Below are 123411 nucleotides of genomic sequence, written 5' to 3' on the forward strand. Positions count from 1 at the left end.
CAGTCGTAGCACTTAACCACTATGCCCCAGGGTTTCCTTGTCCCACAGATACCACCAAATGAACATATCCCAAACCAAACCTGTCTGCCTTCCCAATCTGCCCTTGTTCTTGGTTCCTTATCTCTTAAATAGTCCCATCATTCATCCACCAGTTCTGCCAGATCAAAATCTGAGAACAGTCTTCTTCATCCCTCTTTCTCTTCCCCTGCTTTTTGTCATCAAGTCCCATTGGTGTACCTTAAAAACTACTTTGCAAGCTGTCTGTCTTCTCTACCCACACCCCACTACCCTTGCTCAGGCTACCATGTTTTCTCACCTGGATTATTGCTAACTTGTCTTCTTTATACTATTGCTGCCCCTTTATTATATCCTTCCACTGCCTCCAGACTGATCTTTCTGGGGGAAAATCCACTTATCATTCTCTTAATTAAAATCTCTCACTGACTCTCTGATGCCTTCGAGGTACCCAACCCCATGAGCTATCCTAGTCTGCTTGCTTGATCTCATTTCTCTACTCATACCTCTAGAACCCCAAGTCACTGCTGTACTGGGCTACTTGCCCCTCCGAATGCCCTACCTCCACTCGTGCTTCCTTGACTTGTTCATGTTGTTCCTGCTACCCTTCACCCCTTTTTTGCCTAACTTACTCCTGCCATTTTGGACTCAGCTCAGGTGCCACGTTCTCCAAGGAGATTTCTCTCACTTTCCCAGTCCAGGTTAAGTGTTCTTCATAGAACACTAATCAACTGTACCTGTAGGCTCTTCTAGACCAGAAAGAAGAAAGGCCTGGCACTCTACTTCCACATATCAGCCAGTGAAAACCCTATGGATCATAAAGGTCTGATCTACAACTGATAATGCAAGCCTGGGCAGTGTTCCGTTCCCTTGGGCATGGGGTTAACATGAGTTGGGGACCAACTCAAGGGCATCTAACAACTAGAACTGGGGTCAGCAAACTTTTCCTGCAAAGGACCAGAAAGTATATATTTTAGGTTTTGTGTGCCTTATGGCTTCTGTCACAACTACTACACTCTGCTGTTATAGTCCAAAAGGAACCACCATAGAGACTATATACATGGATGAGCATGGCTGTCTTCATCCTGTGCTCCAATAAAATTGTATTTATAGACACTGAAATTTGAATTTCATGTGTCAAAAAATATTATTCTTTTAATTTTTTTCAACCACTTAAAAATGTAAATATCATTCTTAGGTCAAAGATTATTCAAAACCAGGCTGGTGGGCCAGAATTCATCTGTGGGCTGCAGTTTGTCAATCTTTGTACTATTCAATGATGTCTTAACAGCCAGGACAATGTCTTATCTTATCTGACTTTGTATCCACAGTACCTAGCACAGTATCAGCTTATGCTGTTGTCATTGTTAGTTGCCCTCAAATCCATTCAAACTCACAGCAACCCAATATGTGCAGAGTAGAACTGTGCCCCACAGAAGGAGATCGCCAGGCCTGTCTTCTGAGGTGTCTCTCTGTGGGTTTGAATCAGCAACCTTTTGGCTTAGTAGTTGAGTGCTTAATGGTTTGTACCACCAGAGACTCAGTTTATATTATTAACAGTGCTTAATAAATATTTGTTAAATAAATAAAATGTGCACAGCTAGTAGCCAGCAATAGTGTCAGGATTCAAACCCGAATCAACTTCACTTGGCAGTGTGATGTCACACTCCCCACATATAAGTGCTATGGTAGAGTCAGAGCAAGATATTTCAGGTATTTAAGAAGTAATTCTAGAAACATCTTGGTGTTGGGCCTTGATGAAGACTTGAACTCTACCTTTAGTGTTATTATTTGCTACCCATTTTAGCCTACCATGTAGCAGCCCTTTTCTTTTCCCCATTTAACTTTGCTTTATTTAGTGTTCTTCCAGGTATTTAAAATAGCCCAGGTTTTGGTCATTTTTATTATTTTTTTTTTTTAATAGAGCTTCAAGCTATTTGCAGCTTTGGAGTCAGAAACAGCCGTACTTCTTATGTTACTTAAATACTTAGAGCATCACAGCTTTGACCTTCCAAAGGCTCCCTCATCAGAAGGAACTCTGAGTGTTGTTAGGGAATTCCTTCTCTATCTGTATAGTCTCTTACAGAGCAATTTGAGTCTCTGTTTCCTTTTCCTTCTGCAATTAGAACAGAAAGACCACAAAGAACACAGAATCCTCCCATGTGGGCATTCCCTGTGATGTCACCTTTTAAATTAGAGTATGGTTACCTGGGTGACCACGGGGGATATCAGAGAACAAGCTCAGGGGCAAGAGGCCAGGTCAGGTCAAGGAAGACTGGGAATTCAGGCTGACTCTAGGACCTGATGAAGGCCAATGACTCACCACAGGAATAAGGTCAGGGGTTAGTCACTGAAGGGGTGGGTACTCGGGGACATGAGATGGGAGCAGGACTAAAACCGTTTTATAAGAAAAAGGACTTTGTGATCAGTAACTCCAATCACTGGTAGAACTGTGTGTATCAGCTAATATTTGTGTTGGAGAACTTAGATATAATGCAGTCAGAGGAGAAAAAGGCAGAACCACTGAATAAGAGAATTGCAAAACCAGAATAGTACCCAAAAGAAAAAATAGTGAAGTGAAAGTGTTTTGAATTTAGAATCAGAAGGCATCCAACTAGCTAGGCGACTTTGATTAAGTCACTTTTATTTTTTGAACTTCAGTTTAATAATCTATAAAATAATCAGATTGAATTCAGTCCTCAGTGAATATTGGTTAGGATATCCATATCTCTAAAGTCCCTTCCAACTTTCACGTTTAGCAATTCAAAACTATCTTAGAACTGAAACCATATAAGTGGTCTGCCTTGGTCTCAGACAAGTTTGGTCCCTGAGCTAGGGGTGATGGTTGGGTTTATAAATTCAAATGTTTTTTAGGGGTAAAAACCCAACCACGCCATCACATGGTGTTCCTATTTCTAACTGACTTACTCACTCCTACACTGTGACAGAGCTGTGATATAAGGTCTCTTTTAACTGCTCCTACAAGCTATACTGCTTTAAACACAGGCCAAAGCTTTCTAACTACCATCATTTTCATCATACTGAGAACATAAGAAACAATTTTAAAACAACTTCCTCAATGTGAATTCTCAAACCTGACCAGTGTTGAAGCTGGATGTAGGAAGGACATCATACCGCAACTCTTCACCGTTGCTGGGACAATTAAAATGCCTGCAAAAACTCATGTAGCATCTCAGCAAGATCGTCATCCTCACCAAAGATTTTACCAAGGCATTTCCTCACTAAAGGGATTTTGCGAAGTAGCTTTTATTTTCTTGTAGTTCGGGGAGGGGGCGTGCGGAGATAGAGAGAGATTGTATTTTGAAAACAAAAACACCGTCCTGGCTTTACTTTCCTGTGTGAGCAAAAGCGTAGCTATGCCACCACAACTAGGGTTGGCTGAAGGCCTTCCTACTTAGCAGTAGAGGATGGTGGGAAACCAGCTTAGATGGCCCTGATTTTAGAGCAGGATAGAAAGATCAATTACAGGTTCCACATAGGTTGCCTGTCTTTCTCAGCTGTTTCTCAAGTACAGTGAGCTGAACCTTGAGTACTGACACGAATAGTGAGTACTTATACACATAAAAAAAAATACACATAGAGATCCCTATTTTGGGGCTGGATCAGCCATTCTACTTCATAGACAACGAATATGTGGCCGTAATTCGAAAGACTAAACAGAAACCTAGCAATCCTAGCTTCAATGAAAACACCTCTTCCCATATTTTTCAGTTGGGACATTGCTTCTACCAGCCTCCCCTATTTTACTCGTTGCCAGGCTGCCTCGGGACTTCCTCTGTAGTGCCTTGTACGAGTGTGTCATCCGTCCACGTACACATGTAATCGCCTCAGGTCCGGGACAGTGCATTTTCCTGTCTATATGGGCACTGCAGAAGCCGGAATATCAGAGTTATTCAAGTAATATGCAATGAAGGAATGACCGAACCTACAACCTGTTGAATGAAAGAATGAATGAATCCTCAATACACCCTCCCCTTCTCCTACGGGACTTCACGGTGAAAATGGTGGTCTGACTTAGTGACATCCTTAAAGTCTTTGACTCTTTGGAGGAAAAAAAAAAAAAAGAGAGCGAGAGGAAAGCAGCGAAGGAAAAGGAACGAAGGACGCGTGGCCACGGCGGACGGGCTCGGTGGCCCCGCTCCGCCCCGCCCCGCCCCGCCCTCCGCGGAGGCGGCTGTGCGCGTGCGCCCGCGGGAGCGCGGCCGCCGGTCCAAGCCCGGGCGCCGGGGGCGCGCAGCCGGGAGTGTTTGACGTGGCAGTTCCCAGCCCAGCTGCAACTCGGTGCGTGAAACGGGGCTGTGGGGACACCGGGCAGGGGGAAAGGCGCGGCCGGAGCAGCGGCCTTAGCGGGAGCTGGGTCACCGGGCGCCCCTGGCCCCAGGAGCAGAGCCGCAGGCTCTCGGAAGCCCGGCGGCGCGAGGGAGCGGGTCCAGGTATGTCTCGGCCGGCCGCGCTCAGGCGGGACAGCCCCCTTCCCCGGGACAGTTGGAGTGGGGTGCTCGGCCCGGGGTGGGGGGGTGACGAGAGGCTGGATACTCACCTGTGGCCGGGGCAGGGGGAGGAGGAACTCATGCCTTGCTCCTGAAGCGGGTTTGTGCAGTTTAATAATGGGAGGGGGCAGTGGGCGTGGACTTTTTTTTTTCTGCCTGCCCCCGCCCCCACTTTTGTGTCTCGGGATGCTAGAACTGCTTGGTTAGGTCCTCGGTAGCCACAGCGTCCCACTGTCGCTGACAGCGGTTTTCTCTTCATATCAACTTAATTTCCTCCTTCCTGGAGGGAGGGGATGTTTGAGCGAATCATAAATAAAAATGGCAACTGTGTCTTATAGCTTCGGGACGTCCCGAGAGTGAAATGGATTTGGCCAAATTCGAACTTGGCCCGAGATGAGAAGTGCTCCTTGGCTAGAGTTGCCAAGTGACAGTGGACTGGGGGTCGTTCTGGGGTTGGAGCGCCCCAGATTTCCACCCTAGGCCTGCTCCTGCCAAGTGGCTTTCTGCCATGTCGCCGCTGGAAGCTGAGTCAGGTTTCTGTAACTTGGTGCTTTCTCTGAGGAAGTTTGACGTGGCAAACGGCGTTGAGTGAGGAGGCAGATTCCTCCCAGAGCAGTAAAGAGGTATCCGTCTGCTTCCTGCTCTGAGGAGTGAAAATCCCTGCCTTTCTTTTCTGTCACTCAGCAACAGGCTGCTGCGTAGGTGTGTTCATGCCGACTTCCTAAATGTGCTCGGTAGCGTGAGCTTGACCAAAGCTCCGGCTGCCACGTCTCTCTCTGCTAAGTGGGAGGAGGGAGAAAGTGTTGTCAGTAACAAAGCGCACCAGCAGTTCTTTGCCTACTTCTCTCCTCCTTACAGGTTTCCCCTTCCAAGCAGAAGAAAGTGATCTTACAATCTTTTTTCTTAGTCACTTTAATTTTGGAAACGTGTAGTTTAATTAGAAAAAAAAAATTTAGTCTTTTAATTTTAAATGCCATTTTCTGAATATAAACCTATTCTAAATCTTAGCAGGTATCATCGATCTCTTGCCTTAAAAGGCAGCATCATACAATAACAAAAGGAAGAACATTTCTGTGCTAGGTGAAGAAACTGGAGAGAAATTGTAGAATTGGTATTTTATATCTGGAAAGGCTCTCAGGCTTCATTTTATTAATGAGGCAACTGAGACCCAGAGAGGTTCTTCAGCTTATTCTAAGTCACATAGCTAAGAAATGACAGGTTTGGAAGGAGAACCTACTTCTCTTGCCAGGCAGGATTCAGAGCTTTTTCTGTTTTTTAAATGATCTGTCTTATGAAAAGTCTCTTGTTTTGTGAAAACTTGAGAAAAAAAAATGAGAAATTTAAAGAGATTGAATGTTTTAGGTTCTGAGTAGAATTAAGATGAGTCTGTTGTATTTCCAAGTGTGTGTATGTGTCTGTGCATCTACAAAACTACACTTTTTTTCCTAGTTTCTTAAATACAGGTGCATATGTCCTTAGAGGTGTGATGTCATTTAAGTCAGAAAGGAACTCTGACTTATCTGACTGAGAAACCACTGACAGCTCTCAAATGGTTGTAGCCTGCCACGTGGCTTGATCAAACTATGACTCATAAAATAAGTCAATATCAATTTCTTTATCATCTGTCGTATTTGTTGGACAATTGATTTCTTTTTGTCTTAACTGCCTGATTAAAATGACTAATTAGGAGAGCACTAAAAAGACACAAAACATCTGCTTACAGACTTCTGGTGATTATGCTGGTCAGTCAACTGAATGACATAAGATTATTGTCAGTGGTGTGCACTGTGCTGAAATGGGGCGGTGGGCACCAAAGGCACAAAAGAATAGGAGTACTTATAGGAGACGCTATATCTGTGAGACACTCAACTTCCAATGAAAAAGTGATTTGGAGTTGTTATCCAGATTACGTGCCTGAGAATTTGCCCAGGGCTATTGAAGTTTAGAGCTAGGCTACTAACTGAAGTTCGAATCCACTAGCTGCTCCTTGGGAATCCTGTGGGGCAGTTGTACTCTGTCATGTAGGATCGTTATGAGTCAGAAGCCATTCAATAGTAACAGGTTTTAAAAAAAAATGTTTTTAATTGAAGTGATCAGAGCCCTGGTGGTGCAGTGGTTAAGACCTGGGCTGCTACCCAAAAGGTTGGTAGTTTGAGTTCACCAGCTGCTCCGTGGAAACCCTATGGGGCAGTTCTACTCCATCCTATAGAGTCGCTATGAGTCGGAATTGACTTGATGGCAATTTTATTGAAGTGATTTACTGGGTTCTGTAGAATTATGGTTAGATCCTTTTTAGGGTATAATGATATGATTTATTATATTGTATGATATGAAGATGCCTAATGTACCTGACAGTTGTAAAAAAAAAAAAAAACAAAAAACTTCTTAAACCATCATAAACATTTATTGTTTAGATTTTTTAGTAGCATTGACTTATACATTCTTGTTGACTTTTTTTTCCCCCCTATGTTTCAGGGTTCTTTTGTGGAATTATCCTTTGGAATGATATTTTCATTATGAGTCAACAAGGTTATGTGGCTACACCCCCCTATTCTCAGTCTCAGCCTGGAATAGGACTTTCCCCACCTCATTATGGGCACTATGGTGACCCATCGCATGCAGCTTCTCCGCCAGGTAAAGTGCATTATTTTGACTTGTATGTGATTATTGACTTCTAAGGCTCAGAGACATAAGATGTTCTGAAAAAAGAAATTTGAGAGCTTTGAATGGTCATTATATGATGCAGTATCTTGAGATTACAGGATCATTTGGAAAAGGCTCTTATAAAAGAAGCTTACATCACAACTCAGTTATTACATGGGATACAACATGTTTAGTTTTCAAATATAGATTAAGGCAGAGAAGTTTTCCTGAGTGTTTTGCTTTTACTGTTAAACTTGTGCTTGCCCTTAATTAGCAGTGTGAGGTTATTCTAAACATTCAATGAAAAATGAATTATAATTATTGTATTTATATATTATATATGTGGTAATTATGTATATAAAAGGTAAGGGTTTTTTTTTTTTTCTTTTTTGCTGTTGAGAATATACACAGCGAAAACATACACCAGTCCAGCAGTTTGTACATGTACAATTCAGTGACATTGAGTACATTCTAAGAGTTGTGCAACCATTCTCACCCTCCTTTTATGAGTCGTTCCTCTCCCATTAGCAGAAACTCACTGTACCCTAAGTTTCCGATCTAATCTCTCTGATTGTTGCTGTCAGTTTGATCCCATGTGTAGATAGTTCTTAAAAGAGCGTAATGCTACAGGTGGTTGTTGTTTCCTAGTCAAGCTAAACTATTGTTTGGTTTTAAGAAGACTTCAGGGGACATTTTTGGTTTAAGGTTTAAAGGTTATCTCAGGGCAACAGTTTCAGGAGTTCATCTAGCGTCCATGGCTCCGGGAAGTCTGGGATCCATGAGAATTTGAATTTCCATTCTGCATTTTCTTCCTTTTGATCAGGATTCTTCTATAGAATCTTTGATCAAAATGTTCAGTAAAGGCAGCAGAGCACCATCCAGTTCTTCTGGTCTCCTGGCAAAGGAGGCAGGTATTCATGGAAGTGGTTAGCCACGTATTCCATATCTTCATCCTGTTCCTGACTCTCCTGCTTCCTTTGTTGCTCCAGATGAATAGAGACCAATTATTGTGCCTTGGATGGCTGCTTGCAAGCTTTTAAACCCCAGGCACAATGCAGTGAACTAGGAGGTAGAACAGAAGCACTAAACACAGTATTAGGCCAGTTAACTGGAATGTCCCATGAAGTCATGACCCTAAATCTCCAAACCAAGGAACCCAAATCCCATGAGGTGTTTGGTTGTATATAAGCAGTCTCAGCAGGTACATTTTTTTTTTTTTGGTAATGCATTTTTACAGGTGTACAACTTATTGACAGCGCTTACAGTAATCAACTGTGCAACCCTACCCTTAGTCAATGCAATTTTTTCATCATCATAAGCCAAAACTCAGTACTCCATAAATAATAACCTCCCTTACCCAGTCCCTCCTGCACCTGGTAACCACTGATAAACTTTGGTCTCTATACATTTACCTTCTCTTGTCTTTTTTTATAAGTGAGGTCATACAACATTTGTCCTTTTGTGATTGGCTTCTTTCACTCAGTATAATGTCTTCAACCTCCATCCATATTGTAGCACACATCAAGACTTCATTTCTCCCACTAGCTGAGTAGTATTCTATTGTATGTATGCATTACAGAAGCTAAAGTGGTTTGGCAGTAATATTATACAAACAATTTAGAGGCTAGAATAATATTGTTAGGTTTGCATACACTAAGATTACCCAATGATAATAAAGAAAGAAAAACACAGCCTTGCCTTGAAATCATTATTCAGCAACACTGGTTGCTTTAAAATATGCTTTTCTGTGTTGTTGTTTGGGTTGAGGATCTTTTGCCTACAACAGAATCCATTGTAATGAAAAAGGAGAGTCTGTTAAAAGGTATCAGGAAGCTAACAGAGTATTAGGGAGAACCAGAAGACCAAGCTAGGGACTATATGGTCCAGAAAAATGCACAGCCCCACACACAGCTGTTTCATCAGAAGCCACTGCCTCTCTGCCCCAGGAAAACCACCTCTGTCTTCAAGCTGGCCAGGATGGATGGCTTGGCTGAATCTAGAACACATGGCAACCTAAGTTTTAAGAAAGGCTAAGAAATGGAGTTTCCATTTTTCTAGTTCAAAACTGTACAGAAAAGCAAGCCAGAAGGGGGTTGAAATTTGTGTAGTTATGGTGCAACGGTTAAGCGCCTGGCTACTAACAGAAGGTTTGGCAGTTCAGACCCACCCAGCGACTCCACAGGAGAAAGACCTGAGGATCCGCTCCTGTAAAGATTACGGCCTAGAACACCCTATGGGATAGTTCTGCTGTGTCACATGGGAGTCACTATGAGTCAGAATCTATTCGATGGTTCCTAACAAGCTGGCCTAAGGGAAACCCTGGCTGGTGCAAAAGCTACTAACCACAAGGTTTGCAGTTCAAATCCACCCAGAGGAACCTTGGAAGAAAGGCCTGGTGATCTGCTTCCAAAAGGCCACAGCCATGAAAACCCTAGGGAGCACAGTTCTACTCTGAAGCACATGGGGTCACTGTGAGTTGGAATTGACTTGATAGCAACTGGTGGTGATGGTAAAGCTAGTCTGTGTTATCAGCCATTGTATTAAATGCCAGTTTGTTTTGAGGTATTTTTCTTTTGACACAGTATACTTGGTTTTCCTATGATGTGGTGTGCTTTTCCTATTAAAATACTAACAAGCCAACCAAACTCTTGCCATTGAGTCCATTCCAACTATCGCGACCCTAAAGGACAGAGTAGAACTGGCACATAGGGTTCCCAGGGAGTGGCTGGTGGATTCGAACTGCTGACCTTTTGGTTAGCAGCTGAGCTTTTAACCACTGTGCCACCAGGGCTCCAAAATACTCACAGTGCTCCCTAAAGAACTTGCTTGTCTTTCTGTCTGATTGCTTTTCAAAATGTCAGTCATGTGTCCAGGGGAATACTATGGCTTTGCAGATAACAATCATACTGACTCCCTTTTGCCCTGGGAATAGAGTCCAAATGGCATACAGGACTTTGCCAACCTCTCACCTCAGCCAACCTGGGCAACCTCTGCTCTGGCCACTTTCCCTTACAGTCTCTCCACACTGAACCTTTTGCCAGTCCATGATCATGCCATGCTGTCTCAGGTCTTTGTTCAAGCTTTTCCTTCTTACTGGAATCCCTTCCTCCATCTTCTATACTAAAAACACTCCTGCCGGTCCTCAAGATGCAGCTCAAGAAGTTCTTCCTTTCTGAGCTCTTGTTGATTCCCCTGGGAAAAGTTAGGTAGTCCCTGCGCATATTACAGCACTCAAAACACCGCACTGTAATTATTTGTTTACATGGTTGTCTCTTCCCTAAGAGCTGTTAGTGCCTCAAAGACATGTTAAATGTGGGTTGAAAAAATGCGTAAATTTGAATCATTGCTATAGAGTTGATGTCCAAAAATTAAAAAAGTAGAGCACATTTTAGTAAGATTGGTGTATAACAGTTCTGCTTGTGTATATCAGAACTGTTTTGTGATTCTCTAGACACACATGTGAAAGTTGTTGAGGAAAATTACTTTTAAGTTTTTAAGAAATGAGAATATTTTTGATTTCTTATAGTTAAAAATTTTATCAACAGCAGTGGTTCTCCACCAGAGACATTTGGCAATGTTTGGAGACATTTTTGGTTGTCTCTGGCATCTAGTGGGTAGAGGCCAAGAATACTGGTAAACATCTTACAATACACAGAATAGCCGCCCACCTCCTGCCCCCACTATCAACACAGACTTGTCTGGCCCCAAATGTCATAGTGCCAATGTTGTGAAGCCCTGATTAAGAATGATTTTAAATTTAAATTAACAATCTTAATTTAAAATTCATGTTTGGTTTCTGCCTGTCCCAAAAATCAATTTGTATTTTTATTGGAACTTTTATTTATTACACAATAAATAATATATGTCCATGAAAAAAAATATATATATGAGCAGAATTCATCAGCTGTTTTGAACAGTAGTAATTAGCCAAAGTATACAGAGTGCATGTACTTATTTAGGCTGAAAATATGTTAGTTCTAGTGTTGTGGATTTCCTACTTTCATCCAAAATAATGTCTTAAAAAATGAAAATGTGATTGGTACCTATGATTATGGTGTATATGTTTTATTAGAATATAAATCCTTGAATAAAGGAGGGCAGAGGACGTGACCAGAAGAAAGGACATGAAGGTTTGTTGAGTGCTTACCTTCAAGTCTCAGGCCTTGTTCTGAATGCTCTTATACACATTCCCTCATTCAGTTCTCAGAACGGTCCTTGGAGATGGAGGGCATCATTGCCATGACACAGCGTTAAAAATCGAGGTTTTTAACATACAGGTCTCATGTTTTTTAACTTGTCTGAATTTGGGGTTTAGAACTTCATATAAAAATGCAGTGTAACACAAACAGATATATGCACACCCATGTTTATTGCAGCTCTGTTTACAATAGCAAAAAGCTGGAAGCAACCAAGATGTCCATCAACGGATGAATGGGTAAATAAATTGTGGTATATTCACACAATGGAATACTACGCATCGATAAAGAACAGTGACGAATCTGTGAAACATTTCATAACATGGATGAACCTGGAAGGCATTATGCTGAGCGAAATGAGTCAGTTGCAAAAGGACAAATATTGTATAAGACCACTATTATAAGATCTTGAGAAATAGAAAAAACGGAGAAGAACACCCACTTATGTGGTTACAAAGGGGGGAGGGAGGGAGAGGGCTTTTTATTGATCAATCTGTAGATAAGAACTGCTTTGTGTGAAGGGAAAGACAACAGTCAATACAAGGAAGGTCAGCCTAATTGGACTGGATTAGAAGCAAAGAGGTTTCCGGGATAAAATGAAAGCTTCAAAGGTCAGCGGAGCAGGGGCTGGGGTCTGGGGAACTTGGTTTGAGGGGACTTCTAAGTCAATGGGCAAAACAATTCTATTATGAAAACACTCTGCATCCCACTTTGAATTGTGGCGCCTGGGGTCCTAAATGCCAACAAGCGGCCATCTAAGATACATCAATTGGTCTCAACCCACCTGGAGCAAAGGCAGAGGAAGAACACCAAGGTCACACGACAACTAAGAACCCAAGAGACAGAAAGGGCCACATGAACCAGAGACCTACATTATCCTGAGACCAGAAGAACTAGTTGGTGCCCGGCCACAATCGATGTCTGCCCTGCTAGGGAGCACAACAGACAACTCCTGAGGGAGCAGGAGACCAATGGGATACAGACCCCAAATTCTCATGAAAAGACCATACCTAATGGTATGATTGCGACTAGAGGAATCCCAGAGACAATGCTCCCCAGAATTTCTGATGGCACAGGACAGGAACCATCCCCGAAGACAAATCATCAGGCATGAAAAGGACTGGTCAGTAGGGGGGAGAGAGATGCTGATGAAGAGTGAGCTAATTAACTCAGGTGGACACTGGAGAGTGTGTTGGCAACTCTTGACTGGAGGGGGGATGGGAAGATAGAGAGGGAAGATGGCAAAATTGGCACGAAACGAGAGACTGTAAGGGCTGACTCAATAGGGGGAGAGCAAGTGGGAGAAGGGAGTAAGATGTATGTAAACTTACATGTGACAGACTGATTGGAATGGTAAATGTTCACTTGAAGCTTAATAAAAATTAAAAAAAAAAAAAAGGACAAGACAGAAAAAAAAATGCAGTGTAATAAGAATAGTATCTATTACTTTTGTTTTTGGTATCTGAAAAATTACTAAATAAGACTATGATTGTAAAGTCAATGCAAATAATTTCTTAAGTTTAAGGAATCCCATCATAAGGGAAGAAACCTTTGTAAAAGTTTCAATAATATTATCCGTTTCACTAGTTACGGACCATTCTAGATTACCCAAGCATCTGAAAGCATCCTCTCCAAAGTATTATGCTGACAATATAGTAAACTCCTCATGAATGACTGCAAGGTTATCCCATCAAATTTCCTTGCTATTTGGGGGGAATAAAACTTTCTAGAGGAAGATAAATGGAGAAAATATCAAAGTTGTCAAGGATTTCATTTTACTTGGATCCATAATCAACACCCATGGAAACAGCAGTCAACAAATCAAATGATGCATTGAGCAAATCTACTGCAAAAGACCTCTTTAAAGTGATGAAATTGCAAAGATGTCACCTTGAGGACTAAGGTGTGCCTGACCGAAGTCATGGTATTTTCAGTCACCTCATATGCATGTGAACGCTGAACAGTGAATAAGGAAGACTGAAGAAGAATTGATGCATTTGGTTTATGGTGTTGGCAAAGAATATTGAATATACCATGGATGCCACGAACTGCCAGAGGAATGAACAAATCTGTCTTGGAAGAAGTATAGCTAGAATGCTCCCTAGAAGTGAGGATGGCGAGACTTCGTCTCATCTACTTTGGACATGTTATCAGGACATGTCCCTGGAGAAGGACATCATGCCTAGTGAAGTAGAGAGTGAGTGAAAAATAGGAAGATCCTCAAAGAGATGGATTGACATGGTGGCTGCAACAATGGGCTCAAACATAGCAATGATTTAAGACCAGTTAGTGTTTCCTTCTGTTGTACATAGGGTGGCTATGAGTGGGAACCAATTCAGTGGCACCTAACAACAACAGAAGAAGATAAAAGAAGGAGATTTTGAGTGTGAAATGCTATCATGAGGTCAAACAGGGGAGTTTACAGAATGCAATTAGGAGGTCATTGATGTAATGCCAGCAGAGGAGACTAGGGCCAAAAAGTAAATAAATGGGATAGAAGTAGAGATAGCAAATAGAAGAACTATGTTTTTTATTTTTTCTTTTAAAAAGCTAGGAGTGTCACAGGTTATCTAGTTCAAGCCTTTTAATCAGAGGAAACTAATCCTCAAAGATAAACTTCTTGCCCAGGGCCATGCAATTACTAGTAAAAGCAGAATTGGACCTTGAACTACTCTAACACTAACCCAAACCAAACTCACTGCCTAGCTGATTCTGACTCATAGCACCCCTATAGGACAGAGCAGAACTGCCCCATAGGGTTTCCATGGCAGTAAATCCTTACAGAAGCAGGCTGCCACATCTGTCTCCCACAATGCCATTGGTGGGTTTGAACTGCCAACCCTTTGGTTAGCAGCAGCACTTTAACCATGGTGCCACCAGGGCTCATTTACTGTAATCCAAGCCCAAAGATTTTTCTCCTATACCACTGTTTCTGTAGAAGAGAAAAATAGATAATGACTGAAAACAGCCCTGAAGCAAAACTTTGAAAATCTCTGGGAAGAACTGCTTGTAAATGGAAACAGTCACTGCCAGGAACATCTGTTAATGACATGTGATTCTGCATTTCATATGAGCGAGTGTGATGAGGACTTGAGTAGTCCCTCAGCTGCTTATCACTCAAAACTACCTGGGATCCTGAGAAAATTATTATCCTCCAAAGGATAGGCTACTGATTTGTTGGAGAAACGGATGCTGCTGTCTTTTTTCTGGTTCGTGCTATAACTCTAATAAAGGCAGTTTTAGAGGTTTTTTGTTTTGTTTTGTTTTTTATAGTTAGAGTTGGGATACTCTATCCTTTCTGATTCTGTTTTTCCAGGTGTATTTTCTGAAATCCAACTGGCATTTTAATTGGATTCTTTAGTGTTTATCATGGTGCTTCTAGCAAATGCAGAGGATATTTCTTCTGTTTTAATTTCTGTTTAGTGTTAAAATTAGTCCTTTTTTCCTGCTCTTTTATCATTATGGTATTCAAATAAGTATGCCAGAAGCCACTTGTTAATCGGCCTGTGTTGTTAGCTGCTGTCAAGTTGGCCCCAACTCATCGTGACCCTATGCACAATGGAGTGAAACACTTGATCCTGTGTCATCCCCACAATTGATTTCAGATTGGGCCATTGTGATCCCTAAGGTTTGCATTGGCTGGTTTTCAGAAGCAGGTCACCAGGCCTTTCTTCTAGTGTGTCTTATGTAGAAGCTTCAGTGAAACCTGTTCAGCATCACAGCAACACACAGGCCTTTGCTGACAGATGGGCGGTGGCTGCACATGGGGGCGCATTGGCTGACCATGCATTCTGCGTGGAAGGCGAGAATTCTACCCCTGAACCGCCCGTGCCTCAGTGATAGGTCTGCAGCTAATGGTTAAAGCAAGCTTAAGGGGAAAATTTGTCCTAACCCCTTTGTTTCCCTCCTCCCCCACTTAGTTTTCTCTTTTAACCCTATGTTTTATTTTTTTCTTTTCCTAGTTTAATACCGTACTCCTAAATTCATTCACTTTTGTTGTAGGTATGATGAAGCCAACTGGGCCCTTGGGGACTGCTACCCCTGGGGGGATGTTGCCTCCAGGCCCTCCACCTCCGGGAACCCATCAGTTTGGCCAGAATGGTGCTCATGCCTCTGGGCATCCACCCCAAAGGTGAGCTGGGTGAATCCAGACCCACCTTTGTATAGATTATTAAAATTGTCTGAGAAGTACCTTCTAAACTTGCATGTTTACTGGTTGAAAGTTTGACCTCTTGTGGATGTCCACATCATTGAAAAGATCTGCCAGACAATTGCCTTAGGAAACAAAGCATTTAGAAGAATTAGGAAGGAAAAAAAATATTACAAAGTAATAGTATTAGTACATTTAAAAAATATGGAAAAATTACCTGTGTTAGTACCACACATTTTAGTGCTGGGTTATATTCAGTTTATTTTAGAGTTTTGCCTCCCTCTCTAATTACTTCAGATGTCTGTATCCTGTAGTCTTAAGATTTTTAAAGCACCCCCTTCTCTTGAAACCCTGACAGAACTGAGCTCAATGGCAATGGACGCTTAATAAATATTTTTAAAATTAAATCAGATTGAGGCCAATGATTAAGACTATGAATTTGACATGGAAAGGATACAAATGGCCAATGAAGGCCTCCAAAAGGAAGGGCTAGAGTAAAACAACACAAGAAACACATCTTGTGTTTGTTTTTATAATAAACCGAGGAATAGGGAAATTGGAGGCAGGCCTGTAGAAGCCAAGGTGTGGGGTAGGTAGAGCCCTTACCCACTAGGGACTGTGCCCCTGGGAAGGAAGCCAGCATCACACCTTCCCTGCTGGAAATGCATTATTGTTTGCCTTGTTAAGTATTGCTGCTGAGAATCACAGTGCTAAACTCTTAAGCAGTATTTACTTTGGAGTCTTTCCAAGGATTACCCAGAGGCTTCCATTTCCTTGTTCTTTTTGAAGGTTAGTAGGCTGGGGCCTGGGGGAGTGACCCCTAAATGTGACCTGGACCTGGCTAACAGTGAAGCCACTTAGTTACACTTTCAAGGAGCCTGTAATCCCTGCTAGTGGGAAACTCCCTCTGGGATTTTTAAAACCAAGTTGATTCTCTGACAGGACATTTGTGGGTGCTTGGCACTTTGTGGCTCTCATTTGTCGTGGCAACATTTGTAACTGGAATGAGAGCTGTGGGATGCAGAGAAAAGGTTAAGGCTGGAAATATAGAGGACGAGCCTAAATTATTGGGCCAAAGTATAACTGTGGATTGACCAAGGAAGAAAGAGTCAAACAGCCTTAGGGAAGTGCCCCTAGTTTTAGAGGAGGTGGGAAGGAGGAGAGAATAGAACGAGAGAAAACCAAAGGCCTCTTCTGGTTCAACAATTAACTAGCTCTCCGATGCTGGTGAAGTTCCTTGGCCTCCCTGGGTCTCATTTTCCTCATTTGTAAAATGAGGAAGTAGAATTCTCAGTCCAGAAGTAGTGGGGAGGTAGATATTGTGAACTTCCATGCATCTTAGATGTTGTTTTTTAGTAGAAATATAAAGATTGAACAGCTGTTTTGAAGTTGAGAAAAGTTTTTGGTCAGTAGTGTTAGCCTGTACTGGATTGATCTTTTTGATTATTTCTGTTTATTTCATTTGAGTTATATTGCTTAGGAGGAAGTAAATCACGGGCTTTGTCATCAGACAGACCTAGCTGTGTGATTGTGCATTCAATACAGGGTACACTCAAGTAAAAAGGGCATGCTTGCTACTCTTGGCTCAGGTAGTTACTAGCTGGGCAAGGTACTTAACCTCTACATACTTTGGTCTGCTCATCAAAATTGGAAAAATAATAATGTGGTTTTGAGAATTTTGAAGATGTACACAAAGTACCTTGCACAGTGGATAGCGCCCATGAAGGACTCAGTGTGTTACCAATTATCAGTATCATTTCCATTGGATATAGAAAGTCCAGTCTGTAGTTTGCCGTTTCTATTAGTCCAGTAACTCAGGACAGCTCATTTCAGGAATCTGCTTTTTGTGTGATTTCCATGGAAACACTGACAGATTTTACTCCTTCTCCTCCACTGTTTGCTTCCTTCAACATGTACAGTGAGTTGAAGTTTAGAAGTGGAGTTAAGAAATGAAGAAGAAAAGGGAAAGATTTTTTTTTCCAGCTTAGAATAGATTTAACCTTTATTTGTGTATATAGTTTCCAAAATGCCTTTTTTCTCTTGGTTCATAAACACTTAAAGAATGGTTCCTAAAAATAAAAACATAAGATGAAATGCAAAGGTACTTGAGTAGAAAAAGTTTGCTAAAAGATCCTTTTCTTTTTTTTTTTTGGATATATATATATTTTTAATTGTGCTTTAGATGAAGGTTTTACAGAGCAAATTAGGTTCTCATTAAACAATTAATACACTTACTGTTTTGTAACATTGGTTGCCACCCCCGTGACATGTCAACGCTGTCCCCTTCTTGACCTCAGATTCCTCATTTCCATTTGTCCAGCTTTCCTGTCCGCTACTGCCTTCTCATCCTTGTCCCTGGGCAGATGTGCCCATTTAGTCTTATATACATAATTGAGCTACACGTATTATTGTTTGTTTTATGTGCCTGTCAAATCTTTGGCTGAAGGGTGGAAAAGGAAAAGATTTGATATTTCAGTCTACACCTCCATGGCTACATTGCCCTCACAGGATACATTTCTATGTATATGGTGCAAAGCAAGGGTAAGTGGTGTGGTGATTGTGCAGGTGACTCACCCAGGCTGAAATCTGGGGTTGTCAGAGCCCATAGATAGAGCACCACCTTTCTCTGAGGATTGTAACATTGTACCTGTGTCATCCTTACTTAGACGATCCATTGAAGGAATCCCATATTTTTAAGTTATCAAATAAAATAAAAATATAATTCAGAATCACTAAGTTGATTTAAATTTAAAATGTTTTTAAAATATTGACATTTCAAAGATAATGGTTCATTAGATTTAAAAATCATAATTAGCCATCCATACTTTTGATCTTGGCTGAGGCAGAATAAATGCCTTAAACTTGGTGTAAGTGGTACTAAAGTTATCTATGCAGAGTTAGTGATGGACAGGATTCATACACTGAATAAGACCTAGAAATCTTCATTTTTCAGTACAAGAGAAGAAGTGAAGTAGTAACTGGTCTGTTAGTCACAAAATGGTAAATTGGTAGAGGAGACTCGGCTTCTCAAAGTAAAGCTGTTCTGGGCGAGCCTATTGACTAAGAAATTGGTTGCAGTGGAAAAGTAGGGAGCAAGAAAAATAAGAGAAAAAGTTATTTAAGTTGGTCAGAAGGAAATAATGTGTTGATTTCAGAAGCCTAACTCCTAGGACATAGACACAGAACGATGAATAATTGGTAGGCATTTATGGATCAAAAGTTATGCTGATAGTTGTACATTCTATTATTCTATATTTTTAAATTTTTAACTATTTAAGCTAAAAGAGTACCTGATGCTGCTTGTTTCATAACTTATGTTTACCATTTTTTTGTCCTATTTATATTGTCTTTATTACAAATGATTCACAGAAATTTATATTTTAAGCAAGTTAGCATTTGTGAAACATCTATGAAAATGTTTTGGGAATTGTTTTGCCAAATAATTGAATAGCGCTTAAAAAAAAAAAATTAACTGCTACTTCCCAGGTTCTTGCATATCAGACCCCAGCCCTGTAACCATATCTCAAACTGTGTCTGTTGATATACGCGTATAGAGCATGTACGTTCTGCCTGTGTATAATTACTCCATATGTATTTATGGCCCTATGACTGGGTAAAAAAAAAAACAAAAATTATTATTTAAAAAAAAAAGCTTTCTTTATGAAACAATGGATTTTCAAAACAGATCTTTAAGACAATCCTCGAAATCATTCCTAATCACATATTTTAAATGTGTCAAGCATGTCTAGAGTTATTTTGTATGTTTTATTCCCACTATTATTAATAGATTAGAGATATAAAGAAAACTTTTACTGTGAAAAGTTAACTTCGATATTTTCCATCTTTATTTTTTTCCCCAAAATTAATTAAATCAAAGAATGCTTAGTTTAACTGCTGTTGGCATTTTTTTCAGTTTTTGGCAGGAAAGAAAATTGACTCTATGGACTTTAAAGGAAATTTTGATTATCAACATTAAATGTTTGGGTTAAAACTTTAGAGTTGACCTTAATGACGTGGATGGAGTAAAGCTTTCAGGACATTCATTTGCTGATGTGGCATAACTCAAAATGAGAAGAAACAGCTGGAAACATCCATTAATAATCGGAACCTGGAATGTACAAAGTATGAACTTAGGAAAATTGGAAATCGTCAAAAATGAAATGGAACACATAAACATCAATATCCTAGGCATTAGTGAGCTGAAATGGACTGGTATTGGCCATTTTGAATTGGACAATCATATAGTATATTATGCTGGAAATGACGGCTTGAAGAGGAATGGTGTTGCATTAATCGTCAAAAAGAACATTTCAAGATCTATCCTGAAGGACAACGCTGTCAGTGATAGAATAATAGCCATAGGCCTACAAGAAGACCGGTTAACACGACTATTATTCAAATATACGCACCAACCACTAGGGCCAAAGATGAAGAAATAGAAGATTTTTATCAGCTGCTGCAGTCTGAAATTGATGGAACATGCATTCAAGATGCATTGATAATTACTGGTGGTTGGAATGCGAAAGCTGAAAACAAAGAAGGATCAGTAGTTGGAAAATACGGCCTTGGTGATAGCAACAATGCTGGAGATCGAATGATAGAATTTTGTAAGACCAACGACTTCTTCATTGCAGATACCTTCTTTCACCAACATAAACGGCGACTACACATTTTTTTTTTTTTACACATGGACCTTGCTAGATGGAACACACAGAAATCAAATTGACTACATCTATGGAAAGAGACGATGGAAAAGCTCAATATCATCAGTCAGAACAAGGCCAGGGGCCAACTGTGGAACAGACCATCAATTGCTCATATGCAAGTTCAAGCTGAAACTGAAGAATATCAGAGCAAGTCCACGAGAGCCAAAATATGACCTTGAGTATATCCCACCTGAATTTAGAGACCATCTGAAGAATAGATTTGATGCACTGAACACTGGTGACTGAAGACCAGAAAAGTTGTGGAGTGACATCAAGGACATCATACATGAAGAAAGCAAGAGGTCATTGAAAAGACAGGAAAGGAAGAAAAGACCACGATGGATGTCAGAGGAGACTCTGAAACTTGCTTTCGAGCATCAAACATCTAAAGCAAAAGGAAGAATTGATGAAGTAAAAGAACTGAACAGAAGATTTCAAAGGGCGGCTCGAGAAGACAAAGTAAAGTATCATAATGACATGTGCAAAGAGCTAGAGATGGAAAACTAAAGGGGAAGAACACGCTTGGCATTTCTCAAGCTGAAAGACCTGAAGAAAAAATTCAAGTCTCGAGTTGCAATACTGCAGGATTCTATGGGGAAACTATTAAACCATGCAGTAAGCATCAAAAGAAGGTGGAAGGAATACACAGACTCATTATACCAAAAAGAATTAGTTGCTATTCAACCATTTCAAGAGGTGGCATATGATCAGGAACCGATGGTACTGAAGGAAGAAGTCCAACCTGCTCTGAAGGCGTTGGCGAAAAACAAGGCTCCAGGAATTGATGGCGTATCAACTGAGATGTTTCAACAAACAGATGCAGCACTGGAGGTGCTCACTTGTCTATGCCAAGAAATATGGAAGACAGCTTCCTGGCCAACTGACTGAAAGAGATCCATATTTAGGCCTATTCCCAAGAAAGGTGATCCAATCAAATGTGGAAATTATAGAACAGTATCATTAAAAAAAAAAATTTTTTTTAATCATTAATACAAGCAAAATTTTGCTGAAGATCATTCAAAAATGGCTATAGCAGTATATTGACAGGGAACTGCCAGAAATTCAGGGTGTTTTCAGAAGAGGACGTGGAACCAGGGATATCATTGCTGATGTCAGATGGATCCTGGCTGAAAGCAGAGAATACCAGAAGGATGTTTACCTGTGTTTTATTGACTATGCAAAAGCATTCGACTGTGTGGATCATAACACATTATGGATAACATTGCGAAGAATGGGAATTCCAGAACACTTAATTGTGCTCATGAGGAACCGGTACATAGATCAAGAGGCAGTTGTTCAGACAGAACAAGGGGATACTTTGTGGTTTAAAGTCAGGAAAGGTGTGTGTCAGGGTTGTATCCTCTCACGATACCTATTCAATCTGTATGCTGAACAAATAATCGGAGAAGCTGGACTATATGAAGAAGAACGGGGCATCAGGATTGGAGGAAGACTTGTTAACAACCTGTGTTATGCAGATGACACAACCTTGCTTGCTGAAAGTGAAAAGGACTTGAAGCACTTACTAATGAAGATCAGAGACCACAGCCTTCAGTATGGGTTGCACCTCAACATAAAAGAAACAAAAATCCTCACAACTGGACCATTGAGCAATATCGTGATAAACAGAAAAGATTGAAGTTGTGAAGGATTTCATTTTACTTGGATCTACAATCAACAGCCATGGAAGCAGCAGTCAAGAAATCAAAAGACACATTGCATTGGGTAAATCTGCTGCAAGTGTTGAAGAGCAAAGATGTCACCTTGAAGACTAAGGTGCGCCTGACCCAAGCCGTGGTATTTTTAGTCACATCATATGCGTGTGAAAGCTGGACAATGAATAAGGAAGACTGAAGAAGAATTGATGCCTTTGAATTGTGGTGTTGGCAAAGAATATTGAATATACCATGGACTGCCAAAAGAACAAACAAATCTGTCTTAGAAGAAGTACAACCAGAATGCTCCTTAGAAGCAAGGATGGCGAGACTGCGTCTTACATACTTTGGACATGTTGTTGGGAGGGATCAGTCTCTGGAGAAGGACATCACGCTTAGCAAAGTACAGAGTCAGCGGAAAAGAGGAAGACCCTCAACGAGGTGGATTGACACAGTGGCTGCAACAATGGGCTCAGGCATAACAACGATTGTAAGGATGGCTCAGGACTGGGCAGTGTTTCATTCTGTTGTGCATAGGGTCGCTTTGAGTCGGAGTTGACTCGACGGCACCTAACAACAACAAGTCCCTTCATAACTAGTTCTTTGCTATAGTGTAACTTGTACTTCGAAAACCCTGGTGGCGTAGTGGTTAAGACCTACGGCTGCTAAGCAAGAGGTTGGCAGTTTGAATCCTCCAGGCGCTCCTTGGAAGCCCTGTGGGGGCAGTTCTACTCTGTCCTATAGTGTCGCTATGAGTCGGAATCGACTCGACGGCAGTGGGTTTGGTTTGGTTAACTTGTGCGTTGTGTAGAGAAAACATTTTGATCATTCATCCATTTGACTAGAGAATGGGATCTCATCATCCTGGAAATATGCTTAATATTGTAAGTCAGAGTAATGGTATGAAGATGAATTTTAATTTTTGTTAAGTAACAATTCAGTTAAAATATATTGAGAAAAATGACAAGAGATAATTAGCGTGATATTTTGGAAAATGCATGAAGATCTGGGAAAAGGCTGGTTACAGCTTTCTCACAAATAGGTTATGGGACTTTAGGCAAGCCACTGGCCTCTCTGACTCAGCTCCTAACATCTCAGTGACAGTAGTGGTAAAAGGCAAGGGCATGGGGCACTAAGGAAAGAGCTTCCAGTTTACAGACAAAAGAATTGAAATCAGAGTATTCCATCTGGGAAAATTTAATTTTTGTTTAAAATTTAAAACTGATAAGAAAAGAAGTCATAATGGGACCCTGCAGGAAGGCTCAAGCTTCATTTGGCAGAGGAACCGCTAGTGAGAAACTCGTTGATGGCTACTTGTTTCACGCAAAACAAGGAAAGATAAACATCCAGGAAGTTCAAACTAAATCACAGGTGATGAAATGTTTAGATTGGAAAAAAAAGTGAGCAAGTTAAAACTTCTGAGTTGTTTATTTCAAATACTGTTTTATTGGGACTGTCCTGCACACTCAAATTATAGTGCAGGTGACGTTTTGTTTTAAAACCTGGGTAGGATATATGCAGAATGATAGTAGAGCTGCAAGCACAAAGCATTTTAGTTTTTGATTTCTGCTCTGTTGATCATTAACTCTAGTATATGTGAGGCTTTAGTAGGCTCCCTCCCTGAATGGATTTCCAAAGCTGCTTCTGTAGTCACGGAGGATTTTCTTTTGCTCAGTATCTTGATATGGTCAGCATGTGAGCATAGATAGGAGATGACTACATGACTCACTTGGAGCTCACATCAAGGTTAACTAAAGGTCCAGTTTATAATAAGCCGTTTTCCTAGTGCTTACTTAACAGGCTTATTTAATTTTAAAAGTTATTGACATTTGTCATGTGTCATTTGCTTATGAGAGTCTGTGATGTTGTTTAACACCCTTTTTCTTCTCTCAGATTTCCAGGCCCTCCACCAGTCAACAACGCAGCACCCGCCTATGTACCATACTCATCCTCTACACAGTCGGCTTATCCAAGTCCTGTGTCCACTTCATCCGTCACCCACCTGGGCAATCAGCTCAATGCTATGCAAATTAACAACTATGGTACAAGTTTCATTCTTAGTGTTCATTGCCTTATGCCGTGATTATTTTCAGTCAGAAAGATTTCCTTCATCTTTAAAGTAGATATAACTGGCATTCTGTATTGAAGTAGTATTCTAGACACTTTTATATAAACCATCTGTTTTATGTATGACTATAATTAGTTTTTTCCTTTATCATGCTGCCATTTATTTCCAGGTAATTGGAGGACCCTCAGAATACCTTATGTTCAGATAACAAAAAAATGCTGACTTCACAAGTGAACGTGAGCACTTAACTACTACACCACCAGGGTTTCCAGGCATGAGAATAGTGAGATTATTTTCAGAAATATGAGGGTAGTTTTTTTTAATATATAATTTATTTTATTTTTTGTTATTGAGAATATATACAGCAGAATGAACAGCAATTCAGCAGTTTCTACATGTGCAATTCAGTGTATACGAGGGTAGTTTTAACCTTGTGTTATTTATTATGGGGCCCCCAAATTGAAAATATAATAAGCATTGTTTCACAGTGCATTTTAATTCTGCGTTTAGATCATGGGAAGAATGGAAACTCAGATGTTGTATGGCAGAAAAGAGAATAATAGGAGGAAAAACAGTTACAGTACTGAGATTTACATCAATGGAAACGCTATATATTCTAGGAACTGTAGAAATCTCCAGTGCAGTAGCAGCAATGGCCAGCCGTTTGTTTTGATGAAGAATGTTTCCATCTGACTTAAAATTAATTTTTTGAAGTATTGGTAAAAACTCCTCAGAATATTTCCTATCTTTAACTGATTTCAAAATGAATAATGTCTCCAAAGATACATCTCAGTTTCACATAATTAGAGGAAGGAAAAAGTCATCTGGTTTCACAGCTATTTCTGAAATGATTGGAAAGCATGTTCAGCCCATCCCTTCTCTCTGGTTATTTCTGGCTAGCTCTGCAGTCCATCTGATCAAGTCATGCACAAGATGCACGGAATTTATTGAATGTGTGTTACCTAAATAATGCTTCATATGTAATAAAATTGTCTTCTGCATAATTTTCTAGATTTTGTACCAGAAATAATTCCTTAATTAATGGCATGCGTCATGTAAAGTTAATGCAACTTGAGTTAAAATGTATCCCACTAATTTTCTCACTAAAGTTATAAATGTTGCTTTTACCCTTTTTAAATTCTCCAGCTATATAAAATGCCCCAAAGAGCATTCCTATCACTTTCCGAATGAAGATTCCATCTTGGGGCAAAATATGTGACTTAGAAGAGTGGCCTCTTGCTTTACGTCAGAAAAACAACTGTCCCTGTAGTGTGCTTTGTAGAAGTTAAAGATTTGAGAAGCGTGCCGTTTAAGTGGGCTGGTCTTCTTCCTCCTACAGGTTCGGGTATGGGCCCCCCCAGCCAGGGCCCCCCTGGCCCTCCATCAGCAGCACCATTCCAGGGTCCTTCTCAACCTCCACAGCCGTCCATTTTGCAGCCTGGATCTCAGGTTCTTCCACCACCACCCACTGCACTAAATGGCCCTGGTCCCTCACCTTTGTCTCTGCACAGGCCAGATGGGCTTCCTGGGCCCACTCCTCCGAATGCCCAGTACCAGCCCCCACCTCTTCCGGGACAGACCCTGGGCGCTGGATATCCTCCTCAGCAGGGTAAGGTGGGCCGGGCTCGGAGGAAGGCTCTGGGTTACCTAGGAGGACCCTTGATGCAAAATGTTTGTTCCTGTGTTACTAGGCATCTATCACTTACATTTTAGGAATCGTGGTTTTTGAGTAGTGTGGCAACAGCAAGGAAAGGGGAAGCCACAGATATTCACACCTAACTCCCTGTAGAAAACAGAATACATTAAATAATTAATTAGATAAATTAAAAAATGAATTAGAATGTATTTAATAAAATGAAAAATGTAGCATAATATTGTCTCTGAGCCCTATATCTGATGTTTATGGTTACAGTCATTTCTTTTTAAAATTGTCTTCAAGCAGCCAGCTATGGTCCTCAGATGGCAGGTGCCCAGCTCTCCTACCCAGGAGGCTTCCGAGGAGGTCCTGCACAGATGGCTGGTCCGCCCCAGCCCCAGAAGAAGCTAGATCCTGACTCTATTCCCAGTCCAGTAAGTGCTCTTCTCAGCCCCGCAGTCTCCCTGACAAAGTACCATCTGCATTCATTGTTCTCAGAATCTCTTCAGTTGGTTAGCACTTATCCTGTCTTTTATTTTAGAAGTTAGGATATAATACTAGAGAAAGCTTCCTTCCTTGTATATATGTATGCATGTACGTATGCATGTATGTATGTGTGCATGCATGGGGGAGTCACAGGGGTCTCCATGGGAGAAACAGCCTTTGTAGATTTTTTTTGTTGTATCATCTAGACTTCTTAATGGCAATATCTACTGATGTTTTTGAGTAAGTAGCAGTGATAGTATGTTCTATAAAAGTGGTATTTTAAATAACTAAAGGATCCTTTTCAGTAAGGGTGAGGCAAACTTTTAGGATACCAATAGAGAGTGAAAGAACAAAGTATTTTACATATTAAAAATCAAAATAGTTTTATATAAAGTTAAAACTAAAACCTCTCTTCCACTGAAATAATTTGCTTTGGAAGGCTGATCTTCAGTAACTATATTAAGTCGGCTTTCACTAGGTTATTCTGTGTAACAAATAATCCTGGAATTTTAGTGGTCTACAACAAGAAACCCTGGTGGTGTACTGGTTAAGAGCTACAGCTGCTAACCAAAAGAACGGCAGTTCAAATCCACCAGGCGCTCTTTGGAAACCCTATGGGGCAGTTCTACTCTGTCCTGTAGGGCCACTATGAGTCAGAATCGATTCGATGGCAACAGGTTTTACGACAGCAGAAGTCACTTAAGTTACACAGAGGCTGCAGCAGCTACAGACTGGCTTTAGACCTTGATCCACACCCCTTATCACTCTGGCATCCAGGGTGGAGGAATACTTTCTCCTGAGGACATCTGTCGTCACAGCAGAAGTGAAAAAAAGGAAGAGAGCTGGCAGAAATGTGCTCTTAATGCTTTTAATGCTTTCACTCAGATGTGGCACATGTCACAACTGCTCACATGCCCTTGGCCAGAGTAAGTCAGACAGCAAAACTCAGTGTCAATGGGACAGGGGTATATATTCCTCCCCTACATAAAACTGCAAGTCTCATGGTGATGAACGGGAATATGAAATCCTTTTGGATAAAATGAAATTGGGTGCAGTTAACTTTGGTCTTTGTTTTATAAGCATAGGTAGAAAAAGTTAAAAATAAACTTGAGGGGCACAAAGAAATACTGTATCAGTTAAATTTCACTGCCTAACAAACCACCACAAAACTTAGTCACTTATAACTGTCGTTCATTACAGCTCATGAGTCAGTGGGCGAGCTGGGCAGTTCTGCTATTCTGGGCCAGGCTCGGCTGGTTTTGGCTGGGCTTGCTGAGCATCTGGGCCCTGGGTGGTGTAGGATGGCCTCACTCACGTGTATGGTATTTGATACCCAGCTGTTGAATGGGATGATTGGGTCATGTTGTGGAGCAGGCTAGCCTGGTTTGTTCACATGGCAGTAGCAGAGATTTAAGCAGAGATGCAAGTCCTTTTGAGGCCAAGGCTTAGAACTGGCACATCACCACGTCTGCTATATTGTCCTGGCCGAAGCAAGTCACAAGACCACCCCAGATTCAAGTGGGAGAGAAGTAGACTCTGACTTTTGATGAGAGATGCTGCAGTGTCACATTGAAAAGAACACTTTCTCCAAAAGGAGAATTATGTCATTTTTCTGCCACTTATTCTGTCCATCGAATGAACTTAGTACCCTTGTCAAAAATCAAAGTTTATTTGATAGTAAACGTGAAGATTTGTAATAATTTGTAATAAGTATTAATGCTATCATATGTTGGGAATTAAACAAATTCAAATATAAATTCAGTGCCTTTATTGATAATTGTATTGCCAGTCAGTGCTTTTATGGCTTAATATTATTTGATTATTCTAGTTAAAAAAATAACATATATATATGTATAATGAATTCATTTTGACTTCTTATTAAAGTGCTTAAATATAACATCTACAGACTCTCTGGTTCATTCTCCCTCATTCTCTGAGGTTTTAGCTTCTGGATGACAGTTACCCTCTCCAGTGATATTCATGCTACTATTATTGATTGGCAGTTTTAATATTTATGTATATGGGTCTTCCATTTCCTTGGTCTTCCAACTTACTGAATTGCTTTTTCCACATATTTTTTCTTGTACCCTAACCTCAGTTGGAGCCTTGGTAGCACAGTGGTTAAGTGCTAAGGCTGCTAACCAAAAGGTCGATAGTTCGAATCTACTAGCTGCTCCTTGGAAACCCTATGGGGCAGTTCTGCTCTGTCCCATAGGGTCACTATGAGTCAGAATCAACTTGAAGGGAGTGGGTTTGGTTTTTTTGGTTTTGTTTATCCAGCTTAGATTCCATGATCCATCACTATGACGAATCTTTGCATCCTATACCCTCAACTCCTTTGCCCCCTCCCTCCTCTGAATTTGCCTTTAAGAATCCCATTTGTGGTTAAACCATTTCTCTACCTACTCCTGGCCTGTACTTGGGAAGTGGAATGTGACTTGTGAAAAATGCATACCATGCTGTCAGTCTCACTTTCAATTTGTGATTACTAAACTCAGGTGAACCTTAGTGTTGTGGTTCTAAAACCTGGCCATACATCGGAATCACTGGCTGAGCTTTTAACTCCTGTCCTCCTCCAACCCTGCCATTTGTTTTAATTGAACTGGGATATGGACTGGGCATTGGAATTTTGAAAAGCACCCCTGGTGATTCTAATGTGTAGCAGGTGTGAAGACCATTGTCTTAGTTATCCAGTGTTGCTATAACAGAAATACCATAAATGAATGGCTTTAACAAAGAGAAATTAATTTTCTCACAGTCTAGGAGGCTAGAAGTCTGAATTCAGGGTGCCAGCTCCAGGGGAAGGCTTTCTCACTCTGTTGGCTCTGGAGAAAGGTCCTTATCAATCTTCCCTAGTCGAGGAACTTCTCAGCGCAAGGACCCTGGGTCCCAAGGACGTGCTATTCCCCTGGCTTTTGTTTCTTGGTGGTATGAGGTCCCCGTGTCTCTCTGTTCCCTTCACTCTTGTATCTCAAAAGAGACTGGTTGAAGATACAACCAAATCTTGTAGTTTGAGTCCTGCCTCATTAACATAACTGCCGCTAATCCCACCCCATTCGTATCACAGAGGTAGGATTTACAATACATAGGAAAATCACATCAGATGACAAAATGGTGGACTATTTACACAATACTCTGAATCATGGACTAGGCATGTTGACACACATTTCTGGGGGACACAATTCAATCTGTAACAACCATCATCCAAGTCCAGTGGCTCTCTCATTTTCCTAGATGGCTTTCATTTCTTCTCTTCAAACCCCTAACTCACCTTTTGCTTGCTGACTTTTAAATGATAACCTTGCTTCTTATTTGACTGAGAAGATAGAAGCAATCCAAAGAGAACCTCTTTCTGCTCCAATACCACACCCCCTGCATATATGCCTATTTATCCCTCTTCCCCCTGTTACTGTGAATAAGTTGTCCTAACCAAGGCCATCACCTCCACTTGTGCCCTAGATCCTATCCCTTCTTATCTCCTAGGAACAACCCTTCTCTCTCTCCTGGATCTTCTATATTTATTTGAATATATACTTCAACTTTTCTCGGTATAGATCATTCTCAATAGAATATAAATGCCCTATAATACCTCCTATATTTAATTTTAAAAAGCCTCCCTTGACCCCTCCCCAAATCTCTCTTCAGTGTCCTCCCTGTTTCTTGGCTCTCTTTTATAGCAAAAATTCTCTGGAAGAGTCACCTATACTTGTTGTCTCCAGTTCATCTCATCTATCCCTCTTGAACCTACTCCTGTTTAGATTTCGTCACCACATCCCCACCAATGCTGTTTGTCCAGGTCACCAATGACCTTCCATAACCAAGTCTAGTGGTAATTCTCAGATTTCATCTGTCTCTGCCTATCAGCAGCAATTTAACACATCTGTTCATTCTTCTTAAAACACTTTTCATTGGTATTTAGGACACCACCCTATCATTTATGTCTCTGCTTACCCCACTGATGGCTCTTTCTTGTCTGTGTTGCTGTCGCTACCTCATCCTCTGATCGCCTAATATATGAGTACCCCAATGCGTAGTCCTTGGACCTTCTTCTCTATCAACACTTACTCTCTAGGTCAACACTATTCAAAGCACACTCCCAGGATGACACAGTCAGCATCACCTGGGAAGGAGTTTATTAGAAATTCATGTTATCAGACCCCATCCCAACCAAAAACCAAACCAGTTGCCATCAAGTTGATTCCGACTCATGGTGACCCTATATGTTGCAGAGTAGAGCTGTGCTCCATACAGTTTTCAATGGCTGTGCTCTTTCGGAAGTAATCACCAGGCCTTCTGAGGTGCCACTAGGTGGATTCCAACCACATATGTTTCACTTAATAGCTGAGCACTTAACCATTTGCACCACCCAGGGTCTTCCAGGCCCCACCCTAGACCTATTAAATTATAATCTCTGGGAGAGGAGCCTTGGAATCTGTTTTAACACACTTTTGAGGCCAGGGCTTAGAACTGGAGCATCACCACGTCTGCTATATTGTCCTGGCCGAAGCAAGTCACAAGACCACCCCAGATTCAAGCGGGAGAGAAGTAGACTCTGACTTTTGATGAGAGATGCTGCAGTGTCACATTGAAAAGAACACTTTCTCCAAAAGGAGAATTATGTCATTTTTCTGCCACTTATTCTGTCCATCGAATGGACTTAGTACCCTTGTCAAAAATCAAAGTTTATTTGATAGTAAATGTGAAGATTTGTAATAATTTGTAATAAGTATTAATGCTATCATATGTTGGGAATTAAACAAATTTAAATATAAATTCAGTGCCTTTATTGATGATTCTTAGGTACACTAAACTTTAAGTAGCAGCACTCTAGGTGATCTAATCCATTCTCATGGCTTTAAATGAGAATGTGAATACTTGAGGTCAAGTCTTTTTCCCTGAAGTCCAGGTCCTACCCTCAATCTTCCAGTTTCTCTGGTAAAAAACAAACAAATAAAACTTGGAGTCATCCTTGATTCTCTCTTTCTCTAACTTCTTACATTTAGTCCTTTAACTAATCCTATTGGTCCTGCCCTACCTGCCCATCATGGTCCAAGCCTAGGTAATGCTGATTTGGCTCATTTCTTCATTTCTTTTATACCCTTACTGCTCATCCGCAATCTCTCTGACACCCCATCCATATCACTCCTTATTCACAGGTCTTCTTTACTACCTGACATAGAACGTACCTTATTTGTACATTTATTTATTTATTACGTGTCTTCCACACCACAATGTCAGCTCCCTGAGGGCAAGGATTTTGTTCTGTTCGTGACTTTGTCTCTAACACTTAGAAAGGTCTGATACATAGTATGCATTCAGGTATTTGTTGAACGAATGTTAACAAAAAAAGCAATAAGCAGTATATACTATGATTCAGCCAAACCCTTTGAAATATATACACAGAAATCAGTCCAGCATTTATTTTTATCTTAAAAGCAATAAAATATCAAGCAATGCCAAATGGAGCTTGTTTAGGTTCCTTACACCGAAGTAGCATGCTTTGGCCAACTAAATTCTTTCACAGAGCCTAACATTAGCTTTTTTTACCATCAGGAAACTTGTTCAGGTTGTACCTTGGTCTGATAAACTATCTTGTATTTGTAATAAAATAGAATACTCTAAGCATAAAAGGAAGACAATAAAAGAAAAGAAACATTATTTTCCTCTTTTAGATCTGTTCATGTAAAATGTACATATTTTATTCAGCAGTTTTTAATAAAACAATTCTTCATTTATTGCAGTATCCACGGTGATAAACTCTTATTTCAGAATTGCATTGTGAAGTTGTTGGAAAAAAAGATACGGAATCACATTTATTAAACTCCTGTTACACCTGAGTCCTGAGTTAGGAGGTGTTTATTACTACCCTTTTGGATGGTGGTATTATTCATATTTTGAAAGTGAGGAAACTAGTATCACTGTCTCTTTCTGAATCCATAGAGGGATATTCAGAAGCTGAGGTCTTCCTTTTTCCCTTTCTCTTATCACTATGAAGTTCAAATAATTCTGCCTAAAGCAGCCTATCTTACGTATACTCACACGTCTTAACTTCTTGTTTCTCCTGTATACTTCTTGTTCCTTTATCACAGGAGAATCATTTTCTGTTTTTCTCTTGATTTTATTTTATGAACCTAGAATACTCTGTTGGTAGCAGTTTAGTGTGGAAGTAATTCTCGTGACGCATCTTCTGAAAGAAAAAGAAATCTATACATTTTTGAGGTAATTTTTGCATTATCGAGAATCACTGTCATCAATATCAAAAACTCTTTAAGAACAGAATCAGTCAAAATCTGTATTGAAATTTGTTTTATCATTTTATCTCTAAGCCTATTTTTCAAGGACATGCATAGGAAGTATAGTTTTTAAATTTACTAGAACAGTTATAATATTTTACTCCTTGTAGTATTCCAGCCAAAATGTGGAGTGATTTAGAAATAGAATTATCACTTATAACATTGTTGCCTTGGGAACAGTGCTTTCTAAATTGCAAATGACTAACTTAAACGTAAATATTTTGGAAATATAGTCTATTTTAGGATTGAGAACTATGTTCAATACCATATATGGGTTATTATGACTTTTATCTGGCTTTCATAATTGACTCTTGGTTGAAGTGATTAAAATAAATGTTAATAATAATATAAAAACTACTCCAATTTTGAATCAACTAGATTAACCTGTGGTATGAAATTAGTGTTTCGATTTTTCAGTTTGCTTATTTTCCCTGCCCATGGTGGCTTTTAGTCTCATCTACGTTGCATATAGTAGTTATGTACGTAACACAGTCTATATCTTTAATTTCATAAGGACTTAAATTCTATGAAATTAGGAAGACAGAAATGAGCAGATTTATAGCAGGCTAAATCTCTCTCTAGTTTTACATTCTATGAAACTAATGCTATGCATGCCAGCTGGGACCTGCATTGGATGGCATGGGAAGGAAGACTGGAGAAGGTAACATTTCAGAGTTTGGCAGAAGAGAGTTTCCATGTTATTAATAGTTTCTTTAGGAATATAAAAACTGCATATTCTCCAAAGCTCCTTATTCCAGTCTGAATGATGCTGTTTGTGCCCTTTTTTCCTCTTCTTATCTCCCTTTTTTTCCTCCCTTGCCTCTTGTCTTTTCTGTTTTCTCCTCTGAAGGAGACAAGTGAGGGAAGGGTGATGAGCAAGGGTAGGAGGAAGATACTTGTTTGGATTGCCTTTTGTTTTCAACTTAACTTCGTACTATGAGATTATTTGCATCCCTAGATATTTACAACAGAAAAATATATTTTTTTTTTATCTCTTATAAAGTCTCCATTGATCAATGCTTTTAGTAGAGAAATATGTTTCCAAGTTAGAGGACAAAGCTTAGGGAGTTTTGGCCCTTTTGGTTTTTATACAATAGACAAAATTCATAGAGGAACAGTTCATACTGTTTGTTCATTATGTCTCAAAAGTAGGGGTGGAGGGAAACTTGAAAAGTCAAATTAAAAAGATTTGAGGAGAAAAGGTGAGGTTTCTTTACATTAAAAAAAAAAAAAAGCCTATTGCTGTCGAGTCGATTCCAACTTATAGTGACCCTACAGGACAGAGTAGAGCTGCCCCATAGGGTTTCCGAGGAGCTGCTGGTCAATTTGAACTGCCGACCTTTTGGTTAGCAGATGAGCTCTTAACCTCTGAGCCACAAGGGCCCCTTCTTTAGGTCACATATTGTAAATTATTTCTTCTGAATTTAATGATTTTTAGCTGTTTAGAGTTTTATTTTTTAACTGTGAAGGATGTTTTCCTTTAAAAAGTTGTTTTAAATTTTTTTCTGTCAGAATCTTTTTATGTGTGTTGTGTGTGTGTGCATTCCTATTGTCCCAATAAATAAATAAAAATAAAGTTCTCTGAAGGGTCAAGGTCAGAGCTCAGTGCTACAGAATAGAATTTGGGAAACTACTGGTCTAAAATTGTGAAAATAAACAAAAATGGAATAAAGACATGGTAGATTCTCAATGAGAATTTCGTATGAAATGAACTCAAAGGACTTAGAAAACGCCTGTTATTTTGTGTGTGAATGACAGAGAGAGAACATTTCTTTCGTTGAATATTGGGAAGTGTCTTAACTTACTTTAACTTGCTCTTGACGTCTTATTTATCAGATCCAAGTGATTGAGAATGATAGAGCCACCAGAGGGGGACAAGTTTATGCCACCAACACCAGAGGCCAGGTTCCTCCCCTGGTCACTACAGATTGTGTGATACAAGACCAAGGTATTTACTTTCAATTCTATTTTTGACTGAGGTTTTTAAATTTCTGACCATTTTTTTTTTTAGGCATGTTTGCTGATACCCTTTAGTAATGTTATCACCAGTGTAGAACCCCTTACAGCTGGTAATGGGGTCCGATTTGCCTTTAACCACTCAAGTACTGAGGAGATCCTGCTTGTACAGGTCTAGAGAGTTTCTGGTGGTATCTAGTACAATATATCCGTCAGTTTAAGAAAATTCTTTATTTTAATTCATGGGTCTGAATTAGCTCATGCTTTTAACCAGTTAGGCGGTTGTCGGCAAGTTAGTTTCAACTCATGGGACCACACGTGTGCAGAGCACAACCACATTCCATAGGGTTTCGTGGCTGACCTTTCAGAAGCAGATCACCAGGACCTTGTTCTGAGGTACCTCTGGTTGGTTTCGAATCACCAACTTTTTGGTTAGTAGCTGTGCTCTCAACTGTTAGCACCACCCAGGGACTCCAGTTCATGCTCTGCTTTGGTTTAATTTGCTTGCAACACCTTGGAAACCTGGCAGGATAGCAGTAGGGGATCGAGCACTTGAGAAGAAGTCAGAAGACCTGTGACATTTTTCAGCCTGCAGGAGGCTTGGTCATCTCTCTCAGTCTCAGTATTGCTCTCTAAAATGTGAGGATGAATACCTGTCTTGCGGAGGCAATATAAGGATTGGACATGACACCGTGTGCGTTACATTGTAGAATTTCACTTTTATTTTTAGAAATCATGAAGAAAGTTTTACAAATAAAGCAATGCATTATCTGGAAGTACCTTTAAAATATTTAAATATTTTAGGGTAGATGTTTTCTAAGCAAATTTCAAGTGCGTCCCTTTGAACGTTTCAGGCAATGCTAGTCCTCGATATATCCGTTGTACAACATACTGTTTCCCGTGCACGTCGGATATGGCTAAGCAAGCTCAGATCCCATTAGCTGCTGTCATCAAACCCTTTGCCACAATTCCTTCAAATGAGGTAAGAATAATAAACGTGACTCAATTTACCAATTCCAAAATAATTCTTTCGTCATTATTTTTTGAAGCATGATTCTGTATTATACTCAGAACACTGGAGTACGCGTAATGTAAAAACATCTACTGATTCCATTTATTAGGATAAAAAATGTCTGACAAGCTGTGTTTTTTTGCGATGATGTACACTAAACACTGATTAACTGAGTCACTCTTTGGTCTGTTGTAACTGCATATGTACAGAAAATTTGGAATGTCACATTGTGACAAATGCCAAGGAATCTCCTGAGGCCCTTATGCTCTGGTTCAGGGCCATCACATCTCAGTGTTGTTGCAGCAAGATAATAGATACAGGGCCTTTGGTCTTACTTGTTGTTAGTTGCTGTCTAGTCAGCCCTCAACTCATGGTGACCCCATGCACAGCAGAATGAGTGGTCCTGCCTGGTCCTGCACCACCCCCATGATGAGATTGCAGATCAGCCCATTGTAATGCACAGGGTTTTCACTGACCAAATTTCAGACATAGATATCCAGACCTATATTCCTAGTCTACCTTAGCCTGCAAGCTCCACTGAAACCCATTCAGCATCATAGCAACACACAAGCCGCCAGCGACAGAGGGACAGTGGCTGCACATGAGGTGCATCGGCTGGGAATCAGACATGGAGGGTGCGGATTCTACCACTGAAACACCAGTGTCCTCTTGGCCTTACTGCACCTGCTTTAATCATCACTGGGCCAGGATGCTCATAAACACCAGCTTAAAATCAGCATGATTAGAAAGCATGAGGTAGATAAATCTGTATGTACGAACTTAAAGGTATGCCTAATATATAGTTAACTGGGAAAAAAGATCAAGAAATGGTGTACATTTAAAATATTTGACATTAGGATGTTGTTAATGAATATTGTGATCAGGACATCCAGAAATAACCTAACTTGCCCCTATACTGCCACCACCTCTTCTCTCGATGCTCGCAAACAGTGGACACCCTCATAAACACAGGTACGCAAGGCACCGTAGCAGAGTGAGTCAAATAGGAAGTAAAGAAAAGCTTTACTTCTGGCTGGAGCTTTGACTGTAAACCCCATGCAGTATTCCAGTAAGTTCGGCTGAGTCCTGGATTCCTGTAGTTGCTCTAAAGGAAAAAGCCCCATCTTTCCCTCCCAACATAAACCTCAGTCTCGGATCGAATGACTTTTTTGAGGAAAGGCTGACCGAATGCACCGCTAGCCTCACCTGCGGAGGAGACAGAGTGTCTGCAAGAGAGAGAGCAGATTTGTCCTCTTTTTGGTCTGGCTGTGCCAGGTGTAGATACCAGGAGAAAAGGGTCGTGGAGAAGGGGAGGAGTGAGCTGTGGTTAGTGGGGCCTTCACCTCACCTCAGGGAAGGAAGAAAGAGAGGGACGGTGGGCATGTGCATGGTTCCTTGTATCCCCTTTGAAATACTCATTCTCCTTGAGTGGAGTGGAATGCTGCCATCTCTTCTTTTGGGGAGTCGGGTGAACTGGGTTAGACTGGGGTACAGGAGAGGCACTGAGCTATTCCTAGACGTCAATCTTACATGCAGTATGGTCTCATATTTGTAAATCAAGAAGTATATTCAGTATTTACTTTTTTCTAAGTCATGTTCCTTATATGATGGCCCCAGCAATTTAATGTAATGCTCATAAACTCCTCTTTAAAATCATTTTTCGTCATACAGTAGACCAATATGTATTGACAAAGAGATCCATGCTATGTAAAATGTGTGTGTGTATGTTTTAAAGAACAACTTAACTAGAAGTATGTTTTAGCTATTTTTCAATATTTTAATGAAAAATTTCAAACATACAGAAAACTTGAAAAGAATTACAGTGAGCATCTCTATATCTGACACCCTGGATCCTACCATTTACCTTTAGCTATTCTTATTTTTACTATATATCACTCCACCTATCCGTCAAACCATCTTATTTTTTTCATGCCTTTCAAAGTGAATTGCAGACAGCAGTACGCTTCCCCTTAAATACTCTAACATACATATCATTAACGAGAATTTAGTATTCGCTTATAGACTATTTTTCCTTTTGAGGTAAAATTCATATACTATAAAATACATTTCTCTTAAACATTCACTGAGTTTTAACAAATGCATTTATCTATGAAACCCTGGTGACATAGTTGTTAAGAGCTATGGCTGCTAACCAAAAGGTCAGCAGTTCTAATCCACCAGGCGCTCCTTGGATACTCTATGGGGCAGTTCTACTCTGTTCTGTAGGGTCAATATGAGTTGGAATCGACTTGATGGTAATGGTTTCAGTTTGATTTTTGGTGTAGCCCAAACCTCTATCAAGATATGGAACAATTACCCTTATCCCAGAAAGTTATCTCATGCCCCTTCCTACAAGACTGTCCCCCACCCGGCCAACCACTGTTCTGATTCTTCTCATTATAGGTTTCTTCTACCTATTCTAGGACACCATATAAATAGAATCATATGGTATGCAATCTTTTGTATGAGCACAATATTTACACAATTTCACTCAGTATAATATCGTAGAGGGCCATCTGTGTTGCTGCATATATCAATAGTTTGTTCCTTTTTTATTACTGAGTAGTATTTCTTTGTATGGATATAACAGTTTGTTTATCTAGCCCTTTATTGATGGACATCTGGGCTGTTCCCAGTTTTTGGCTATTATGAATAAAGCTGCTATGAACATTCGTGTACAAGTCTTTCTGTAGACATGTGTTTTCATTTCTTTAACCAGGCCCATTCCTCTCCCTCCTGTCCTCCCTAGGGAAGAACACTGTAATGGATTTGGTATGTCTTTTTATATGTTGGAGCCATGGTGGTACAGTGGTTAAGTGTTCTGCTGCTAACCAAAAGGTCGGGAATTGGAATCTACTGGCAGCTCCTTGGAAACCCTATGAGGCAGTTTTACTTTGTCCTGTAGGGTCCCTGTGAGTTGTAGTTGACTTGATGGCAGCAGGTTTGGGTTTGCTTTTGGTTTTATATGTTGACTTCATATGCATGATCTATAATGATATGTATTATTTTTTGCTTTTTAAAGTATCAATTACTTTTAAATAAGTAAAACATAAACATTCAAATGATCAAAAAGAGTATACAATGAAAATTAGTTCCTTTCCCCTTTACACAAAACCCTCACCTGTTCTTTGTGATTCCTTCTAGAAGTGAAATATGCACATTGCCAGCATATAAGTATCCCTTTAAAAAAAAAAAAGGAAAGATAAATGGTAGCATACTGTACACACTCTTCTGCCCTCTCCTTTTTTCATGTAGTGTGTCTGGCTCTTCTTCGTGTCATGTCGCCTCATATGGAGCTACCTCATTCTTTGTAACTGCTGTGTAGCATGATATATTGAGGTCATTGGTGGCTCAGTGGTAAAATTCTCACCTTCCACTGGGGAGAACCGGGTTTTGATTCCGGGCCAGTGCACCTCATGTGCAGCCAACGCTCGTCTGTCAGTTGGAGGCTTGCATGTTGCTGTGATGTTGAGCAGGTGGAGCTTCCAGACTAAGACAGACTAGGAAGAAAGGGCTGGAGATCTCCTTCCGAAAATCAACCATTGAAAATCCCATGGATCATAACAGTCTGATTAGCAGTTGGTGGTGAAGATGGCTCAAGACCGGGCAGCATTTTCTTCCATCGTGCGTCAAGTCACCATGAGTCGGGGACCAACTCCACAGCAGCTAACAGCAACGACAACACTATCTATTAAGAAGACAAACATATTGTAACTGGACATATCAATTTTTTGTGTGTGCCCAGAATTTTTTTTTTTAATATAAAGCTAGTATTTAATATCTGCTATAGAAAAAAAAAAATTTTTTTTCTATAAGCTAACCTTGTGCTATGTGATTTTTTCTTTTTAGTTTATTTTTTAATGAACATACAATAAAATAGACTTTTTGTTCTAGGAATTTTAATGCAGATATAGATTTAGGTAACTTCATCACATTTATGATTCAAACACTTCCATCATCCCAAACATTCTTTTGTGCTCACACCTTCTCTCCATCCCTAAACCTTAGCGACCACAGAGCTGTTCTCTATTGCTGTAGCTTTGCCTTTTTTAAAATGTCATATAAATGGAATCACGTATAGTACGTGACCTCTTGAGACTGGCCTCTTTGGCTTTGCCTGAAGTCTTTGCGAATGATCCATATTGTTGCATGGACATATCAATTTTAGGGTGCGTATAGATTTCAGAAATGGGAGACTTTCAGAAATGGGAGACATTTAAAATATGAATCCTAAAATGGAGGATACATACTTTGGACATGTTGTCAGGAGGGATCAGTCCCTGGAGAAGGACATCATGCTTGGCAAAGTACAGGGTCAGCAGAAAAGAGGAAGACACTCAGTGAAGTGGATTGACACAGAGGCTGCAACAATGAGCTCAAGCATAACAGCGATTGTGAGGATGGCGCAGGACCGGGCAGTGTTTCGTTCTGTTGTGCATAGGGTCTCTATGAGTCGGAACTGACTCGAGGGCACCTAACAACAACAATAAAATGGAGGAAATATATTAACATAAATACATCTGAAAAAATGTTATACCGAATATTTGATTCAGCTTCTCTCAGGGAGTAAGATTGTTATAGATGTACACCTTCCACCTAAGATGTTTGTGCCCTGTCTTGACGCTTTTTACAGTGATCTGTCATTTTCATAATCAGAATAAAACAGCATTTCTACTTTGAAAGAAACCTCTAGCATATATAAAATAACCCCATACTCTAGGTAGCAACTTTATTGTGCATCAGTGTGGGATATATGGGATTTATTCCAGTGAGCAGTGTCAGTTTTGGGTGCACCTTATTCATGGCAGTGAGTTTGCACAGGTTTCAACTACACACTAGCAAAATCCCCTCCACCGTGCCCCTCCACCTGGGACAGCTGAGCTGGGTTAAGTGTACACAGAACAGAACAAAACTCAGCAGTTGTTCACACGCAAAGCCAGAGCCTGTAACCTGCTTGTTATCAGCATTTGGCATTAACCATGAAATTAATCCATAACATGTTTTTCAAAATAAAACTTGGTATTTAGTGTTTTGGTTGAAGAAAGCTTTCAAATATTAGTACAGGCCTCTCCCTCCTACCATCACCACCACCAAATGCGTACACAGACTGCTTTTTGTTTTCCAAAGTTGTTTGTGTTTTAACCAAATGCTGCCTCCCTGCCATCGTGAGGTTTTCCTTATCTCTGTGTTTTCTAAGGTAATAGATAGATGAGGTTAGCATCCTAGCTTGTATTTGGCATCTGACTTAGGGAGAAGCTCCACCTGAGAAAATCACACACGTTGTTCTTTTAATGTTGCACAAGACATTGCATACTTACCAGGTAAATGTTTTTTGACATTACTGTGGCCTCTGCTCAGTCTCTCTCTACAGAAAGTCCTTCCTTTTTCCTTAGACCTTCAGTGAATAGGACATCTCTGAATATACTATGGTTAGGAAGGAGTACTGTCTCTTACATGGGAATGTCTTCTGGTTTGAATGAAGACATCATCTATTCAAAGAAATACTTTTATTTGTGTAAATAGGCTTGGAGATAAAAATAAAGTTTGTAAAATGGTTGCTGGAACACCAGGAAGAAATCCCTAAAGGGTGTACTTAAGGGAAAAAATAAAAAGTCTTTCTTCTTTGGGGAGATTAACTGGACCTAAACTTGGGAAGCCACTAATTTTAGGGAAATACTATTGCTATGCTATCCCAACAGGCTGGATGAAAGTCTGTATGTCATGTGTGTTCGCATGTCCTTGACAGACTTCTCTGATAGCTTGCATGACACCATCTGGTGTATTTATTCCTACCTCACAGGCTTTTGTGAGTTCCCTTTGTTGTTTTCTTGACTCTAATATTGAAGTCCCTGGGTAGTGCAAATGCTTAATGCACTTGGCCGCTAACTAAAAAGTTGGAGGTTTGAGTCTACCTAGAGCCACCTCAGAAGAAAGCCTTGGTGATCTACTTTTGAAAAGCCAGCCATTGAAAACATTATGGAGGACAATTCTGTTCTGATGCACGTAGGGTCACCATGCGTCAGAATCGACCAGATGGCAACTGATTTTTTTGGTTTTAATATTGAATCAATGAAGGCTTGGCCCTAGAGTCTCCTCTCTTCTCTGTCTAAACTCCCCATTCTCCCCAAGATTAAATATCATCTGTGTACTGCTGCTGCTGTTGTTACTGATGAGAATAATAATAGTCAAAATTTATACAACACTTACCAGTTTTTTCTATATGTTCATTTATTTAATACATCAACCTGTTTATTATCCCCATTTTAGATATAAGGAAGCTGAGACACAGAGTTAAGCAACTTGCTAATGTCAACAGCTAGTAAACGGCAGAGCTAGGTTCACCCAGGCAATCTGGCACCCAAGTCATTACTCTTAATCACTATGCTGTTACTCCACCTCTCATTCATTCATTTCTGCACCTCCAGCCCCATAATTGCATATCCAAATGCCTTCCTGACTTCTTTCCTTGGGTGCATCATCGAAACCTCAAATTTAACATGTCTGAGAGGAAATTCCTGATCTTTCAGAATCCCTAATTCTGTTAATTCATCCACACTTCAATAAACAGCCCTATGGTTTATTCAGTTGTTTAAGCCAGAACCAAAAACCAAGCAATTATAGTTAAATAATAGAAAATAAGGGACATGCTGATATTATGTATTTATTATGTGTAATCAGAGCCTGGAAACCCTGGTGGCATAGTGGTTAAGTGCTACAGCTGCTAACCAAAAGATCTGCAGTTTGAATCCACTGGATGCTCCTTGGAAACTCTATGGGGCAGTTCTACTCTGTCCTATAGGATCGCTATGAGTCGTAACCAACTTGATGGCAACACAATGGGTTTGGGTTTTTTTTAATCAGGCTCCTGGTGGCACAGTGTTTAAGAGCTTGGCTGCAAACAAAAAGGTCAGCAGTTCAAATCCACAAGCCACTCCTTGGAAACCCTACGGAGCAGTTCAACTCTGTCCTAGAGGGTCACTGTGAGTCAGAATTGACTCGACGGCAGCAGGTATTATGTATAATCAGGGTAATTTCTTTAAGAAGTTTTCGAGTGTATTTCTTAAAGGCAAATGTATAACACGGATATTTTTATTCTTAATATGAAAAGCATTTTAAATTATTTTCCTCTACAGTAAATGCCTTGCTCGTTTCTAGGTTATTTGCTTCTCTGATTAATATTGCCATCATTACTGCAATTAAAAAAAAAAAACTTAAAGATACCCTGATTTGGCATCTATGAAAAGGGTTTATTTAGTACAGTTAAAAAAAGAAAAAAGTGTTTCCATTGTTTGACAGAGCCTCTTTAAGCATGTCACTGTGTTAGCAACAGCCTAGAAAAATAAACCTAACCTGAGCAGTTATGATCCAAGAACGTTCCTTGTGAGAATTTGCTTTGGAGATGGATGCCATTTCCAAGGCCGTATCTATGTCATCACTGTTTAACATTTCATATTCCTTAGTATAAATTTTACTTTTTTGTATGGGTTTCAAGTGAAACCCCTTACTCCATTCGCTGTAATTAACTATGAGATATTTATTCAGGAAAAATAATAGCTATGCTTTAAGCTCTTTTGTTTAGTAGCCTGTGTTTTTGTTTTTGATGCTGTATTTTAAGAACAAAGGTAGAATGGTGTCAATTTCCAGTGAGAAAGGATTGAAGATTATACCTAACTTGATTTTATGTTTTCCTTCTCTAAAATAGGAAATTCTTACATTTTGGACAAGTGCACATATCTAATCATAGATGCAATTAAGTAATTTCACCTGTAAACCAGATGGTGGATTCTTTTACCCCATCTGTGACTGCATTAAGGAATATCTGTGTATCTGTTTTAGATTATAAGTGGATATAATAGTCAAAGTAATTTCCTTGCTTACTGAATTAGTTTAGTGGAGATTAATTTTTACCCAAGACTCTAAATTTCACTTGATTTATAATCCCCTGCTTTTCTCTGTGCTAGAAACTGAGCTAAACTTTAGGGATATGGAGAAATACAAGACCAGCTACTGCTGACTAGGCTTACGGAAAACTTTGAAGTATACAGCTAATTCAGTGCAATGTGAAAAAGGTCCTGATGGGGATAATCTTGTTCTGTGGAGTTAAGGTCCAGGGAAATTTTCACCTGACTTATGACTCAATGAATATATTATCCTCTTATTAAATACTGTTTAAATTCTTTTTTCTGGATAATTGTTCCTATTCTAATAGATTCAGTAGAGTGTTCATATTCTGATAGATTAGTATATTTGCAAAAGGTACCATTGGAAAGAAAAAGGTGTGGACGTCAAAGAACTGACAAATGGGGTTAACAAGAAAGGAAAAGACTGCAGAGAATAAACCCAACCCCAGTGTATTATGTAGGGGTGGACTTCACATTCATCACCTGTGGAAGGGATTACTGGTCACGCATTTGACTTTTCAGCCAGCCTTGCTTGCGTGAGTTAACATAGTTTGGCAAAATTTACACTGCAATTTAATGCATCGAAGAGAAAAAAAATTCTGCCTCACTGTAGTAGTTTATGTCACGATGACTGCATGTCATCCTTCTTTTAAGTCAGTAGGTATTATTCCAGTTTTATAGATGAAGAAGCTCTATAGGTTCTGGGGCTTATTAAAGTCACACAGCTGGTAAGTGATGTGGCTGGAACTCAAGATTCCAAATTCCAAGTTCATTCCACTCCATGTGGCTATAAATGAGCTTGTTGAGGTTTTATTTGGGTTAACATATAAAATAGCATTCCTTTTTCTTCCTGACTGTAGTTTTAGCAATAGGCCCCTAGCTTCTGCAAGCTCCTGAATTATCTTGAACGGTCAGTTTTAGACTTCTTTTCCTCAAGTGTTTTGCCTTCAAAATACTATTTAGTATTCCCGGAAGGCAAAAACTATCATGAATACAACAGAAGGCTGGGCATATAACTGAGGTCTTAGTTGAATAAATGGACTCTCCTTGGGGTAGGATGGGCATTTAAAGACTAAGATAAATCAACCTACAGAATGATGGTTGATTTCTAGGTATTTTAAGCCTCTAAATTAACACTTTTAGCACAGTGAGTCTTGATTGTTCCTTGGCAGCATTGGGGTCTATTGATGAACATATTGCAAGTAAAGTAAAAGTTAAGTTTTTTATCCTACTTTGGCTATTGTTTCACACTTTTAAATCACTATAGACCTCAAAGGACAGAACAGTAAAACAAGTAGGAAGAATTTTTGATAATACAAAGATATTTTAGGAACTATTTTCTCCAAAGAACAATAAATAATAGTATCCAAATGGCAGAGCATTGGATTGCTGTTGTTATTGTTAGTGGCTATGGGTTTTGGCTCATGGGGACCCCGTGTGTGCAGAGTACAGTTGTGCTTAGGGCTTTCAAGGCTGTGACCTTTCTAAAGCAGATAGTCAGGCCGGTCTTCTGAGGTGCCTCTGGGTGGGTTCAGACTACCAATCTTTTGGCTAGTAGTCGAGTGCTTAACCAAACGTGCCACCCAGTGACTCTTTGAGCATTGGATTAGGAACCTAGAAACGTGATTTCAAGTCTCCACTATTGCATGTATGTGACCTTGGTCCTCCATTTGCATTTCCACGTGAAGGAGGAGTCTGTCTCTGATATTCTGTGAATCTAGAAGACTGCCAGCATCTGCCCTTTCTTTTCTATTCCTTATTGGGCCTTCATTGGGGATTGCCGTGTATTTATGGCACATCCTATATGTTATTAGGAATTTGGGTGAATAAATTGTACAACTCAGTCAAAAATGATTTCATTTATATTTTACCTTTAATGTAATAAATCACATGAACATTATGAAACTGTATACTTTTATATATAGCTCAAATATAGCTAGTCTTTAGCAATTAAAATGGTCTGTAGTTAACTGATTAATGCATAATATCATATCCTTTAAGAAACTTAGAAATTTATGCATTAAATTATTTTTCACTGAAAGCTTCAAAAGTCTGTATTTTTATTTTGAGATGTATATTAATGTTATGGATTGAATTGTGGCCCCCACAAAGTATGTGTGGTAAATCCTAACCCCTATCTGGTCACTAGGAAACCCTGGTGGCATAGTGGTTAAGAGCTATGTCTGCTAATCAAAAGGTCGGGGGCAGTTCGAATCCACCAGGCGCTCCTTGGAAACTATGGGGCAGTTCTACTCTGTCCTGTAGGGTCTCTATAGTTGGAACAGATTTGATGGCAACGGAGTTGGTTTGTATAGGGTCACGATGAGCCGGAATCGACTTCACGGCAACGGGCTTGGTTTTTTGGTTATACCTGTGGCTGTAATCCCATTTGGGAGCAGGATTTTCTTCATTATGTTAATGAGGTCCTATCAGTTCAGACTGTGTCTTTATCCAGTCACTTTTGAGATTTAATAAGTGCAGATTAGGCACAGAAGCAAGGAAGCACCAGTGGGGGTAAGATAGATGCCATGTGGAGATCTCCAACGAACTCCAGGAAGAATGATAGAGAAGCAGAGACAAGGGTTTTCCCCCAGGGCAAATAGAGAAAGAATTCCGCTAGAGCCAGTGTCCTAAATTCAGACTTCTAGCCTCCTAAATTGTGAGAAAATAAATTTCTGGTCCTTTAAAACCACCCAGTTGTTGTATTTCTTCTGTTACAACAGCACTAAGAAACTGAGACAATTATAATCTTCTTTTTTTTTTTTAATGGGACCTTAGAAAATATTTGAAATGCTTAATTTTATAGGGGAGAGAAGTAAGGAACACACAGATCAAATTATTTCCTTAAGGTCACATATTTAGTTTATGAAAAAACTGGGGCATCATCTCAGTTTTTATTTTTTAGTTTAATCTTCTTCCCACTATAAGACAGCTGTTTCTCTTTTGATGAAAATATACATAGCAAAAGATACATCAGTTCAACTGTTTCTACATGTATAATTCACAGTCCTCAAGTTGTGCAACCATTCTCACCCTCCTTTTTCAAATTATTTTACCACCATTAACTGTCACTGCTCCCTAAGCTTCACATCTAATCTTTCAAGTTGCTGTTTTCATTTTGATCTCATATAGATAGTTCTTTAAGCACCATGCTCAAGGCAGACATATTTTACTAATTAAGCTAAACTGTTGTTTAGTTCAAAGAATACTTCAGGCGGTAGTTTTGGTTTAAGGTTTAAAGCTTACAAATTATCTCAGGGCAATAGTTTAAGTGGTCATCCAGTGTCATTCAGAAAGCCTGAATTCCATGAGAATATGAAATTATGAAATTCTGTTCTATATTTTCTCCCTTTTGATCAGGATTCTTCTATAGAACCTTTGGCCAGAACATTTAGTAATGGTAGTTGGGCAGCATCCAGTTCCCCTGGTCTCATAGCGAAGGAGGCCCTTGTTCATGGAGGCAACCAGATATGCATTTCATTTTCTTCGATTCCTGACTCTCCTTCTTCTCTGTTGCTCCAGGCAAAGAGAGGTCAATTCTGTACTTTGGGTGGCCGCTTGCAAGCTTTTAAGACTCCAGGAACTGTGTTAAGAACTAGGAGGTAGAACAAAAGCACTGAGAAACATTATTTTGCCAGGCAATTATAATCTTAAATTATCTGCTTTCCTGCAATATTTTTTAAAGTATTGACATAAGAACTTGGAAAAAATAAGAGCATGTACTCAGATAGAAATGGAATTATTAATACAGCATTTTAAGTACCTTTTAATGTATAAAGTTAATTTAAAAACTGAATCTTATCCCCTAAGGTTTTTGGTCACTGTTTACACAGTACTATAAAAAAGTACTATGAAAAAGTTTGGCAGCTAAGAAACAGAATGTTGTCCCTTTTTAGAACTGTGTTATAACACGATAGCAGACATAAGGGAAAGTTGCATTTGTCAGGGCAAAGGTTGTTAGAATTCTATTTTAAGTTACAGTTTAGAAGCTGAATGCACCAAGCTTATTTTCTCCATTACAAAATTATTCATGTAACATTTATGTTTTTATTAAGTGGAGAATAAGGAAAACAAGAATAAAAAGAAAGCATTCTACCATACTTTAATTTTCAGTGAATGCAAGTGTGAGTTGTATGACTTTTATCACCCCGAGGATTAAGTATACAGCACCTGTAACTGTTGATTGAGTATACGGCATCTATAACTGACGACTGAGTATACGGCATCTATAACTGACGACTGAGTATACGGCATCTATAACTGACGACTGAGTATACGGCATCTATAACTGACGACTGAGTATACGGCATCTATAACTGACGACTGAGTATACGGCATCTATAACTGACGACTGAGTATACGGCATCTATAACTGACGACTGAGTATACGGCATCTATAACTGACGACTGAGTATACGGCATCTATAACTGACGACTGAGTATACGGCATCTATAACTGACGACTGAGTATACGGCATCTATAACTGACGACTGAGTATACGGCATCTATAACTGACGACTGAGTATACGGCATCTATAATATATGAGCCAAGAGAATAGACCAGGCTCCTTGGAAGTAGAATGCTGGGCATCAGTGAGGAGAACCACAGAAAAGGAACCATTTTAGAGGCTTCTTGATATCATTTTCATCAATTTGAAGACCTACATTTTCTCGCATTTGAACACTTTTAGAATAGGAATGTATCTTATTAACAACTTCATAGCATTATGTCATGTACAGTCGGCAACTTTGGTCCCTTTTATAATTGATGGGGTTTCAGAATCATTGAAATGCACCGTTTATACTTCGCTTCATGATTCTGACTTCAGATTTTGGGGATCTTTGGATAAAGCAAGGGCTTACAGTTTATGCACTTTATGTGTCTCCTCGGTGATCAAGTATGAGAATATCAAATATTTTAAAGTTTTATATTTGGTAGTTTCCTAGGCATCAAGTTCTCATTGAAAAAAGGCTAAACACAATTAATAAACAAAATCCTACTTTTAAGAAAGATGGAAGGAAAGGAGGGAGGGCAGGAAAGCCCTATGCAAACTTTTAATTTGGAATTGTTGTTCCTTGGGATGCCTGAAAATCATGCCCAAATTTGTCTGGAGGACAAGTGATTTTTAAAGCGACTCTTTGTGAGGAGCATAGCACTATCTTGTGTGTGGTGATAAGGGCAGGAATTTGGGGGTCAAATGGAGCTGGGTGCATAAATTGACTACCAATTCTAAAGTGACCTTAGAGTGACTTCTAGTGTGACCTTGAAAATTTTACTTTTTTGGATCTTTTTTCTCTCACAAATAAAATTATAATACCTTAATTTCATAGTTGTTTAAAGGCAAAATAAGCTAGTACAAGAAATGACAGTTACTTTTACTGTCATCATTATCAACATTGTGGTTATTTGCTATACAATATTAAATCCCTCCAAGGAAAATTTCGTTTATTTTAATGCAGCAACCATTGATTTTCGGTGTCTACTATACACAAGGGGAAGAAGTGTGGTAACTTTAAGCAATTTCATTTACTTGAAGTGCGTACATTTAAGAATGATACTATCATACTTCTTCAGTGATTCTAGTTACATACGTATTAGAAGAAAGTGGAAACTGATGTGGACTCCATGATTTATATTTACACAAAGGAATTGTTCACTTACATTTTAAAGGAATGTTGCATAGTATCTGTCATTTGATAATACTGTCTTCTCTGTTTTTATTATTCAAGTTAAAAGCAATTATATCACTTTTTTTTTTCATAATGTTCTTCATGGGCATTCACTGGAATGTCCCCCGCAACCCCACCCCCAATCTCCTGCATACTATGCTGGCCTTTAGCCTAGTACAGTCCTATTCATCCTATAAGCTTCAGTTCAAAGTTAGTGTCTCAGGAGAGCTTCCAGAATATTCTGCTTTATATTCCCTCATGTAGCTCCCTTCATACCATGTAGCACAGTTTACAGTTTTGTATCTGGTATTTGATGAATGTCTTTCTTCGTTTGGGCTGCATGAGAGTGGGGACCATATCTGATTTTTCTCACCATTGTATTCCCAGCACCTAAAACTGTACCAGGAACACTTTTGTGCTTAATAAATGTTTAAGTATGATGTTTTTATTTATACGATCTCCTTTACACATGGAAGTATACTAGAATTTTGAGGCCAAGTAATTTGAAGAGATTTTTACCATGGAGATCTATCCTCAAACATTTATGGAGCATCTGCTTTGTGTTCAAAAGTAGATGTCAAGTACAAAAGCCTGTAGTTGAAGCTGAAAGAGTTACAAAGTAAATAAGGAAGGAACTGGCAACCAGGAACCCAGCTTTTAAGGCTAAGAACCTGCATTTTGGAACCTCCTCTTTAGCCAGGCATCTACTATTGACTTGAGTTTTCGCATTCTATATAAATGAACATATTTTATTACCCACATGAGAAGTGCATGCTCTTATGAAAAATAGCCATTTGAGGACTCACTGCAAATTATCCTTTCTTTTAATATTGCTAGCAGATAAAAGCAGCTGTGCTGACTAGGATAACAGTTGCTTAAGGGATTTCCTGGACAGTAAAATTCTGACGTTTAGCTTGGGTTTCACTGTTATTTCCCCCTCCAATGTTTGTTTATTTTGATTGCCTCTCACTATAAATGTGAAGGTATTATAGTGTGTATGTGTATATTTATGAGAGAAAGAGGGGAGAATAGGAAAAGGAGGGAGATATATGAGAGATAACATGTTTTAAAAAAGGATTAAAGTCTTTTAAATGTTATTATTCATTGTTGGGAAAAATAAGAGCATCATTGACCTTCTTTAACAATATTTCTAAAAATACATGTACAATTCCCATTGCCACTGAGTCCATTCCAAATCATAGGGACCCTACAAGGACAGTAGAACTGCCCCATAGAGTTCCAATCTTGCAATCCTTGTGGAAGCAGATTGTCACATCTTTCTCCTGAAGAGCGGCTTATGGGTTCAAAGCACCAACCTTTCGGTTAGCAGCTGAATGTTTAAACATTACGCTACCGGGGCTTTTTACAGGTAAAACAGAAGGACCATAATTATAGAGGAGTCCTTGGGTAGTAAACTTAACCCACTCAGCTGCTAACGAAAAAGTTGAAGGTTTGAGTCCACTCAGAAGTGCCTCAGAGGAAAGGTCTGGCAGTCTAATTCTGAAAAATCAGCCATTGAAAACCCTATGGAGCACAGTTCTACTCTGACACACATGGGGTCTCCATGAGTCCGAATCCACTTGAAAGCAACCTTTTTTTTTTTTTTTTTTTTTAACTGTTCTTGGCACTTGGGATATATCAGTGAACAAAACAGACAAAGACCTCAGCCCTCATGGAACTTACACTCTAAGAGAGAGCAACAAGATATTGAACCTGATAATAAGAAAACTATCTAATGCTGTGGAGAAAGGAAGAGCAGAGCAGGTAGGGGCTGGTGACCCCTGGAGGGTAGAGTGCAGGTTCAGATTAAACAGGGCGGCCTAACTGAGAAGGTGTTATTTGAATAAAGACTTGACTCCTACGTAGAGGAAAGTGTTCTAAAGATGTCTTCATAGCCATATAAAGAATTGAGACAAATGGAGTGAATACTTTGGCCAACTTGTAATTCTGCATGAGAGACAAAGGGAGTTTGCCTCTAGGCTTATTACTTTTAATCCTTTCATCTTTCAGGTGGGGTATTGTACAACTTTTCTTTGAGGAACAGAAAGCTACCAGTTATTGTACTATGAAACATATTTGAGTGAGGTGATTTTTAGTCCAAAATATACTTTCATCATCTGTGGAACAATATGCATTCTTATAGCAATTGACATATAATTCCAAAAAAACCCACTGCCATTGAGTCTACTGCAGCTCATAGCAACCCTATAGGACAGAGTAGATCTGCCCCATAGGGTTTCCAAGGACTGGTTGGTGGATTCAAACTGCCAACCTTTTGGTTAGCAGCTGAGCTCTTAACCACTGTGCCACCAGGCTCTGACCTATAATTAGATGACAAAATATAATTCTCCCTTAGGGTGAAGACAATGTATGATAGGTCAAATTTTAAAGAAATGTGGGAAAATGTCTCTCAGCTATAGAATTACTTAATATCATAGCTCCTTGAAGGAGTGCTTTACTCAAAAGCTTCCAACATCTGTTCCAGCAAGAAAAATGATGCTGATCTTTGCAAATGTACCCATAAATTGAAAGGCTGTGTCAGCATAGCTCAATTCAAACAGACCATTTTTTGTTTAAGAATCATTACCTACCGTTTACAGTTCAGTCATGAAATAGCACTGCCATTCAGGAAAACTGATATTACGGTGTTCCCTTAACTGCGCTGATACTTATTTTCCCTTCTGGAACTGTGCGTGCCCTCTTAGCAGGAGCAGCCCTTTCATAGACTTTGGGCATGTAGTCTGATTTGACCTTCCTACCAAAAGTCCTCTGGCATGAGAGTACCTGTGGAGAAAGGTCACAGCTGTGTTTGTTTTAGGAGACTTTTGGCCTTTCTGAGAGTGGTCTCCTAGTGTAGTTATTTGTGCATATTTTGGGATAAGCTTAGCTTATTAGGGTTTATCACACTGAGACCTAATCTTATGTAATAAAAGAACTGGCAAACATCCTCAAGTCCAGAGTTGACTTCTGTTTTTCCTTTCTTCCCTCAGGTTCAGTTTTTTCCTCTCTCGTTTTCTTCCTTTCTTGTCAATAATGATTTATTGAGAACTTGCTGTGTAATCTAGGCCCTGGTGATCAGTGGTGACCATAAAGTTTATATGAAGTTCACAAAAGTCAAGTTTTTTAGTGAAAATTTTAATTAAGAAATTAGTTTAAAATATTCAAAAATATTTTGGGTTTATTTTTAAAAAGAGTTTTGTCAATTGAGTATATATAGGAGATGATGAAGCACACCCAAAACCAAATCCAAACCCATTGCTGTCAAGTTGTTTCCAACTCACAGCAATCCTACAGGACAGAGTAGAACTGCCTCATATAGTTTCCAAGGAGCGCCTGGTAGATTTGAACTGCTGACCTTTTGCATAGTAGCCATAGCTCTTAACCACTACACCACCAGGGTTTCCAATGAAACACACAGAGGTCCTAAACATCTGTCATGGTAATTGTAAAACATGATAGAATTCACTAATTATGAGCATATTTCAAAATGTGTACCAAAACGTCCTGTTTTTGCAAGGACATTTTTTAGTCAGTGGTAAAATCTCTTAGCTGTTTTCTGTTAGAATTGTTACCATGTAGTAACAACTTATTTGAGGTGAGTGAATAAGTGAGTTTATGTGTGTGTCTTAAACCTGGGGAGTCAGGACTTACCACCGTACCTGGCTTTGAAGACTCCTCCTGACATCACCTCAGGCTTCCTCTTTATCCCTCTTCATCTTAACTGGACAAGGCTACTAGCCTACTAACCACCAACATACTCCATGTGTTTCTTTCTGTCATAGGTTATTCTCACTGACTAAAATTTTCCTTTCCCTCTTGTCAATCATTGGAAATAGATCTCCTGGTAACTGCCATCTCTTCCTTAATAGAAGCCTTTATTGACCCGACTGCCAGTGATTTCTCCTTTCGTTTGTGTCTTTTGCTATAGCACCTATCAGGAGCTGCCCTGGGCTTATGACGGTATAGTTGTGGGTGCCTAATAGGTATTTTGCTTTTCCATTCAAAACCTTATGACTGCCCACTCTCCTAGGTACTGTGTTATAGGAGACACAATAGTAAACAAGTTAGACCTGAAAGGCACAGATTTGTGAGTTCAGTGGCGGTACTGAAAGTAAAGCAGTGTGATGTGTGCTTTGAAGCACAAGGTAAATGGGGGCATATAACTGAAACATCTAAGCCAGTCCTGGGGGCATATGTTCAGACATGGTTCCAGTTAAGACAGGGTCTCTGAGATGGTAGGAGGAGAGGAAATGTTGGGTGCAGACACTGTTAGATGACTGAGTGAAAGTCAAGGGAATTCCTATCAGAGGCCTTCTGTTTTCTTTGTGAAGAAAGTGACAAAATTATCTGCTGAGAGACGTGGAGGGAGGGCTTATCTGGAGGATTAAATAGGGCAGAAACCCAAAGTAAACCAGATGCCGTCGAGTCGATTGTCACTCATGGCAACACACATTCTTTCAGAAGTAAATCTCCAGGCCTTTCTTCCCTGGTGCCTCTGCTTAGATTTGAACCACCAACCTTACAGTTAATAAAACCCAATTAATAGCCAAGCACTTAACTGTTTGTACCACCCAGAGACTCCAAATAGGGTGGATAAGGTAAAAAAGAAAGAAAGAAAGAAAAAGCTCCTATAAAGAATGAGAGAGAGATGACAAGAGAAACTTAAAATGGATACCAAGGCACACTGAGAGCTTGGTTTAAGTCAGAGACTACAGATATTGGTGCCTGGCTCTGAAATCGTATGCTTTTGTACAGAAGCAATATACAAGTGGTTCCCATATAGCACCAAAAAAAAAAAAAAAACACTTACCATCGAGTTGATTCTGACTCATGGCAACCCCACATGTATCAGAGTAGACCTGTGCCCCACAGGATTTTCAGCGGCTGATTTTTTGGATGTAAAATCTCCGGGCCTTTCATCCAAGACATCTCTGAGTGGACTCAAATCTCAAACCTTTCCGTTAGCAGCTGAGAACATTAACTGTTTGCACCACCCAGGGACCCCCTTTATAGCACTGAGAAAATAAATAGTTGGAATGAATGAATGAATGAGAAGTCAAGCAACAGCTCTGCCATTTATTGATGCTAAGGCCTTGGACAAGTTACTTCCCACCTTTGACCTTCATTTCCCATCTGGACAACATAGATGGTAATCCCTACTCACAGGATTGTTAGCGCCTCAACATCAAGTTGAAATTATATATATGTATTTTAAAATATAAATAGCCACACAGGAAATAGTTATGATTTTACATATAACATGAAAAGTCTGGGTCAATAAACTTTTTCAGGATTTTTCAGTGCTGGATAGACAAAGACTAACTTCCAAAACAAAAAGACTAACTTCCAAAACAAGGGGACGTTCAAGTCCAATATAAGCTCCGGTTATAGTTCTAACAAGGATAAATAGACTTTTTTAGTGGCAGGGTGGCAAAAACAGTTAAAGGGTCAACTACTGGCTGAAGAGTTACTGGTTCAAGCCCACCCAGCGGCGCATTAGAAGACAGGCCTGGTGATCTACTTCTGAAAGGTCAGAGCCTTACAAACCCTATGGAGCAGTTCTACTCTGTACACAGGGGGGCGCCATGAGTCAGAATCGACTTGACAGCAACTAACAGCAGCAGCAGCAGCAGTGATGTTGAAGAAAAAAATTGAAAATAATCTCTCAAGTGTCACTAACACTCAAACTAGCAAGAACATAGTTTTTTGGAAATGTAAAAAATTAAGAAGACCAACTAATAATACCATTCTTGAAAAACGATTTGTATTTATAATTAATGCAATATATTAAATGCGTTATTATCAAGCTCTATTTCTCTTTAAAAAAAAGAAGGTATATATTCTTAAACGCATTCAGAAAATAGTACTCTGTTTATGCTGGACTTGTTATTTAAAAATAGTCAAACAAAATAGTACTGCTGTTTAAAAAAAAAAAAGGGACTGGCAAGTAAGTAGCCTATTGACTTGTATTTTTTCTGTCCATGTAGCCTGACTAAATGTCAAATCTGGTAAACCTAAAAATAGAAAATATACTAGCTGCTTCTCATTTCTCTTTCATATGGAAATTTCTTTAATGCGTGCAGTTGATACTGGCTATCTTTTCCTTTCAGCTTCTGGGCCTAATCCTCTGGGAATCTGAATCTTCTTGTTTTCCAGCAAACCTAATAGTCTGCGTGTTTAACATTTTTAATGGGTGGTTGTTCGTCGTAGGTTCTGGATCATCTTTTCACATACCATTTCCATGCTTCTACTTATATCTCCCAATTAATTCAATTGCTCACTGACCTCCTCTAGAGAGAGGTCCAAAAAAGAAGCAGCCCCCAATCCCCAGAAGTAACTGCTTGCCAGATGCGTTGACAAGGTACAGTCATTGCTGCTCTGGATATGTATTCGTAGTGATTTATTAGGGATGTGATCCTTTATCGGGCTGTTACATTTTGTCAGGTCTTCTTACTGTGAATCTTCTCACCCGGTTTAGGAGCCACTGTAGCTAAAAACCCTGGTGGCATAGTTAAGAGTTTCACTGCTAACCAAAAGGTTGGCAGTTTGAATCCACGAGGCACTCCTTAGAAACCCTATGGGGCAGTTCTCTATGAGTCAGAATCAACTTGATGGAAACAGGTGTGTGTTTTTTTTTTTTTGGTTTTGTAGACAAAAATGTCTCTCCCACACCCAATAACTGCTAGCTGAGATATTTCCTTCAGGCACTTAGTGAAGCAGAATACGGGTAATGTGATGACAGCTGTGTAGTCCCAATACACGGGTCACTTTGCTGGAGACTTCTAATGAGAGAAAGGGGAAGAGAAGAGTACATGGAAAATGGAAAGTATGCATTTTTTCAAAATTAGTAAACAGATGTTAGAAGAGAAGGGAAGGTAAGTAAAGAGTGAGAGTGTGTGGGTGTGGGTGCACATATTAGAATTTTTGTGAATTGTGCTGAAAAAAAGAAAAGTGAATCATGGGGCAAATGCTAGAACAGAGGGGCAATGGGGACACCTTTCAACAAGCAGTATCCTGGTTATAGGCAGAGAAAGCCAGCCAGTTGCTGTTGAGTGAATTTCAACTCAGGCAACCCTGCGTGTGTCAGAGAACTGTGCTTCATAGGATTTTCAGTGGTTGATTGTTTTGGAAGTAGATCAGTCAGGCCTTTCTTCTTAGGTGCCTCTGGGTGGTCTCGAACCTCCAACCTTTCAGTTAGCAGCCAAGCGCATTAACTGTTAGCACCAATAATAATATATTTTATTAGAGTTATACAAAATGAATATAACATCTTGCGTGTTTTGTTACCTGCTGATGAATTAGCTGGAGCCCTGGTGGTGCAGTGGTTAAGAGCTACAGCTGCTAACCAAAAGGTCAGCAGTTTGAATCCACCAGCTGCTTCTTGGAAACCCTATGGGGCAGTTCTGCTCTGTCCCATAGGGTCTTTAGGAATCAGAGTCCACTGAACAGCAGCGGGTTTGTTTTACTTTAATTTTTAATTGCACAGTGCCACCTACTGGATCTGTGCTAGAAAAACATCTTCATATTTTCTTAACTTTCCTGGTTTGGTATATCTGCTTTTAATATTTAGTTACTGTCTGTTGTTTATCATTTTCCTGAAAACATAGACTCTGTAGTCAGATTTTTCTTGATCATATGTGTACAAAAACTCAAATACATACTCTTCAAACTTTATAAAAATCCTCATGTTGGTTCTCTTGACATTGTGTTTCATTTCCTTTGAGCATCTATTTTTGTTTTGGAAATGCATTCTGTGAACAGTTTAACATTACCTTTTTAGGCTAAAAAGGGCTTTTGTTAATGATCTTGAAACACTATCTCCCAACATTCTTTTTACTCATACCCTGTTCTTTTAATTATATACATTTACATGCTTGTTCAATGTCTTTCTATTCCCCTAGACTGTAAGCCTCAGAGAGGCACACAGTATACCCAGCACTTACTATAAAAATGCTACTTACCTGAGGTAATAGTAGGAATGTTTGGAAAATCAATAATATATTAAAATAAGAAGACCTTGAAAATTTTACCAATGTATCCAGGTTTTCCTTGATACAGATATCTTGCAGGCTACTTCTTTTATATGAAAAAGTAACCAAAAGTTTTTGTTTTGTTTCTCAATTACTGATATTTTAGCACTGAACCTAGCTTCCCAGTGAGTTACATTCTGACTTGTGTTCTGCAATCAACCGTGATGCTACACATGCACAACAGAAGAGATACGTTTTATTTAATTAAAGTGTTCTAATTAAAATTAGTACCAATATTATATTTGGCATGGCCATGGTAATCCAAATACAGGCAGAGAATTAAATATTATTCTCTTTCCTCTGCTTCCCCATCACTTTTCAAATTGTATTAACTGGGTCATGTCACACAGGGTCAGAACCAAGAATAGTAAGAGGAGGTTTTTAGAGTCACTCTATCCTTTCACTTTTCCATTTAAGATAAGAACAGGGAATAAAAAGGACAGGGATATGCTAGAGGCCAAAAAATCAGAGTACATTTATGAGCAAAATTATAAAACCTAAAAATGTTTTAAATGTGATATAATATCTTTTGTAAGAAAAAAAATTAGGGAAAAATTTGGAAAGTCATCAGCATTATTTAAAAAAAAGCTATATACACTAATGCTGAATTCAGAAGAGAAGTGAAATTAGCTGTTTATGAGCTCTTGCACACTCCTGTGTGGCAGATAAGCAGACATCTGGAGAGAGCAAAGAAAAATTTCTGATGGTTTTCAGCATGGCCTGAGGGATATGAAACAAGACAGCACAATTTAGAAGCCCATGTCCTGTTGCCTGAAAATAAAATGTAAACAGTTAAAAAGCTTTTAACATTCTTTACTGTCAGCACAATTGTCTGAAGACCTTACATACAGATCCATCATCCTGCTTCCAAAAGAGTGAAAGTCGAGAAAATGTAAGCATATTTAACAGCCTAGATACAGTCATTGCTTGACGCTGGTTTATGACTAGACATTCCTTTTCAGGGCTGCAAGTTTGAATCTGCCAGGATTGGAATGCTTAGGTGTTAGTTGCTGACAATTTCACAGTAATTTTAGGCTGGGCCTACCTTTGAGCAAGTCATACCAATAAAAATTAGATCAGTTCCCTTCCATTACCTCTGGTTTGTCTAGAAATAATGGCATCATATTGTGTTTCTGAAGTCTCTCAGGGAATTGATTACAGCCTTTGCTGCTTTGAAAATAAGAGGATGCGGAAAAAAAAAAAAAAGATGGCTGGAGTAGAGGCAAATGGTAGGCCTTCTCCATAGTTTAACTTCTCAAAGCATCTTCTGATCTCAAAAGTTGAAGCTCTAGAACAGAACAGTCAAAGAGGCAGGATGTATAACTGGATTTTTGAAGACTCAGAAAAGGCTACTGTCTCATTACGTTTTTGCTGTCTGTCACTTCTTACTCTCCTCATTCTCCATTCCTGGTTCTCAGGATCTTTGCTTCTACCTACATCTTTTTGTTCATTTCCCCCTTATCTCTTCAGATTATTTCTTGTTTTACCAGCTAAAGACCACAAACATTTGCCATTTTATGCCTTTTAAACAAAGGTTGGTATAAAAAAGAGTATTGTATGTTTCAATATGTTTGCATGTATGTGTGTACATTTAAATCAAATTTCTACAGTGTTTTTAAAATCTACTCTGCATCTCAGCTTTTACCCTAGGTTGTATCAGTCTCCTGAAGGGTAGATCCCATGCCTTCTAGATCACTTTTTAATAACATTTTGCAATAACAAACAAGTTGGCTAATTTCCATATTTATATAAATAAATGCCTCCAGGAACTGGAGAGTCCATTTCAAACTTATCCAGCTGTAACTCTCCAGTTAGAAATACTCCTTCCTGAACTGAGTGGTTTTGAGGGAGGAAAGGGGGTTCTGTATAGAAATGATAAGTTACCTTTTGTCCAACAGTTGTGTGCCAGGCACTGTGCTCTCTATTGCACATGTTGTGTTGTTAGGTGCCATTGTGTTGTTTCCGACTCATAGCAACCCTATATACAACAGAACAAAACACTGCCTGGTCCTGCACCATCCTCATTGTTGCTATGTTTGAGCCCATTGTTGCAGCCACTGTGTCAATCCATCTCGTTGAGGGTCTTCCTCTTTTTCACTGGCCTTCATGTATTACCCACATGTATTACTCATTTAGTCCTTGTCACAACCCCACCAGCGGGGCACTAGAACTGTCCATACATAAGTAAGAAAATCTTAACTGCTGTCTGGCTTCCTTGGGCAGGAGGTGGAGGCAGGGCAGTGCAGAAGCAACAGGGAGTGCTTCCAAACGTTTTTTAAATCCTTTCCCTGACTCCTTTGCATACTGTGCTGAAGCTGTTTTTTCTGCTCTGGGGCCTCTGTGCCTGAAACTTCAGCGGCGGATTAGTCTTCACGTTGACCATCTGGTTGTTGTTGTTGGTAGGTGCTGTTGAGTCAGTTCCGACTCGTAGCGACCCTGCGTACAACAGAATGAAACACTGCCTGGTCCTGCACCATCCTCACAATTGTTGCTGTTTGAGCCCATTGTTGCAGCCACCGTGTCAGTCCATCTCATTGAGGGTCTTCCTCTTTTTCACTGACGCTCTACTTTACCAAGAATGATGTTCTTTTCCAGGGACTGGTCTCTCTGATAACATGCCCAAAGTATGTGAGGTGAAGTTTCGCCATCCTTGCTTCTAAGGAGCATTCTAGCTGTACTTCTTCCAAGACAGATTTGGTCCTTCTTCTGGCAGTCCATGGTATCACTAACACTGTAATTCGAAAGCATCGGTTCTTTTTTCGTATTCCTTATTCATTCTGCAGCTTTCTCATGCATATGGGCAACTGAAAACACCATGGCTTGGGTCAGGTGCACCTTAATCCTTAAAGTGGCATCTTTGCTTTTTAACAATGCAAACAGACCTTTTGCCATCTGGGTAGGGAGCAAAAGTGGACTTGGGCAGAAAATAGCCTTATGAACCCACCTCCTCACCACTTAGCTCCTCCTCTTCAGATCTCCATTAAAAAGCTAGCAGTCTGCTTCATTTACGTCTTTTTCTTTAAAGAAGGTTGACGTGCCAAACCCTATCATTCTCATGCTTTTCTAAAAATGTTTTCTTCAGGGAGATTTATAAAAACTAGAACCCTTGTGGTTTTAGGCTAAAAGGTGGAAGAGTTAGAAAAAGGCCATATTCTAATGCTGAAGCATTTCCCCTTTCAAACTTTAAAAAAATATGTAATGGTTTCCTATGTATGTTTATGAGGAAGAAGAAATTGAAATGCTTATTTTTCAGTCCTGGCAGAGTATGACCAGCCATGTTGAAAGCACTCTGTGAAACATTTTGTCAGCTGATAGAGTGACAGAAAAGGCAGAACCAGCCTCCTTGCCTGAATGAGAGTTGTTACCTATTTCTTCAAACAGATAATTGCATTTTTGAAGACGTATTTTGTATACTTAGATGAAACTATGTAAACAGCATACTGCTATGCAAAATAAAGTTTATAAAATCAGACCCAGTTTACCTCTTTATTTATAGTCTATGAACAAACAGCAAAATCTGTGGTAAAAGGCATCCAGGACATTTTTAATGTATTATTGCCATCATTATATCCCTGTGTTCTTCCCTTCCTTCCTCTCTTCCTCCCCGCATCACACACATATACACAAACGTTGTTGTTAGATGCCATCAAGTTGGTGTATATATAAACACATGTAAATATTAAGAGCTGGGCTTCTAACCAAAATGTCGGCAGTTCCAATCTACTAGCTGCTCCTTGGAAGGCCTGTGAGGGAGTTCTACTCTGTCCTGTAGGGTTGCTATGAGTTAGAAATTACTCGATGGCAATGGATTTGGTTTTGGGTATATATAAATATATGCTGTTAAATGAGAGAAATATTTAAGTTAATTTTTATTTGAATATTATGGACAATGTCTTATTGCTTGAATTCACATGGCATCCAACAAGGCATCCTTACTCTCCTGGAGAGTGTTAAGAGTTAGAAGTTCCATAAACACTGCCATTAGAAGACTTTTCAGATTACAGTTATTACATAGGATTTCTGAAATATCTATTGCTTAATTTTACTTGCTTCTTACAGACTCCCCTTTACCTAGTAAATCATGGCGAGAATGGACCAGTCAGATGCAACAGGTGCAAAGCCTACATGTGCCCGTTTATGCAGTTCATTGAAGGAGGAAGGAGGTATCAGTGTGGATTTTGCAGCTGTGTGAATGACGGTACGTGGTGCCATTGAATGCTCCTTATTGAATGAAATACATTACACTTGTTAGCTTAGAAGCATAGATTTTTTAAATTTTCTATTTACAAGTACCACCTTCTTTGTAACTTTATTGGAAGGAAATTAATCAGAACATGCTCCATTTGGGACATTCAAGCCCCTCCTGGCCTTACGCAGCTCCACGAGCCTCACGTGGAAGCTGTAGTGTTTCTTATAAAAGAAAACTCAAAAGTAGGAAAACATTTTATTTTTCAGTCTCTTTGCACAAGACTCAGCTAGTAGCAAAATGCAACATTTCACCTCTTATATTTACAAACGGTAAAGCTGAGAAACTTTCCCTCTTTTGTCATTCTTCAGGCTTATTCTTGAATATGAGCTCATGAATATTTAGGAAAAGCTTATGTATAACTAAGGGCTTTAACACTTATATGGATTTTTTTTTCTCCAATATAAATCCTGGATTGTTTAGAGAGGAAAGAAAATTATTACAAAGGGCTTTTCCATATTCATTTTATTATCAGTTTTATTCCAATTTGAATTCACTGATGTTGAAAAAAACTGCAAACTTGTCAAACGTGTGCTGACATTTATTAGACTTGTAGCATTTCTCTGTTTTTAATTCTTTCGTGTTAAAGCACGTACTCAGATTGAAAGTGTCCTCACGTTCATTTATACTGATAGAATTTTTCTAGAACAGTTTATGTGATGAGTATTAACATATGAGTTTTCTGCATGTTTTCTTCTGTTCCTGCCTTCACGGACATTCTTCCCTGTGGTTAATTAGAGCTGACACCTGTGCTGCACGCTGAGCCGTGTCTCCATGGATGCTGGTTACTCCCTGGCAGTAGAGCTCAGGCACAGTTTTCTGCTTACACCATTGCCTTCATGGCATCTCTGCCCTGTGATCATTCTCTGGTGGGAGAGCACTGCTTGTGTCCTCGCTTCCCTGCCCCTTTATCATGGTTCACAGCTTTGCCCACCTTAGACTGCCTGACTGGCATTGTCAGTCCTTCTCACGAAGACCCTTGGTCAGTTCTGAAAAATGCCTTACTGTGGAGTTGAATCATTGGTTTCTGGCTGTCACATGGACCTCTTGGGATGTCCCTCTCTTTGCTCCAGCTGTGGCATCTACTCAGTGGAAATTAGATAGCCCAGTGAGACCAGATTCTGTTAGCTCTCTACTTTTGCTTCTCGTTCTAAGGAAGATCTTGTTCCGTCTCTCATCCCGGCTGAAATCTGCAACCAAATCTTTGGATATTACTAAATCATGGGACCTAAACTTCAGGAGAATTCCCTGGTTGGCACAAATGGTTAAGACCTTAGCTGCTAACCAAAAGGTTGGAAGTTCGAATCCACCCAGAGTCACCTTGGAAGAAAGGCCTATCAATCCACTTTCGAAAAATCAAAGCTATTGAAAACCCTGTGGAGCACAGTTCTACTCTAAAACACGTGTGGTCACCATGCTTTAGAATTGACTCGGTGGCAAGTGTATTTTGTTTGTTTGTTTTGTTTTAACTTTAACCCAGTGACAATTCATTTATCTGTGCTATTGTTTTGGGGGAAAATGTCATAAGAAGGCAGAAGCCTCTTCTGAAACATTCAGATGACATGCTCTAACAGAGTCCCAGGTTCCTCAGTGTCTTCACCTAAGCCCTCAACTTTCTTAGCAGGGTGATCAGAAATTTATCCAGCACTTGGGGCATCCAAGAGAAGCCCTGGTAGTACAGTGGTTAAAGCAGTCAGCAGTTAAAACCTACCAGCTGCCTCCACAGGAGAAAGATGTGACAGTTTGCTTCCACAAAGATTTACAGCCTTGGAAACCCTGTAGGGTCGCTGTGAGTCAGAATCGACTCGACAGCAGTGAGTTGGGTGTGGGTGGCACATTCAGGATCTTCAGCTTGATGCGATTCCTTACCTCACACCCATAGCCTTACAAGGCCCAGCCATTTCTGGGTAGAGAAAAACTATTCAGCATTCTTGCCAACACCAGACTGCTAGCTCCGCTCAGTAGATTCTGTTCCTGTGGGTATCCACTGCTAGGAGGCTCCTATGTTCATGTTACAACAGGGTTATTCATACGGGGCTCAGATATTTGTCCCCACGAGAAAGCCAGAGTCCCTTAGATTTATGTTGACACCTACACTCTTCATTTAGGTTTAAAGAAGTCGGAGGTTTGTTGGAGTTAGAAAGAACTCAGCAAGCTCAGTCACATGGTTCCATTCTATTTCTCTGCAGATTGTCCAGAGATTGCCCAGTGGGACACATATAAGGTCAAAAGGCCTGCAGGAAAACAAGTGTCATATGGCAGTGCATAATTTATGACGTTCCTTGCATTTTGGTTTATAAAACATGATGGATAATATTAAATACTAAAATATTTAAAATTGGTTAATTCAAAAGAAACAAAAGTTCATATATTACATGTGAATGTGGATGAGTTACAGGTTACATTATGTGGAAATCACTGACCCAGACGTCCTACAAGCCAATGTGGCGTCCTCTGTCTCATCTAAATGCAACAGAAATGCAATTTAAGGCCCTCTTCGTTTTTTTTTTTTTTTATATATACTGTCAGTTTCCATTTCTACAACAGTTTTCAAGACATTGAATTTTCCAAATTCAGAGATCTCTAAATACTTATGAATTTATAAAACTTGTATTAAAAGAGATGGCCATGATATGGTAAGAAAATAGAAAAATCAAGCCTCAGTGATTTTTTTTTTAAGCCCAACCTAAGAACACAGTCCTGTTGTATGTAATCTAAGTGTTAGTTTCACAACTAAAAACAATGAACACAGAGTTGTTGGCTTTTTATAAAAAGACATTACTTTTGTGTTTTAACAAATGAAAATGTTGTTCTTTTTGAAATGCTTAAAAGCAGAGCATTGCTGGTTATACTAAATTCTTCCACTGGCAGCAGCTTTGATGGTCGGTACTATTAATCTCAAGGCAGCTGGAGTTCACTTTCACAGAGATACCAGGCCATATTTGTGCAAGTGTTCAGTATGTGACTCATCAGTGTTCCTGGGCTGTTGGATGACTTCCAGGTCTTTGCCAGAATGAACTTTCTTAGACATTTGAATCCAATTAGAGTCCCTCAGTTGAGATCTTAGTGGTGTAGTCTTTTCCTAATACAGTAATCCTGTCTACCCTGAAGCCCAAACGTTTGAAGATAACAATGCAAACTCACCATGGCTGAAGACATCTCTCAAGGAAAGGATAAGAGATATTGCAGTTACTTGTATAGTCCATGTAACCTGGGTATATTTCTGTTAGGTATATTGAAAATTCCAATAGTTAGAGTAATGAAAGTTCTTTTTAAAAGCATTAATTAAATACGGACAATTAAACCTGGGTTGTAACACCCAGTAAAAAAAATACCACTGCTTTTATCCCGTTTCTCTAATAGGATGGTCTAAATTATAAAAGTTCTTTGTCATCAATAACTTGTGGAAGGATTGAGAGGATTTTTTTAGAAAGCCTGAGTCCTTTCCAAGACAAGCTTTTTAAATAGTTGATATTTAGAATATACTGCATTCCAGGTTTAAAATGCCCTTTTCTCATACTAAATCTTTTTCCTCCCATAGTAAATTTTAAGGACTTACTAAATTGTCTGTGTTTATGAAAACAAAAGATTCCCTTTCCTGTTTGTTTTTATTAGTTCCACCATTCTATTTCCAACATCTGGACCACATCGGGAGAAGACTGGACCACTATGAGAAGCCAGAGCTGTCTTTAGGATCTTATGAATATGTTGCTACTTTGGATTACTGCAGAGTAAGTGTTCCCAGGACTTCAAGTGTTTGTACGTTGATGTCAAATCCAACTGAATAACTTTCATATGTAAAGAATTGACTCTTATTCACAAACTTTGATGCCTGTTACATGCAAAGCACCGTGATGGTACCTTGAAGACACAGATGCAGCGCTTAGGTCCCTACCCTAACATGATTAAATTGCCAAACCATCCACTGGGGTGATCATTTCTACAAACTAAATAGCAATTCCAGAAATAGAAAAAAAAATAATTTTTATGTCCCTACTGTGAGCCTTAAAGTTACATGAGGTCATCTCAGAAAAAAAAAAAAAAAATGGAATCTGGGTGGCACCGACTATTAAGCGCTTGACTACTAGCCGAAGAGTTGGCAGTATGAACCCACCCAGAGACACCTCGGAAGACAGGCCTACCGATCTGCCTCTGAAAGGTCACAGCCTTGAAAACCATATGGAATGATTCTACTCTGCACACGTGGGATCACTATGAGTCAGAATCAACTTAGTGGCAACCAGCAACGAACAACCAGATAGAATATGCTAGTTTCTTAATGCAATGTTCCATGTAGTGCCTTCTGCCTCCCTTATTTTGTTAACAATCCCATAAAAATTTCCCTTCCAAGGCAAAACTTCAACCAATATGGTCCATAGGGCCGTTGACGTGTTTCTGTGCCTCCCTCTTGTACCCCACTTGTCACCACAATCTCAGCATCTTCGTTAGGCTATTTCAGCACTTGAGGTCCTGGTTTCTGGTTTCCCTGCTATGAAAGGTAATCATGAGACTTCTCCCCTACCTTCCATGAACCTCTACTTGGTTCTTTTTTTTCCCAAAAAATTAGGGTCAAACAGTTTAACTTCCCTTATAAGACCATTAGCTGTTGAACCCCAAACTACCACCTCATCTTTATCTTCAACTGTACGAAAGTCTCACCAGTTAAACACTGGACTCACCAGCCCCTTTTACAACTCCTGCCTTATCTAAGAGTTCTCTTGAACAGAATGCCTTTCTATCCTCCTGTCATATCTGCACGTACCCCACCTGGCTAACTCCTACTAATTCTCCGATGCCTGGCTGAAGTTTTAGTTTGCATGTGTATGTACACACACGTACAACTTTATCTGACTTTCTCATTGTAGTTATTAACTGCATCTACAATTTTTTTCAGAGAATTTGGCATATCTCTGTTTTAGCAGTTGTCTCCATGGAATTTAAATCTTTGTTTACATATCTGCCCCCTTCATAGTTACTGATATCCTTGTGGGCAAGAACTTTACCCTAGTCATCCTTATTGCACCTATCGCAGTGGCCGTGTCAGGCACAGGGTAGGCAGCTGACCAGTGTAAGCCGAATGAATGAATTTGCAGATGTGTTACTATTCCTAGGACTGGCTGTTTCCCTTCTCCAATGTTGTAATGATAGCCACATCATTATGGGTGCCTTGCAGGACTTAAAAATTCTTCAGGGATTTGAGCATCTTGAGCATCAGTTCAGATTTCAGCCTCTATCTGAAACACCATGTATATAGACTTGAAGAAACAGGTCATTCTGAATTTTTTCCTTCTCTCCCCAAAATGGATACTAACTAACTGATGCCCAGTTCCTGGAAAACAGCCCCTGATCCACAGATGTCTTTCTTAGATGTTTGCTAGGGAACCAGTCAATGTATTAGGCTGAAGCTTACTCTTCTCTAAGAGAACTGGCAGCTCCAAGTGAGGCCCATTTGGCTGAGTGGTTCTGTTATTTCACTAGGTGTTTATTAATAATTTGAATCTTAAATGCTACAAAGAAGTGCCTGGAGACACGTCTCCATTTACCAGTAGAGCAGTCACCCTGCTAGAGTAAGTTCCTCGACAACAAGAGCTGTTTTTGCTCGTCTTTGCCCAGTGGTACTTAGCAAAGCTTTTGACAAATGTTAGGTCCTCAGGGTGCCCGTTACGAGTATTTAACATGATGAAATAAAATAATAACCAATGATGATTTTTAAGCTTAATTGAAACATTTCAGTGATATTCAGGTTTTCACTATAGATCATAAGGAACATTTTTCCTGACATCTTTTGCATTGACTGGATTTTTAATTTTTTTTTTCAGTTAAACAAATTATTGCACTTATTTTAGCGTTTTATCTGATTCTTTTGTACTATATTACATGGAAGTAGTTATTAAAGAAAACTTGCTTTATTATTTTAAAATGTTGTCAAGTTTAAACGTATCTTGGAAAATGTAGGAACATTTTTGATACAAATGTTGCATGTATTTCAGGCAAAAAGTATGTCAAAGTACCAATTATTTTTGGATAATTTATTAGTTCTTTGCCTGTGTTGGCAGAAGGAAAATCATTAGGCAGAATATAAACGCTTGAAGCTCCAATTAAATGTAATAAAGCTATTGTAACTAGTGATGGAAAATTTGTCCACTGATCTTTGCAACCATATTATAAATCTAACCATGCTCTACTCTTCCAGTTCTCTGCCAAAAAGGCTACATTATCTTGATTTTATGCTTTTTTGAGAAGAAACTTAGGCAGAGAGTCAAATCTATTTCTGGGAACAAAAGTCTTAGTTTCTTCAAGCTCTGTTATCTGGAAATGTTCCAGATGTCTAATTGTTGGGAAATCTCACCCAGCAGGCAAGGAACCAAATAAAATTTGTACATTTTTAAAGTTTTTTGTAAGCTTAATCTTCCTTTTACTATTCCAAGTAGAATTCATCATAAAAGATGTTGTAAATATCATCAAATTTAATTATAACTTAAAATGTAAGTACAGTAATTGATTGGCTTAGGGATTTAGATGGTGAAAAGAGCTTATTTAATTTGTACATGTATTTTTTAACACCATACAAGCTGGGAGGAAAATTACAAAATCACATTTTCCTATATTCATTTTAGGGAATTTTAAATTTACCTTAATGCCAATTGTAGATAATAAAATTAGCATTTTTAAACATTTACTATGTAGTCAGACTGTGTGCTAGGTGCTTTCTATGTATTGTATCATTTAGTTCTCACAAGGAACCCATAAAGTAAGCACTATCATTATATGAGGAAACGGAGGCTTAGGGAGCTTAAGTACTGGCTTCATGTCATGCATCTAGAAGGTGATGAAGCCAGACTGAAAAGCATGTCTACAGGACCAGAAAAAAAAAAAAAAAAAACACAGCTGCTGTTGACTCCAACTTATGGTAAACCCCATGTGTGTCAGAATAGAACTGTGCTCTGCAGAGTTTTCAGTGGCTGATTTTTCTGGATATGGATTTCCAGGCCTTTCTTCCAATGTGCCTCTGGGTTGACTAGAACCTCCAACATTTCAATTAGTCAAGCTTGTTAATCGTTTGCACCACCCAGACCATGGGAAGCCAAGTTTTCTATCAATACAGGGGATACATAGGCAAGTATTTACAAAATTACCAGAGAGTAACCCAGGAAAAGAGCCTTGGTAGCACAGTGGTTAAGAGCTACGGGTGCTAACCAAAAGGTCGGCTGTTTGAATCCACCAGCCACTCCTTGGAAACCCTGTGGGGAAATTCTACTCTGTCCCCTAGGGTCACTATGAGTTGGAATCGACTCTATGGCAATGGGTAACCCTGGAAATGGAGACTCCATCTCTGTCACAGAACTGAAAGTTAAAATATAAAATCGTCCTGAAATGCAAATCTTTTTTCCTTAATAAAAAGATTATTTCTTCACTTTATTTCACTTTTAACATTTATTAACAGAACCAAACCAACCCGTTCCCATCGAGTCGATTGTGACTTATAGTGACCTTATAGGACAGAGTAGGACTGCCCTATAGGGTTTCCAAGGAGCAATTGATGGATTCAAACTGCCAACCTGTTGGTTAGCAGCCATAGCTCTTAACCACTACACCACCAGGTTTTCCATTTATTGGATGCCTCAAATGTCTGAGGCCCTTGGTTTTGTGCTGTGAGGGGTATCAAAATTAATAAGATAATGAACATAATCTCAAGGTACTTACCATTCATTTATAGGAGTGAGAAAAAATGTATATGATTACCATAAAGCCAGATATGATAGATGCTGTAAGAGTAGAATAATCAGAGTACAATTCTCAGAAAACGGAGAGCAAAATAACATGATTTGAAGTCTTGAGGGAGACTTCTAAGAGGAAATGATGTTTGAGCTGCCTGAAGCAGGAGCAGAATGTCAGCATATGTAAATACAAGGGGAACCTTAAGGCTGAGCAGAAACAATTTCACAGCGGCAATGGCAATCTACCCCGATTCCCTCAGGGACTAGGCAGGCATTGTAAATAAGTGACGTGGGCCTAGTGTGGGGGTAGGTTAATTGGTGAGTATATGCCCCTGTTGTCCCCCAAACACATTCAAATTCAAATATTTTTAAAAAACTGTGCCAAACAAAACACTTTTCCAGCCTAACTTTTGGCTGTGCCTTCTGGATAGGAGATATTTTGCAAATGGCAGGCACTTAAAATAGTTAGTGGAGCAGGTATTGGGGAATAATATAAAGCTGGGCAATTGTTTTAAGACGTATTGGATCTTTTTTGTTTTCTACTGGGTCTAGCATCATGTCTTTGATCTCTTGCAAGTTTTGTACATGTTTGTTAAGTGCATATTATGGAGGGTCTTGAATGCCACACAATTGAAGAGCTTGTATTTAATTCAGAAGACCATGAGACAGTTTAGAGTTAAGAAAGTTGTTTCCCTTAATCCATCCATCCATCCATGCATTCATTCATTCAGTCAATTAACAGTTATTGAGCACTCTTTTTTTTGTGTCACATGGTGGGCTAGACTCAGTGCATTCAGCAAACTTCCAGTTCTTACTGGTGGGAGCATTGTGATCAGAATTATGCCTCCAACAGTTTACTCTGACAGCAGTTTGTATAATGAGAGGAGAGAGATCGAAAGTGGGAGGTATTAGAAGTCAATGCAGTAGTCCAGACAAGAGAACACGAGGGACTGAATTTGGTTACTGGGACTAGAAGAGCCGCAAAGGGCCTCGCAGTTAACTGGATGTGGATGGTAAGGGAAATGGACAATTCTATGGAGAGAATGAAATTTTAAGACTGGGTTATTTTAGAGGATGATGTTTTCTGTAAGTTTCTTATAGAAAAGACCAGTACAGTGGGGGAAATAGTGTCTTAACTTTTAAAATTTTGAGTCTAAGGGGTTGGCAGGATATGTATGTGGAGGTGTTCATTGGATTCCTGTTTAGAAGCTCAGTAAACAGGCCGTGATGGGAGAGAATTTGAGTCACTTATATAGAGGTGCTAGGAGTCCCTGGGAGGCACAAATGGTTAAGAGCTCAGCTACTAACCAAAAAGTTGACAGTTCAAATCCACTCAAAGACACCTTGGAAGAAAGGCCTGCATGCAGATCTGCTTCTGAAAGGTCATAGCCATGAAAACCCTGTGTAACACAGTTCTACCCTGAAGCCAGGGACAGATTACCCAATAAGCAAAGTACACACAGGCTTACTTGTGCTTACTTACTAATCTGTAATGCACAATTCACCTATTTTGTGGTGAAACCCATGTGAAATTGAGTACTAGAGATTAGTAAGGAAATACAAGTAGGCCTATGCCTAGCTTGCTTTATTATAAGCTGATGCATACCTTGCTTACTGGTTAATCCATCCTTGTCTGAAGCACATGAGGTTGCCATGAGTCAGAATCGATTTAACGGCAATTGATTGGTTGGCTATATAGAAGTACTGGTTAAAACTTAGTAAATGGATGAAATTTCCATGGTGGAAAGCGTGATGAGAGGTTAGAAGAGAGTGCCTGTCTTAGGCTGGGCTCTCTAGAGAAGCAAAACTAGTAAAACGTATAAATATATAGAGAAAGATATTTATATTAAGGAAATGGCTCACACAGTTGTAGAGGCTGAAACATCCCAAGTGTTTGAGTGCAGGTCACACCTCCAAGGAAACTTCCTTTCAGGTGATTGACTACTCACAGCAGATCCCATCATGGAGGTGATCACGTTATATCAGATCTCATCATGAGGGTCATCACATCATTACATGACTGCCAAACTACATTGTGACTACCAAACCACTGAGAATCATGGCCCAGCCAAGTTGACACACAACGTTAACAATCACAGTGTCCTTTGGAGAAAGATGAGAAAAGGAAAAGCAGAAGTCAGAAAAGTGGGAGAAGAAATAATGCTACTCTGGCCTGGGAGCAAAGACGGTGAGATGGTTGGCTGTGCCTGAAGTTGCAAAGAGATCTAGAATGAGAGATGGATTTTATTTCAAGTCACTATAGTTTGTGGAGTCCTAGCGGCACAGTGGTTAAAGAGCTTGGCTGCTAGCCAAAAGGTTGGCAGTTCGAATCTATCAGCTGCTCCTTGAAAACCATCTGGGGCTGTTCTACTGTCCTATAGGGTCACTATGACTCAGAATTGACTCAATGGCAATGGGTATTTTTTTTTTCTAATAGTTTATGAGTAGGAGGTCAGTGACCTTTAAGAGAACAGCTTGAGTAGTGTGACGTGGAAACAGAGTCAAAGAGATTAAACTTGGCTGGACAAAGCAAGCCAGAGTACATGGGTAGTGTAATGGGTTAAGGAAGCCAATGATGAAGCCATTACAGTTAATCAAGGCACAAGATGCTAGGCTCTCAGATGGTTAAGCGTAAGAATGGAGTGAAATATTGTGAGAGGTTTTGTGAAAGAAAAATCAGTGGCTGAAAGAGAAAGAACAGTCAGATTTAATTCCATGTTTCCAGGCCTTTGACTTGGTGTCTAGTGATATTATTGATAAAGACAAAGAAGTTGAAAGAGAATGGGATTTACAGGAAGGATGAATTAATTTTTATGCATAGAAAGGAGTTTATGCATTCCTGTAGAAATGTGCAGGCTGGAGATATGGAAAATATGTAGTGAGGAATTGGTAATGCAAAATTTAGGAGAGAATAAGTTATTTTTATTCAATGTTATAAATCAACATAGGCCTGTGTTATGAATTGGATTAGGTGTGGGAATCAGGAATGATTTGCAATAAAAATGAATCACACAGACAGCTAGAGAGTTTCTTCATTTCTTTGTCTGCTTTTGATAAATGTGGCAAAGTGGTGGAGTTTTCAGATTGATGATATTTTTAAGTCCTGTAATGTTTTAAAATTTCAAATGAATGATTTTATTAGAATAATGTTAATACCTAGCCTTGTAAAGGATGTAGAAAGAGTCAATAATATAATTTAAGGACGTTGTCAATTTTATAATTATATTAATTAAAATATAATTTTATGATATTTTTGTAATTTATCATAAAGTTTAAAATTAAATTAGTTTTAATTTTTTATTCTATATGTGAGTCACTAAAGTTGTTTACTTGTGGCTTTCTTTTCTAAATATTTTGTAAGACTCAAACTGAAGAATCACATCCTAAGAGCTATTTGAGCATCAGGCAGTAAGGGAACCAACAAGTACAGAACATTTTCATAGCAGCTGCTTTATGTTATACTGATTATTTTATACAAATAGAGACCTAACATTCCATTTTACCGCAAATATGTAGGAAGTTAGGTAAGTCTTTAACAATATGGTACAATTTTGGAAAAGTATACAATTACATTGTAGTGTATAATTTCATCTTTCAAACTGAATGAGCTTATAAAGGAAGAGATTTGAAAATAACAATGTCCAAATTAATGACATTTTGCTGTAATTTCAAAACAAACTAGTTATTGTATATACTTTTCTCTGGCACAGTTTGTGTTTCTTTCTAGGCGCAGTGTTGGAAGGCAGGCCACAATATTGTATTGACCATTGGACAGATTGCAGTAATAAAGTCTTTGGAGCTTTACAAAAGTGAACCTAATTTAATAGAACCCAGATCACACTCTGGAAAATAATCAACTTCTTTTATCATTTTTATGGCATCAGAGAATGTATTAGAAAGTGATTCAATGCCACAGATGTTATATCTTAAATATCAAATGAAAAATCTGATGACCTTCGAGGATTTCTAGTGAATGTTTTAATTTGATTATGAAATGTACAGTTTCTAATTATATATATATATATTTTTTTTTTTTGCTTTCCAATAGAAAAATAAGCCTCCCAACCCACCAGCCTTTATCTTCATGATTGATGTTTCATATAGTAACATAAAGAATGGTCTTGTGAAACTCATATGTGAAGAACTGAAGACTGTGCTGGGAAAACTTCCAAAGTAAGAAAACTGCTGTTCTTTTTAAAACTTTTACAATATTGTTGAATTGATATGATGGCCAGAAAACAAGTTCTGAATGACTCATTGATATCTCTTGGTATTGAGGACATTGGGCAATTATTTGCAAATCAAACAGTACCATTCTTTCGAGTCCTAAACTCAGAGTGATCTTTTATGCAAAGCAAAAAAAAAAAAAAGGTAAAAATAGAGCTATGATTAAAAAACATTCTAAATATATTATAAAATTGTAAAAAGAATCCCGACAGTGTGATCGGAAGGATTTGGAAATCTGTTACTCAATTTTCAAAAGCGTTGGGGAGAGTTTGAGGTGTACTAGAAACTGAACTGTCGTCTTATGGCAAAAGCAGTCACTTTTAGGCAAATTTCCTTCTGCCCATATGGTGCACTGTCTGTTCCTCTTGCAGCTTTACTGCCTCTTTGTCCTTTAACTTAACAGCACAAGATACATCACTTTTCTTGCCATTGTAGAGGTCAGTGCACGCAAGGAAAGGGATTTTGTAAACATGACCATTTTAATCATGTTAGTGTACAAACTAGTTGTTTAGGGTGGAGGACAAGCACCTAGTAAGGAGACTCAGGAGCAGTGAAAATGCTTGCCTTCATGAGAGGAAGACGTGTTTAAGAAAATAAAACAGGCTAGAAAATGTTATCTGTCACCTAGTGTCTGCAGCAGTCTCCACATCAGCCACACCTTTCCTAGCTCCCTGAACTGTTCTGGAAAGGAATGTTTGGGGGAGGAAGCATTGTCTTCAGCCTTCAGAGAGAGCTCCGTGAGTCTGGGTACCAGCTCCTCTGTGTTCCTTCCACACATGACTGGTGCTTTCCTTCATGCGAGGCTCAGACGCATGAACTCTGGACCTCCCAGGAGTCATTTTGTTTGTATCTGTGAAACCGAAGTCATAATATTCTTGAGGATGGTTTGGAAAAGCAGTGCGGATGTTTAAAAAACACTGAGGTGATTTCAAACTGAATTCTAAAATAAAGAATGAGCCAGGACCAAGTTGAATACCATGGCATAAGAAAGTCATCTAATGTCTGCAGAATTGTTTGTGCCTATAGCTTCTCTCACTCGATTTTTTTTTTTTTTTTTTTATAGCTTCTCTCACTCGATTCTTTGGGAGGAACTTTGAGAAATATGGGATTTTCACTGGTTATGCTTTTTTTTTTTTTTTTTAAATAATAGCACTCCTTCATAGGGCTGTTTAGTTCTGTGTTAGTTTCTTAGAGCTGCCATAATAAATACTACAAAGTGGGTGGCTTTCAACTACAGAATGTATTGTCTCATAGTTCTCAAGGCTAGTAGTCTAAATTCAGGGTGTCAGCAGGGCCATGTTGTCTCTGAACGCTCTAAGAGGAGGATCTGTTCCTGTCTCTCAGCTTCTAGTAGTCCCAGATGTTCCTTGGTTTACAGCTACAGCATAACTCAGATCATCACATCACCATGTTTTCTCTGTCTCTGTGTTTCTCCTGTTCTTTTATAAGGAGTCACTCAGAGTGGATTAGGGCCCACGCTACTCCAGTATGAACTCAATTGATTTAGCGATAACATCTTCAAAGACCCAGTTTCTAAACAGGGTCATGTTCACAGGTACCAGGGGTTACGACTTCATGTCTTTTTAGAGGACATAATTTAATCCTTAACAAATTCTAAATCTGGAATTTGAACTTGGTTAGTATGAAAGAAAACTAACTTCTGGAAATGACCTCCCTCGCTTTCCATTCTCTTTCTCGAGTTGGTTCAAATTACACTAACCTGTTTTCATAGACAGTTACTTCACCAACCCTTTGTTCCTTTACAACACAGGAGTGATATGAAGTTTATAAACTATTGATATAAGTTATGAGATCACACACTTCCCTTAGGTCTTGTCACAGATTGAATCGTATGCCCCCAAAATACTTGTCAGCTAGGCTAGGCCACAATTTCTGGGCATTGTGTGATTGTCCACCATTTGGTCATCTGATGTGATTTTACTATATGTTCTAAATCCTGCCTCTCTGATGTTAATGAGGCAGGGTTAGAGGCAGTTATGTTAATGATACAGGACTGAACCTGCAGATTAGGTCATGTTTTATTTAAGTCAATCTCTTTTGAGATGTAAAAGAGAGAAGCAAGCAGAGAGACAGGGGACCTAGTACCACTAAGAAACAAGAACCAGGAGAATAGCACGTCCTTTGGACCCAGGGTCCCAGCGCTCAGAAGCTCCTTGACCAGGAAAGATTGATGACAAGGACCTTCCCCCAGAGCCAACAGAGAGAAGGCCTTCCCCTGGAGCTGACATCTTGAATTTAGACTTCTAGCCTCCTAGACTGTGAAAGAATAAATTTCTTTATTAAAGCGATAACTTGTGGTGTTTCTGTTATGGCAGCACTAGATGACTAGGACAGGTCTCATTATAACTTTTACATCCAGTTGGAGCAGATGTGTGATTGTGGCAAAGGATAGGAGAAAAAAATAAAAGGATACTGCTGGTTATTTCCTTACGCTTTTCAAATAATCTCAAAAGTTTTTATTCAAGTTAAAATGCCCTTTATCTTTTAAAACAAATTTGTTTTTGTTTTTTTTTTCCTCCCCTGAAATTTATTTAGGGTCATGTCTGTTTGTAACCTTGTATTTTTTATGGTAAGATTGCCATCTGTCTTATTTACCTCTTTGAACTGAAGCAGATAATATGCTACATAGCCTTTTTAAACACAGCCTTAAGTCTTGCTGATAAATGTCTAAGACATGCTCATTTCTTAGCTAATCTTTTGAAAAGGAAAGGCCTCATTCTTCATTATTTAGCTTTGAATATATGTCTTAGGTCTTGCCAAGTTGCTGGACTTTTCAGGCTGATTTCTCTAGAACAGGAAAAATGAGATTTGAAGTGTCTTACCTGTTGTGCAGGTCAAGTTCTTGGGGCTTTTTGTTTTTAATTCCATTGTAGATAAAATGTTCAGAGTGCATGATTTTGAAATATTCTAGTTCATCTAGTTGCTAGCATCTTCAGACCTACTCTATCAGATTGTATATCCCAACTTTTCATTCCATTAAAATAATGGGGGCAAGTGTTTAGGGAAGAGGGTAATTGAAAAGCAGGAGGTACAAAAAATGTATTGTTCTTTATGATAGCCCTAAAGTACCTTCACAAAACTTGTAAAGAATTAATATGAAGGAGAGGCTGAGACTTAGCTTTTTTCTTCTGGATATGATTTAATGAGACAGTTACACTGTTGAAAACTTAAAGACGGTTCTTTGTTTCTCAAATTAAAAAAAAAAAAAAAGCTCCCATAGAGACAAGTACTGATATTTTGCAATAATATGAGATGTTCTGATTAAGTGTTTTTTTTTAATGTTAATTTAGATTTTAAGTGAACCCTATGAATCCCAGGATACTCCTTTCCCATCACTTGAAAACATCCAAACCCAATGGGAAATAGCATTCCAGATACTTCTCTCTAGTTTTTCTTTTATGTCTCTGGCCTTATTTGACTCTAAATTAACTATTAAAAGGAAATAAAAGTCTTCAATGACTTGCTAGACATTTTTCACCTTATAAAATAGAAAGTCTACTGGGATATGGAAGCATACCCGGAGCTATGCTGGTAGACTGGCTCTCATATAAATAAATCAAGCCCTGATTTGTAGCATTTGCTGATTTCTGTGATACAAGTACTGTCATCCTAGCTGATTTTAACCTACCATGGTGGTGGCGTTAAACTGGAATTGGGAAGAGATGCACACAATCAGCTTATTAATTTGGGCTGTAACTTCCCATCCCAAATACAGTGTTTCATCATCATAGTAATCATGAACAAAACCTCTATCTCCCCAGATTTTACTAGACTCTGTGGGGAGCAGAGAGCATAAGACGTGGTCCTGTCTTTTATTGGCTTATAGCCAAGGACTCATGGAGAGTTAACTAAAAGACATTATATGCTAAGAGCCAAATGAGAATGATTTATAGGCATTGAGAAGAGGAAATAACTTCTGGTAGATAGCATCAGAGAAGGTTTCACAGAAGAGCAAAGATTTGTGCTTGGTCTTGAAGAGTAAGGTTTTCATAAATAGGGAGAGGAAGGAGAACGCATGGATGTAGTGGTTTGTTACATGGAATCATACAGCTTAGGATACTGAGGGGTGTGTTTCTGTCTGTCTGTCTGTCTGTCTGTCTTCAGAGGATGAGAATTCCCACTTCTGAAAACTTTGCATGAGATTTTAGAATATAAACATTTACAAAGTGGTTTTGGAAAGCATTATGAGGATCTATTTAAATTGCCCCCCCACCCCCCGCATTTGTCAAGGCCACAATGAAGAACCAATGCCCTCAGTTAACAAAGGAAGTAGAGAAGACATAAAACAGGCTTAAAGTCAATACTTTGCCAGCCATACTGTGCTGAAACATCAAAGAAATTGGCAAACCTGCAGTGGAATCAGCAATTTGAACTTCAGATACTTTCATCTAGATACTTCCCTTTTCCTTTCTCTTGTACTCAACTAACTCTTGTGCCATGTGCAAAATTTAGAAAGTGGGCAAACCAGGTTCTTTTTTTTTTAAAAAAGTTATCCCCTAAGCAAAGTAAGTTTTACTATCATCTAAAAAAAACATCATCTAAGGGCAAAGAAAATGGCCTGTTTCTTTCGTGGCTTCCGTTTAACCATTAAGCACTTATATCCACTACTGAAAATTAGAGTATCAGTAGTGTCTAGGTGTTTTATTTTTGTAGAGAGAGAAAGAATAACAGTGTAATGCACTCTGGTAAACATATAACTAGCGTTTAGTCCACTAATTCTGAACATACTTAGTATAAACTGGATTGAAAACATTTATGCCTTTATTAATCCTTTCAGAAAGATTAAGACCTTGGAATCTTAAAAAAAAAAAAAAAAACTACTTTTTGTTTTAATTTGGAGCTTTTATTATTTTTATTGCCTAGCCATGAGAATCACAAATGGTTACCTAATAAGAATTTTATCATCAGTTAATAATTTTGATTTGTTTTATGTACTTACATATTTTTACAGCCTGTAGTTCTCAAAATCTAGGCCATTTTCTATTGAACTTCTCTTAGGATGTGTAAGAAAAAAATTATACAGGCAGAGCGAGTCCTTTCTTGATAAAAATAGCTGTCCTGTTAGTAATCTGAGTGTGCCTTTCTCTGGCTTCAGATATTCCATTTGTTCTTCTGACCTTCTGGTGACTCCTGAGGGAGCTTTGTTTATAAAGAATGTAATTAAGCCTAGCTTGTTCGAAAAAAGATAAATAACTAAACCCTTGTAGTTTGCTATGGCTTGAGAGTAAATATATTAAAGATATATGAGCAAATATTTTCATAATATTTATTTCATTTTTTTTACTTAGAATTTTAAGAATTTGTTTTACTTTGTCAACTTGCTTATTTTTGTGATAGCACAATAATCCCTCTGCCCCGCCCTCTGCCGTTGTCATTTGCATTTCATAATAGAAATTAAGACAAAAACTTTAAACATGATTTCCATATATTTTATAAAAGGTGCACTTACTGAATTTCAAATAGCAACTCCCCTCTCATTATAAACTTTAAAAAGGACCTAAACTACTTTTTTTTTTTTTCCTCATAGGGAAGAGCAAGAAGAGACTTCAGCGATTCGAGTTGGCTTTATCACATATAATAAAGTTCTCCATTTCTTTAATGTAAAGAGCAATTTGGCCCAGCCTCAGATGATGGTGGTGACTGATGTTGGAGAAGTCTTTGTTCCTTTGTTAGATGGTTTCCTTGTCAACTATCAAGAATCCCAATCTGTGATTCACAAGTAAATATTGTTTTATAATTTAAATAGAAATCAGATGTCTATTTTTATTTGCAACATGTTTTGATTTAATCACACATTGTTTTGTTTGTCAATGCCAAGGGAATTTTACAGTTGGATTTTAAAACTCTGTTACTTTTATTAGGCCTGTCTGTTTTTAGAAGTCCCTGAGTGGGACTTAAGGTGTTCAGCTACTGACTAAAAGTTTGGAGGCTTGAGCCCACCCAGAGGTGCCTCTGAAGAAAGGCCTGGTGATCTGCTTCCAAAAAATCAGCCATGAAAACCCTGTGGAGCACAGTTCTACTCTGACACACACGGGGTCGCCATGAGTAGGAACTGACTCACTAGCAACTGTTCTCTTTTTAAGATAGAACAGTATCTAAAAGGAAGGATTTTTATACTCACCCTCAGTCCTATCAATCTTTTCTCCTTTTTTTTTTTTTTTTTTTGCTGGAAAGGTAATGTGAGGTACCTTAGGAAAAGTATTTCCTGCCTGTGGATCAGTTTATTCAATGATAATTATAATAACTCAAGATACAACCACTGTTCCAAGAATTGATAGTCTAAGAGATCAGTAATATAGCAAATACAGAAATATCTACAAAGGATGTGGTTTTGCAGATGTTCCAACCAAGCCATAAATATTGGTGTCAAACCAAGCCAGGATATCAAACGTTCTTTCCCTGAGGAATGGCCTGTGAAATTCACCGCTAGGTGTTGGGTACAGAGTAAATGCCATATGTGTTTAAGCTTGAAGCTTATTACAAATATGCTAAACATTTAAAACCTTTTGCTCACTAATTTCTTACAGTTTATTGGACCAGATTCCAGAGATGTTTGCAGACTCCAATGAAAATGAGACTGTCTTTGCTCCTGTCATCCAGGCTGGTATGGAAGCACTGAAGGTGAGAAGAAGCATCTCTAATTACTAGTTAAGAAATTTAAGAAATTTTTAAAAAACAAATGGACCAAAAAAAAAAAAAAAAGGCAAGTTCTTCTGTAAAGGGAAATACAGCTTTCATTAAAACATGTAGGTTGCTAAAAGCTATTTCAGATTTGCCCACAAATCGCAGGAGGAAATGGCCAAAACCACCAATTGCTCCCAGGATTTACATTCCAGTATTATTAGCTCTAAGTAACTAATTTTGTCAGGATTTCCAGTTTAGCTCCTCCCTTAGGCTTTTATATGAACTTTATGTGATTTATTTTAAAATTAGTTCAGCAATATCTGAGCCACTAGATTTGGTGAAGAAAAAAATTCCCAGATCACCCTCTGCTTCCTTGGGGCTTTCAAACATGCAAGGGCAAGGTCTCGTGACAGCCAGTGACAGAGATGTGACTACTACATGGGGCTTCGCCTAATGCCAGAAGTAGACACGAGGTTGTCCCTGTCTCCTGTCGAGAAACTGAGCCCAAACGACTCTGATCATCTTCATAATACTAAAGAAAGTCATCCTGAAGAAGGCAAAATGGTTTAAAAGTACTTAATCATTAATACCTAAGCACAAGAAGCAAACCACTTTGGCCCTGGCAGCTACTTCCTGAAATTAATTTTTAAATTTTATTAATGTTAAATTTAAATTTACTTTGAAAATAAAGTGGCTAGTAATAATGATAATAACGAACGGCAACAATAGTACAGAGCTGAGCTTAGGAAACACTTGCACATAAATTATGTTCAACCTCAGGGTTTGGTTCTAGTAGAGTAATTTTGCCTGGGCTTTTTTTTCTTTTATAACTTTTATTAAGCTTCAAGTGAACGTTTACAAATCCAATCAGTCTGTCACATATAAGTTTACACACATCTCACTCCCTACTCCCACTTGCTCTCCCCCTCTTGAGTCAGCCCTTTCAGTCTCTCCTTTCTTGACAATTTTGCCGGCTTCCCTCTCTCTCTATCCTCCCATCCCCCCTCCAGACAAGAGTTGCCAACACACTCTCAAGTGTCCACCTGATATAATTAGCTCACTCTTCATCAGCGTCTCTCTCCCACCCGCTGACCAGTCCCTTTCATGTCTGATGAGTTGTCTTTGGGGATGGTTCCTGTCCTGTGCCAACAGAAGGTCTGGGGACCATGGCCACCAGGATTCCTCTAGTCTCAGTCAGACCATTAAGTTTGGTCTTTTTATGAGAATTTGGGGTCTGTATCCCACTGATCTCCTGCTCCCTGAGGGGTCCTCTGCTGTGCTCCCTGTCAGGGCAGTCATCGATTGTGGCTGGGCACCAACTAGTTCTTCTGGTCTCAGGATGATGTAGGTCTCTGGTTCATGTGGCCCTTTCTGTCTCTTGGGCTCTTAGTTGTCGTGTGGCCTTGGTGTTCTTCATTTTCCTTTGATCCAGGTGGGTTGAGACCAACTGAGGCATCTTAGATGGCCGCTTGTTAGCATTTAAGACCCCAGACGCCACATTTCAAAGTGGGATGCAGAATGATTTCATAATAGAATTATTTTGCCAATTGACTTAGAAGTCCCCGCAAACCATGTTCCCCAGACCCCCGTGCTTGCTCCGCTGACCTTTGAAGCATTCATTTTATCCCGGAAACTTCTTTGCTTTTGGTCCAGTGCAATTGAGCTGACCTTCCATGTATTGAGTATTGTCTTTCCCTTCACCTAAAGCAGTTCTTATCTACTGATTAATCAATAAAAAACCCTCTCCCACCCTCCCTCCCTCCCCGCCTCGTAACCACAAAAGTATGTGTTCTTCTCAGGTTTACTATTTCTCAAGATCTTATAATAGTGGTCTTATACAATATTTGTCCTTTTGCCTCTGACTAATTTCGCTCAGCATAATGCCTTCCAGGTTCCTCCATGTTATGAAATGTTTCACAGATTCGTCACTGTTCTTTATCGATGCGTAGTATTCCATTGTGTGAATATACCACAATTTATTTACCCATTCATCCGTTGATGGACACCTTGGTTGCTTCCAACTTTTTGCTATTGTATACAGAGCTGCAATAAACATGGGTGTGCATATATCTGTTTGTATGAAGGCTCTTGTATCTCTAGGGTATATTCCCAGGAGTGGGATTTCTGAGTTGTATGGTAGTTCTATTTCTAACTGTTTAAGATAACGCCAGATAGATTTCCAAAGTGGTTGTACCATTTTACATTCCCACCAGCAGTGCATGAGAGTTCCAATCTCTCCGCAGCCTCTCCAACATTTATTATTTTGTGTTTTTTGGATTAATGCCAGCCTTGCTGGTGTGAGATGGAATCTCATCGTAGTTTTAATTTGCATTTCTCTAATGGCTAATGATCGAGAGCATTTTCTCATGTATCTGTTGGCTGCCTGAATATCTTCTTTAGTGAAATGTGTGTTCATATCCTTTGCCCACTTCTTGATTGGGTTGTTTGTCTTTTTGTGGTTGAGTTTTGACAGAATCATGTAGATTTTAGAGATCAGGCGCTGGTCGGAGATGTCATAGCTGAAAATTCTTTCCCAATCTGTAGGTGGTCTTTTTACTCTTTTGGAGAAGTCTTTAGATGAGCATAGGTGTTTGATTTTTAGGAGCTCCCAGTTATCGGGTTTCTCTTCATCATTTTTGGTAGTTTTGTATTTTGTTTATGCCTTGTATTAGGGCTCCTAGGGTTCTCCCAATTTTTTCTTCCATGATCTTTATCGTTTTAGTCTTTATGTTTAGGTCTTTGATCCACTTGGAGTTAGTTTTTGTGCATGGTGTGAGGTATGGGTCCTGTTTCATTTTTTTGCAAATGAATATCCAGTTATGCCAGCACCATTTGTTAAAAAGGCTATCTTTTCCCCAATTAATTGACCCTGGTCCTTTGTCAAATATCAGCTGCTCATATGTGGATGGATCTATGTCTGGGTTCTCAATTCTGTTCCATTGGTCTATGTGCCTGTTGTTGTACCAGTACCAGGCTGTTTTGACTACTGTGGCTGTATAATAGGTTCTGAAGTCAGGTAAAGTGAGGCCTCCCACTTTCTTCTTCTTTTTCAGTAGTGCTTTGCTTCTCCGGGGCTTCTTTCCCTTCCATATGAAATTGGTTTTTTGATCTCCTTGAGTCAGAGACTATTGTGGATGTCCCTCAAAAAGTGTTGAAATACACATTAATTTAACGTATCTTTTAAAAATTAATTTATGTCATAAAGTGATTCAGGGATTTTAGGGCTTACCCAGTTACAGAAGGACTTGAAATGCCTGTTTTGTTCCATTTTACTAAACACAAATGCCTTCTAGTTCAATTTGAAAAGTTTTTGTTGTTCTCTCTTCCAGTAAGAGATTTAGAAATCAGTATGTAAAATTTCTCTATGACCCTAGAATTCTTTCTGTTCTAAGAAGTTAGGACTGGGAATAATACTGTATTCATGTCCTGATAATTTAAAGAAACATAAAAATTATCTGCCTGAGAGGAAGGATGAGTGGCTATTCGTAAGCTAAAATAGTGAAGTGCAAAGAAGAGTACAGAAATGGCTTCCAGTGGACCATAGTGCAGAGGCCCAGCTGGACTCCTTACTTCATTCCTGAAAGGGAAGAGTGCTATCTTATAGCACTGGGCTTTTCACATTGGCTGTCCACAAGAGGTCTACAGGCTGCTCGACAGCTTTGAAAAAAAAAAAAAATATGTGAAACAAATCTGTGTACATACATTCTGTGAGTATGAATGTGATATTAATTATGATACATTACTGAAAAACCACTGTGTTCTTAGTAACCAACTGTTCTTCAAGTTTGCTCACGCACCACGAGGACTACAGCAATCAGCTCTTGGACAACCATTCACCAGGGTCCAGTACATTTCAGCCAGTATATATTAATGTCTTTTTGCATGTTACTTTTTGGTATATTTGCATTTTTATGTTAGAGTAATGTGTAATTTTACAGTGAAGTTTAAAAAATGGGGTGAAAATAATATTCAATGTAGTAACTCAAAAGCGTCAAAGTTTGTAAGTATGAAAGTTAATGACTAGTATTATTCTTATAAAGAAGAACAAGCTATCTTTATAAAAGATAAAAAAAGAAATGTCTTTATAAAAACTACCCATTGCCATTGAGTCAATTCAGACCAAAATAGGGAGTTATATTTATAAAATGACACTTTTGGACATAATGTCAATGGCAGTTGGTATCACATATTTGCTGGCAGAATAAACATTGGTTCTCCCCAACACCAATCTTCATACAGAAGCTAAAGGCTGTACCACTGCTTCAGAAGGGTAAGTATGGTGGTAGTTCCACTATCGGAGTCCCTAGGTGGTGCAAATGGCTAATGTCCTCCAGTACTAACTGAAAGGTTGGAAGTTCAAGTCCACGCAGAGGAACAAAGGCCTGTCGGTCTACTTCTGAAAAAACAGCCATTGAAAACTATGGAACACAGTTCAACTCTGACACACAGGGGTCGCCATGAGTCAGAATCAACCGGATGGGAACTGGTTTAGTTTCCCAGTTGACCAATCATAGAATCACTTGTTGAGAGGCAGGTGCTTTTTAAAAACACAGATTTCTGGCCCTACTTCCAAAGGTTCTGATTCATGAAGTCTTGCATGAGGCTAAAAATCTGTATTTTTAGAGCTCTCCAATCTATTTGAATGATTATCTATATTTAGAATCTACTAGCATGAAGAATCATAATTCCTTCTGGAGTCTTTACATTAAGTTAATTCACCAGAAAATTGCAAACCTGATCTGTACAACTTGATAGGTTCCTTTTGCTGTAGGAATGTTGCCTTAACGATGATTTAACTTCTTGCCCTATGCTTTTGATTAATGGTTAAAGTAAGAAACAACTTTATGAAGAAAACTTTTCTTTTGCAGAAAGTTAAGTGAAGACATCATTACGTTATTCTATTTCTTAAATGTAGAAAAAGTCATTTACTGATTTCCTAGGGTTACTTTTTATAACCATTCCTACTCATAATGTCCCTTTTAACCTTAACTACCAAGAAAAGTGCTAATAATACTTGGGGTAGATTTTCCAATATAATTATTTCCTTTCCCTGATTTTTAGCTCTTTTATATTTGCCTTAGTAGTTCTACTTCATGTGTGCCTTTAACCATAAAGTTTCCTCAAAACTTATTTTGTAAATAGATTGTTAATATGAACACAAATTAATGAAAAAGATTCTCCTGGATCTGTCAGGAAAATTCTAGAAGGATATAATTCATTGTATAAGAGGAGAAACTGCTGCAGTGTAAATATAATTGGAGCTTATCTGCAGTTTACGTTTTGTGCCTGATAGCAACTTTACCTAATTTGGACAAAGAAAAAAATGTTTCCAAATAGAATAAAATTGTGTGTGTGTGTGTGTGTGTGTGTGTGTGTGCAGCTGTTGGATGTGTGTATGATTGTTTAACTACTCCTGGCAGTCACATTATCTCATTATCTTTTCAAGACCTATGTGGGTAAAATTCAGTCAAATTTAAATTTGTGTAACATATATACGAGAATAGTAATTTTTTTTTTGCCTGAAGGTATCATTAGGCTAATAGCTAACATTTTTGAGAATTTTCTGGGTAGTATCTCGTAGCACAGTGGTTAAGCACTCTGTTTTTAACCAGAAGGTCAGCGGTTCAAATTCACTAGAGACTGTGTGGGAGAAAGATGTAGCAGCCTCCTCCCATAAAGATTGCAGCTTTGGAAACCCCACGGAGCAGTTCTACTCTGTTTTTTAGGGTCACTATGAGTCGAAATCAACTTGATGGCAACAGGTTATCTAAATATTGAAAAGGCCACTTCATTCATTCATTCGTTCTTTCAATCAGTAAGGATTTTTTAAATGCCTAAAGGGCGGCAGTTGTGGTTCAGTGGTAGAATTCTCAGCTTCCATGTGGGAGACCCAGATTCAGTTCCAGCCAGTGCACCTCTTGCACAGCCACCACCTGTCTGTCAATGGAGGCTTTCCTGTTGTTATGATGCTGAACAGGTTTCATCTTCCAGACTAAGATGGACTAGGAAGAAAGGCCTGGCAGTCTACCTTCAAAAATTGGCCAACGAAAACCCTATGGCTCACAAAAGTTCGATCTGCAATTGATTATAGGAATGGTACAGGACCAGGCAACATGTCATTTTATTGGGCATGGGATTGCCATGAGTCAGGGTGATTCAACGGCAGCTGACAGCAACAACATTTTGTAAGACAATGTAGGGACTACTGCCCCTGCTCCTAAGTTGCTTACAGTGTGGTGGAAGAGATGTAACTTTGTAATACAGGGCATAATGGAATGTTGAGTGCTTGTACTCTGAAGAGGGAGGAGGGCAGAGAGTGACTTTGGATAGCCCAGGGTTGTGGCTGGTCAGCCAGATAGCTCAGGATATTCTACACAGAGGGCCAGCGATGAGGTTCCCACCCTCTGTGGTCAGACTGTAGAAACTGAAAGAACATCAAAGTGAAAGTTTTCTTATTGTGTGTCCAAGTAAAAACATTTTAGAACTGGACTCCCTCGTTTGAATTATAGCTTTACTTTTGAATCAGATAGATGCCAAGTAAAATCTAATATATAATTAGTAGTAGTAAACTCCTTGAAGCAAACAGAGCAGATAAAAACTAACAAAAAATCATGTGCTAATTTGTCACAAAGATAAACAGGGACTGTGTAGAAAGTTCTTGGAATACCCAACTATTGATAGACCATTTTGGGTTATTAATGCTTACATGTTCACAGCATCTTATACTCTAGCTTTTTTCCCACATAGCATTTCAATATCTGTATCTCTTTCAAACTATGACACTCATAACTCAACTCTATGGGAATTACTGGCATTGTCTTTTATCTTGGCCGAAGAACAGTTTTCTAAGTTATTGCTTCCACCATAAAACCAGATAAAATACAATTTGGAGTAAGCATTTGACAAAAAGTCGGAGGGAAATGACTTTCAGTGGTTAAGCTTAAAAAATATCACCAGTTGGGGAGGATTTATCTTTAAGGCGCTCACAATATGTATCTAAATTTGATTTCAAAGTAATGCATCACAACAACGTTCATTCCACAAACGTTTGTGGGGCACCAATAGGGGCAAACGATTAACGTGTTTGGCCGCTAACTGCAAGGTTGGCGGTTTGAGTTCACCCAGAGGAGCCTCAGAAGAAAGGCCTGATGATGTTCCCCAGAATCAGCCACTGAAAACCTAACGGAGCACAGTTCTACCCTGACACACAAGGGGTTGCCATGAATTGATTCGACTCTACTTCAACTGGTGTTGTAGAGTGAAAGACCCTACACCTGACGGGGGGTTAGAATAACATTATGTGGAAAAACAAGGTCCCTCTTTTTACAGGGAGGCTTTGAGTTAGAGGAGAAGACAGTAGAATACAGTGTCATAAATTCTAGAATAGTCTTACCTACAAAGCAGACCGAGGACATAGAGGCGGAGGCACCAGCTCTGCTGAAAGCTTTGACAGCGTGCCCTCAGAGAAAGGGGCATCGGAGCTGAATTCTGAACATTTAGAGTTCTCCAGACTAGCCTTTCTCCACCTGTTTTCTGCCGTAATAAGAGTGACATAAGTCATTCACCTAATTCTATGTGATACATGCCTGTAGGCATAGTCAGATTTTGGTCAAAACCGTAAATTTTGTAGAGAAATAAAGAATATAATACCATAAATGCTTTTTCTAGTATTTTAGTAATTTGCTATTCATAAGAAATCTTGTAAGTATGTTATTAAATAACTGGGTCTAAAATTAACCACTTTACAAGGAAAAGAGCCCTGGTGGCACAATGGTTAAGAGCTTGACGGCTAACCAAAAGGTCGGCCGTTGGAATCCACCAGCCACTCCTTGGAAATCCTATGGGGCAGTTCTGCTCTGTCCTGTAGGGTTGCTATGAGTCAGAACTCAACAGCAATGGGTTTGGTTTTGTTACAAAGAAAAATAATATGGCTACTTGATTTTTTTTTAATATCAAACATTATTTTTTTCATGGACCCTGATTTTTTTCCTTCAGAGTGCTACTCCACAGGTAATATTAACAAGGCAGTTCAGTGTGTGTAATTATGATTTATGTCATGCACTGGGTTATTTTAATTTTCTCAACTATTACTTTAAGTAGGCTTTATTTTTCCTGTTTGGCTGCTAACCTGAAGGTTGGCTATGTGACCTGGGTTACTCTGGTGATGTGAGCCTCAGTTTTCCCATGCTTAAAATACAGACACTATTACCATGCCTCCCAAGGTTAAGTAAGAAAACCTGCGTGAAGGGCCTTGCATGGAGCTGCACAGGGCAAATGTAGGTAGCAACTCACATCATTTCTTCTTCCCCTCCCATGCTCCCATGCAGATGAAAGATTGTAGACCTTATCCTGTAACAGGAAGTCTTCTGGATTCTTGAGGAGAAAAGCCACATGGTCACAACACTTGTCTTTATTTCAGAGAGCACTCTGGCACCAGTGTGCAGGGTGGATTGGAAAAAGGAGAGATTGGGGAGTGGGTTAATATAGTGAATCACATTTAATTTCAGCAAATTTTGCTTGGTAGGTTACTTCTTAGTTCCTTAAATAAGATGTTAACTATTCTTAATGCTGAATTGACTTTCATGGAGCCTGAAATCTTCTGTTACTTCCCAGGAACTATAGGTATATAGTCTCAGTCACACGTTTTTCTGTTTATCAGCATGCCTGATAGCTGGTTCCTGGTGTCTACTGTTGCCACAGCACCTTCACGTTCTTGTGCATTCTTCTTTGAAACACGATTTTAGGTTTACTCAAGGGTTGAATTAAGAGCTCCTGTTGCATGATGGGAAACTCTGGTGGTGTAGCACTTAAGTACTATGGCTATTGACCAAAAGGTCAGCAGTTTGAATCCACCAGGTGCTCCTTGGAAACCGTATGGGACAGTTCTACTCTGTCCTATAGGGTCTCTATGAGTTAGAAGGGAGTCGACAGCAACAGGTTTTTTTATTGCCTCATGAGGAGCCCTGGTGGTGCAGTGGTTAAGCACGCAGCTGCTAACCAGAAAGTTGGCAGTTTGAACTCACCAGCTGCTTCCTAAGGAGAAGGATGTGGCAGTCTGCTCCTGTAAAGATTTACAGGATTGAAAACCCTGTGGGGCAGTTCCGTTCTATCCTTTAGAGTCTCTATGAGTGGGCATTGACCTGATGGTAATGGGTTTGGGTTTATTGCATCATGATCCTGGGAATTCTATTATCAAGTTTTGTTTTACAGGATTTGCCTCATCCTTAAAGACTATATTGTGGGCTAAACAAGAAAGTAATTTGACTGTAACACATAATTTTAGTAGTTTTTTAAAGTATCATGGTATACAGACCTATGTTTAAATACTGCCTCTTTCATTTACAACTTGCATGATTTTAGGCAAATTACTTATCCCCTCTAAGCCTCAGTTTTTCTGTGTATAGATGGAGAGAATTGTACCTGCCCAAGGACACAAAGGTTACTGTGAGGATTAAATGAGATAAATATAGTACCTGTCTTGTAGGAGGTACTTTTTCATTTATTTTCTGATTCCATTAAAATACAACCTTCCCACACAAGGTATTTGCTGTGATTTATTTTAGGCAGCGGACTGTCCTGGGAAGCTGTTCCTCTTCCATTCCTCCTTGCCAACTGCGGAAGCACCAGGGAAGCTCAGAAACAGAGATGACAAAAAGCTGGTTAACACGGACAAAGAAAAGGTACTTTGTATACAGTTCTCCCTTTGAGGCATCCAAGTGTCAGCCGTTAAAAGGGAGTAAAGAAAGAGACTATGTCTCTGTTTAAGAAGGTGGGGGTGAGGAGGCAGGGAAAAGAACCTAAATCTAATGTGTAAGTCGAGGACTTTGTATATTACAGGAATATTTTGAATTGCAAATTATTTAAGAAATTTTATATTCCTAGAAAAATTAACGTCTAAAAATATTTGCATTAAAATAAGGCTGCAAACCTTCTTCATGTACAGTCTGTATAAGGGTAACTGAGTGACGATAAGACTGTTATAGAACTAGAAGAAGTGGGAGAAGATACAAAAAAAAAAGATAAACGGTAGAGAGAGTGTGTAGACGCCACCATATGACAAATGCCCTTGAGACAGAGGCCTGAGTGTGAACTAGAGCTTCCTGTTGCTCACAACATTTCTTTGCTCAAACCGTCTGACAGGGTAGCAGTGGGAGAAAGTCGGTGAGAAGGATAGGGTATGGATGTAGGCGCTGGATTACTGGCTGCATGACACCACACAAGTTACTAACTTCCTGAACTTCATCTAGTTCTGTAAAAGCCAGGATAGCAATATCAGCTTCCTTAGGGTTGTTTAGCGATCAAATATGTTTTACCCTGCCACAGGCTGGGTATTGATGATTACCACAACCCATTTCTTGAGCCCAGTTCAATCTCCTGGAATAAGAAATATGTTTTCATTTTAATAAATCATTGAGAATTCAAGAGAAATTTAAATTTTTAAACCAAAAACATTTTTGTAACTTTTCCCTCCTCTTCTGTGTCTTTTTCTTCAGATTCTTTTCCAGCCCCAGACAAATGTCTATGAATCTCTGGCCAAGGACTGCGTGGCTCACAGCTGCTCTGTGACTCTCTTCCTCTTTCCTAGTCAGTACGTGGATGTGGCCTCTTTGGGTCTTGTTCCTCAGCTCACTGGAGGAACCCTGTACAAATACAACAATTTCCAGGTAAATGCCGCAGTTTGTTCATTTCAGGTTTCTACTCCGGAGCATTTTAATGTTGGTGCTTAGCTCATAGGTTAAGAAAGCGGTGCCCCCTTGTGGGCAGTTGACAAAAGTAAAGAACAGACGGTAAGCTGGTTAAGCAGTTGCTTTCTTACTCCTTAAGTGTTTGGCAAAAGATTGAACTCATTCAGTCTCATTTAAATACCAATGTAAGCTGTCATAATGGGGAAAATATATTTTATAAAATATCTAAGTGTATATATATATATATATGATATATTTTAGATGTTGCCAAAAAGAAATAACTACGTATTTGTTTCAGATTGTTGGGGTTTTGGGGGTCAGTTCATTACACCCCTTCCTTCCAAGCCTAAATTGACAGACAGATGCAAGAGATGATCAAAATGTCAGCACTATAACTCACCTAGGTAGTGGGCAGGTGGACTCAAGAATGCCTCACCCCTGAATTTGACAAATTTACACACCCAGGCCATTGGATGGGCACAGTTACAAGCTTCTCCTCTAGACATTTGCCCCTTGAAAACTTCCCTTATTGAGGGGCAGAAAATGTCTGTCTCCTGAACACAGGCTGCCTCCCCCAAAAGAGAACCCAGAAGGGACTGAGCTATGCACACCTAGTTTTTCCTAACTAAACGTTGGGCTGCTAATTGAAAGCTCAGTGATTTCTCCAAGGGAGAAAGATATGAGAGTCTGCTTCTGTAAAGATTACAGTCTTGGAAGCCCTGTAGGGCAGTTCTACTCAGTCTTATCGGCCGGAATCGACTATACTGCAATGGGTTTGGACTAATCAGATAACTCCCTCCTCACCTGAGAGAAGTGAGGAGGGGCAGGGAGGGGCTTGGAGTGGACCTCTAATTTATGCATATCCACATGGAAACATGGCATGAGAATGAGTGTTTCCCCTATCATGAATGACAAATGTTAGTCATCATCGATGACGTTATTTGTAATAGTGTAAACTATCAAGGGGTTTGATAACACCAAAGATTGCCAATGAAATAAAATGGGAAAAGCTGTTAAGAGCCCCTTCCAAGATTTTTGGATCAAAGTAGGTTGTTTTAGACACACTCTAGAAAATAAGCTTTTAGTAATCACCTAGAATCTAAACTTTTCCTTATTCTGCCCATATTCTGGATGTTGAGGCACAACGAAACCTACTGTACTGGCTAGTTCCCAACCGAGGAAATAAGTTTTATCTGAAACTTTATTTTTTACTTCCCTAAAAAGCTCTTCATATCTCCCATTCTTGATTAATAAGGCCCTGACATATGTGAATAGGGTGGCCTCGCTACAGTCTTAAGTTCTGCATTGGGGTGGCCATCTATACTCATGACTTGGCTTCAAAGATCATGCCACCAGGTGATATGTGTGCAGTGGACACAGGGGCACATTGTAATGTAACTATCCAGGTATTTTACTTTTTCCTACTTTTTTAAAAGATTTTGAGTTATGCGCTAACTCTATGTAATTTATGACATAATAAAGGATATTTACTTGCCTCTGACTGTAGCAGTAATTATTACTGATGGCTTCAATGTGTTAACTAAAAAAGAAACACTGTTGTAATTCCACTAAGAAAAACCCTCTAAGATGTAAGCAGGAAGAAAAATGTTCTATAAACAAAGAACGTTCATTTTGGCTATTATGCCACACATTTATTTATGTTTATTCCACATTGTTGCAAAGCTGAATCATAACTGTAGCATTTCTTTCTTGTCTTCAAAATTAAAAAAAAAAACTTAATAGTGCCTGCCATTTAATAATATTGTAAAGAAGAAATGATAAAAATGGTGGCTAAGAACTTTGCAGGCACCTAGTTGTATTAAAACAGCCAAAAAGATTATAATAAAGATTGTCTTTGATTGCTTTCCTTCTATCCCTCCCTCGTTCCCTGTGTTTCTGAAAGGGAAGAGGAGTAGCGTATGCGTGTCTGCTTCTCTCTCACCTTTCAAACAGTTGTTGTTGTCATTGTTCCTGTTAGTTGCCATTGAGTCAGCTCCAATTCATGGCTGTCTGATGTATAACAGAAGGAAACGTGGCACAGTCCTGGGCCATCTTCATGTTTATTGGTACAGGAACAGTGATAATTTCTTAAAGAGCTTCATTGGCCAGGTCAGATGGGAGGCTTTAGAAGACGGTGCCCACTCTGTTCTCTTTAGTGAGCACTCAGCTCAGCATTGTACGTGTGCATATTGCGTAAATGTTGCTAGTTGTGAATAGTGAACACCATTCAGAGATACAGGGATAGTAGAGTAATTAACAAGGCTGGGGAAGGGGTTCTACTGACTCTGTGCACGAACTGTCCCCCGACTTAGCTTCACCAGGCTCTGAATGTGGTCAGATGGAAGGAGGACAACCTCAGCTCCAGAGCTTTTCCCCAGCTTCATTCAATAGATGTTATTCATTGGATACTATTCTTGCTTCAAACCCTAAACCTTAATCATTTACTCTGTCTCAATTTTCCCATTTGCAAAATAAAGTTAATGACTGATCTTTCTGTCCAAGTGTTGTGAAAACGGAAGGAAATAATGCATGTGGATTTAATTTGAAAAGTTCAGAATCACTGGCTGAAGAGCCTGTATCTTCTTTAAGCCCAGAAATATAAGATACGAACGTAAGTGTGCTAAATCAGGATTCCGCCACGCAGTGCCACTGAGTCGATTCTGACTCCCGACGACGCTGTAGGACACGGTAGAACCGCCCCATACAGTTCCCAATGCTGTAATTCCTTATGGAAGCAGACTGCCACCTCTTTCGCCCACAGAGCGGCTGGTGAGTCCGAACCACTGACCTTTAGCAGCCGAGCACGTAACCAGTGCGCCACCAGGGCTCCTTAAATCACGATTAACAAATAGTTATTTTAAGTACCTTTACTGCCATCTGGTGGACACTGATCATGCTTTATTTTTTTTTTAGATGCCCTTGGATAGCCAACAATTTTTGAACGACCTTAGAAATGATATTGAAAAGAAAATAGGATTTGATGCTATTATGAGAGTTCGAACCAGCACAGGTAATTATCATTTATACCCGATTGTCATCATTAAACCTGATTGTTTCCTCTTCAAATCAATAAAAAGCCAACAAAGAAAATCATAAAATAAGGAGAAGCAAAATTTCTCGTTTTCATCATCCGTAGGTTTCAGAGCCACTGATTTCTTTGGCGGCGTTTTTATGAACAACACCACTGACGTAGAAATGGCAGCCATCGACTGTGACAAGGCAGTAACCGTAGAGTTCAAGCATGACGACAAACTCGGGGAAGACAGTGGGGCCTTGATCCAGGTGATTTAAAACGTATTCCTGTGTTTTGCTTTTTAGTTTATGGCAGACAGCGATCAGTGGGGAGGCTAAAATACCATCATATGTGTTCGTCTCATCATAAAAGACTCCATTCTATTTCTCCAAAGGCAAAAGTCCGTAGATGAGAGCACTGATGGTGTGATTTCTCCACACTCTGATACTTTTGTGAAGTAACAATTATTTGTCATTGCACAAAAGCCCCGTAAACTTGTGGTTAGCATCATGGGCATCAGCACAGTGATTCCCGGCAGTGCTGGATTCTTCCAGACTTCAGCCGACCGTTCACTCATCTGTCGGCTCCTAAGATATGTCGGACCCCATGTTACGTGCACAGAAATAGGATTTGATTTTATAACATACAAAATTAACTAGAAGCTACGGAGACTCTGAATAAAAACCAGACAAATTATATCTGATGATCATAGTTTTCAGACACTAGCATTGCCCTTAAAAGATAAAAGTTGGCATTAAATTGAGGGAGAGCTCTATCAATGTTAATTTTTTTAATCACAGATATTTGGGGAAGTGGTTACATCTTTGCAGTCTTGAAATGTATATCTCATCAGCTTAAGACCTGAGTCCATCCTCAAGGATAATTGTATGTTTTTAAGGGAAGTGAGCCTTCAGTAAGGCTGTGTGAACATGAAGTTACCATTTCTGGTCCTAGATCCCTGGTAATAAAATCAGAGATATGTGAAGTGCACACCGCTTGTAGAAATGCAAACAGATATTTAGATGTGGATGGCTCAGTAATTTAAACCAGTGAAATACTACAGGGAAACCCACTTTGGGGACTGGTCATTATTCTTCCCATGTTTGCTGTCATTCGATCTTCAGCAATAATAGAAAAAAAATCTGTGGACAAATTTAGATGTCTTTTAGCTGTACACACTGTACTGAACTGTAGGCATTGTTCTGTAAATGCAAATAAGATCAAGAGCGTGTTAACCAGAACATGTGACCTCAACGTTGCCTTTGCAGTGTGCTGTGCTTTACACAACCATCAGTGGCCAGAGAAGACTTCGGATTCACAATCTTGGTTTAAACTGCAGCTCCCAGCTAGCTGATCTCTATAAGAGCTGTGAGACAGATGCTCTGATCAACTTCTTTGCCAAGTCAGGTAACCCTATACTCATTGTCTGGTCAGTGTACCTTGTAATTGAGTCAAGACTTGTTGGTTAATCAAGTCAGTATAGGAAAAGCACTGCTAAAAGATGGCACAGCCTTTTGGTAGATAAGTTCAGAACTTACCAATGCAAATTGTGAAGGAAAATAGTTAGCTTCTCTAACTCTAGTAATAGGATAGCTCAGGCCCACACTATACATTTTTCTTTAAAGTTTCTTCCCTAAAGGGGGATCTGACTTAAAATTTAGGGAGGTGATGCTTAGACTCTTATTATGGCATTTGAGTGTACTCTCTGGCACATGGGGATAGTGGAAGGAAACTGTCCCTAAATGTTAGCGTGAACTCCCTTGTCCGTACCGTGATAAGGATAAAATGGGATGAAGCCTAAGGCTAAATTTTCCTTAGCCTTCCTCCTGAGATTCTACATCAAGGTTTAGAGGAAGCAGCAGTTCACCCTGTGGGAATTCAGGACATCGGAAGATGGCAAAATAGCCTTTCTTTTCTCTATATGTAGAGTTCTGTTTCTAATATTCTGAAGAAAAATCTGGACCTATCTTTTGTTATCAGTGGGCCATTGTTCTCCATTACGATCATCATAATTAGTTAAGAGAGACCATTAACAAACGATTTTAACGTTTTAGAATGCTGTTATTCCTTGCCGGGTGGTCTGAAGTGCATAGCAACTTGTTCTTTTTTTTTTTTTTTTTAATTTAATTATTTGAAGGCTTTAATTTCTGAGCTAAGACTTTGTTGTCCTTTTCATTGTTCTGTGCACACAGCTTTTAAAGCAGTTCTGCACCAGCCCTTGAAGGTCATCCGGGAAATTCTGGTTAATCAGACTGCCCATATGTTAGCATGTTACCGAAAGAATTGTGCAAGCCCATCTGCAGCGAGCCAGGTGAGCTACCTGTTGTACTAAGATGCTAAAGGGATATAAGCAGCTATTTAGCCCTTCAGCGTATACTGCTGAGGGCTTGGATCAAAGACCTCAAGTTCCAGGCACTTAGATGGAAGCTGTATAGTAAACCGTACAAACCAAGAAGGTTGAGAATGTAACCTGTTTGTGCAATGGTATTTTTATAGCCAACGTGAAAAAACTTGATTTTACAAAATGCACGAACGAAAAAATGTGTGTATATTGTGTTCACAGTCACTACATTATATATAAACAAAAGAATGTTATATGTAAGAAGTGTCGTAATATAAATGGGATTCTCTTTTGCTTACGGAAATGGACATTGGGTCGTGAAATGTGCGTGCTTAGAAACTTTGTAGGCATACAAACAATCAAAGTTGACCTGAGCTGATGGCAGTAATGACAGTCTTTATGTTTTACAAACAGATATAATTTATACATAGAAATATTGGAATTCTTTGTACTTGAAGGTTATTAATGTATATGAAGAGTTTTTGAAAGAATTATCTCTGGGCAGTCATCTAGTAATTTGAAAATTTAGAAGATCTTTTAAATAAACCTCGTTTAGCCTCTCCCTCTTATAAAAGAAAAAGTAAAACCACATGTCCACATTGATTTTTCCATCTGTTCTCTTGTTCACATTCTTCCCTATACCAATCAAAGTGCAATGCCATTTTTTATAGCTGTGGGTTGAATATCTGAGTATAGAATTTTGGTTAAAAAAGAGGACAGTTAGCAACAGATGGGAAGACTTTCTGGCTCATTCATTGTCAGCAGTGGGTGCTGAAAGGACATCTGAAACCCCACTAAAAAGGCAGCTTTCAGCAGCAAAAATAATGTAAATAAATTTGGGGGCCAAATTCATACTCTGGATTAAGAAGGAAAATAAAGCAGACACATTTATTAGCTTGGACTCTTGCAGAAGAATTCCTTTCCCTGCTGTCCAAGTGATGAGACTGGCTATTCCGTTTTCCTCTCCTGTGTTGCTAATCACAAAAGCAACTCTTGAACCTACACACGTTCAGTCCTCTTATTCTGATTTGCCACTTTACTAACCTCAAACATCAGTACCGTTTCACAAGGTATTGTTTAATTTACACAGAGCCCACCAGGTTCACCTGGAATCTAGCCTGGATGTTCAATTGTGAGCACTTTAAACCCCAGTTTTACTATTTGTCTTGGAGCTCTGGAAATGTTATTCTGTCTCTGGAGTTTCTCACACTTCACAAGGATTAGTTGAAGGAGAGCAGGTACAGTTAATGTCCTCTCTGGAAATTTATTTGCTAATGTTAAACAGATTGGATCAAAGACCTCAAGTTAAAAACAAATCTGTTGCCTATTAAGGACAAAAAAATAAATAAATCGTATCATTTCCTTCTGGTTTAAAAGTGAAAATCTTTGTCTCTACTACTAGATCATCTGTTTACTCAATTCTATTATTTCTGGAGTAATATCATTATGATGCCATATTTTCTCTGAGAAAAGTTTTTGGAAATTATTCTCATTCTTATAGATTTTTCTTTTCTCCATTAGCAAATTTCATGTGCAGGATTTAAAGCCCTTTAAAAAATACCCTTTTCAATCAGTGATAACTATGCTTTAAAAAATGATATAACTTAAGACATCTTAAGATTATTCATAATGCAAATTGTAGAGATTAAGAAACTATTAGGAATAAGATATTAAAATATACCCTTAATTGAAAATATAGAATAGCTGGTCTTCAGGTTCCCTCCAGGGACTGTAACTTCGTATGTGGCGCCCTCCACCGTGCACTTGCAAAAAATATCATGGAGAAATTCCTAAAGGAATCCCACTATTTGACTATAGAATCCACAGTTCCCTTGGTCCAATTAAGACCATTAGGGAGCTGCATACATGGATTATGTGACTGTGGACCTCAGTAGAACTGCCCTTACTGAATATCCAGGGTCAGGATGACATTGAGGGAAGAGAGGTGTTTAGGGCACAAAATGTAAGGACGTACTCACTCTGAGGGTTGTATAACAGGTACTGGGTGTTTTTTGGGGGTTGGTACACAAAACTAGAAACAACGTTAAAACAAAATTTTAAGCTTGTAAATGCAAGGTAGATTCTTTTTGTTAAATCTCTCTAATAGCTCACTGTTTTGAGCTTAAATATATCGCATCATATGAGAGGACATTGACTTCAAATGGCGAGTCAACTGACCTTAACTATGAAGTCAGAGTTGTTGTGTCTTTTTTAAAATTCATTACAACTACTATCACTTCAAAATCCAAAGAAGAATTCTTCAAAATCAAACTAGACTTTTATGAATTTCTACTCTCTTCCCACCCACACCCTTTCTCCTCAAGAATAATTTAGGTATTTATAAAGAGGACCAGGGAGGTGGGGAGAAAGTTTTATTAATGGTGATCTGTTGCCCCACTTTGTTCCCTACCTTCAAAACATTGAATAAGACTGTTTTCTCTCACTCTTCCATTCCTTTCTTCTTCATTGTCAGTGTTACCGCCTCTTCTAAATGACCTCCTCTGTTTTCTTCCCACTACCCCTATAATCGAACCTGCTTTAATCACATTTAAGGGCCAAGCTATGCCCCTTTGTGGCATTTAGGACAACAGATTTCTAATATGACCTGATTAATCAGAAACAACCAGTGAAGTTGTGAGATATATCAGAAAACTGTATGAGCGTGCTTCTGTATAGGTGATACAATGGTTAATGCATTCAGCTGCTGACCCAAGGTTAAAGGTTCCAGCCCACCCAGAGGCCCCTCAGAAGAAAAGCACGGTGATCTACTTCTGAAAAATCAGCCATTAAAAACCCTATGGAGCACAGTTCTACCCTGACACACATGGGCTCACCATAAGCCGGAATAGATTCAATGGCAACTAGTTTTCTTTTAAAAGAACATTGTTAACCCATAATAATAGGTAAGATACCTAACTGGTAACTAGTATTGAGGCCATGTGGCTCTGGAATATGACCATGATCTGATGCTTTCATCTTTTCGTCATAATTTGCATTGGTAGAGAAAGTAACCCAATACCAAATGTTGGCTAATGAAAATATTTTATGCTAGAGAAAAATTGTAATAACAGAGTGTTCTTCTCATATGAGGAAACATACATTTAAACTGTCTTTGGTTCTTTGAACAGACATCAGAAGTAACCCCATTGCAATTGAGTCATAACAACCCTATAGGACACAGTAGGACTGCCCCGAAGGGTTACCAAGGAGCGGCTGGTGAATTTGAACTGCCAACCTGTTGGTTACCAAGCAAGTTCTTAACCACTGTGCCACCAGGACTCCATTAAAAAAAAAAAATTAGGAGAGAAAAAAAGGGGGGGGACCCTGCGAAGTAGAATCGTTCTCAAGTATGTTAGCCTGAGCCAGATGTATAGTTTTGTCTTATACATTCCTTACTTCATAGATCATGAGAAGAAATCTATGATGTAAAGATATTTCAATTGAGGAATAAGTTCTAAAAGAGCACTGAGGGAAATTTTCTTTCAGTATGGATTCTGATGAATTTCTGTTCTTCATTAAGATATAAAGCTAAAAAGAAATCATGAACTTTTAGGCCATGTATTTTAGCTGTCGGTTTGGAAATAATCACTATCTCCTATGTATGCCTTTTCTTTGGGATATTTCCTTGTTCATTGTCCTGCTGCCAGATGGAAGGAGTGAAACTCAGGTCTGTCAATCTTGATTATTAGTCATTTTTATGAAATTGAGTTGGGAGAGGGTTAAACAACTCAGGGCATTAGCTGTAATCCTTTTAACCCATAAAGTTGTGTTTCTGGAATTGCTGCATTGTAACTGTTATTTGTAGCATCTAATTATGATATGCACTTTGAGGTAGATAGAGTGAGGTTGTTGTTATTGTTGTTAGGTGCCATCAAGTCATTTCCAACTCATAGTGATCCTGTCTACAACAGAAGGAAACACTACCCAGTCCTGCACCATCCTCACAATTGTTGCTGTGTTTGATCCCACTGTTGCAGCCACTGTGTCAGGCCATCTCATTGAGGGTCTTCCTCTTTTTTGCTGACCCTCTACCTTACCAAGCATGATGTCCTTCTCCAGGGACTGGTCCCTCCTGATTAGATGTCCAAAGTATGTGAGATGAAGTCTTGCTATCTTCGCTTCTAATGAACATTCTGAATGTATTTCTTCCAAGACAGATTTGTTCATTTTTCTGGCAGCCCATGGTATATTTAATATTCTTTGCCACCACTATAATTGGAGGAAGACTCATTAATAACCTGTGATGTGCAGATGATACAACCTTGCTTGCTGAAAGTGAAGAGGACTTGAAGCACTTACTGATGAAGATCAAAAACCACACAGCCTTCAATATGGGTGACACCTCAACATAAAGAAAACAAAAATCCTTACAACTGGACCAATAAAGAACATTATGATAAATGGATAAAATATTGAAATTATAAAGGATTTCATTTTACTTGGCTCCACAGTCAACGCTATGGAAGCAGCAGTCAAGAAATAAATGACGAATAGCATTGAGCAGATCTGCTGCAGGACACCTCTTTAAAGTGTTAAAAAGCAAAGATGTCACACTGAGGACTAAGGTGTGCCTGACCCAAGCCATGATGTTTTCAGTCGCCTCATATGCGTGTGAAAACTGGACAATGAATGAGGAAGACTGAAGAAGAGTGAAGTTACATGAGGCAAAATGAGAATAGAGAGGAGGGTACAGATAGATTTTAAAAATAGAATTAAAAGGATTTGTTTACTAATTGAAGGGAAAGAAAAAAGTAAAATTGAGGTTTATCTGAAAGTTCTAGAATCTAAAATAGGAAACATGAGAGAAGGAACAAGTTTGTGGAATTGTAGGAGTTTGATTGTGCACATTCAGTAATGGTACACTTAAATTCACAGAGCATTTACTGTTTTAGTTTGTACCTATATACAGTCTCCTTATTATGTTTTATCTATTTCTATGTCTGCCCTTTCCTATGGGCTCCAAGCATCTTGAGGCAGGGATTATGCCTCATTCCTTATTTCCTGACCCTTTGCACAGAACTTGTCACACAGTGACATTCAATAAGTGTTTGATGAATTTTGACTAACATTGTGAGTTTAAGGTACATAAAGTAAGAGATACTTGTGGAAAGCTGGAAATACTATTCTCAAACTCAAGAGGTGGAAGTTGTAAATCAGCTTAGGAAATCATTTATTTTATTTAATAAACACATCTAGGGTGCTTGCTATGTGCTAGGCACTGTTGTAAGTGCTTTACTAATTGTTGTTGTTAAGTGCCGTCGTTGAGTCAGTTCTGACTCATAGCAACCCTGTGTACAACAGAACAAAACATTGCCCAGTCCTGTGTCATGCTCACAATCATTGTTATGCTTGAGCCCATTGTTGAAGCCACTGTGTCGGTCCATCTCATTAGAGTCTTCCTCTTTTTTGCTGACCATCTTGTTTACTTAAGCATGATGTCCTTCTCCAGGGACGGGTCCCTCCTGATAACATGTCCACAGTATGTGAGACAAGAGTCTCGCCATCTTCGCATCCAAGGAACATTCTGGTTGTACTTCTTCCAAGACAGATATGTTTGTTCTTTTGGCAGTTCATGGTATATTCAATATTTCTCACCAAAACCATAATTCAAAGGTGTCAATTCTTCTTCAGTCTTCCTTGTTCATTGTACTGCTTTCACATGCATATGAGGCTATTGAAAACAGCATGGCTTGGATCAGGCACGCCTTAGTCCTTAAAGTGAGATCTTTGCTTTTTAACACTTTAAGGAGATCTGAGATCTTTTGCAGCAGATTTGCCCAATGCGGTGCATCTTTTGATTTCTTCGCTGCTGCTTCCGTGAGTACTGATTGTGGATCCAAGTAAAATGAAATCCTTTATAAATTCAGAATTTTTTCCATTTATCATTATGTTGGTTATTAGTTCAGTTGTGAGGATTTCTGTTTTCTTTATGTTGAGGTGTATTCATACTGAAGGCTGTGGTCTTTGATCTTCATTAATAAGTGCTTCAAGTCCTCTTCACTTTCAGCAAGCAAGGTTGTGTCATTTGCATAATGCAGGTCATTAATGAGTCTTCCTCCAATCCTGATGCCATGTTCTTCATATAGTGCAGCTTCTTGGATTATTTGCTTATCATACAGATTGAATAAGTACAGTGAAAGGATACAACCCTGACACACACCTTTCTTGACTTTAAACCATGCAGTATCCCCATGTTCTCTTCCAACATCTGCCTCTTCATAGAGGTTCCTCATGAGCACAAATAAGTGTTAGGGAATTTCCATTCTAAGCAATGTTATCGATAATTTGCTTTACAAATTAATAATCATTTAATCCTCTTAATAACTCCATGGTTATCAGGAGGGATCAATCCCTGGAGAAGGACATCATTCTTGGTAAGGTAGACAGTCAGAGAAAAAGAGGAAGACCCTCAACCAGGTGGATTGACACAGTGGCTGCAACAATGGGCTCAAGCATAACAATGACTGTGAGAATGGCGAAGGACCGAGCAGCGTTTTGTTCTGTTGTACATAGGGTCGTTATGAGTAAGAATCCACCTAACAACAACATCAACCCTAAAATCATGAAATAGATTTGCTACTTTTTTTCCCCCCATTTTCAGATGAGAAACCTGAGGAAAAGAGAGGTTATTTGCCCAAGATCACACACCTCGTAAGAGGCAGAGCTGGGGTTCGGTTCCAGGCAATCTGGCCTTACTGTTGAGCTGTTCACCACTGAGCCAGGCTTCTATAACACTACAGAAAATAAAAACAACTCAACTCTACTGCAACTAAAAACAACAGCAATTCTTTAAACAACTACTATGTGGAGCCCTGGTGGTACAGTGGTTAAGAGATCAGCTGCTATCCAAAAGGGAGTTTGAATCTACCAGTCGCTCCTTGGAAACCTTATGGGGCAGTTCTACTCTGGCCTGTAGGGTCGCTATGAGGGGTAATTGACTTGACAGTAGTGGGTTTGGATTTTGGGGTTTTTTTTATGTGCCAGTTAACTGTGCTGCACATGCCTTATATAGGTTACCATTTAATCTGCACAACAGCCTCAAAAACAAATAATACATTTATCTTACAGATAAAGCTTAGGGTTTCTTTTCTCAGTAAAGTCCAAAATAAGCATGCAAAACCAGTGAATTTCTTTTTCAGCTTATTCTACCAGATTCCATGAAAGTATTGCCAGTGTACATGAATTGTTTGTTAAAAAGCTGTGTGCTGCTCAGCAGACCGGAGATCTCAACAGATGAGCGGACATTTCAGAGACAGCTGGTCATGACCATGGATGTGGCTGACTCTCAGCTTTTCTTCTACCCACAACTTCTGCCAATTGTAAGCATGCTGCCGTGGTGCATTTTCTGGAAGAGTTTGGAAAGGAATCATAATCTGTGCTTTTCTACATGTTGTACCTGAAACATCTTGTTCTTAGGAAGAGATTTGAAGTCATGAAGCGCCTTCCAAGCATGTGGTGTGGGATTTAGCACAGAAACTCTTTCGAATCAGTTGTATGTGGGCATCGGTGTGCGCAGTATCGTGGGGGGAGGAATTTGAGGGGTTCCGACTTTACAGAACTGTTTAGATGATTGCCTTTCTTTCCTTATTCCAAAATCGGTAGTCTTAATTGAGTAGATTGCACTGACTTTTCAATCTATCTACTCAGCTGAAGACTGCCAATTTTGAAATTAGGAAAGAAAAGCAATCATCTAAATAATTCAGTAAAGTTGGAACCCCGATCAACTTATGGCTCACTTCTCTATGCAAATTCGTATTCAGACTCTTGCTAACAGTGCATTCACTGCTAATTTAGGTTAGAAACAAAAATCTGTTAGTTCTTTCAAACAATATGAACATTAGATGTGAATTATTACAAATGATAGTTTTGCATTTAGAATTGATTATCAAAAATCTGTAAGCCAGGGAGCCTGGAGCTCTTAAGGTCAAGAACATGACCACTCCACTAAAGCTCTCTTGCCCAGGTCACTAGTGACCAACATGTTTCTAAGTCCCGTGGGCAGTTCTCAGTCCTCTTTTCTGACCTGTCAACAACATTTGACACAGTCTGTCACTCCTTCTTGAAACACCTTTTTCACTTGACTTCTAGTTTCCCTCCTACTTCACTGGCCATTCCTTCCTCTGCTACCTTGGTTAGTTTACCCTGTCTCCCTGTTGGGGTGCCCCAGGGCTCACTCCCTGCATAGTCGCTCTTTGCTATCTACACCCATTGCCTTGGAAGCCTCATCTGTTCTCATGGCTTTAAATTCCATTTACATATGAATGATTCCCAAATTCATATCTCCAGCCTGCCCTGAACTCTAGATGTACTTGTCCCTGTCACCTACTGAACATGTCTCCTTGGATGTGAAACGGATGTGTTAACCCAAGCCCCTGACCTTACTCCCTGAGCCTGCTTCTCCCACAGTCTTCTCCATGTCATTCATTACCACACCCCCTGCCAATTCTTCAGGTTAGAAATCTCACAGTCATCCTTCTTTCTTTCTCTCATACACCTTACTTCCACTGTCAGCAAATATGGTGGCTCTCCTTTCTAAGGGTCTGCACACTTCTCACCTTCTCTTCTGTCATCACCCAGATTCAAGTGTAATCGTAACTCCCAGGACTATTGCAATAACCTCCTAACAAGCCTCCTTACTGTCAACTTTGCCTCTCCCTCTATCTGTTTTCAATACAAAAATTAGAGTCATCTTTTAAAATCTTGTTAAAATTCTTGCCAGCTCATGTCGCTCCCCTGCTCAGAACACTCCAGTATTTCCCATCACAGTAAAAGCCAAAGTTCTTTCCACCTGACCCAGTATTACCTGTACTCCCCTCCCCTCCTTCTTTCCAGCACCATCCCTGTTACTCTCCCCTTTCTCACTTCACTCCAGCCATACTGGCTTCCTTACTGATCTTCAAACACCTCAGACAGGCTCTTGCCTCAGGGTTTTTGCACTGGCTATTCTCTCCCCCTGGAATGCTCATACCCCGGACATCACCATGGCACCTTCTCTTATCTCCTTGGGTCTTTACTCAAATATTACCCTCTTAACAAAGCCTTCCTTAACTACTGTATTTAAATTGTAATACCCATCCCCACCACCACCACTGACATGCTGTTACCCCACTTCCCTGCTTCACTTTTCTTCCTAGAGCTTAACACCATCCAAAATTCTATATGTTTTACTTATTCTACCTATTGTCTCTCCCTCCCTCCAAAAAACGTTAGCTGCACAAGGCAGGCAGTATTGTCTAATGACTAGAACAATGTCTGGCATGTAGTAGGCACTCATTAATGAAATAGAAAGAAAGAAGGAAAAAAGGAAGTAGAAATGAAGGAAGGAAGGGAGGTACGGAGGAGTTTCTAACTCCCTTGTCTTTGCCTACACAGCACACATTAGATGTCAAGAGTACAACTTTACCTGCTGCTGTTCGTTGCTCTGAGTCCCGTCTTTCAGAAGAAGGAATATTCCTCCTGGCTAATGGTCTAAATATGTTCTTATGGTTGGGAGTAAGTAGCCCACCAGAAGTGATCCAAGGAATATTTAATGTGCCGTCTTTTGCACATGTCAACACAGATATGGCAAGTATCCTTTTTTTGTTTCATTGTTTTGTGGTAACATACAAAATATAAATCCTTAAATATTTTTTGTTAACATGCCACCATATATTTTACAAAGAAGAAAAAAACATAAAGCATATAATTTTGTATAAGAATGAAGTTATTTCATGTTTTGATGAATAAAAAGCTAGTTTAAAGGTATTTGTATAAATTATCAAAGAACCAAAATATATGACTGTAATGGAAATTTCTAGATCATGTACTATGTGCTAGTCACTGTGCTCTAAGCACTTTAAATCTACCACTTCATTTAATTCTCAAAACAAATCAATGACATGGATATTGTTATCAACACTTTACAGATGAATCAGTTGAGGCTTGGAGACAAGTTCATTCAGGTAGTAACTGGCAGAGGCAGGAACTGAATGCAGGTGTGTCTCCGTGGGCATATCCTCTGAGCTCATTCCTAGTGGTGACCTGCACACTCAAAAGAATGGGCAGAAGTCATTCATGGGTGTTCTGCTACAGACGAAATCAGATTAATGAGTTACAAAATAATCTCACAAGAACAGAGTATACCCTGCTCTGTTACAATCATGAGAAGATACTGTGGGCTTGAATGTGGAGATGAATACAATTGATTTTATTTTTAAAGTTTCAGAGAAAAAAACTAGTAATTTTAATTTGTTTGAGAGTCAGCACTTATTGCAAACCGTATATGCAGACCTTTGTTGCATGAGCATCATTGCTGTGATGGTTCTAGTGTTACTCTGTGCGATGGTGAATTCCTTATGAGTTCACCCATAGAGCTCAACAGACTCAGTGCGTGCCCTGAAACTTCACTTATGTCAAGATGGCATAAGACTAGCTCAAGCCCCCAGTATCTGGTACGAAGGTACGGCAATTTGGAGATACATGGCATCTTGGAGGAAGGGGCCGGATTAAAATTTAAGGTTACAAGGGTAGGTGGTCAGTTTAGAGAGCTGCATATCCATTATGAATGTCAACAGTATATTTTTAAAGGAATTTAAAAATTGTAAAGGTGTCTATATTCCATTAAGAGACTAGTTTTAAGGTTGTTGTTGTTAATTGCTGTTGAGCCGATTCTGACTCGTGGTGACCCCACATGTGCAGAGTAGAACTGCCCCATACGGTTTTCAGGGCTGTGACCCTTTGGAAGGAGATCACCAAGCTTGTCTGGGTGGGTTCGAGCCATCAACCTTTCGGCCAGTAGTTGAGCACTTCACTGTTCATGTCACCCAGGGGCTCCTAGTTTTAAGATTAAGAGACTATGGTAAGATGTCTGCATGCAGTTGAAATTTAGAAATGATTAGAAATGCAATTTTTAAAAAAACAATAAAATTAATTAAAGAATTATGACTCTGAAGGTTTTTATAAAATTTAGAAAGCTTCCTCTTACATCACAACGTATTGATATACTCTACCAGTTGCCATCGATTCCAACTTGTGAAGACCCCGTGTGTGTCAGAGTAGAACTGTGCTCCATAGGGTTCTCAGTGGGTGATTTTTCAGAAGTAGATTGCCAGGCCTTTTGTCAAAGTCAGCTCTGGGCGGACTCAACCACTGACCTTTCAGTTAGCAGCCAAGTGCTTAGCCGTTTGCATCACCCAGTTAACATCACCAAAGGAGTATGTGTATTGACGTAGAAATGCTAAATGCATATTTGCTGAATTGAGCATCTACCACAAAGCAGCAGATTGGTAGGTTTGTGATATATCAGCATCTCTTCTCAACCTTCTTCAAAACATAAAAGAAAGAAATCAACAGCTTTCTTTCTAGAGGCAGTTGGCACTTGGAAACATATGTTGTTGTTGTGTGCTGCCGATTTTGACTCATAGCAACCCAATGTGACATAGCAGAACTGACCCTAGGGTTTCCTAGGCTGTAATATTTATTTAATTTTAGGGTCACTATGAGTTGGAATTGACTTGATGGCAATGGCTTTGGGTTTGTTTTTTGTTGGGTTTTTTTTTTTTGGTTTTAATATTTAAAGGAGCAGATCGGCAGGTCTTTTCTCCAGTGAAGCTGCTGAGTCTGTTCAAACAGCCAACCTTTCAGTTAGCAGCTGATCACTTAACCATTTGCACCACCAGGGCGCCTTTCAAACATATACATGAAGTATATTTATATATTTGTTGAATAAAAAGATCTACCTTAATGCCAAAGAATACAGTGGGGGGTGAGGGGTGGGTGGTGGGTGGTGTGTGAGTGTTAATGATGAATTTCCTGCTTTTCTTACAACTCCTATGTAAAATATAGGTATAATCTTTTCCTGAGAGTTGCAGCTTTCTGGTAAAACATTCTAACTCACCTTTTCTGTGGCAAATTCACAGATGGTAGGTTATCTCTTGGCATCTTTGTGCTGAGAAGTTAGCTGTATCATCTAACTTTGTCTTAATGGAAGAAATCTAAGTCCAGATCCTTCACATCCCCGAGGCTGTGTCCAGATGGATTGGTATCTTTGCAGACCATTAAACAGATTTTGGGGAGATCTAAGAGGCTTCATCCCCCCTTGAGAAATCAGCATATGATGATTTGTTTTAATGTGCAACAGTGGTTCTTGCATGGCATTTTAGAAACGTGATCATGCCTCCTCAGGGTTCTGCAGCTGATTCAGTGAGGGAATGAAGTACATTCTTTTCTCTCACAGTGTAGCCTTGAAATATCCATCTTGAAAAGGGATTAAACCTTCATGGGGAATGGCCCAGAGACATCCCTTACATAAAGCAGACACCCATTGTGTCTTCTCGGTGATGTGCCTCTATCAGATTCCAGAGAAGGATTTTTATTTTTGAAAGACAGAGATAATTGGTTCATTGATAGAAATCTATGCCAATAAGAATGATTAATCTTTAGTGCATTTTTCCACATTTTTGGCTTTCAGGTAAATGAACTAAACCAATAATGAAGTATATGATCTTAGAGGGATGTTTTTAAACTTTAACATTCTAACAGTCTCACATTACTGCTTCTATCTAAATGATAGAATAAATTGTACTGGAACTGAAACTTAGATTTTCTTAAATCTAGACTTTACTGCCTGAGGTGGGAAGCCCATACTCTCAGAAACTCAAAATGATAATGAATATTATCCAACAGAAGAGGCCATATTCAATGAAGGTAAGAATGAGATTTTTTCCCCCTTTTTTCAAAGCGTTTTTCTTTTAATTTTAATTATTATTTCATTAAAGATTTTTTAAATGCATGTCCTGTATTTATGAAGTGATCTTGATACAAAAGCTCCTACTATCCTCTAAGTATACTATCTAATTATCAGCCATAGACATACACAAACAAACAGATATCACCACAGGTTATTTTAGTAAAATATTAACTTAGTAATCATGAAGATTCTCTTAGTGGTTTAAGAGCAATATATTAACAATAGGTTTTGAAATAACTTTTCCTTCAGGACCTAATCAGAACATTCATAGCACTGAATTTTTACATTTGACTTATGATCTCTGAAAAATTTTGTTATTCTAGCCCTACTAAGCTCTTCTAACCTTTTTGGAGTTTGAGTAAAAGACTTTAAAATATCTGAAACCCAAGAAAATTATACCCTGTTGCTAAGTCCCAGCTACGCATCTCTTTTCCTTCCTGAGCTCAATATTAGGGTCTTCTGGAATTTGGAATGCACCGATGATGGTTTATTTCTTTATTTGACAACCCCTTGAGTCTAGAGACTCAGTTTCTCTCCCATCCCACTCTCCCTAGAAGACAAATGCTTTCTTATGTTTGCTTTGATTATCTAGAGTTATCATCAGTCTCTCCCTCTCCCTTAGCCTTCTTCTATGCAATGCTACTTACTGCTGAGGTATAGGACACTCACCGGGAGGCAGGACTGTACAAGAACCAGGGTATCGTGGGGCCAATTTTCACCCCGAAAGGCAAATGTGATGACAATCTAAATCAACGTTCTTAACCTTGAAAGTAACTCATTCCTGCAAACATCAACTTTAAATAGAGCTTTATAATTAATCTCTAGCAGACATATGAGAGAACCGTCCCAGAAGTGTTTTTACATCACACAGCACGTACTTCAGCTCAGTTTTAGGGCAGGGCTGGTGAGGGCCCAAACTGCACACGTTCTCCACTGGATACTCTCTGAGTGCCCTGGAGACAAGTCATGAAATCTTGGGGTCCCATGAAACACAAATAAAAACCACTGGAATTTGGAATGTACACCTTTGTCCCTGGCTGCAGTAACTGCATCCCTACAACTGGTCCCATACGCAGAGAAAAACTTAAGCAAAAGCTTTTTCTACTCTGCTTCCTGTTCACACACGTGCTCCAATAATGCTTTATCAAGGTCTTGTCAGCTTTGGTTATAAAAAGATCTGGAAAATAGAGAACAGAAAAACAATTGAAAGAGTTAACAAGACCAAAATCTGGTTCTTTGAAAAAATTAATAAAATTGATAAACCACTGGCCAAACTGACAAAAGAAAAACAGGAGAGGAAGCAAATAACCCAAATAAGAAATGAGATGGGCAATATTACAACAGACCCAACTGAAATTAAAAGAATCATATCAGATTTCTATGAAAAACTGTACTCTTAACAAATTTGAAAACCTAGAAGAAATGGATGAATTTCTAGAAACACACTACCTACCTAAACTAACACAGAGGTAGAACAACTAAATAAACCCATAATAAAAGAAGAGACTGAAAAGGTAATCAAAAAATTCCCAACAAAAAAAAAGCCACAGCCCAGATAGCTTCACTGTAGAGTTCTATCAAACTTTCAGAGAAGAGTTAACACCGCTACTACTAAAGGTATTTCAGAGCGTGGAAGAGGATGGAATACTCCCAAAATCGCTCTATGAAACCAGCAAAACTGGGTAAAGACACCACAAAAAAAATTTACAGACCTATATCCCTCGTGAACATAGTTGCAAAATCTTCAACAAAATTCCAGCCAGTAGAATTCAACAACATATCAAAAAAAAAATAATTCAGCATGACCAAGTGGGATTTGTACCAGGTATGCAGGGATGGTTCAACATTAGAAAAACAATGTAATCCATCATATAAATAAAACAGAAGACAAGAAACACATGATCTTATCAATTGGTGCAGAAAAGGCATTTGACAAAGACCAACACCCATTCATGATAAAAACTCTTAGCAAAATAGGAATAGAAGGAAAATTCCTCAAGATAATAAAAGGCATTTACACAAAGCCAACAGGCAACATCATCCTAAATGGAGAGAGTCTGAAAGCATTCCCCTTGAGAACGAGAACCAGGCAAGGATGCCCTTTATCACCACTTTTATTCAACATTGTGCCAGAGGTCCTAGCCAGAGCTATTAAGCTAAATAAAGAAATAAAGGGCATCCAGATTGGTAAGGAAGAAGTAAAAGCATCTCTCTTTGCAGATGACATGATCTTATACACAGAAAACCCTAAAGAATACAAGGCATAAACAGAATACAAAACATTACTAAAAATGACAAAGAGAAATCAGATAACTGGGAGCTCCTAAAAATCAAACACCTATGCTCATCCAAAGACTTCACCAAAAGAGTAAAAAGACTACCTACAGACTGGGAAAAGTTTTTAGCTATGACATTTCTGATCAGCGTCTTATCTCTAAAATCTACATGATACTGCAAAAACTCAACAACAAAAAACAAATAACCCAATTAAAAAATAGGCAAAGGATATGAACAGGCACTTCACTAAAGAAGACATTCAGGTAGCTAACAGATACATGAAGAAATGCTCACGATCATCAGCCATCAGAGAAATGCAAATCAAAACTGCAATGAGATTCCATCTTACTCCAACAAGGCTGGCATTAATAAAAAAAACACAAAATAATGAATGTTGGAGAGGCTATGGAGAGATTGGAACACTTATACACTGCTGGTGAGAATGTAAAATGGTACAACCACTTTGGAAACCGATTTGGAGCTTCCTTAAAAAGCTAGAAATAGAACTACCATATGATCCAGCAATCCCACTCCTTGGAATATATCCTAGAGAAATAAGAGCCTTTACACAAATAGATATATGCACACTCATGTTCATTGCAGCACTGTTTACAATAGCAAAAAGATGGAAGCAACCAAGGTGCCCATTAACTGATGAATGAATAAATAAATTATATTATATTCACACAATGGAATACTATGCATCGATAAAGGACAATGATGAATCTTGAAACATTTCATGACATGGAGGAACCCAGAAGGCATTGTGCTGAGTAAAATTAGTCAGTTGCAGAGGGACAAATATTGTATGAGACCACTATTATAAGAATTCGAGAAATAGTTTAAACAGAGAAGAAAATATTTTTCAATGGTTAAGAGAGTGGGGAGGGAGGGAGTGAGATGGGTATTCACTAATAAGATAGTAGACAAGAACTATTTTAGGTGAAGGGAAAAACAACACACAATACAGGAGAGGTCAGCACAACTGGACTAAACCAAAAGCAGTTTCCTAAATAAACTGAGCGATTAGAAGGCCAGCATAGTAGGGTAGGGGAGTTAGGGACATGGTTTCAGGGGACATCTAAGTCAATTGGCATAATCTATCAAGAAAACATTCTGCATCCCACTTTGGAGAGTTGCATCTGGGGTCTTAAATGCTAGTAAGCGGCCACCTAAGATGCATCAATTGGTCTCGACCCACCTGGAGCAAAGGAGAATGAAGAACACCAAAGACACAAGGTAATTATGAGCCCAAGAGACATAAAGGGCCACATAAACCAGAGACTACATTGGCCTAAGACCAGAAGAACTAGATGGTGCCTGGCTACAACTGAGGAGTGCCCTGACAGGAACACAACGGAGAACCCCTGCGGGAGCAGGAGAGCAGTGGGATGCAGACCTCAAATTCTTGTCAAAAGACCAGACTTAATGGTCTGACTGATACTAGAAGGACCCCAGAGGGTATGGTCCCCCGACCTTCTGTTAGCCTAAGACAGGAACCATTCTCAAAGCCAACTCTTCAGACAGGGATTGGACTGGACTATAGGATAGAAATTGATACTGGTGAGGAGTGAGCTTCTTGGATAACGTAGACACATGAGACTATGTGGGCAGCTCTTGTCTAGAGGGGACATGAGAAGGCTGAGGGGGTCAGAAGCTGGCTGAACGGACATGAAAATAGAGGGTGGAAGGAAGGAGTTTGCTGTCTCATTAGGAGAGCAAAAAAAAGTATATAGCAAGGTGTATATAAATTTTTGTGTGAGAGACTGACTTGATTCATTAACTTTCACTTAAAGCACAATAAAAATTAAAAGACCAGACTTGCTGGCCTGACAGAGACTGGAGAAACCCTGAGAGTATGGCCATCAGACACCCTTTCAGCTCAGTAATGCAGTCACTCCTGAGGTTCACCCTTCAGCCAATGATTGAACAGGCCCATGGAACAAAACAGGAAAGCTGGTAATAGGGAAGCCAGGGTTGAGAAGGGAGAGTGTTGACATGTCTGGGGTTGTCAACCACCTTGACTGCCCTAATTCAGATCCTGATCATCTCCCACCTGGAGGATTCCTACAGCTTCCTGTCTGATTTCCCTAATCTCACTAATGCTGCTGCTCATTAAACTGTCTCATTTCATTCTTCTGCACCTTCACTGAATCACAGTTTCTACAGAAGCCCAAATTTATTATCCTGATAGTTTGTCCTTCATTTCCCACTGCCCTTTAGAAGCTTGTGTTAATTTACATGCCAGCCATATATGTATTTTTGTACATGGTATTCCAGTAGGGAATATCCTCTGACCCCACACCCCACCTAGTCTTTCAGGAAATCCTTTAAGGCTTAGTCACTATCATTGTTGCTAAGTGATAGTCACTACCATGGTAAAGCCTTTCCCATAGCACTTTGCTTGTTGCATTTTTGCCACTTATACTGGTACACGTTGGGTTTGCAGTTCTGGGATCCGCGTCTCTGTGTGCCCTGGAAAGCTGGCGCTTCCACATCACCCTCCACAGCCTCACACCTAGTGGACATTCTATAATATTTGGTCAGTTGAAGCACACAAAATTGAACCACACTGAGAAAACTTTTATAAACAGATAAATCTTCTTGTTGCTTTTTTCCTAGCTCACGATAGCAAAGCAGCGAGAGCAGCCCGAAATGGTTTTCCGACAGTTTCTGGTAGAAGACAAAGGACTTTATGGAGGATCGTCTTATGTGGATTTCCTTTGTTGTGTTCACAAGGAGATCTGCCAGCTGCTCAATTAATTGAACCTTCTCTATTGTTGGTGTTGCATTTTGAGGAGATAATCTCCTTCCCGGTGCCTGATTCTCCAGATGATAACAAGCTAGTTTTGATTTCTTGCTCACTTTCAGGATAGCTTTCCAAGACGGCATTTAGAACTGCAGCTTTGGTGCTCAGGTATGAAGCCAATGAAGGTACAGTTGTATCTTAAAGGGAACAGTCTATTTCTGATTGCACAATTTTTAACTTTTAAAACTGATGCAGTTTGCATTTCATGGAAGACATAGTTTACGGAACTGTAAACATTCTCACTTTTTTTTCTTTGTGTTAGACATAAATTATTTTTCAAAATGTATAGATTTGGAGTAAAAAGTTGTCTTTGTTTCTCTCCCATTTTCAGTGAGAATAAAACACAAAAATTAATTTTTACATTATACCTATTTTTTTTAAACCATGTAATACCATTGAACACATTTTTCAACTTAAGGTTTCCATAGCAGACTTTTAATAACCTGGAATCTATCTGGTAGAACCATCTGTGTTCTACATTTTTTTTTTCATAATTATATGTTGTGTATGTTTAAACAATTTTCTAGTTGTTTTGTCTATAAAACTATCAATATTCTGAATTGTTCTTTGTACAATTTTGAAGGTTTCTACCTGTATATAGTAGATCTTAACCAGTATCAGTAAATCACTTAATATGGTCTTACTAGGAGATAATATTACTCATTTTTTTTTTAATGTGTTTTGGGATTTTGAAAAGAAATAAAGAGTAGTACTCAAAGTGTCTTGGCCAAAAGTTGTTTGGATGGGATCACTGAGAACAAATCAGGAAAATTAATTTTTTTTTTCCTGAAGGTTAAGTAGTCTTAGGTAATAAGTAAATCAAGGAAATACCGGAGACTGTGTACTTGAGGCAGGCATTTAAAAAGTTCTCTAATTATGTCTTTGTGGACAAGGTAAATGGAAACAAGCTACATGAGATCATCAAGTGATCATTATTAATGGATATAAACCTATCACCACACCACCCATTGCTGCCCAGTCAACCCTGATTCATAGCTACCCTACAGGACAGAGTAGAACTGTCCCATAGGGTTTCCAAGGTTTAATCTTTATAGAAGCAGACTGCCACATCTTTCTCCTGCAGAGCAGCTGATGTTGTTCGAACCACCAACCTTTCTGTTAGCAGCTGAGCACTTAACCACTGCATCACCAGGGCCCCTTGGATATAAACCTAGGAGGGTGGTTATGAGTGGTGTAACACAGGCACCTGTCCTGTATCTGCCTTGTTCAGTCCTTGTTCAACTTTGTTATCACTGATTTGAATAAAAACTAAATATGTAAAGTAGATTCAGTACATACCAGGTCCCAAGAACGGCACTAATGCTTTGTGAATATTTGCACATTTTTTCTCCTCAGCAACCCTAATCCTATTATCAGCCTCATCTTACACATGAAAAAAACAGGCTTGAAGCGATTAAGTACCTTGTTTTTGATTACGTGGCTAGAAAAAAAAAAAAGGTGTGTTTATTAAATTAGTAAATGTCATGAAATTGAGTAGAATAACAAATATACTTACAGGCTTAAAATCCCGTCCACATGTTACCCAACTGGCATGATGTTTCACAGTGACTTGGAGAAGTTTAACAAGAAGAAATAAAATCCTAGACCTGGATCCAAAAACCAAATGTATATGCAGGGGTGAAGGAAGTCCTTGGAGACAACAACTGTCTTAGGCGGGGTACTCTAGAGAAGCAAAACCAGTAAAGCCTGGAAATACACATAGAGATTTACATCAAGGAAACGGCCCATGCGATTGTAGAGGCTGGAACGTCCCAAGTTTGTGGATCTGGATAGAGGCTTCTCTCAATTCACATAGCTGCAGGGACTGGCGAAACCAAGATTGGCAGGTCTGAGAGCAGGGCTTCAGCTCTCGGGCTGTGAAGTTCGATGAATCCCAGGATCTGCAGATAAGCTGATAGCTCAAGTCCCAAGAGCCGGAGGTCAGACGAACAGGAGGCAGCCACAGGATCCAGAAGAAAAAGATTCAGAGTGAGCAAAAAGCCCGAATGTCTGCTTATATTTGGATGCACACCCCCAAGGAAACTCCCTTTCAACTGATTGGCTACTTGCAGCAGATTCCATCATGGGAGTGATCACATATAAACACTGAGACTCATGGCCCAGTCAAGTTGACACACAGTATTAGCCATCACGACAACCAAACGGTTGGCATCAAGTTGATTCCCACTCTTGTCGAGCCCACGTGTGTCAGAGTAGAACTGTGTGTTTTCGGATGTAGATCACTGGCCTTTCTTTCCAGGTGCTTCTGGGTGGACTTGAAATTCTAACCTTTTGATTAGCAGCTGAGTGTGTTAATTGTTTGCACCACCTAGGGACTCCTACTTGGGCAAAACGCATATTAAAAAGAGCCTAGGAGGTTTGTTACTGTGAATCAGTAGTGGGATGAAAGCAAATGTAATCTCAAGCTGCTTTATTATGAAGTTAGCACGTCAAATGAGTATAGCAGTGGTCCCGCTCTTCTCTCAGGGGGAGACCACACCCAGGTGAGTGTTCATCTCTAGACGCCACCTTCCAAGTGGAATAGAGGCACAGAACATGCTCCTTTATTCACTTGAAGGTAGCCTAATAGTGTTCTGAAACAATAAATAGAAGGGGCAAGGTGCCACTCAATTGAAAGAAGAAGTTTCTGAGTAATTAGGAGCTCAACAGAGAATATGATATACCATTCTAGGAGGTAGTATTTTCATTCAACAAACATTTATTGCCACCGTATGTGTGTCAGGTGCTATGCCCTCTACTGGGGGGACACACAACAATGGGTGGCACAAACAGGTCCCTGCCATCTCCAAAATTACAATAAGGCTTTACAAGTGCTATGAAATGCTGCGGTGAGCACATAGCAGGGATGTCTGACCTAGTCTAGTTGGAGACAGGGTGTAGTCAGTAGAGATTTCCCAGAGGAAACCATATTGAAGCTGAGGACTGAAAAAAGTAGTAGTCATTAGCCAGGTAACTAGAGGTACCGGTAAATCCTCCAGCAGAGTGAAAAAATACCCATGAAGGCCCAGAGTGGGAGAGAACATGGATTACCCTTTCAATAAACTTACCAGAACTTACTAATAAGAGCCTAAGTGGCAAAAGATAAGCTGGAGGGCTGGGTATGGTGAGTCCTGGTCAAAGGGGAGTTTAAACTTAATCCTAATGGCAAAGTGAAGATATTCAAAGTTATTTAAGCAACAGAGTGGCATGACTACTATTCAGAAGATCAGGGTTGTAAGGTGGCAGAACCAGAAGCAGAGAGACCATTAAAAGGTTATCAGAGTGATCATCCTAGTTCATGGTGACCAGAGCTAAAATAATGGTATTTGGTGGGAAGGTGAAGTTAGAGAAAAGAAAGTGTCAGAAAATGAAAATGACACCCAGTTTTCTGCTTTGGACAGACGGGTAGACAGTGAGGCCATTCTCTAAAAGAGGGAACACAGTAGAAGCAGATTGTGCATGTGGGTGTGTGTGCATGTGTCTGCACACATGTGGAATAGGTAGAAGTAAAATGTTCTGTTCAAATTTGTACACGTTGAGATGGCTTGCAACATATCCAAGTGAGATAAACAACAGCACCTAAAAATATGGTTCTGAGGCTCAAGAGAAAGTTCTAGGCTAGAGACATGAAGTCATCTACATATAGAGACAGGAGCCCCACAGCAAATGAAATAACCTAGGGCAACTATGTAAGTGAGAAGGCAGAAGATCCCTGAGGCAGATAGCGAAACAGAAACCTACAAAGGAGTCTGGGAAGGAAGGGCCAGAGAAGTAAGAGGGAAAACTTGGCAAGAGGGTGTCAAGCCATGGAGAGAGTGGTCAGCTACAGGCTTCCGAGAGGTGCGTTAAAGACTCAAATGTATGTTGGAATAAGTGAAAAAGTCACAGGGACTTCAGTGAGAGCAGTTCCACAGAATCAGTGAGGATGGGTGCACTAGATTGGAATAGGTTGAGGAAGGGGAGTCAAAGCAACTCAAGAAGGGGATGAGGGGTTTAAAGATGGAGTGGAGAGTTTTGGGTTTTAAGACAGGCAGGGATTTGATATTTACATGCTGATGGAAAGAAGCCAGTATTATGCTGGAAAAAAAAAGTGAGAATACTGTACTCAAAAGAATGTTGAAGATTGAAGACAAAAATACTCAAACAAGCAAGACCCTTGGAAGACAGAAGGGAATATAACACAGAACACAAATAGATTAGCTTTCAGTGGTAGGAGAAACCCAATATGTAATGGATAACCACTTGCCACAATGGTGTATGTGCTGGTTGGGTGTTCTGAAATAGTACTCCCCAAAGACCTTGAGAGGTGGTAGAGTGTAACGGCGAAGAACACAAGCTCTGGAACAATTACCTGGGTTTCTACACTAGCTCTCACTACTAGCTGTGTGATCCAGGGCAAATCTGAAACCTTTCTGTGCCTCTGTGTCCTACTTGGTTGTTCCAAGGATTAAGTTAATATATGTAAATGGCTTAGAATAGTGCCTGACAGATTAAATAGCACTTACTAGTGCTATTTAAGTGTTCTTTGCTGTTATTGTTTTTAATTGAACTTGCTAAGGATCATGAAAATTAAGACTATAATCTAACTCCTAATAGTATTTGCTGCTATGCCTTGAGTATCTTGACTGACATCCTCAAACCAAGCTACTATCTTTCAATTCTACAGAAATGTCAGTGCCAATTAACAGATAGTTTCAAAGATAAAAATAAATTTATCAATATAAGAAAACTGTAGCCTAAGCTGCTTGAGTGTTAAAAACCTCAGTAATACATAAAGCAAAGGCAATTTGTGTTTTGAATGTTTAGGAACCATTATGAAAAAATAAAAGGCGTTCGCTCAAGAAGACACAACTTGGAGGAATGTTACTGAGTGCTACCTCCTTCACTTCCTGCCAGTCTAAACCTGATATAAAATGAGAATAGTTAGAAATGGTCTGTTAATATATATATATATATTTTAATGTTCAGCAAATTGGAAACTCATGTTTCTCTGTTAATAAAATAATGAAAAGCAAAGATCAAATTTTAGATGAGCGTTTTCTGATGTGGAAAGGTAATCTGAAGTAGTGCTTCAGTCCCACTAGGAGGCATTACACACTAAAGTGTCTGAAACCTTCCAGAAAGCTTCAAGTCAGAAATCTTCCAGAAAAGGCAGATCTTGGTAGTTAAGAGCTACAGCGCCTAACCAGAAGGTCGGCAGTTCGAATCCACCAGGCGCTCTTTGGAAACTCTATGGGGCAGTTCTACCCTGTCCTATAGGGTCACTATGAGTCGGAATCAACTTGATGGCAACGGCTATGGTTTTTTGGTTTTAGGGGGTAGGGGACCTATGCAAAACTTAGCACTGAAAACACAAGATTTAATACTGATGATTCTGGATAAAAAGAGAAACAAAAATCTTGGCTGGAAGAGAACAAATCCCTAGTCATCATCTCTAATGCATGTTTCTCTGGCCTCTGCTTGAGAACGTGATGAGCTCACTCCCTCCCAGACAGCCATTTAGCAACACTTCGGTTTGCTAGAAAATTGTATTTAGCAGATTGTTTTCCCTGAAACTCCCTGCAAGCTCTCCTCCACCTAATGAGGAGTTCTCAGATATTTCGGAGGCTGTCACATCTCCCGATTGTATCTCTTGTCCAAACCAAACTCCAATTCCCAAAACATTTTCCTCACAAACAGGATTTCTATAGCCATTGTCATCCAAACATAACACAGGAAAATCCAGTTCTAAATCACATAAAGAAAAACTCCATTTTGGGAGACAGGATAAGTGTCTAGTTAAGGAAACCATCAATAAAACAATAGTAACTGTACGTGCAGTCTCAAGAGTTTTCTAAGAAGTTTTAAAGTATCCATTTTTATTTTGGTATTTTAAAAATACCAGTTATGAATAAAACTTTTTCAGTAATAATTTGAAATTGTAAGATCTTGTAGAGAATACGACTTTAGTTTAAGTCAGTGTTTTTAAAACTGAGGTTTTCCTGGGGTCCATAGAAAACTCACTTTAAATACGTATCATTCACGCTTGAAAATAGTTTCCGAATGCCCCAGGATTTGGGGTGACGGTTCGCCACCATCGCCGGTTTGAGTGGGGTCAGTCTGGGCTCGTGGCAACCCCAGGTCTCAGAGGAGAGCTGCGCTCCGCGGGGTTTTCACTGGCGGATTATTCCCACGTAGGTCAGCAGGCCTTTCTCCCGAGATGCCTCTGGGTGAACTCAAACCTCCAGTCTTTTGGGTAGCATTCAACTAGCCCGATTGCACCACCCACAGACTGGAGGTTAATAATCAATATTTCGAGGGCCAAATGTGCCTAAGTGGCAAAAAGTTCACATTTATGAATTAGGAGAAATTAGATTTAGCAGATATGAATCTGTAACAAACTCTGGTGTGCAAAAAAAAAAATCGTATTTTGGAATCTGAATTTCTGTCCCTACATGACTGACACGATGTTTGATTTATAGTGATGACTCTTGTCAGAGTCCCCCATGGTCTCCTGGTTCTGTGTGGCACTTGGGAGAATATGAATCTACAGTCTGAGAACTTAGGCTTTCCCAGTTGCACTCAGCTATATTTCAGTGAGGTCATCCCTGCCGGAAGCATTACTTGCCAATCAACAGCAGTTTCCTAAGACTCCAGGCTCTACCCCATACCCACCCTCCACTGTCCTGTCCCCTCCTCGCTCTCAGGGCAATCTACTCTCCCTTAGGTCCACCATTACTTGTAAGAACAGTGCACTCTTATTTTTTACCTAGGCTATCATTAAACAAGGTGAAACCGATGTGGTTAAATCGCTTTCCTTATTTTAATAGGTTGCATTTTGCAGAAAAGTGCTTAAAAATTTATGTCCTGAGGAAAGTCGGGTTCCTTTAGAGTCACCCCAGAGGAAGCTGACTGTTCAATACCACTGATAAATGATGACTCAGTGGAAATTACTTGGTTTCCTGAACCTCAAAGAATAATATTCTTATTCAGAGAAAAAAAAAATCTGATTTAATAGAAAAACAGCCATCTTATGCAGCAAGAAAGCATCAGTAGAAGGGCAAAGAACTCAAAAGAGGGCATTAAAAATCCTTAGGGAATTACTAATCAAGCAAGGGAGTAAGGGAATATCTATTAAGCTCCTACTACAGTAAAACCTGTGAAAGCCAGAAACTGTAAAGCAGAAACCAGCCAGAAAAGGAAAACGCAAATATTCTCCACTAAAATGAGCAATAGAAAAGTGAGAAGTTTGCACCCTGTCAAAGGTGGAAAACTTGTGAGACCCGGAAGCACAAAGCAGTCCCCATCAAGTTCTGGCTGTCATGGGTTTCACTGTATATGCCATACATTAGAAGCATGCCACTGCCTTTATGAGGTGAATGACAAAGACTAAGTCCTAAGAGCCCAGGCACCCATGTAATAAGCTCAGGACTATATTAGTAGGCACGAGCAGGATTCACATGGAATGGCAAGCCTTTCCTTGAGCAAGGATAAATGAAAGCAGGGAAAAGTGAAAATCTTGCTCGAGGATGTTCTCATGCCATCCTGATCCAGTGTCTTGTCAATAGCAGCTCAGGAAGGTGAGGCTTGAGGATTTGGGAGTTGTTGACTGACAAGCTTATATTTATGCTTCTTGTTGTTGTTCAAAAGGTCCCTGGGTGGCACAAATGGTTTGCTCTTGACTACTAACCTAAAGGTTGGCGGTTCAAACCCGCCCAGCAGCATCTTAGAAGAAAGGCCCGGCAATCTGCTTCTGTAAAGATTAAAGCCAAGAAAATCCTATGAAGCAGTTCTACTATGTAACACATGGAGTTGCCATGAGTCGGAATCAACTCTACAGCACTGGGTTTGGTTTATCTGGCTGCCATTGTTGGCTGCCATCAAGCCAGCCTGACTCGTGGTGACCCCATGCACAGCTGAATGAAAGGCTGCACAGTCCTGTGCCATCCCCATGATGGCTGCAGATCAAAACATTGTGATCTATAGGGTTTTCATTGGCTCATTTTCAGAAGTAGATTGCCAGATCTTTCTCCTTAGTCCATCTTAGTCTGGCTCCACTTAAACTTGTCCGGCATCATAGCAACATGCAAGCCTCCACCGAGCCGGGTGATGGCTGTGTGTGAAGTGCATTGACTAGGAATCAAACCTGGGCCTCCCACATGGAAGGTGAGAATTCTACCACGGAAGCACCACTGCCCCCCACATTTATATCTTCTTGAATTTTGCACTGGAATTATTTTTATTAGTATTCTCCTTAATCATGCTTATATGCATTTACATTTTTTAATTAGACATAATAGAAAATTAAACTATAATCTTGAACTCCCATTTACCATGCAGATTTAAGCCTAGCTTCTTAAAAAAAAAAATTTTTTTTTTTTTTTTTTTTAGACAAGGCCAAATTGTAGCTTGGAGTCCCTAAAGGTTGGTAGTTCAAATCCACCCAGAGGCATATCAGAAGGCCTGGCAATCTGCTTCCGAAAGGTCACCACCATGAAAACCCTATGGAGCACAGTTCTCTGAAATACACGGGGTCGCCATGAGTCAGAAAAGACTCAAGGGCAAGTTTGGTTCATTTTTATTTTTCAGGTTTACCATAGCTTACCTTAATCATGAGCAATACTCTTACCTAAAAAACACTTGACTAACTGTGAAAGCATATACCTACCCAGCAGTTGTCTTGGAAAGCGTCAACCTATAAAATGGCAGAAACTCCACAAGACATTTAACCAATTACCTTGGAAGTTTAACCAGCAGAAACTGTTAAACTGGGTATCTCTGAACAATATCGTGTTTAATTTTTACTATTTGTCCTTTGCTTTCAAAATGACAAAGAAAAATGGGTTGGAGAGGGATGCTGGTGAGGAGTGAGCTTCTTGGATCAGGTGGACACTTGAGACTATGTTGGCATCTCCTGCCCGGAAGGGAGAGGAGAAGGTGGAGGGGGTTAGAAGCTGGAGAAATGGACACAAAAAGAGAGAGTGGAGGGAGAGAGCAGGCTGTCTCATCAGGGGGAGAGTAACTGGGAGTGTGTAGCAAGGTGTATATGGGTTTTTGTATGAGAGACTGACTTGATTTGTAAACTTTCACTTAAAGCACAATAAAAATTATTTAAAAAAAAATGACGAAGAAAAACCTGAAAAAGCAGGCTAGGTAGTCATTCTCATATGAACATTAACTATTATAAACTAAAAATGTGGGCAGGTGTCGGATTCTACAGAAGGTGTGCTAGGCCACAATACAGGCCTGCATATCTACATATTTCAGTCATATCATGTATGCAATTTTGAAAGTATTCATCCACATCTTCAACCATATTTGTTCTAAATTCCGCCAACCATCTTCTTTCAAAGAGGATGGCTTCCTGTTCCAAGCTTTTTTCCCCTTCTTCATTTAGTAATGTTGGTTACATAGTATTTGTTTAGTTATCACTGAGTCCGCTAGATGCATTTAGAGGCCGGAATTTAAAATATGCATGAGATATTTAGGTAGCCAAAATTAATTTTAAGAAATTTTAGTTCTGAATTGAAAGGAAAATGTAAGCAAAGCAAGCAGATTATTTTAATTGTCAACATCTAAAATTTAGGGCAACTTCATGTGAAAATCTCAGACTTGGCCACATCCCTCTGTGGTGACAATGAGATGGAGCTGACCAGTGCTGTCCACTTCATACCTTTACAGGGACTGTGCCCACCCCTCCCTGCAGACTCCTTGGCCCTGAGACTAAGAGTCAGTGGCCATTTATTGAGGGGCTCTGTGCTGCTCCAAGTGGGAAAACTCATCCACGTGGGAAAACAGCGCAGACAAGCGGGTTG

At 39.3% G+C, this 123411-nt stretch overlaps 1 protein-coding gene across 3 annotated transcripts; it reads left to right on the top strand.

Annotated features, from left to right (window-relative positions):
- Positions 1–4224: 4224 nt before the first annotated feature.
- SEC24D (SEC24 homolog D, COPII coat complex component) lies at positions 4225–115045 on the top strand. 3 transcript variants are annotated; one of them, XM_049885427.1, is made up of 23 exons: positions 4225–4317; positions 7002–7160; positions 15368–15497; positions 23770–23918; positions 25284–25553; positions 25884–26014; positions 34196–34307; positions 35170–35297; positions 60989–61127; positions 64791–64906; positions 72942–73066; positions 78669–78860; positions 79669–79762; positions 89329–89445; positions 90259–90429; positions 93364–93460; positions 93587–93732; positions 94732–94870; positions 95656–95774; positions 102944–103123; positions 105177–105368; positions 108399–108488; positions 113431–115045. In XM_049885427.1, exons 2-23 carry the CDS (start codon positions 7043–7045, stop codon positions 113569–113571), a joined length of 3096 nt encoding a protein of 1031 aa, XP_049741384.1. In that variant the 5' UTR covers positions 4225–4317; positions 7002–7042; the 3' UTR covers positions 113572–115045. The 3 variants fall into 3 exon arrangements, with proteins under 3 accessions (XP_049741384.1, XP_049741383.1, XP_049741385.1); XM_049885426.1 differs by having other exon boundaries at positions 4232–4469; XM_049885428.1 differs by having other exon boundaries at positions 4232–4469; positions 25887–26014; positions 113431–115043.
- Positions 115046–123411: the final 8366 nt, after the last annotated feature.

This window comes from Elephas maximus, chromosome 5, assembly GCF_024166365.1.
Source record: "Elephas maximus indicus isolate mEleMax1 chromosome 5, mEleMax1 primary haplotype, whole genome shotgun sequence".
In the NCBI taxonomy this organism is placed as follows: Eukaryota; Metazoa; Chordata; class Mammalia; order Proboscidea; family Elephantidae; genus Elephas; species Elephas maximus.

Excerpts from the sequence above, each read along its gene's own strand:
- SEC24D (XM_049885427.1), top strand. The coding sequence starts at position 7,043 with ATGAGTCAACAAGGTTATGTGGCTACACCCCCCTATTCTCAGTCTCAG. Across the intron at positions 15,498-23,769 it reads TCTGGGCATCCACCCCAAAG|ATTTCCAGGCCCTCCACCAG; the intron begins GTGAGCTGGGTG and ends TTCTTCTCTCAG. Across the intron at positions 105,369-108,398 it reads CACATGTCAACACAGATATG|ACTTTACTGCCTGAGGTGGG; the intron begins GCAAGTATCCTT and ends TCTTAAATCTAG.